The 134,034-nt window shown below is 41.7% G+C and overlaps 2 protein-coding genes and 1 pseudogene across 5 annotated transcripts; 1 reads left to right on the top strand and 2 right to left on the bottom strand.

Moving 5' to 3' along the window:
* The first annotated feature begins 42,122 nt into the window (after positions 1-42,122).
* Positions 42,123-56,008, top strand: Plekhb1 (pleckstrin homology domain containing B1). Of its 3 annotated transcripts, none has more exons than XM_038334865.1 (8): positions 42,123-42,244; positions 43,542-43,617; positions 44,961-45,113; positions 45,672-45,774; positions 46,886-46,925; positions 49,942-50,046; positions 54,348-54,447; positions 54,990-56,008. In XM_038334865.1, the coding sequence occupies exons 2-8, from the start codon at positions 43,581-43,583 to the stop codon at positions 55,124-55,126; spliced, it is 675 nt and encodes a 224-aa protein (XP_038190793.1). In that variant the 5' UTR covers positions 42,123-42,244; positions 43,542-43,580; the 3' UTR covers positions 55,127-56,008. The 3 variants fall into 3 exon arrangements, with proteins under 3 accessions (XP_038190793.1, XP_038190786.1, XP_038190800.1); XM_038334858.1 differs by having other exon boundaries at positions 42,126-42,254; XM_038334872.1 differs by lacking the exon at positions 49,942-50,046 and having other exon boundaries at positions 42,126-42,254.
* A 5,378-nt stretch (positions 56,009-61,386) lies between these two features.
* On the bottom strand, positions 61,387-105,989 carry Rab6a (RAB6A, member RAS oncogene family). Of its 2 annotated transcripts, none has more exons than XM_038334889.1 (8): positions 105,456-105,989; positions 77,303-77,361; positions 75,524-75,577; positions 73,861-73,966; positions 71,667-71,778; positions 66,675-66,768; positions 63,865-63,931; positions 61,387-61,571 (listed from the first exon to the last, which is right to left on the bottom strand). In XM_038334889.1, exons 1-8 carry the CDS (start codon positions 105,523-105,525, stop codon positions 61,507-61,509), a joined length of 627 nt encoding a protein of 208 aa, XP_038190817.1. In that variant the 5' UTR covers positions 105,526-105,989; the 3' UTR covers positions 61,387-61,506. The 2 variants fall into 2 exon arrangements, with proteins under 2 accessions (XP_038190817.1, XP_038190811.1); XM_038334883.1 differs by lacking the exon at positions 73,861-73,966 and adding an exon at positions 74,032-74,137 and having other exon boundaries at positions 105,456-105,988.
* LOC119819187 lies at positions 87,576-92,743 on the bottom strand (annotated as a pseudogene).
* Positions 105,990-134,034: the final 28,045 nt, after the last annotated feature.

Here is a 134,034-nt window from a genome sequence, read left to right as displayed (position 1 = left end):
AAGCTTTTGGTAGTCGTCCCAAGTGGGCTGGTGGGTAATCAGAACAGATCTATAAGTGCAGTCAGGGCCTGAGGGGCCTGAGAGAAGGAAGGGAAAGGTCGGAGGCTGAAAAAGGCCAGTATTGTATTTGGCCTGCTACTGAGCGGAGGGGTAAAGTTTGGGAGGTTCATCTTTCCCTTGTGGATGTCCCGACAGCTGTGGGCTGGGCCCTCCCTTTATTTATATTTGACATTATTTAACATTAGCAGGGGAACAGTAGAAACATGATCAGTGGCAAAAGGACATCAGTTAGCCTCAGATACCAGCAAGCACAGAAACTTGTCACCCTGTGGTATGACAGCTCAGCAGCCAGCCATCAAACCCTCATGGAGAACATCTAAGAATTTGAGGTGGCCCCAAAATGAAAAGTCTGTAAGTTTAAGCTGAATTTTTTTTTTAAAGGCAGCGGTACCTATTTATAGGAACTTAAGGTCCATGCTTCCCCAGGGACCGGGGAGTGCTGAGCACTCAGCATGTGGCCCCGCTGATGAGCTTCCTCTGCCCGGCACAGCGGTTCCCCTAGCACCAGGAGTGGGCAGGCTCAGCGTGGCAGCCGCGTCACTGTAGCCTGACCACCCCGCTGTGCGGAGCAGTGGTAAGAGAGAAAGATGTGAACGGACGACGTGTGGACAGGAAGATGCAGGGTACAGGGCAGAGGCTTGGGGTGTCGGAGAGGTCGGAGCGCTGCGGGGCAAGCCAGAGCGGGTTTATAGCATCCTCCCGGGCCTCCCGGCGCCGCTGTCTGCCAGGCACTCCCATAGCACCAGATTTAAGTTCGAAAACAAACAGATACACAAAAACAAAAATACAAAAAGACGACACAAACTCAAAATCAGGAGCCGTGTGGCCACAAATCTGCGTAAAACCGGAAATACAAAACGGAGATGGGAGAGGGCAACAAGAGCCGCACTTCCTGGGGACTAGGGCGACCTGGTCACTCTCAGTCCCCCAAACTGCTGCCTGAGGATCATCCTCCAGGGCTGGTCCAGGAATCTAAGGATATGTCTGTCTCCCCCCTGGTCCCGTTCAAATACCAGCCCTGTGCAGGTACAATTTTTTCAAATTATTGAAGAACACAAAACATAGTAACAGACAGACTGACATTAAGGTGAGCTCATTCTTACCTCCAACTGGGTTCAGAATGGGTTTGGGGGTGACCAGATTCCTGGCCAATGCACCAAATGTTGGACCCTAAAGCCCACTTACTGAGGAGAGGTCTCCCCAAGAGACCACTCTTACATCACAGTTGATGCAAAAGCAAAAGGAATTTAATTTGACTGGCACATGGGGTCCTCAGCCTCGGGAGGAAAAGGACCCTGAAAAGCTATCACAGGCTTCTTTTAAAGAAAAACCTCGGGGCTGGAGAGATGGCTCAGTGGTTAAGAGCATTTCCTGTTCTTCCAAAGGTCCTGAGTTAGTTGAATTCCCAGCAACCATATGATGGTTCACAACCATCTGTAATAAGGTCTGGTGTTCTCTTGCGGCCTGCAGGCAATAGATAGATAGATAGATAGATAGATAGATAGATAGATAGATAGATAGATAGATAGATAGAAAGAAAAACTGCAGAATCAACAAGGGGGAGTGCAGAATCAACAAGGGGGAGTGCAGAATCAACAAGGGGGAGTGCAGAATCAACAAGGGGGAGTGCAGAATCAAAGGGGGAATCCAGGAGTCATTTGTCAACTATTGTGACTAGCTCATTTAATGGTCAGCTAACTATGATTGGTCATTGCTACGGTGATTGCTGGGTTGGTTGAACAAGAAGGAACATACATCTGCGGGTCATTTTGCCCCAGTTCCAGGAACTGGGTCTATTCAGAGAAAGAACTGCAGACCTGGGAAAGTAGCCACAGCTCCAGTATACGCATGAGAGTTGATCAGGTTCCTGGTTCCCAGGGGAGGAGGGCCAGTAATGCTGAGATGCCCCAGAATCTTTCAATACAATATATACAGGCAATAAATACATCAGTTATGTCTAGTCCATTTGCATTTGACAAATTCAGAGAAATATTTCATATCTATCTTATATTTTATCTTGGTGAGTCCAAAGTCTTATACCTAATTTATTTTCTATCATAACTTGCTTTATGTGTCTGGTAAACTATAACTATATCTATCTAATCTTCAACTCCCTCAGAGACCCAAGAAGGAAATAATATTAATTGAGTAAGCAGGAAGTACAAACAAGCAACTTCTAAAACATGTGAGTAATGACAGAAACAGCTGGCTGCCTGGACAGTCACCCAAAGCTCCTCTGCAATGTTGGGGCATCCATCTTCAGCCTACAGGCCTAGCACATTCAACAGACTTTTCTGTGAAGCAGTATATTTTGTGTCCTGCTTACCTAATTAGGACAGCATATTGTCAGCAATTGAGGCAAGGGCATGTTCTTGCCCAGCGACTTACTTTTACCACAGAGAAAGTAAACTCAATGTGGAGTTTCTTTAATGCCCATTATCTTCTCTGAAGTAGATTGGTGCTGCCAGGAGAAGACATGTCTCATTGTCATAAAAAAGAAGAACCTAGGTTATTAAAACATCTTAAATGCCATATTCTGTAGATCTCTAAAGTGTTTGAAGATGCCCTATCTATCTAAATTGTATCTTTTTTTGACCTTGAAAACATACCTAGTGTGATTACAAGTTTGATTATACTAGGTGATTAATACTAACCTGTATTTCTTTGTTATCCTAAACAGTTGATAATAATAATTTTCAAGGATTAGAAATTTGCACTACATTGTTAAATGAGCTCTATAGCTACAATACCTTGAACAAGATTAAAAATGTATATGCAGTATGTTTTAACAAAATTAATCTCAAATTTGTAACAATATTCAAAGTTTGCATACAATACAAAAGTAAAGCCAATGTAAAACATTTAAAACTAATAGTTGCTTTAAAAAAGTAGATTCAATAATCTACCTTTATATCTTATCATATTTATATTCCCTTTTTTTCTTTTCAAAGGAGATCCTGAGCCTATAAAATGTACACCCCAACCCCCAACCCTATACCAGTTATAATCAATCTCTAATTGATGTCCCTAACCCTGAGGACAAACTAAGTTGAGAGAGGGGACATCATCTTTTAGAATTACTTCCAGCTGTCATGGGGGTGATGTTCTTTCTATGGGATCCTGTAAAACTAAAATGGTGGTTAAGTTTGAAGATGCTGTCTGGTATAATTGCAAACAGTCTCCAAGTAGTTGATAGGGTTTTTTTTTGAAGTTCTGGCCAGAACGTTGTATGACAGTGCACCATTTCAGCTAGCCAAGTTAAAACCATCTTGAGCAGCTGGTACCCAAAACTGTTCTTAAAGTAGTGCTATCAGCATAATGATGTCATATCTACCAGGTGGAATCATTGTCGTGGGGCTCCATCTTCTTCCTGGAACCTTCAAAGATTACTGCAGAAATATTTATTGTTCATTATTTGTATAGACATATACTCAATGAAAGGTATGATAGAAACAAAAATATTTATGGGGAAAAATTAAAATTTTCCTAAATTGTTTCTTCTTTCTGTCCCATACCAGATGACTCCTGATATGAGACAGAAACTCTGAATTTTTCCAGGTGGTGGTTCACACCTTTAATCCCAGCACTTGGGAGGCAGAGGCAGGTGGATCTCTGTGAGTTTGAGTCCAGCCTGGTCTACAAGAGCTAGTTCCAGGACAGGCTTCAAAGCTATAGAGAAACCCTGTCTCAAAAGAAAGAAAGAAAGAAAGAAACTCTTGAATTTTTTATTTAATAACATGCTTGGGCTTAGAGAAGAGTAGCCATTTTTCCACTTCAAAGCCAGCTTTGATTTTTAAGTGATTTATGCTTTTATTATACTGAAAAGTATATTTCAGGTAATGAAATTTTACCCTGTAGAAGATATGGTACCATAAGTCAGATTTCTCTTTGCTTGGTGATTCTTTCTGGATAGTTATCTTTTCTTCTTTAGGCATCTAAATGTCGAAGGTCTCTTGACTTTTTTGAAGATGAGTATTTTCCTGCAAAGACAAGAACAGAATCCTGCCCCAACCCTTATGAGGCTTCCTTGCCATCTGTATGATTGTCAACTCTGTGGATGAGCTGTCATTTATCATTCTCAAGAGGTTTCTCTTTTTCAAACTGAATATTTATTAATTTTAATGATATCCATAGCTTTTCTTCTCCTGTGAAAATAAGAGTAAAATCCCTTCCCTAACATAGCACATCTCCTGGTTTTCATTGTGAGGTCAACACATCCTTAAAATACACCAGCTGACTTAATTTAGGAGATTTTTCTATTATCCAAGGTCTCTCTGCTGCCATTGTTCCTTTCTCATTAGCATTAAGAAAATTCAAGGTTAATAAAGCATCATGCAATCTATTTCTGGGGGCATTTTCTATCCCTTTCTGTTTGTTTAACATATCCTTTATAGTTCAATTTGATACTTCTATCTGACCTGTAGAATTTTTGGTATATCTGTAATATATTTCACAAAAATAGCAAAAAACTGTTTCATTTTCTTAGAGACATATTCTGGACTATTATCTGTCTTTATTTGTGCAGGTATACCCATGATGGCCAGAGCTTCTAATAAATGCATAATTACTGAATTAGCCTTTTCTGAGATCAAAGCAGTTGCCCATTGAAAACCTGAATAAGCATCAATGGTGTGATGTACATATTTTAATTTTCCAAAACCTATAAAACCTGATCCGTCTGACAGATCTCATTCCTTTGAGTACCATTTGGGTTAATCCCTGCAGAGAGCAGTGTTTGGTTATAGAAAGAAAAAGTAGGATACCTCTTTATAATCTTCTTAGCTTGTTGTCAAGTAATAGAAAACTCTTTCTTTAAACCTTTGCTATTGACATAATGTTTATTATAAAATTTGAGGCTTTCAGCACATTTCCAATCAATAATAGATCAATTTCAGTATTACCTTGTGCTAGAAGACCTGACAGACCCATATGGAATTGGATGTGCATTATGTATATGGGACAAAGCCTATTCCTGATTATATTTTAAACCTGAATGAATAATGAAGTCAATTGTGTATCATCTGGTATAAATTCAGCAGTTTCAGTATACAAAACAACGCTTTCTGCATATAGTGAATCAGTAACTATATTGAGAGGTTCTTTAAAGTCCATGAGAATAGCATATAATTCTGCTTTTTGGACAGAATTATAAGGACTTTGTTCCACTTTACTTAATCTTCTGATTTATAACCTGCCTTTCCTGATTTATAGAATTGTGGAATCCGGTTATTAGTGTGTCATGTGGAGGAAGGATCCAAGTAGTTCTCTTTATAAGGTTAATTCTGTATGGTTGAAAGCATCTCCCCAGTTCCCTAACACCCCTTTGTACAAAAAGTCTGGATTGTATGCCTAGGGGCCTCATCCCAGCCCTCTGGCATCCGTCTTTGGAATACTGGGCAGGAAACTCCATTTCAAGTCCACTCCCCTGAGAGTTGCCATAGTCCAAACTCCACCTCCAAGAAAACTCACCAAACGGTGATCCCTCCCCAGAGAGGATCAAGACCACTTCCACAGGCTATTTAAACTGCCCCCCGAGAATGAACATGTGGTCTCCGGGTTTCTCATGGTCTCCCCTGTCCTCTCTTTCCCTCTTCATGCTTTCCTGGGGCCATCCGGGAGTGCTGCATTAAACGTGGACACCTTTTAATATGGCTTAATTTGATCTGATTAGAATTATTTGTGTTGGCAGAGAGGCTCGTCTTAAGAAATATCTAACAAGGCCGGGCGGTGGTGGCGCACGCCTTTAATCCCAGCACCTGGGAGGCAGAGGCAGGCGGATCTCTGTGAGTTCGAGGCTAGCCTGGTCTACAAGAGCTAGTTCCAGGATAACAGGCTCGAAAGCTACAGAGAAACCCTGTCTCAAAAAAAAAAAAATACCTAACAAATTCTATCACTTTTGGATAATTGCTATTAATCTCTCCTAAAAATTAGCACTACTCTTTGCCAATATTGTCTTCCCACAATTTTTTGTTTGTTTTCTTTTGCTTTTTCAAAACAGGCTTTCTCTGTGTTGCCCTGGCTATCCTGGAACTCACTCTGTAGACTAGGCTATCCTCGAACTAGAGATCCATTTGCTTCTGCCTCCCTAGTGTTGGGATCAAAGGTGTGTGCCACCACTGCCCAGCTAGACACTTCTTATATATCCTTCCAGGAATATAATTTTTTACATATTTAGACACACACATACACCTGGTTCCACATCAAGACAGAAACCTGAGAGTCCCTAATAGGAGCTTAATAAATATTCAAGAACCCAATTCAGAAGATTTAAGAGCACATACAGAGACCTTATTCTGTGGCTAGTACAGGAAGGCCCTTGACTTTGGGACACTGGAGCGAATTCAGAGTTCAGTCTATGGCTTTAGGGAGGACTCTCTTAGGGTGGCAACTCTTAAACTGTGTTCAGAAAGATACATCTGAGCATATGGGTCATGGGCAGTTAGGATGCCCAACAACTCAGAGGCCAGCTCAGGATCATTTTTTGTTTGTTTGTTTTTGGTACTCATTCTGTAGACCAGGCTGACCTCGTACTCACAGAGATCTGCCTGCCTCTGCCTCCCAAGTCTTGGGATTAAAGGTGTGTGCCACCACCACCTGGCTAGCCCAGGATCATTTTAACAAGTGGAACAGAGGCCATGGTCCTTAGTAGCACTAACACTAGAAAAGGATATTCTGATCTGGGACCCACAAACCTGTGTCATTTATGAGGTCTGTGAGGTTGGATGTGGTAGTGAACACCTATAATACCAACACTCAGGAGACCGAAGGAGAAGGCTCACAAGTTTGAAACCAGGCTTGGAAACACATTAAGATTCTATCTCACAAATAAAACAAGGCTATAAAGATGGTTCAGCAGTTAAGAATACTTGCTGTTCTTCCAGAGAACCTAAGATCAGTTCCCAGTACCTGTTAGGATTTTTTCCTAATGTTTCCTAATGCAAGCTCTCTGCTGATGCAAAAATCTCAATCAAGCCAAATCACAACAAGCCAAATTAAAAAATATCCAGGTTTAATGGGATTCCTGCGCTCTTGGGTGGCCCTGAGGGGGAACGGGGAGGCCGCTAATGTGACCACCAGGGGGGAGGAAAAGAGACCACGAGGAAACTCCAGGGAAGCAGTTTAAATAGACTGAGGGTGTGGTCAAGATTTTGGTGGGCTCATCTTGACCCTCCTCCGGTCAAGACTTGGTGGGCACAGGGACGGGGCCTCCAAAGATGGAGGCCAGAGACACGGGAGGCTTACATTCCAGACGGTTTGTATAAGGGGTAACAGGAAGCTGAGGTGATATTTTGACTAACACTTAGGCTCTCTTAGGAGAAGGAGGCATTGACTCAAGTCTGGCTACTTCCTGCAGGCATGGAACTACATGGGGAAGGGGAGAGCTGGGTGTTGGTGGGTCCATGTTCAGCGAGAGGTGTGGCTGGAAAGGCATCCCATGTACTGTCATCCTGGAGATGTCAGGCTCTGTTCCTTGGGGGAGGTGAGAAGGCAGGTATCTAGGGAAAAATATTGTTATCACCAAAGATGAGTGTGCCAGGATGAGAAGCAGGTAGGCCCTTCATTGTGGCATCCTGGAAAACCGGAGGGTGGAAGGTCCTGTCTGCTGGACAGACCAAGTGTCCTGAGTAGGTGCCCTCTTGAGCCTGGAGTGATGGTAACAACATGGGTGTCCCAGGAATTTGGCAGCCGAGAGGGTGGTGAGGATTACCATGTGAGGTCCTGTCCATCGAGGTTCAAGAGACCTAGGAATTAACTACTTGAGGAGTACTCTGTCCCCTGGGAAGAGCGGGGCAGGTTTAGGGTCCACTGGTGTGGTGGCAGGGAGACAACTGTCAGCTTGTGAATGGAGAAGGGACCTTAAAAGGGAGAGGTAGGGTAGGTATCCCACCAGTGGAGGAGTTTGGACTGGAAGGTGATGGTTAAGGAGAAAGGCCCTGCCATAAAGCAGCTCAAAAGGGCTCAGGCTGGTAGGGGAATGTGGGGTGGCCCTGAGGTGAGTGAGGGCAATGGGGAGAAGGGAGTGCCAAGATAACCTGAGTTCAATGGAGAGCTACTTCTGCAGGCAGCTGGAGAGCCTCCAAAAGGTTGGCTATAAGGGGTCCATTAACTATGGGAGTGCCCTTGGTAGTAAGTAAGGAAGCCCCTTTCCTTCCAGAGTGCAGAATGAGTGTGGGCTATCAAAAAGGCATATTTAGAGTCAGTGTAGATATTAGCCTGTTGGCCCTTAGCTATTTGACACACCCTAGTCAAGGCAACTAATTCAGTCTTTTCTGAGGAGGGTCCCATTGGCAGGCAGGTCACTTGGACTATGTCAGCGGAAGTGACCACTGCATATGCTGCCTGTTGGTTTCCTGCTTTATCTATGAGGGAACTTCCATCAACAAACAGGGTGAGTTGGGGATCTGTAAGTGGCTGGTCTAGGAGACCGGGCCAGGGTGAGGTTAAAGCCTCTATAGCCTCTGGGCAAGAGTGAGAGGAGGTTCCAGATAGGGAGGGAACAGAGAGGAGAGTTGCAGGACTAGAAGCCAAAGTAATTTGGGGGTTTTCTAGAAACAGTAAGTGAAAAGTCTGGGCTTGTGAAGGCCCAAGGAGGGAGAGAGAGGAGTGTCTCAGAAGATCTGAGAGGTGGTGGGTGGAATATACTGTGATTGGCCTGGACAGGGTGATCTTGAGAGCCTCGTGGGTGAGTTCAGCTGCTGCTGCCAGGGCTCTCAGGCATGGTTGCCATCCACAGATGGTGACAGCCAGCTGTTTGGATAAAAAGGCGACAGCCCGATTCGAAGGCCCAGCCTGTTGGGTTAGAACTCCTGTGGCCACTCCTGACCTCTCGTCTGTATAGAGATGGTGAGGCTTTGTGGGGTCTGGAGGAGCAAGGGCAGGAGCTGTTAGAAGGCACCTCACAGTAGAGAGAAGAGGCGATGGATGATGGCCAGGTGGGTGAGAGGTCCCATGGGTGTCTCTCTGGATGCCTGGTACAGAGGCTTGGTTGTAATGGAAAAGTTAGGGATCCAGTGGTGAAAGAACCCCAACAAACCCAAAAATGTGAGGATCTGAGCCCCTGTGGTTAGAGACTGTAAATCTCACAGTGCCTGGACACTGTCAAAGGTGAGGGTCTTAGACCTTGGGCTAAGTTGAACACCCAAATATACCACTGTAGGAGAGCATAGCTGAGCCTTATTTGGTAACACTCAATATCCCAGGGATCTGAGGAAGTTCAGGAGCACAGAGGTGGCCTGGTGGGACAGAGAAAATGTAGGACTGCAGAGAAGTAGGTTGACCATGTACTGGAGGAGCATGTGGAACCTGCATCAAAGTTCAAGAGATCTTGAGCCAGAGCTTGGCCAAAGAAATGGGGACTGTTTTGAAAACCTTGAGGGAGAATAGTCCATGTAAGCTGTCTGGAGGACCATGAGTCAGGATCCTCCCAGGTAAAGGCAAAGAGGAAGTATGTGTCAAGGTGTAAAGGGACAGTGAAGAAGGCATCTTTTAGGTCTAGAACTGTAAAGTAAGGGGTGGTAGGTGGGACTTTAGACAGGAGATTGTAAGGGTTGTTAACCACTGGGTGAACTGGAATGACTGGCTCATTTATGAGGCGGAGGTCTTGAACTAGGTGGTAAGCACCAGAGGACTTCCGCACAGGAAGAATTGGAGTGTTGCAAGGTGAGTTGATAGGAATTAAAAGTCCTTGAGACAGGAGATGGGTGATGATAGGCTTAAAGCCTCAGCAGTGGGTTTTAGAAATAGGAAACTGGGGTCTGGAAGGGAAGGACGAAGGCTCTTTAAGGTGAACTAGGACTGGCTGGTGGTGAGTAACAATGACAGGAGTAGAAGTGACCCACACTTGGGGATCTACTGGATAATGGAGAGTAGGGACAGAATAGTCTGGGGCAGGAACCTAAGAGGCTGTTAAAGTGAGAAGAAAGTGTAACTCAGGAGAGTGTGTGGGGGCTAAAGTGAGTGTGACCCTGAATCAGCTAAGGATATCTTGACCCAGTAAAGGTGCTGGGCAAGCAGGTATCACTAAGAAAGAATGAGAGAAAAATTGTTCTGCAAGAATGCAGGGCAGTGGCAAAGTTTTAAGTGGGGAGGAACGAGTCCCGTCTACCCCCATAACTGAAATTAGTGAGAGGAACATAAGGCCCAAGTGAGAAGTTAGAACAGAATAGGTAGCTCCCGTGTCCAAAATAAAAGTAATGGACTTATCCGCTACCTGCACCTTTACCCTAGACTTGGATAGAGTTACAGGATATACCAAGTCTGGGCAGTGTCAATCCTCTGCAAGACTGAGGAGTTTAAAGGCTAGCACAGTTTCACTTGCCAATGTTGGTAGACTGAACCTCTGTGGTATGGTATAGAGGACAAGCCCACACAGGGGCATTGTGATTTTCAGTGTTCAGGTTGCTGGCAGATAGGGCATAATCTTGGAAGAGGCATAGTGCAATATCGTGCCACATGACCATTGAGGCCACACTTGAAATAGCTTGCTTGTGAGATTGACTTAGGCTGGGCTCTATCAGGGTACAGCCTTGTGGTTGGCTTCCCTTGTTCCCTTCCTGCGACCTTAGGGCAGCTGCTAAAGCCACCTGGGCTGTAGGTTAGCTGCCTGTCATAGTCATGTCTATCAGGAAGACTCAACTGTTTTTTCTCGGGCATTAAAAACTTTAAAGGCCATTTTAACCAATTTTCATATAGGGGTTTGAAGACCATCCTCAACCTTTCTTAACTTTTTCCTAATATCTGGTGCTGACTAAGAAATAAAATGGGTAGCCAAGACCGTGACTCCCACTGGGGAGGCTGGATCTAGCTTGGTATATTGGGCAATGGTCTCTTGTAACTGATTTAAAAAACGGCTGGATTTTCTGCTAGATCTCTCAGAGTAATCTCTCAGAGTCTGTCAAAATTAACTTCTTTTTCCGAGACCATTTCCATACCCTGAAGACAATGGACCATGATGCCCCACTTCTGTTGGCCGCTTTGGCCAGGTTGATAGTCCCAGTGTGGTTCTGTGGCCAGCACAGCCACTTCCCCCACAGTGACTGTACTGTCTATCAAATGAGTCTGGTCTGCATATTGCCTAGCTGCTACCTGAATTCTACTTCGCTCCTCAAGAGTGAGAGAAGCTTGGATGACGTAATAGTCATGCCAGGTTAGATCGTAGGCCTGGGACAAATAACGAAACTCTTTAATATGAGCAGAAGGATTATTTTGTTTATTTTTGCTTTTTTTGAGATTATGTAGCCCTGACTGTCCTGGAACTCACTATGTAGGTCAGGCTGCCTCTGTCTCCTGAGTTGGGGGAACTAAAGCCATATGCTACCATGCTGAGTTTAAATAAAATCTCAAAAAAAGCGCACCATACTTGGAGTGGGGGACACTGTTTTTAAAAATAAAAAAAAAACAACTTGGGACTGGAGAGTTGACTCAGTGATTAAGCCATTGGCTGTTCTTCCAGAGGTTCAGGGTTCGATTCCGGGCATTCAATGGCAGTTCATTTGTCTGTAACTCCGATTTCAGGGGCTCTAATGTCCTCTTCTGACCTCTGTAGACACCTGACACTGGTGGTGTACAGAGATGCACACAGGGAAAACACCAATACACATAAAAATAAAAAAAAAAACTTTAAAAACAAAAAAGTAAATAAAAACCTATTACCTATTTTTTTTTGAGACCAGGTTTCTCTGTAGCTTTGGAGCCTGTCCTGGAACTAGCTCTTGTAGACCAGGCTGGCCTCAGACTCACAGAGATCCACCTGCCTCTACCTCCCCGAGTGCTGGAATAAAAGGTGTGTTCCACCACCGCCAGTTTTGTTTGTTTGTTTATTTGTTTGTTTTTTCAAGAGACCTATTGACTATGATAGTTTGTTGCTGAGGGCAGTACGAAGAGCCTCTTATATCTTAAGCAGGTCCACATAGTTTCTTCTTGAATAAAAGTCCGATCCCTGAAGCTTCGCTGTCTCCTCAAATGTGCAGAGAATTATTTTGTACCACTATCAGCATGTGCTCTCCTCCCCACGAAACAACCTGTCACTGGTCAGAAAATGAGCACATGGCTGGGCAGCTGTGGCACACACCCTTAATCCCAGCACTGGGAAGGCAGAGACAGGAGGATCTCTGTGAGTTTGAGGCCCAGCCTAGTCTACAAGACCTACTTCCAGGACAGGCACCAAACACTAAAAACTACAGAGAAACCTTGTCTTGGAAATCAATATATATATTGTTGGACCCTAGAGTCCAATTACCATGGAGGAGTCACCCCAAGAATAAACTCTCATACCGCAGTTGATGTAATAGCAAGAGGAGTTTAATTCTGCTGCAGCAGGGTCACTCAGCATTCAATGCCTGTTACAAGCCATTTTTAAAGCAAAAAGTCATAGAAAAAAGGGGGAGATTCGGGGGGCAGTTTTCCAACTATTAGGATTGGCTTATTCAGAGGGCTTCTTTTTTTAATATTTATTTATTTATTATGTATGCAATATTCTGTCTGTGTGTCTGCTCGCAGGCCAGAAGAGGGCATCAAATCTCATTACAGATGGTTGTGAGCCACCATGTGGTTGCTGGGAATTGAACTCAGGATCTTTGGAAGAGCAGGCAATGCTCTTAACCGCTGAGCCATCTCTCCAGCCCTCAGAGGACTTCTAATAACAAGTAGTCTGAGCCAGGGCTGGAGAGTGGTTGCCAGATCAGGTGAGGTAACAGGGACCATCTGGGAGTCATTCTGACCCCTTTCCAGGGACAAAGTCAAAACATCTGTGGACATCTGTGGGTTATCTTGTCCCAGTTCTAGAAACAGAGATCTATTTGGAGAACATCCACAAGGACATCCACAAGGACTCAGGGAGATGGAGAGTTCCCAACATTTCAGTACGTGCATTTATAGTTGTTAGATTCCCGGGGTGAGGAAGCACTAAGGCACTAAGGCTGAGAGGGCTCAGTAATGGCCTCAGAATTGTCTTAAAGTTCTAATATATATAATATTAAATATTAAATATATAATATTAAAATGAGCACAGGTCAGAAGCTGGGCCAATCCCCAGCCTTCCCTGGGACTTTTTCTACTACTGGCAGGTAGGCAGGAATGCAGCAGATACTGAGGCCAGGGCGAGAGAGGAGGAACACATTTCTTTTAAACTAGATTAGCTGTCTGAACACACAACCCAAACCCCTGCTTGATATTGGCTGTTTTTGAAGTTCTTCAGGATTAGGTATATTTAGGCCTAATAGGATTTATGCCATTTTATGACTGGAAGGTAAATATGTTAGAATTCACTTTTAAATTATTTATAGCACTACTGTAAATGCATAAACTGTTGTTACTAGCACTTGGATGTGGGATGGGCTGCTTCATGCATGTGAGTCTTTTGAACTGTATGCAAGGGCCAGGGTAGAGTTGATGAGAAGTCACTGTCTTGGACAGTCTTGGGATAGTTTGTCTGAGAACACTGAGATCATGACTTCTTTCCTCTCCTCACCTTGCAACCAGAATCTTAGAAAATATCTATAGCAGATCCAGACAGTTAGGAGCTGGGCCTTGAACAATGTTGCTTTATATTGTAAGGACATGGAAAACTTTAAGAAGCTTTACTTGATTAGGATCTGGTTAAGACACATGCCCTTTGCAACATCATAGGAGTCTTCAGGGAAAAAAAAAACAACTGTCCCTAGCAGCGAGCCCCCTGACAACACCCAAGTTTGTGGTCTAGACAGGAGCAGAAAACAACTGCCCAGGGGAAGGGGGGGCATGCACAGAATCAGAAGAGGCCACTTAAAGCAGAAAGAGGGTATGCAGAAGTAGTCCACACCCTGTTCTCAGCAAAACTAACCCCCTTGACCCTGAGTAAACCTGGCTTGTGGTTTTTGCCTATATAATGTCAACCCCAAATGATGGGGGGGTCTCTTCCCTACTGGGCTGTGTTGAGTAGTAGTCGAGCCCCCAGCCTGTCTAGAGAGCATGCTGAATAAACCTTGTTTTTGCATTCTGGACTTGACTGGATCCTGTTGGTGGTTTCTCTGGGGGTCTCAATTTGGGCACAACAATATAGGACATGAAAAGGTGAACTAAGCCAGGCAGTGTGGCCCATGCCTTTAATCCCAGCACTTGGGAGGCAGAGGCAGGCAGATCTCAAATGAGTTTGAGGAGCCTGGTCTACAAAGTGAGTTTCAGGACAGCCAGAGCTGTTACACAGAGAAACCTATCTTGAAAAACCATCCTCCCTCCCCCCAAAAAAGGTGGAGCAGCTCTATACCAGAGAGGATGAAGGTATTTGTTACCATGTCTGGGAATCTGAGTTGAATCCCTAGGATCCACACAGTAGAAGAAAAGATCCAACTCTCACAGCTGTCCTCTGATCTCCACAAACTTATCATGGTACATATGTGTTCATGTAAACATACACACACACACAATAAATAAATAAATACAATTAAAAAATTTTCACAGTGTATGGTGGTGTATGATTTTAACCCTAGCACTCAGAAGGCAGAAGCAGGTGGATGGATCTCTGAGTTCCAGGCCAGCCAGGGTGACACAGTGAGATACTGCCTGAAATGGTTTATTTATTTATTTAGGGGCTAAAGATATGACTCAGTAGTTGAGTGTACTTACTGATCTTACAGAAGACCATGGATGCACACATACATATTTTAAAGAATAAATCTTTTAGCTATATTTTAAGATTGTTCATCAAATAACTCTTTAATATTTATTTTATTATTATATGTATATGAATGTTTTGCTGATTTGATGTGGGATTCCCTTCTGTATGTTGTGAATACCATTGGTTTATAAAGAATCTGTTTTGGACAATGGCTTAGTAGAACAGAGGTAGGTGTGGAAAACTAAACTGAATGTTGGGAGAAAGGAGGCGGAGTCAGTTAGAAGCCATGTAGCCCCACTGGAGATGGAACTTTACTCAGTAAGCCACAGCCACGTGGAGATACACAGATTAATAGAGATGGGTTAGTTTAGGATATGAGTTATCCAGAAATATGCTTAAGCTATTAAGTACTGCAAATAATAATTTAGGGAGTCTGGGTTGCTGGGAAATGAACAAACTGTCTTTCACTACACCTATATGTATGTATCTTTACTGCGTATATGCCTGGTGCCCAAAGTCTTTCAGAAGAGGGCATCAGACCACTGGGGCTAGAGTTATAGAAGATTGTGAGCAGCCATTTGGGTGCTGGGAACTGAACCTGAGTCTTCTGCAGAGCTATCTCTCCAGCACAGACTCTGATTTCTTGCTAGTCATTCCTGGGTTGTATCAAGGGATTTCTTAGGCATGTGGAAGAGCAGGCCTGAGAGGGAAAGCAGCAGCCATGGCTCCTCCATTGGCCGTAGGCTCGGTCTTAACTCCTGCTAAGGTTGCCACTCAGCAGTCACCACTTAGACCTGGTTCAGTGCCAAAGCCATGGATCTTTCAACTTCGCAAACTCAAAATTACAAGCCTCGCGGTCACCAAGATTATAGGTTACACCCAGAGTTACCCCCCTCAGCAAGGCAAACAGCAGAAAAGCCAGCCCCAACTTGATTTTCTGTCTTTTTCCTCTCTCATTGGACTTTGCTAAAAGTAGCAAGATCAGAAACTAGGACCATTCAGAATTTTCTTACCGTTTCTGAACTCCATTGCTACATCTCATAGTTACATCCTCAGTGTGTAAGCGATCAGCCTTCCAGTGCTGGAAGATTTCCCCATGAAACCACAGCTGCTGGTCACTGCAACCTCAAGTGCTACTTCCAGGTAAATGTGGGCTCGCTCTCTACTTAAGCTTAGTTAAGAAAGCATGCAGGAAGTGATACTCACCAGCTGTAGGCCTGCACCTTAAGGATGGCTAGCCATGTCTGATTTTTGCATTCTCGAGATCTATCTATACATGAAGAAACTCATGTTTGGACAATGTGGTCAGGAGGACACAGTCATTTGGTTGAGGGGCCACATGTGTTAGCAAAGTCATCCTGGACACTTAGCCTTAGGTACCATTTCAAAGCAAGCAGACCTAGGGTGCTAAGCTCCCAGATGAGAAGAGAGGGAATGGGTTAGTAAAAGGGAGCAAGCAGTCTGCAGGTGATTTTCATGCAGTGGTCCCTGCTTCCCCATTGTGCCCAGCCCATCCCGTCAACTAAAGTCTGAAAATGCCAAATGGGAAACTCCAGAAACAAATTATTCATAATGTGCTCAAAAAAAATGAGGCTATGATTGTAGTTCAGCTGACAGACTGCTTGCCTAGCATCGCCACACTCTGGGTTCTGTCCCTAGCCCCTTATAAAAGCAGGAGTGTGATGCATCCCACAGTCTGAGCACTTGGAAGCAGAGGCAAGGAAGACTAAAAGTGTAAGGTCATCTTCAGCTACACAGCATGTTTGGAACCAGCCTGAAACCCTGTCTCAAGCAAATATTTACATGCAGACACACCAAATAGAAATTAAAAATTCATACTTTAAATACTTTTTTTATTAAAAAAATCCCTCCTCCCCGCCTCCCATTTCCCTCCCCCTCCCCCCACTCCCCTCCCCCTCCCTTTACAGTCCAAATAGCAGTCAGGGTTCCTTGCCCTGTTAGGAGTCCGAGGTCCTCCCCTCTCCATCCAGGTCTAGGAAGATGAGCATCCACACAGGCTAGGCTCCCACAAAGCCAGTACATGCAGTAGAATCAAAACCCAGTGCCATTGTCCTTGGCTTCTCAGCAGCCCTCATTGTCCGTCGTGTTCAGGAAGTCCGGTTTTATCCCATGCTTTTTCAGACCCAGTCTAGCAGGCCTTGGTGAGCTCCCATTAGATCAGCCTCACCGTCTCAGTGGGTGGGTGCACCACTCACGGTCCTGACTTTCTTGCTCATGTTCTCCCTCCTTCTGCTACTCAATAGGACCTTGGGAGCTCAGTCCAGTGCTCCAATGTGGGTCTCTGTCTCTATCTCCATCCATCGCCAGATGAAGGTTCTATGGTGATATGCAAGATATTCATCAGTATGGCTATTGGATCGGGCCATTCAGTGGAAGAATGGATGAAGAAAGTGTGGCATATATACATATTAGAATACTACTCAGTGGTAAAAAAACAATGACATCTTGAATTTTGCATGCAAATGGATGGAAATAGAAAACACTATCCTAAGTGAGGTAACCGAGACCCAAAAAGATGAGTATGGAATGTACTCACTCATAATTGGTTTCTAGCCATAAATAAAGGACATTGAGCCCATACATAATTCATGATCCTAGAGAGGCTAATTAAGAAGGTGAACCCAAAGAAAAACATATAGTTATCCTCCTGGATATTGGAAGTAGACAAGATTGCCGGGCAAAAATTGGGAACTTGGGGGTGGGGTGGGATGGGGGTAAGGGGAGATTGGGAGAGAAAAGTGAGAAAGGGAGGAAGGGGAGAGCTTGGGGGAATGAGATGGTTGGGATAAAGGAAGGGTGGATATGGGAGCAGGGAAGTTTATATCTTATTTAAGGGAGCCATTTTAGGGTTGGCAAGAAACTTGACCATAGAGGGATTCCCAGGTGCCCAGGGAGATGTCCCCAGCTAGTTCCTTGGACAGCTGAGGAGAGGGAAGCTGAAATGGCCCGATCCAATAGTCATACTGATGAATATCTTTAAATACTTTCTAAACAACATGGTGATAATTATTCTATTTTTATTAGTCATTGTTCCCAGTGTCTTACTGTGCCTAATTTAAACTTGTCATAGGTATGCATAGAGAACAATTAGGGTTGGGAGTTCTTGGAACATAACTCCCCCACAGAAAACAGGGGTGTTGATGCAAAATACAGATCTTACTCCAAAGGGAAATGAGAGAGCCAAATACAAATAACCAGGGTCCAAGAAACACAGATTCAGGTTGCCTTGAATGACATGTTCTGTGTGGAAATAGTTCTGTGAATGTTTATAGTCACATAAAATGACTGTCATAAATCAACTCATTTATCAAATATATTTTGGGGGGAAGCAAAACAGAGAAAGCTCTGCTATAAGTGTTTGAGACAGTCTCATGAGACCAGGCTGGCCTCAGATCCTTCAGCCTGTGTTTCCCAAGTGCTGGGATAACAGTGTGCACCACCAAACACAGCTCTGTTATGGGTTTTAAAAGCTATCTGATGAAACCCTTAACTGTTGGGTTGGTGGAAGGCAGCAGTTTGATAAGCTAATATGTTCCAATGGTTTTACCTAACAATCAAAGGGATGTCAGATCAGATGTAGAGATTGACAGGAAGTGGTCATTAACAGGACCAGATAGTCAAGATCATTTGGATCTCAATCTGCAGCATTTCCACTCTCTGCAGCAGGAAGCTCTAAACCTTCAGTAATCTTGAAATTTCCAACATGTGTGTAGCCTTTCCAGGAACTTCCATGCTGTGGGAGAACTTCTCTGTATGCTGTGAATATGTTTTATTCCCATTGGTTAATAAAGAAGCTGCTTTGGCCTATAGTAAGGCAGAATAATGCTAGGCAAGAAAGCCAAAATAAAAATACAGAGAAGAAGAAGGCGGAGTATGGGAGATGCCAGTCAGCCGCCAAACAAGCAGGACACATAGAAAATGAGGTAACAAGTCATAAGTCTCATGGTAAAATAAAGATGAATCGAAATGGGTTAATTTAAAAGTAAGAGCTAGTTAATAATAAGCTTGAGGAATAGGCTAAACAATAATTAATAGTAAGCTTTTGTGAGATTATTTGTTATTGTGCGGCCGGGAAACCCATAGCTCCACCTCTGATTGCCCTTCCAATCAAATGTGCTGCTGCACCTCAACATAAAATTTCTTAAAACAAACAAACAAACCAACTTGGGGGGTATTCTGCCTTGGAGTTTTACTCTCAGAAGTTCTTACTTTTCCTTAATAAATTTATTATTATGCTTCTTAAAATAGTAACAAAAACCTTTTGTTTGAGATTTATTTCAGTTTTCTTGCCTAATTCTCTTATCAGTTCTAGTAGGTTTTCACCAGTTTCTTTCTTATTTGTTTGTACTCACTTTTATATCTTTATTTGAGGTGGGCAGAGATGGGTCTGGCCAGCCTGAGAGAACTGGTTTCTGGGGATTGAATCCAGGTCCATGGACTTGGCAGCAGGCACCCTTACCTCCTGAGCCACCTCACTGGCCCTATCAGACACATTTACTGGACACTGTTCTGACAGTTGGAAGGATTTTATCGAGAGTGCTATTGGAGCCACAGCAGCTTGTGACGAAAGCAGTGCCACCACCAAGGAGGCAGCCAAGGCTTCCGACCTCTGACGACCTCTGACCTTGTTGAGTGGATTTGAACTTCTCCTGCCTCAGTCAGTCACCTTTTGTAGAAGGAACATAGTATGGAACAGCAGGCTGTGTTCCTGCCACCCAACTCCTGGCTGCCAGGCTAGCTTATGCCCCAAAATAACAACACACAAATTGTATTCTTTTAAACACTGCTTGGCCCATTAGCTCCAGCCTCTTATTGGCTAACTCTCACATCTTGATTAACCCATTTCTAATAATCTGTGTACCACCATAAAGTGGTGGTTTACTGGGAAGATTCTAGCCACCGTCCATCTTGGGTAGGAGAAGCATGGCGACTGCCTCACTGCCTTCTTCCTCCCAGCATTCTGTTCTGTCTTTCCTGCCTACCTATGTTCTGACCTATCAGGCCAAGCAGTTTTCTTTCTTTCTTTATTTTTTTATTTTTTAAAGATTTATTTATTTATTATGTATACAACATTCCTTCCATGTATGGTTGCATGCCAGAAGAGGGCACCAGATCTCATTACAGATGGCTGTGAACCACCATGTGGTTGCTGGGAATTGAACTCAGGACCTCTGGAAGAGCAGACAGTGCTCTTAACCTCTGAGCCATCTCTCCAGCCCACAGTTTTCTTTATTAATTAACCAATGAAAGCAACAGATAGATAGAAGACCCACCTACATCAACCTTTGGAGGCACCAAGATGACTGACACTAGATTCATTGACACTAGGTCAATGAATGGTGCTTTGAGCCAGAAGCACTAAAAGCTGCCCAGAAACTCTGCTCTCTGGCAGTCAGGAGTTTTCCCAATGGAGGATCCTCTGCAAGTGTGTGCTGTCCAGAAACATATCCACCTCTGTTCAAATGCAGTGTCAGGAGATTTGTCTTCAGAACCTCTGCACGTGGTTCTCAATAAGTGTCCACACTTAAAAAAAATCTCTTAATGCTCTTACTAAATCTGGAATAATCAAATACCTGGTTAACAGATGGATTACAAATATCCTGGAATGTTCACTCAGCTAAGATGCCAGAGAGATGGCTCAGGAGATGAGAGCGCTTTCTGTTCTTACAGAGGACACAGGTTCAGTTCTGAGCACCCACATCAGGAGCTTCACAACCAATTTAACCACATATTCCAAGGGATTTGATGTCCTCTTCTGGCCTTCAACGGCCACCCCCCAAGCTGGATGTGGTAGTACTCACGCCTACTTTGAGCACTTAGGAGGCAGAAGCAGGAGGACTATGAGTTCTAAGGGCCAGCTGGGGCTACATAGCAAGTCCCTATTTAAAAAAACACCTGGGTGGTTGTGGCACACGCTTTTGATCCCAGTACTTAGGATGGAGAGGCAGGTGGATCTCTGAGAGTTTGAGGCTAGCCTGGTCTATAGAGAAAGTTTCAGGACAGGCTCCAAAGCTACACAGAGAAATCCTATCTTGGGAAAAAACCAAAACCAAAACCAAAACCAAACCAACCAACCAAACAAACAAAATCACTAGAAGGCAAACAAACAAACAAACAAACAAAATCGCCACCAGGCCCTATATCTGTCCTCCCATTAACCCTCACAGCGTTCTGGACAGCACTCTTGCCCACAGGTGGGAGAGGAGAGGGAGGTTACCAATGTTCAGAGTCTCCTGGTGGGGGTGGCAAGTCAGAAGAAAAATGGGGGAGTCCAGTACAGAGCAGCCACCAGCTTTTCCGCCACCTCATGCTTATCCAAAGACGCTTCCTGCTGAGTCAACAGGACATTGTGTCTTCACGATGGCTCAGGATGGCTGTCATTCATCCTTCATCTGCTCTCTCCTCAAACACACACAGTGGCAATATCTCCCTCTGTGCCTTGCCCTGGACACTGGACACACAGACACGAAGAGCTCCAGTAATGGGTAGATTTTTGTTGCCTACAAGGACAGCAAGAGGAAGGCTAAGAGGCTTTGAGGCCATAAACAGAGACACTTAGGTAGCAAGAAGCATCAGCCACGAACAAGGATTATCTATGTGAAATATGTACTGAATCCATTCTATCCCTGGCCTACTCCCATTCTCAGCTTCTCTATTCAGGTCTCCTGGGCTGGTGGGCTCATGCTTGCCTCTGAATGGAACCTCATTTATGTCCTCCACAGTGTGTCTTGGCCCAGTCAGATCTGGGGACATCAGACTGCTCTGGATGGCATGGTTGCCATGGAGATGCTTCATCTTCCTATAGATCTATACTGTGGATGAACACAGGAAGTGCTGAGGAGTTTGGGGTTTTGTGTTTGCTTGGTGAACACTCTACCTACTGATCTACACCCGTAGGCTGGTACTCAGGAATGCTACACAGAAGTACCCAGCAATGTGAGACCAAATCTCTGCCTACACTCGGGAGCACTGCTAAAACATACTGCAGTGGAAGCCAGTGTGCCTGTTGTCCTGGACAGGCCCAGCCCACTTTGCCCCTGCTTTGCAGCAAGCCACCAGGGAAAAGGGAAACATCACTGTTAGGGTCACAGTGATCTTTTATTGAAGATGAAGTCAAATCAATAAAACTTAACAGGAAAAACAAAATCCAAAGTTAAAACTATTACAGAAGAGTCAAGCATAGTGCTATGTGTTTTTAGTCCCAGCATTCAGGAGGCAAAAGCAGTCAATCTCTGAGTTTGAGACCAACCTGGTCTACATAGTGAGTTCTAGGACAACCAGGACTGTTATGGAAAGACCCTGTTCCCAAAACAAAACAAAACAAAACAGAACAAAGCAAAACAAAACAAAGCAAAACAAAACAAAAAACCTGTAACAAACAACATGAGACTCAGAACTTTCCTGAAGAATTCTAGAACATGGGGTACTGTTGGGTCAAGTCAAGAGGACTGCTGGCCAAAGTTGAAAGACCCACACTGGGGCTGGCCCAGTGAAGGAGCCCTTGACCATCAGGCATGAGACCCTGGATTCCAACCTCAGGTGAAAACAGGCTGGGCTAGAGAGATATCTCAGTTGTTAAGAACATTGGCTGCTTTTGTAGAGGACCCAGGTTCAATTCCAGTACCCTTGTGGCATCTCACACCTGTCTCTAACTCCACTTCCAAGAAATCCTACGCCTTCATCAGGACTCCGTAGACACCAAGCATGCACATGGTACACAGACATACAAGCAAGCAGGCTAAAACACTCCAACACATGAAATAAAAATAAATGCATCTTTAAAAGAAAAAAGGGGGAAGAAAAAGAAGAAAGCTTTGATAGCTTTCCTTAGAGAAAAGAATATGAATGATAGCAAGGCAGTGGTGGCAATGCCTTTAATCCCAGGACTTGGGTGACAAAGGCAGCTGAATCTCTGAGTTTGAGGCCAGCCTGGTCTTCAGAGTGAGTTCCAGAACAATTGCTACTTGGCACAGAAGGGAAGCCCTGAAGCACACTGAAGTGATCTCCAGAAAGCACGTCGGAGACCTTGAGGCAAAGCTGCAGGCAAAGCCAACTGATCTTTCTGAAGCTACGGCTCATGGTCATTGGCTGAAAGTGCAAAAGAAAACCTCTTCATTTCTATACAGAACCCAGATGAAACACAGCATGATGGAAACTGACTACACGTAAGCTTCTAGAAGTGGCTCTTCACTCATCTGATGGACCAAATGATGCAATTCAGAAAGAACTTGCACCCCCATTTCTGGGGAGCTACTGTCTCTTCTGATACTCTTAATGCCTGCCCTTCTTAAGCTGTAGGGATTCCCTCCTGTGCTCTCAAATATGGTGTTCTAAAAAACTCAACTGGGGAGTTCATGGCAAGATGTCTGCCTCTTTCCCATAGAAGTCATGGCTTTCCAGAGAAACAGAATGGTAGGCGATGCTTTTCCATATAAAGAGACTTATTTCAAAGAACTGGTTTGCTAAAGTTGGGGGGTTGCAATCTGGAGGGGAGGCTGGCAGACAGAAATCTCAGGCAGGAGCCAGGTTGCAAGTCAGTCTACTCTGTCTTTTTCAGGGAAGCCTCAGTTTTCAATTCAGAGCCTTAGACTGTGTGAGGACCTCTCACATTATTCAAGAATATTTAAGAATATTTTCTTGCAGATGGTAGTGCGCAAGCCTTTAATCCCAGCACTCAGAGGCAGAGGCAGCGAATCTCTGAGTTTGAGGCCAGCCTGGTCTACAGAGCTGATTCCAGGACAGTTGGTTAGTTGATTCCAGCATGGTTACACAGAGAAACCTGTCTCAAAAAAACACCACCCCCACTAAAAGAAACCTGCCAAAGTAACGGTTTCCTTTTCAATGGTTTTCTTTTTCTTTCTTTCTTTCTTTCTTTCTTTCTTTCTTTCTTTCTTTCTTTCTCTCTTTTTTTTTTTTTTTTTTTTTTTGATTTTTTGAGACAGGGTTTACTCTGTGTAACAGCCCTAGCTGTTCAGGAACTTGCTCTGTATACCAGGCTGGCCTCGAACTCTCAGAGATCCGCCTGTCTCTGTCTCCTCAATGCTGGAATTAAAGGTGTGTGCCACCACCTCACCCAGCCTTTTCAATGGTTTTCAACCTATGGATTGTAATCCCTTTGGGTGTCACATATCAGACACTTATATTACGATTCACAACAGTAGCAACATTTCAGTTATGAAATAGTAATGAATTTTGTTTGCTTGTTTTTATTTGTTTGTTTTTCTAAGACAGTGTTTCTCTGTGTCTTGGAACTCACTCTGTAGATCAGGCTGGTCTTGAATTCAGAGATTCACTTTCTCTTGCCTTCGGAGTATGAAATAATTTTATGGTTGAGGTCACCACAATGTGAGGAACTGTATTGTCCAGCATTAGGAAGATTGAGAACCACTGCCTTAGGTAAATTCAAGTGATTGTTCAGATTACAAACATTTACAAAGAATCCTTATACCATACAGAGATTCCTGTTTGGTTAACTAGTTGATGGAAGGGTTGGTGTGGGTAGTGACTGTAGCCCAGACAGACTGACATATTAAACTGTCACACTCACTCTGTTCCAGAAAGCCTGGCTGAACCCTCCCAGATGGCTTTGGGAGGTCATTGTTTTACCATTCACATGGAATGAATCCCCCCCCCCAGGACACTCCTATAAAAACAAAGTAGGTGGGCTGGAGAGATGGCTCAGTGGTTAAGAGCTTTGCCTGCTCTTCCAAAGGTCATGAGTTCAATTCCCAGTAACTACATGTGTTCGTAACCATCTGTAATGAGATTTGGTGCCCTCTTCTGGCCTGCAGGGATACATGCAGGCAGAACTCTGAATACATAATAAATAAATAAATCAAAAAAAACAAAGTAGGTTACTTCCCCCCCCCCCCCAGTTTTTTTGTTTTTTTTTCGAGACAGGGTTTCTCTGTGTAGCCCTGACTGTAGACTAGGCTGGCCTTGAACTCACAGAGATTCCCCTGCCTCTGTGTGTTAGAATTAAGAAAGCATGTTACAGGGTTGGAGAGATGGCTCAGCGGTTAAGAGCATTGCCTGCTCTTCCAAAGGTCCTGAGTTCAATTCTCTGCAACCACATGGTGGCTCACAACCATCTGTGATGAGGTCTGGTGCCCTCTTCTGGCCTGCAAACATACAGACAGATGGAATATTGTATACATAATAAATAAATAAATATTTTTTTTTAAAAAAGAAAGCATGTTACTTGTTATTTTTCTTACTACTGTGGCAAATCTGATAAAAGTAAATTCAGGCTCGTTTTTGGTGGACAGTTTGAGGGTTCAGTCAATTGCGTGGAGAAGGCATCGCAATGGGAGCCTGAGAGCTGGTCACATGCTCTGCAGTCAGGAAGCAGAGAGATGGACGTTAGTCCGTAATTTGCTTTCTTCTTTTTAGACAGTCCTGCATCCCAGACAATGGAATGGTGTCTCCCATGGTTAGGATGGATCTTCCCACCCAAACTAGCATAACTGTGCTCACAGAGGGTTGCTTCTAGGTGGTTCTAGATCCTGAAACCTTCAGTTACCCCGAGGGTCTACGTGATGCTGATTCAAATCCTGGAACACTAAAGGCCTTTGGTTCATTTTGATATGGGAGAAGGTCGTATGTCCCTGAGTTTGATGGGGGTTTCCAACATCAGGGGACTTCTGCTCAGGAGCTAGAGTGCCACACACAGGCTGCCACCTAAAACTTCTACTGAATCATTGGCTCCAAGGTTGTTGTCTTGTGAATTTGAAGACTGAAATTCATGAACCACAGGTGGATGGATTTTTAGGATAGATTCATAGGTAGGAATTTGAGGGCAAGAAGGCAGAGACCCTGTGTAGAAGGAGTAGGTCCCTGGGAACAACCACTGAGGGTACCTTTGCATTAATTAGACTTGATGAGATGGAAGCAGATACACATTATCTCTGGCCCATTCACGAGGTGTCCAGGTCTAAGGCAAGCCAATCCATACATATAGTTTACAGGAAGTGATGCTCATTAAGGGTATGAGAGAATTATAAACCAGACTTATCTTCTGGCATTCCTGAACTCTGGTCAGGGAAGAAGCAGACATTTTGGCTTAAATCCTTCTAGTATCTCTGGCTTTCAGCAAGGGCAGAAGGCTGACAGAACCAAAGGCATTTCCAGATTTTGCCAAAGAAAAATTGTTTATTTTTGGGGTCTTCTACCCTAAAACTAGCTGACCAGTTTCTGTCTCTCATTTTCATCAATTTAAGTATTATTTTTCCAGAAATTTGAATAGTTTGTATATTTAATTTCCATAAAGCCTTTTTGTAGCTAAACAATAAAAGTCAAATAGCTTGATATTTAAAAAGGAGAAGAGAAAGAACTGGAAAAATGGCTCAGCAGTTAAGAGCAATTGCTGTTCTTTCAGAGAACATGGATTCAGTTCCCAACACACACAAAGCAGTTTATGACTGCCTGTAACTCCAGGTCCAGGGGATATGATGCCCTCTTCTGGCTTCTTTGGATTCCTGTATGCAAGTGGTACACATATATTAAATAAATACATAAGTCAGGAGGTAAAGGTAAACACCTTTAATCCCAGCACTCAGGAGGCAGAAACAGGTAGATCTTTGTGAGTTTGAAGTCAGCCTGGTCTACAAAGTGAGTTTCAGGACAGCCAAAGCTACACAGAGAAATTGTCTCAAAAAAAAAATCTTTTAAAAGATTAGCAGAATTGGAACTGGGAGATATGTCAGTGGTTAAGAGTTCTGACTCCTCCTGCAGAGGACCTTCCCATTTCTTCTGGTTGTTAATATGGAGAGTGTAATTTAGATGTTTGTACCATCCCACCTCCTCCTTCCCACCTTTGTGGAAGATGCCTAGTTGCCCATCTAGGAGAGGAGGAGGAAGAGCTGAGAGAAGCCAGGCACTGGCAGGACCCAGGTCCAGATTCTAAGGCCAGCTTGTGCTGCGTGAGCTACTTCCGCTCCTTCAGCCAATAGCCTTTAAGATATCAGCCCACTTGGGCATGGTCTCCCTGATTTGAAAAAGCAGCGGTAGCTGTGTTCCCTCTCTTGCTTCGGACTCTGCTTCTGGCTACCAGAAGCTTTTCCTGGTCATGCAGAAGGCTGTTGTCTAGGGCAGTGATCTGTAAGTTTTTCCCTTTAAATAAATAACCCTTTTATTAATCATAACTCCAATCATAACTCCAAACTGGTGTGGGATTGTTTTGTGACTTACTTCTTTATCTGGCGTCCAATGTTTGGGCAACCCCCCCATATTCCCCCTCTCACCTGCATGGCTTGGCTTGACCTCCCCCTCCCCCTCAGCTTCGTTCTGTGCGTGGAACCAGCAGTAACCTCCACACCTCCCAGGATCCAAGGGCGGGACACTCTCTGCCCACCTGATTTGATCTTTTCTGAGTGGTTTTTAATCTCCCCTGCAGCGCAGTGCTTGGGCAACTCGAGTCACAGAGCTCACAGTGCAAGCACAAGTGGTTGCTGAACCCTGAAAACCCCTTGGGACAAAAAAAAAATCTGTGAAGTCCCAGTGGCTCATATAGACAAGCTATTTGAAATTCCCGCCATAACTGAGTGGCAGCGTTAGCAGGGTGACCCTTGGTCCCAGCACAGGGACACTGGGAACACAATCAGCCTCTCTCACAGCGGCTGTGTCATGACCTCCTGCACCATAGCTGAGCAGCAGGGCCATGGTGCGGGCCACATTGTTTATCAGCTGATAGAAGCTCCCTGGCTTTTTGTGCTCTGTGCCTGGCCTCTGGGTTTTCTCTCTCTGTGTACATCTGACCTCTCAAGTGATTAAACTTTCCGCAGTTTTTAAACAAATAACAGAGCAGATTTTAAAACAGGATTTGTCTTGATGCCCGCAGCAGTTCCAGTCGTGATTGGAAACAGTGCCATCTGCTGGTTAACAGGTAAAATGGCAGGTTTCATTTTTAATGGGACTTGCCACAGTTTTTGCTGCCACTTTGGAAGAAATCATAAAAGGCCTATATATATATATATATATATATATATATATATATATATATATATATATATATATATATATATATATGTCTATGGAGATACCTCAATTTCCTGGTTATTAGGTTTCAGTTTTCTTCTTCATATTATATCATTATGGAAGTATATTGCATTAATTGATAGGATTAATACCATGATAGGCAAAATTGACTCCATATCTAAGGGTACTAAGAGCTTACCTGAGAGGGTTCAGGCTGTTGAATTTGACTTTCAGAAGTTATCACAGAATTTTGATAAGGTAACAGACAGACAGACTATATGAATAGTTCTTGAATTGCTGGCTTTTGAAAATGCAAACTTGAAATGCAAAAAGATAACTGGGCCTTTAAAGTCTAGATCAGCACCTGTGGGTGAATGGATTCAACATACCATGAATTTTCAGGTATTTAACTATGAGGATGAATCTTGGGTAGGGGAAGTGATTTCCAAAGCAACGAGGGGACATAAACCTGCCAAATGTTTTAATTGCGGTAAATTAGGACACCTGAAAAGGATTTGCAGGCAAGGAATTTCTAGGAATAATGCCTCATCTGTGAATGGCAAGAATAGGAAACCTCAGCCTTCAGGTATATGTAGGAGGTGTGGTAAAGGACAACATTGGACCAATGAATGCAGATCAACAAGAGATAGACAAGGCAATCTGATACCATCAGGAAACTCCCTGGGGGGTCTCTCGTAGGCCCCCAAGCCAAAAGTGGCCCAGTTGTTCCCAGTAACCGTGGAGGAAATGTCACACCAGAAAAATTAAAAACTCTAGAAGCTTCTTTGCAAAACCATAAGGTTCTAAATTATGGCTCAAATTTGGAGGATAAGTCAGAAATTCAATTAGGAAATAAGCATATATTTTGGCAAACCTCTATAAATGATCAGAGACAAAGGCTGAGAGTATGTATAAAAGGAATTATGATTGTTGGCTTGATAGACACAGGAGCGGATGTGAGTATCATCACTCCAGAATCTTGGCATCCAAATTGGCCTCTTCAAAAGGCAGATGTTCAGTTACTAGGAATTGAAACTATATCTCAAGTTAAACAGAGCATGAGATGGGTTGAATATATTGGACCAGAAGGTCAAAGAGGAAAGCTAACACCATATGTAGCTGGTATTGCAATAAATTTATGGGGCCATGACCTGCTACAGCAATGGAATACCCAGATTAACATTCCTGAAGTCCCAGGAGCTCATAAATCTGGGAAGGATGTAATAAGGTACTATGAATGAAGGTCACCAGCCATTCAGGCTGTACAAGAACATAAAACAACTAACAAACCTTTAGTACCAACAGCCCTACCTTTAAAATGGCTAACTGAGAAGCCAATACAGGTTAAGCAATGGCCTCTATTGCACGCTTTAGAACGATTAGTACAGGAACAATTAGATGCTTGACATAACTAGGAGTCAACTAGCCCTTGGAATTCTCCTGTGTTTGCTGTAAAAAATATCTGGTAGGGCTGGAGAGATGGCTAAGAGGTTAAGAGCACTGACTACTCTTCCGGAGGTCCTGAGTTCGATTCCCAGCAACCACATGGTGGCTCACAACCATCTGTAATGAGATTTGGTGCCCTCTTCTGGCCTGAGTGCATACATGGAGGCTGAACACTGTGTACATAATGAATAAATAAATCTTTAAAAAAATCTGGTAAATGGAGAATGGTGACAGAAGTCACCAAGCTGTCAACAAGGTAATTCAACCTATGGGCCCTCTACAGTCTGGAATTCCTCTGCCTTCTCTGTTACCAAAAGGATGGCCTTTTATAGTTATTGATTTAAAGGATTGCTTCTTCACTATACCTTTACAAGAAAAGGATAGAGAAAAATTTGCCTTCACACTGCCTACTTATAATAACTCTCAGCCGGGCTAGGAGATATTCGTGGACTATCCTCCCACAGGGAATGCTCCATAGTCCCACCCTGTGCCAATAGTTTGTGAGTCAGCCATTGGGAATAATATGGAGACAATTCCCTAAGTCTATAATTTACCATTATGTGGATGATATTTTGCTACCTGATTCAAACACAGATACTCTAGAAAGAATGTTTGAGAAAATAAAGATAGTTTTGCCTAAATTGGGATTACAAATTGCTCCTGAAAAGATACAAAGAGGAGATTCAGTTAATTACCTAGGTTACAGAATAAGTTTACAGAAAATTAGAACACAAAAGGCACAAATTAGGAGAGACAAATTATGGACTCTTAATGACTTTCTAAGATTGTTAGGAGACATTTCCAGTCTACAACCAGCTGTTGGAATAACGGCTTACCTAATAATTCATTTAAACAAAACCTTAGATGGTGATAAAGATTTGAATAGTCCCAGAGAATTAACAGCTGAAGCAGAAAAGGAACTGACAATGGTTGAGGAAAAATTACAGGAGGCATATGTGGATAGGGTGAATCCAAATCTTAGTTGTATTCTAGTAATACTGCCTTCCAGAATTTCTCCTACAGGAATTTTAACGCAGAAGGAAGATATTATTTTAGAATGGATCTTTTTACCACACAAACCAAGTAAAAAATTAAAAACCTATGTAGAAAAGGTCTCTGAGTTAATTATAAAAGGTAAACTGAGACTTCGTCAACTAGCAGTTATAGACCCAGCAGAAATTATAGTGCCTTTCACTACTGATGAAATAAAAAAAAGATATGGGAAGACAATGAACCATGGCAAAGGGCTTGTGTTAATTTTTGGGGGAGAAATTAATAGCAACTGGGGCTGGAGAGATGGCTCAGTGGTTAAGAGCATTGCCTGCTCTTCCAAAGGTCCTGAGTTCAATTCCTGGCAACCACATGGTGGCTTACAACCATCTATAAAGAGGTCTGGTGCCCTCTTCTGGCCTTCAGACATGCACACAGACAGAATATTGTATACATAAGAAATAAATATTAAAAAAACAAAAAAACAGAAATTAATAGCAACTATCCTATACTATTAAAAGCAGTAGACTTAACCTTATTAAGAGAACTTCTTGTATTCTTCCTAGAATTGTACGTGATGCTCCAATAACTGGAGCCCATATGTTTTATACTGATGCAAATAAATCAGGGAAAGCAGGTTATAAATTGGGAGAATTGAGTAAGGTGGAACAAAACCCTTATAATTCTGTTCAGAAGGCAGAATTATATGCCATTCTAATGGTGCTAAGGGATTTCAAAGAACCTCTTAATATAGTTACGGATTCACAATATGCAGAAAGAGTTTTCTTGCATATTGAAACCACTGAATTTATACCAGATGATACAGAGTTAACATCATTGCTTATCCAGGTGCAAGACATAATCAGGAATAGACTTTGTCTGATGTACATAACATAATCCAATCCCATACAGGTCTGCTAGGTTCTCTAGCACAAAGTAATGCAGAAATTGATCAATTATTGATTGGAAGCATGTTGCAGGCCTCAGAATTTCATAAAAAATAACATCAATAGCAAAGGTTTAAATGTAGCAACAAGCTAAGGATATTATAAAGAGATGCCCTACTTGCTCTTTATATAACCAAACACCACTACCTGCAGGGACTAACCTGAAGGGTAATCAAAGGAATGAAATCTGGCAGATGGATATGTTCCACTTTGCAAAATTTGGAAAATTAAAATATGTACATCACACCATAGACACATATTCAGGCTTTCAATGGGCAACTGCTTTAAGCTCAGAAAAAGCTGATTCAGTAATCACATATTTATTAGAAGTTATGGCCATCATGGGTATACCTGCACAATTATAAACAGATAATGGCCCAGCTTATGTCTCAAGGAAAATGAAACGGTTTTTTGCTTATTATAATATTAAGCATGTTACAGTATACCATACAATCCTACAGGTCAATCAGTCATAGAAAGATCAAATTGAACTATACAGGATATGTTAAATAAACAGGAAGGGGTGGAAAATGTCCCTATTAACAAGATCAGAAATGAAAAGGGGGACATAACCACAGACACAGAGGAAATTCAGAAAATCATTAGATCTTACTACAAAAGCCTGTATGCCACAAAATTGGAAAATGTAAAAGAAATGGACAGTTTTTTAGATAAATACCATATACCAAAGTTAAACCAGGACCAGGTAAATGCTCTAAATCGTCCTGTTAGTCGCGAAGAATTAGAAACTGTTATCAGAAACCTCCCTACCAAAAAGAGCCCAGGACCAGATGGTTTCAATGCGGAATTCTACCAGAACTTCCAAGACCTAATACCTATACTCCTTAAGGTATTTCATAATATAGAAACACAAGAGTCACTGCCAAATTCCTTCTATGAAGCTACAGTTACCCTGATACCTAAACCACACAAAGACTCAACCAAGAAAGAGAATTACAGGCCAATCTCACTCATGAACATGGACGCAAAAATTCTCAATAAAATACTGGCAAACCGAATCCAAGAACACATTAGAAAAATTATCCATTACGATCAAGTAGGCTTCATCCCAGAGATGCAGGGCTGGTTCAACATACGAAAATCTATTAATGTAATCCATCACATAAACAAACTGAAGGAAAAAAACCATATGGTCATCTCATTAGATGCTGAAAAAGCATTTGACAAAATTCAGCACCCTTTTATGATAAAGGTCTTGGAGAGATTAGGGATACAAGGGTCATTCCTAAATATAATAAAAGCTATTTACAGCAAGCCGACAGCTAACATCAAATTAAACGGAGAGAAACTCAAGGCTATCCCACTAAATTCAGGAACACGACAAGGCTGTCCACTCTCTCCTTACCTCTTCAATATAGTGCTTGAAGTTCTAGCAATAGCAATAAGACAACATAAGGGAATCAAGGGGATTCAATTTGGAAAGGAAGAAGTTAAACTTTCATTATTTGCAGATGATATGATAGTATACATAAGCGACCCCAAAAACTCCACCAAAGAACTCCTACAGCTGATAAACTCCTTCAGTAACGTGGCAGGATACAAGATCAACTCCAAAAAATCAGTCGCCCTCCTATACACAAAGGATAAGGAAGCAGAGAGGGAAATCAGAGAAGTATCACCTTTCACAATAGCCACAAATAGCATAAGATATCTGGGAGTATCGCTAACCAAGGAAGTGAAGGATTTATTTGACAAGAACTTTAAGTCTTTGAAGAAAGAAATTGAAGAGGATACCAGAAAATGGAAGGATCTCCCCTGCTCGTGGATTGGGAGGATCAACATAGTAAAAATGGCAATTCTACCAAAAGCAATCTATAGATTCAATGCAATCCCAATCAAGGTCCCATTAAAATTCTTCACAGAGATTGAGAGGACAATAATCAACTTTATATGGAAAAACAAGAAACCCAGGATAGCCAAAAAAATCTTATACAATAAAGGTACTTCTGGAGGCATTACCATCCCTGACTTCAAACTCTATTACAGAGCTACAGTATTGAAAACGGCTTGGTATTGGCATAAGAACAGAGAAGTTGACCAATGGAATCGTATAGAAGACCCGGATCTTAAACCACAAACCTATGAACACCTGATTTTTGATAAAGGAGCCAAAAGTACACAATGGAAAAAAGAGGGCATCTTCAACAAATGGTGCTGGCATAACTGGATGTCAACCTGTAGAAGAATGAAAGTAGATCCATATCTATCACCATGCACAAAACTCAAGTCCAAATGGATTAAAGACCTCAATATTAATTTGAACACATTGAGATTGATAGAGGAGAAAGTGGGAAGTACTCTACAACAAATGGGCACAGGGAACCGTTTCCTATGCATAACCCCAGCTGCACAGACTTTAAGGGCAACATTGAATAAATGGGACCTCCTGAAGTTGAGCAGCTTCTGTAAAGCAAAGGACATTGTCACTAAGACACAAAGGCAGCCTACTGACTGGGAAAAGATCTTCACCAACCCTGCAACTGACAAAGGTCTGATCTCTAAAATATATAAGGAACTCAAGAGACTAGACGGTAAAATGCCAATTAACCCAATTAAAAAATGGGGCGATGAACTGAACAGAGAATTCTCAACAGAAGAAGTTCGAATGGCCAAAAGACACTTAAGGTCATGCTCAACCTCCCTAGCTATCAGGGAAATGCAAATCAAAACAACTTTGAGATATCATCTTACACCTGTCAGATTGGCTAAAATCCAAAACACCAATAATAACCTTTGCTGGAGAGGTTGTGGGGTAAGGGGCACACTCATCCATTGCTGGTGGGAATGCAAACTTGTGCAACCACTTTGGAAAGCAGTGTGGCGGTTTCTCAGGAAATTCGGGATCAACCTACCCCAGGACCCAGCAATTCCACTATTGGGAATCTACCCAAGAGATGCCCAATCATACAACAAAAGCATATGCTCATCTATGTTCATAGCAGCATTATTTGTAATAGCCAGATCCTGGAGACAGCCTAGATGCCCTTCAGTGGAAGAATGGATGAAGAAACTGTGGAATATATACATGCTAGAATACTACTCAGCGGTAAAAAACAATGACATCTTGAATTTTGCAGGCAAATGGATGGAAATAGAAAACACTATTCTGAGTGAGGTAACCCAGACCCATAAAGATGAACATGGGATGTACTCACTCATATTCGGTTTCTAGCCATGATTAAAGGACATCGAGCCTATAAGTTTGGGATCCTTGAGAAGATAATAAGAAGGTGAACTCCCAAAAAAGATATAGTAATCCTCCTGGATATTGGAAGTAGACACGATCGCCAGGCAAAATTGGGAACTTGAGGGTTGGGCAAGACTGGGCCAAGGGAAGATGGGGAGAGAAAAGTGTGAAGGGGAGAGCGGGGGGAGCTCGGAGGAATGGGAAATAGATTACAAAATGCTTTATTAACCTTGAATTTTCTTAACGCTAATGAGAAAGGAACACAGTGGAAGAAAGACATTGGATAATGGAAAAGTCTGCTGAACTAAATCAACTGGTTTATTTCAAGAATGTGCTGACCTCTCAATGGAAGCCAGGAGATGTGCTATGTTGGGGAAGGGGTTTTGCTCTTGTTTCCACAGGAGAAGAAAAATTGTGGATACCATCAAAATTAATAAAGATTTGGTTTGAAGAGGAGGAACCACTTGGAAAGCAGACATGACAGCTCATCCACAATGATGATAATCATACAAGTGGTAAGAAAAACATATAGGATGGGGGCAGGGTTCTGTTCTTGTCTTTGCAGAAAAACACTCATCTTCAAAGAATTCAAGGGACCCTGGATATTTGAATACTGACAGATGGAAAAAATTACTACCCAATATGGATCACCAAGAAAATCGAATAGGTTCTGTAAGTAACAATGTTTATATATATTTTTGCTTATTTATATTCATAAGTATATAGAGCTGGTTTTGGAATTGGACTCAAGCTCAGTCCCTCTCTAATTCCAAGCCTGGGTTTTTAAGAGAAAAACCCAGAGTTTCTGTCTCATGATATGGGACAGAAGGAAAAAAGGACTTCAGAAAACATATTTGCTTTTCTTCATATCTATCATACCTTTCATTGAATATATATATCTGTATATGTCTATATAATTAATGTTTAAGTTTTCCACAATGAACAATGAATTTTCCTGCATTAATCTTTGAAGTTTCCAAGAAGAAGTTGGGCCCCATAACAACTCCACCTGGTTGATATGATGTCACTACTACAAGACCTGTTTTGGGTACCAGCTGCACAAGACGGTTCCAACTTGGTTAGCTGAAATGGTGCACATCTTTTACAACATTCTGGCCAGACCTCCACAAAATACTCAGAGACTATTTTCAATCTCACCAGACATTAATCTTGAAATTCAACCATCATTTTATTTTCATAGGATCCCCTAGAAAGAGTGTTGCCCTCATGACAGCTGAAAGTAATTCTAGAGGACGACGTCCCCTCTCCCAGCAAAGTTTGTCCTCGGGTTTAGGGACATCATTTAGGGGTTGATTATAATTAGTATATGGTTGGGGGTTGGGGGAGGAATTTTATAAGCTCAGGAATTTTTTGAAAAAAAAAGAGGGAAAATTGGATGATGGGATAATAGATTGGTATTTGTGAGCTATTGTTTATAGATAATTACATTGGCATAGATTCTTGTATATGGATACAAAGTTAAATTATATTAAATATTGTATGCATGCATGCTTCTACCTCTATTTAAAACATTTTTTATGTATTGATATATATTTACAATATTGCAGTATACATTTCTATCTCTGATTAAGATACTTATATATTGTTTATGTATTGATATATATTTACCATATTGCAGTGTATACTTGTACGTTGTTTATATTTGGAGGTCATTGTCCTCATTTATTGCACAGTTGTTTATTGTCTTAGTCTTTAAGTTAGATAGGTATTAAAAATTATAGATTAATAGTCATCTATGTTTTTTCATATTTATAGTTATACTAATCGGGTTTTTTAGATACGTAGAGATTATATTCTGATAAATGGATAATCTTCAACCTCTTCAAAGAGCTATAGAAAATGGCATTTAATCTAACTTAGAGTTCTGTGGTAGTGAGACACAATCACTGCTGGCACCACCGATCTATTCCCGAGAGATTGTTGAGCACCAAAGACACTCCACTTGGAGCTTGTCTTCTTCTTGGCAAAACCAGCCTCTGGGAAAGCAACTGCCCATACATCAACTACTGACAAAATACATAGTATCCAGAAATGGATAAGCAGAACTGTCAAATCTTGCCAAGACAGGGTAAGATGGTTTTGAAACATTTCTTCCTTTAAAAATAAGCTGTCAGTTATTCTAGGCCTTAGCCAAAGTTGGTTGCTTCAACGCTGCAAACGTAACTTTGGGTGATTGCCCAGGTAGCCAATTGTCTCTGTGATTTGTTGTATGTTTTGGAAGTTGTTTGATTGCACTTCCTAATTACTCAGGTAAAATTATTTCCCTTCTCTGATCTTCGATGGGGTTGAAGACTATATAAATACTTTCCTCTCATGACTTAGCCAAGTTATTTATTATACAAGACTTAAGCTAGTTAGAATAGGATATTTGTTCTTACTGTATATAATTTTGTAGTAGGTTTAGAACTCTCTTACTTAAACAAAAGGGGGAGATGCTGTGGGAGCTCCTTTTGCTCCTTCAGCCAATAGCCTTTAAGATATCAGCCCACTTGGGCATGGTCTCCCTAACTTGAAAAAGCAGAGGTAGCGGCATGCTCCCTCTCTTGCTTCAGACTCTGCTTCTGGCTACCAGATGCTTTTCCTGGTCGTGCAGAAGGCTGTTGTCTAGGGCAGTGATCTGTAATTTTTTCCCTTTAAATAAATAACCCTTTTATTAATCATAACTCCAAACTGGTGTGGGATTGTTTTGTGACTTACTCCTTTAAGCTTGCTTGGTTGTTATTTCCTCTCCTGACTCTTCCTGGCTTCTTTTGTTTCTTCCCCAATCAACTCACAGGGTCCTTTTGTTCCACCAAGATAGAAATCATAGGGTAGACAAGGAGACACCCTCAAATGTTGATGTCTGGCAGCTCTCTATTTCCCTAAAGTTTGCCTGGAAGTAGGTAGGTGGGGGTAGCAGCAGGTGGCACCCTGTAGTGTCACAGTCTTCCTGAATGCCTCTGGTACTGGGACATGTAGCCCTGCAAGTCTTACAGATTTTGTGAAGACTTAGGAAGCTGGGATTCCTCAATCTCTGGATGTGGTTGGCATTTCAGCTTTAAGGCAGGCCTATTCACCAGGAGTCCTCAGCCCTTGAAAGCAATCAGTGTTACAGCTGACCTGAGGTGTCTTAGATCCTCAGCCCTGAAGACTTCACAGCTCTCTGGAACTCCTCCATGAACAGGGCCATTCACAGCCTTTGCTCCTGCCCAGTCTCAGCTTGTTTCTGTCACCCTTCTTCCTACCCTGGCCACTCTCGAAATGTTTAGCTGCTCTTCTTCAGCTGCCAAATAGCTGACTGCCTTGTCACTTTCATGGCTTGGCTGTTTCTTCCCCTATGTTATTAGCTGACATGTACTACTGACAGTAGCTAAGAAACTGGAAGAAGATTTCCATCAGGCCTCATGTGCAACACCAGAGAAGGGATGTGCCTGGGTGACTCCCTAATACAGTCAGAGTCCGCGTGTTTGGATCCATCATCACCTGGTCTCCTTATTACCAGTCACTGCCATGGAGGTTTACTTTTGGACCAATCACCTTTGCCTCTGGAGGGCAGTCACAGCAGTCCCTCCATCTGGCCACCAGGGGGCGTGTTTCCCTCTCGAGTAGGTAGACACAGACAGTCGCAGCCGGTTCATCAAGCTTTGTAATCCAAACCACTGGAAGCAGTCTGCTGAATCCGCTTTCAGGACCTGGCGTCATCAGCTGTTATCCTGCACACTTTTTTCAAGCTCACTATGGAGACTTCAAGACCAGCTTGCAGTGGCATAAGGGTTCTCCTCCTGCTTGTTGACTCAGGTTTTTGTTTGTTTGTTTGTTTGTTTGTTTTATTTTGTTTTCTCAAGGCAGCCAGAGCAGCAAGGGAGCTGCTAATGGGGGAGTCAGGTCACCCTACTCCCAAACCTTTGTTTATGTCCAGGAAAGTGAACTTCAAAAGGAGCGTCTAAATGAGAACTAAATTCATTATCAAAAACAGTAATAGTAACTGTAACAGTGTTTTAGCAATTCAACCAGCCAAAGCTTCTAGAGAGAGATAGCTCTTTGTCTCCCTTCCTCTCCATTTCTGTCTACTCTTTCCTCCTTCCTTCCACCTCTTGTCTCCCCTTTTTCTTCCATTCCTCTCTTTCCCTCCCTCTTTCTATCCCGGCTATAGGGAGCAGAAAAGTTAGAATTTGGTAGGTTGGGACTATCCAGAGACTAGAGAATGAGTTGAAGGCACTGAGATGAAAACCAGGGAGGTTTGGAAGGTGTGGTTCCTAGGACTGCCAAGATGGGGATAAGCCGCTGGCTAAGAGGATCTATTGTGATGAATCCCCCGGAGAGGCACACACTGCACGGAAGGGCTGGAGCTCTGGGGTGGCTCGGGTCAAGATTAAAGAGACCTGGGAGCCAAGAAGGGAGGCTTACAGAGCCTGGCTGTACAGTCAAGGCTGGGGTGATGGGCACAGTCTTCTAGGCCTCAGAATGAAGACATAGTTCCACCTTACCCTAGGGCAGAAAGCCCGCCCTGACCCTCATCCCCCGTCATCTCCCTCCCACTCTCCTCCCAATTCTATTTTGGAGACCTAGGTCAACACCACCTTGGAATCACCAGGTGACTTGCCCAGGAACTGAAGGGCAGAGGAGATCCCAGTCAGGAAAGCTGGGGAGTGTACTGGACCCAAGGGCTAGTCTTTAGGGCTAGTGTGGCCCTCCCTGCCTCTCCCTTCAGGTAGCTCTTTCCTGATCTCCTCACCGCTGAGGCTGCAGAACAGAGCCCTACTGTTGGAACCTTCCTGGGAATGCTACTCTGACCAACAGAAACTATGAGCCCTGCAACTCCGGTAAGGAGGAGTTCTCTGGGACAGAAGGGAGTTGGGGTGGTGGCCTTTCCCAAACAGGTGAAACTCTGGTCTCTGGCGTTCTCTGTCTAATTCTACATAGGTGGGGATTTTGGACTGAGCTAGTCAAAGTAGTGACCCTAGAGGGGCAGATCCAGGTGATAAAATATTTCTCTTCCTCAAATCCAGCTCCTGATCCATCACCACTGTGCCCTGGAACCTTATAACCCACTAATCATATGACATAGTATCCTGTCTTGAAAGTATCTCACCCAGGTAGTCACAATACCACAACGTTCAGGCTGCCACCCAATCCTTGTTATATCCTGGCAACTCTGCAGCTTTGTCCCTTCCAATCCACATTTCCCCATCCCCCACTCATCTAAACATACTGAAGATCCCTGAATTTTCTACCAGCACTTATGTAGGGTTCTTAGGTCCACACAGGGGAAATGCTACTGGCCTTCAAGACTCCTCAGCCTCCTCTGGGAAGCCTTTATGAACATATAGGGCTAAGAGGGAAACTTTCTCCTGGTTAAGCCACCCTTTGCATTGATTCCTTTTCCTCCAGTCTCTTCCAGTAGACTGGGAGTCAGGGATAGACTGAGAAGGCAGGCTCCTGCTGCCCAAGAGCCCTCCAAAAAACCAACCAGGACAGATTTTGTGTGTGAGGTGGTGGTGATAAATCTAATATATAGCACAGGATATCTTTATTATGTAGTTTACTATGTAGTCAAGGCTAGTCTAGGATTCCCAATCCTACTATGTCAGCCTCCCAAATGTGGACCATGACACACAGTCTTTGTTTGATTTAAGTATAATTTCCAGTTAATTTTGTTTCCAGAGGGTATTGTTTTCTTCAGTCTGTAAAGGAGTTGGATTCTTTCCATGGGACACATGACCAAGGGTCTAAACTGGGACAAGGGTGTTCAGTCCTTCAGGCTTCAGGAGGGTGTTTGTTTTCTAGAACAACACAGTTCTCTCACTGAGAGAGATTAGAGCTTCATATACAGTTTGGGAAGCACAAAGCTGCTGAATATAATCGATTTGGAAATGTCTCTGATGATTGTGATGTGGGCTTCTCTTACGTTTGATTAAAACTTAAAATTACACCTCTCTCTCTGTGTGTGTGTGTGTGTGTGTGTATGTGCGTGTGTGTGTGTGTGTGCATATGCTCATGTGTGTGCACCAGTGTAACCCTACACTTGTGGAGGTCAGAGAGAACTTGTGAGATTTGATTCTCTCATCCCACTTTGTGGGTCTGGGGATAGAACTCAGGTAATCAGGCTTGGTGCAGGCACCTTGCCTGCTAAGCCATCTTATTTCTTTTTGGTTTTTCAAGACAGGGTTGCCTTGGCTGTCCTGGAACTCACTCTGTAGACTAGGCTGGCCTCAAACTCACAGAGAGCTGCCTGTTTCTGTCTCCAGAGTGCTGGGATTAAAGGCTGAGCCACCACCGCTTCTTGATGGCCCAGAAAACTTTCTTTTCTTTGTTATAATAATTATTATTAGAAATCTTTCTATGTAGCCCAGACTGGCCTTGGCTTTCTGGGTTCTCCTGGGCTTGAAGCATCCTCTAGACTGAGACTCCAGAGTAGCTGTGAATACAGGCCGCCATGTGCCATGGAAATTGGCCTTGTTTTTGCTTTTGCTTCAGTACTGGAGATGGAACCTAAGGTCCAACCTATGTTAGTCAAGCAGTCTACCACCAAGCTTTACCTCCAGCCTTCTCCTCCTCCTTCTCCTCTTTCTTTTCTAAATTTTGAGGTGGAGTCTAAGTTGCCCAAACTGGCCTTGACCTCATTCTGTAGCTCTGGCTGGCCTTGAACTCTTTCTGTAGCTCAGGCTGGCCTTGAACTTGTGATCCTCCTCCTTCTTAGCCTCCTAGGTATCTGGGGATTATAGATCTGTACAACCAGGCCCAGCTTCTGCTGAACTTAATGTCTTGTCCTTGAGTATCATGGAGGCAGTTTGTCCAGCAGCAATCATACTTGGCTGTAGCCCTTTGGGGCATGTCTCTTCATCCTCTATCTCTCTGACTCTCTTCTCAAAATGAGACTTTAAGCTGAACATTCTTTTCGTTTTCATTTAAAATTTCTTGTTTTTGAGACAAGGTCTCATTATGTAGTCCAGGAACTCTCTCTTAGACCAGACTGGTCTTGACCTTTGAGGATCCTCCTGCCTCTAGCACTTGCCTCTTCCTCTTAAAGATTACAGGCCAGGCTTCAAGCTACACATTTCTCTCTCCCTTTTTTTAATGATCTTATTATTTTTACGTGGAGGTGGGGTGAATGAGTATACATGTGCGTATGGAGGTAGCAACCCACCTTTCTTGAGACAACATGGCTTAATATTCATGGTCAGGTGAGGCTGGAAGGTTAGTGAGTCTGGGGATCCACCCATCCCTTTCTCACTGGGACTGCCATATCAACTTTTAAAACGTGGTTCTGGGGATCTGAACTCAGTTCTGTGTCATGTTTGCAAGTGCTTTACTAACAACAGGGTTTCTCTTTGTATATCTGTGGTTGTCCTGGAACTCACTCTGTAGACCAGGCTGGCCTCAAACTCAGAGATCCGCGTGCCTCTGCCTCCTGAGTGCTGGGTTAAAGGCTGTGCCACCACTGCCCGGCCACCCACACATTCTTAAGAGAAAGTACTTTATGTCAAGGATGGAGTGTAGATCAGTACTTAGCAGGTCCTGGAATACATCTCTAGTACCAAAAGGGGAAAAGAATTTTATGAAAAGTAAGCAAACAAATAAACATGTTAATAGAAAATTAAGTTGGGTGTGGTGGTACACACCTGTAGTCCCAGCTGCCCAAACAGACCATTTGAAGGGCAGGCAGATCCTTGTTTCAAAACAGAAAAGAAAAACAGAAAGGAAGAAAATAAAAGTGTATGTGTAGCCTCTTACCCATTCTGGGTACTCTAAACTGTTCTGCTCTGCGTAGGACTGCAGGCTACAAATCCCAGTTTGTCTTGGTCATTGAATTTTTCCATGCCACGCCCCCTCCCTGGGACTGAGTTGGGACTAGAGGGCGGGGCCTGAGGGTAGCTGGGTCCCTGGCACAGCCTGGGGAGTGCAAAGCCTCACGCTCTCTGGGGTACGCAAAGCGCAGGTGCGACTGGCTAGGGGAGCAGCTTCATCCAGTAGCGGGCTTTTTGGCAGCAGTTTCGGCAACAGGTGTGCACAGGTGGGTGCATCCAGGGGAACTTGAGAGGGAGTGTGCTCCTGAGCTTGGAGAGGGGAATGAGCTAGAAGAGAAACACAAGAGGCTAAGGCTTCCACTCTCGGTGTGCCAGCCCTTGTTAGGCAGCTAGAGGAGAAACACAAGAGGCTAAGGCTTCCACTCTCGGTGTGCCAGCCCTAGTTGAGCAGGTGGGGGAAGGGCAGAGGCGCCTTCTCGTAAATAAGTCGTCCTCTACAAAAGGCACCTGGACTCCATCCAATCTAAGCTCCATCACATACAAGGGAGTGCCACTTGCCCCTCCCACCTCAGTTCGACCACCTGTAAAATAAAGGTCCCACTTAACAGGGCTGTCTAGGGAGGTTTGCAGTGGCTGGCAAACGTTGCCTTTTGGAATCACCTGCGCACGCGCGAGGGCCGGGGTTGTCTTTAAAGACTAGACATGCTTGTCCTCCACACACAGTTATGATTCTGAGTAGGCCTGATCCTGCATACCGTGTGGTGTTTTTTATTTGGTTGGTTTTGGCTTTTTGAGACAGAGTAACTTTGGCTGGCCTGGAACTCATTATGTAGACTAAATTAGCCTATAATTCACAGAGCTCTGCCTGCCTTTGTCTCCCAGTTGCTAGGATTAAAGGCTATGCCACTACACCTTATTGGCACTGCGTCTTTTAAAAGCTCTTGAAGAGAAGCTGAAATGACTGGGTGTGGATCCTGGCTCCATTGCTTCGTAATCAAGGAGGTCTATGAAGGTTGGACCTCTGCAAGGCCCAGCTTCTCTGTTTCTGAAATAGGAATGAAGGCAGGGATGGTTGGGAAGCTGAAGTAAGATAACTGGTGAAGGCAGAGAAGTGTACCAAGCACACAGTGCCCAATGGCACAGCCCCTGTGGGGTTCCAATGTGAGGGAGGCTCTTCTATCGTGGAAATTTATTGTCCTGACTCAGACACTTTGCGCTGGTCCCATTTTCTAACACTTTATGAGCTTCAAGAGTTCCTCACTCCATCCTTACCTGTCTCATTCATAGAGCAGGGACTTAGCAAGGTCTGGAACTGAGCCTAGTCTGGCTCTCACCCCCATCCTGTCCTACTGGGTGGCTGCCTGCTGACCCCAGTGGGACAGTGTACCCATTCTCTGCAGGAGCAGAGCCTTGTGGGATGGGGCGGAAGGTGCCTGGCCTATGTTTGTTGACTAAGACAACCTTGCATGGTTCTAGGGAGGGTAGGGCTGGGGGCTTCATTCTCAGGAGCTGCATTGAATTGTGAAGTTTGTGTGTCCTGGCTTTTCTGACAGGTCCCACCTGACTCCACCCTGGAAAGTCCTTTTGAAGAAATGGCCCTGGTGAGGGGCGGCTGGCTGTGGAGACAGAGTGAGTGTTGCTGGGTCAAATCCTTGTCTGCTTTGTGCCTGATTCTGGGGAGGGGTGAGAAGGAGGGACACTACTCTACACATCATGGCAGACGTTTCTCCCTACACCAGAACCTTCTTCTGGTCTTCTCTTTGTTCGCACTCTTCCCATTTCTGGCTGTTTAGCAAAACTGTACTTCTAGGCAGACTAGATTTCCCTCATTTGAGGAGCCCCCTCTGCCCCTGCAGCACTAAGCTGGGTCAGAAGCTCCCTGCTCAGTGCCCACACTAACTGATAATACTGCTGTTTTCACCTGTCATTATTCCCACCTCCCTCCTCTATCCCAGACTGGCCCTAGACTCTAAACTGCACATTCCTTGGGGAACAAACTAAGCCTTGTGTGTCCATAGCACCCCAACCCAGGCGGGACACAGACCAAGGCCCAGACAAAGTTAGACACACCTCGTTTTCAGAGCCATAGCTCTAAGAAGCCCACTTTTGGGGGTTGTGAGGTATTGAGGGAACACAAAGTTTTATGTAGCCCTAGTTGGCTTCAAACTCACTATGTGGTCAAATATAACCTTGAACTCCTGTCTCCACTACCTGAGTGCTGGGATTACAGACATGTGCCACCATGCCTAATTCTATTTATTTTCTCTGAGATGGGTCTTACTCAGTAGTCCAGACTAGCCTTGAATTCCCTTCAGTTATCAAGTGCTGGAACTATAGGTGTGAGCCTCCACACCTGGCTAAGAAGCCCTCTAATGTTTTGTACATCCTATCACCATTTCCGTTGTAAAATGTCTAGAGTCACAGTAGCCCTCCCCCCTCCCCGTCACTCCCTCCCCCATTATCCAACCAATGCTGTAAACTGAAGAAGAGCTGTCTTGGAGATCTTTGGGCTAGGAGCCCCATGGCCCTTTTCCTTTTCCATTTTTAGTTCATTTGGTTTGGCAGACACCAGTCCTGTTGGGTTTTAGGACCTGTGGGGAGATGCAGATCCCCCATGTGGTGCAAGAGGCAGAGACAAACGACTATAACTCAAACCAGAGATAAGAAACAAAATAGAGGCTTCCAATAGGGAGAGACCTTTGCCTTTGAAGAGACTTGGGCTTTTCTTGGAAGCTCTCACAAGTTGGTATGAGTGGCCTGTCACAGTTGAGCCTCTTCTGTGTGTCAGGGCAGTGGCTGGCAGGGATGAGAAATACAGAAGAGGCCTTGTCCTCATTTTAGAGGGTAGACAGACAAGAAAGAAGTGATGGTGATGGGGGCAGAGCTGAGGGGATTTGGGAAGCCTATCTGGGAATCTTGCCCCTAGCAAGGTCAGAGTTCAGCTTTCCCAGTGGGCCTGGAATATCCTGCAGGCTCCATCCTCCGCCGTTGGAAGTGGAATTGGTTTGCTCTGTGGTTGGATGGCATGCTGGGTTACTACCATGATGAGACGGCACAGGACGAGGAGGACCGTGTGCTTATCCACTTCAATGTTCGAGACATAAAGGTCGGCCAAGAGTGTCATGGTGAGCAGAAACACTTCTCTGGTGGAACTCTGCCCATGGTCATGGTCTTTCCTGTATCTGAGGACTACAATTGGGAGGGTTTTGATTGCTTCCAGAGAGCTCCTACAAACACTACTTCAGGGCCTTTGCCAACTTCAGGTCAGTTAGCTATGAGTTAAGAAACTGATCCTTGGTTGAGTTCCTACCTGTGCTGTACTCCAGAGGTTAGTCCAGATAAAATACCTGCAGGTACTAGAGAGTGGACGAAGATGAATTAAGGAAGCTCAGAGAAGTGATGTAACTGACCTAGAGTTACACAGTGGATCTAATGCTTTAACCAAGACTGAAGCCATAGTATAATACAGTAACTGAGAGACGCTATAGGAAGCCAGTAATATGAAAAGGTTGGAAGTGTTTGGAGGGTATAGCAGACTGGCAAAAAAGTATGTGGGATCAGAAGTTAGCAATGACCAGCAAATAGGACCCCAAGAAGTAAGCCCCTATCATTGGGTGTGTTTTCCTGGAGTAGGGACAGCTAGGGCCTATTTCTGGAATCTTCATGTATGTGTCTTCTTTCAGATGTGCAGCCCCCAGAGGGCAGGAGCCGAGACGGTCTGCTGACAGTGAACCTGCGGGAGGGTTCACGCCTGCACCTGTGTGCAGAGACCCGGGATGATGCCATGTGAGTGGATTCATGGGATGTGTGGAGTGGGATCTTTGGGTGCAACCTGAAAGGAGATTAAGATCAGTTAGCAAGGTTTTATCATATGGGCTGAGCAGAGGACAGCGATATAACTCCTCGTAAATGGCACATACACAGAGAAGTCAGAAACAGAGGCACGCCTGCTTGGAGTGCTGGGCCCCTGACATTTGGCAGCCTGTGAAGTGATTCCTTACCCGGGCTGACTGAAAGGAGCAGGCATACCCAGTGGCATCTCAAAAGAGCCTCTTCGAAGAGATGCCATGGTACTCTGAACTGAGGGCTAGGACTAGTCCTGCCATCAGAAAGCAACTAGCAGCCCATCCTGGGAGGCTGAGGGCGATCTCCTCAATGCCATTTATCCCCTTACATTCTTTCTCTTCCCACCCTCAGCCTGAATAGCGGGGCCTCTGCCTAAAGAAGAAGGAAAGAGATGGGTGTGTGTTTGGGGAACAATCAAGATCTGGACAGATAGCATAGAGCTGCCTTGTCCACTCCAGCCAGATGCCATGACAATCAACAAAGGCCCAATTGTCCTGTATTCACTGGGCATTCTGGAGGCGTGGCTCATGGTTTGGGAAACTGTGCAAGTTGGAATGTGGAGATGGGCTGCAGGCAGAGCATCACTCAGACATGCAAGACTCAGAAGGCCCCTAAGATGGCCTCCTCAACTCAATTGGGATAAATGAGGGGAAGAGGCTGGACTAAGAGTTATTAGCTTGCCAGGTAGTTGTGGTATACACCTGTAATCCTAGCACTCGGGAAGCAGAGGCAAGCAGATCTATGCATTTGAGGTCAGCATGGTCTACAGAGAGAGTTCCAGGATAGTCAAAGCTACAGAGAGAAACCCTGTCTCATAAAAACAAAAACAACAACAAACAAACAAAAAACCAAACTCAACCAATAACAGTTATTAGCTTACCTCAGGGCCCATCCATGTGACTAGGGCAGTAGAGCAATTGCTTTTGTCTACCTGAGAGTTGGGAGAGGTGGGGGCTAGGGGCCGGGTTGAGGATGAGCATCTACAAGGTGGGAGCCCCATATGTCTACCCTGCAAATATTTCCTCATGATTCAGTGGGTTTTGCTTTGCAGAGCATGGAAGACAGCATTGTTGGAGGCGAATTCTACCCCGGTGAGCCCCTACTCTCTTCTCCTCTCTGTCCCACATGCCATGGAATCACGGGTCACTCAGACTCGGTTGCTGCCTATTAGTTCAGTCTAGAATGGAGAGATTCATGCAAACTCAGCCCCCTGGAGTTCCCTGTGGAGAAGGGAGGAGTCAGCAGGTACTCCCAGGAGGGAGGGAGAGAAGCCTCCAGGAGGACTCACTGGAAAAGAGAGATGCATGTGTTATCATGATGCCTCTCAGAACAGTCCTGTGAGGAGAGAGGAGTTAGTGTTCCCTCTCTGCAGATGGCTCATTCATCCACACAACAGATATGCATCTTATGGTGTGTTGGGCACCATGCCAGGGGTCAGGGACTGGAAGTAAACCAAGGGATGTAGGCTCTACCCTCCTGCACTCAGTCTAGAAGGAGCCAGATATAAAACAACTAATTAATTAATGATTCTATTTTTATATTAGCCACCGCTCTGGCAGAGGCATTCAGTATGTGACCCTTTTAGTGGTCTGATCCAGATGTGAGTTCATTTGAAGATGAGACTTGAAGGATAAATATAAATTGGGTGAAAGGTGGGGCTATGGTGAAGGAAACAGCTTTTCAAGTAAGAGGGACCAGTAAGTGCAAAGGCCTGAAAGAGTTAATTGTCATATTGGCTGAAGCCCAGGGAATGGTGTGAGGGGGTGGTAGAGAAGGACAGCTGGGGATTCAGGTCTGTGCCTTGTGTTAAGAATACTGTTTTTTTTTTTTTTTTCTTAGAGTATCACTTTGAATCTCAGGCTGGCCTTGAACTCATGCAGCCCAGCCTGGCCTCAAATTTGTAGTGATTCTCCTGCCTCAGCTTTCCAAGTGCTAGAATTACAGGCATAAATAGCCATGCCTCTCCCTAAGAATACTGGTGTCTGCTAAGATCACCAGTAAACTATTGACAGTCTTTAAGCAAAAGGAAAGAATGGGCTGACCAGATCACATCTGTCTTTTAAAGTCTTTGTGCTAATTTACTTATATGTGTGGTGTGCCCATGTATTTGTGGGTGTGTGCACAGGTGTGTAGAGGCCAGAGGGCAACCTTCCTCAACACCATCAGTTTATTTTTTTGGTTTTTCATTTTTGGAGATAGGGTTTCTCTGTCTAACAGCCCTAGCTGTCCTAGGACTCCCTCTGTAGACCAGGCTGGCCTTGAACTACAGAGATTAGCCTGCCTCTGCCTCCCTCAGCCATCACCTTATTTTGTGACAGGGCTTGCTGGGACCTGGGGTTCACCTGTTTACTTAAGCTGGCTAGTAAACAAGCCCCTGTGTTTGCTATCACATGCCACCATGCTTGCTTTTTACATGGATTCTAGGGGTGAAAGTCAGGTTCTTATGCTTAAGCACTTTACTAACTTAGACTTCTCTGCAGTACCAGATTTGTATTTTCAAAAGCCATCCTGGAGCTGGTAGAACAGTGTGTGCTTGTGATCCCAGCACTTGGGAGGCAGAGACAAAATAACTCCAAACTTGGGGTCAGCCTGGACCAGGGAGCCAGACTCTCTCAAAAACAAGCACAAATGGCAGGCTGATAGGGAGGGAGTGAACAGGAGGAGGTGAGAGTGAATACCCAGGGACCAGTTAGCTGGAGCCAGCCTCCCTGCAACAGGCTGCAGATCTGGGTTAAGTCTTGCTGGCTGCCAGGCTGAGGAGCACAGGTATTTAGGAGATGCAGGAGAGAGTGCTTAGTGATTGGTGGAAGTGAGAGTTTGAAGCATTGCCCGAGGCTCACTGTGGGCTCTCTCACCTGCCAGACTCCAGAATCTATGTTTGCTGCTTTTGCCTGTGGCACAGCTGAGACTTCTCTCACCCGGGAAGTAGCAGAGGAAACAGTTAGAAACCCTCTTGAGTATATTCACCTGCTGAAGCCCAAACATTATGCTAATTACCTGGCAGGGCTATGCCATTTCATCCTCCAACAGGGACTGGGGTTGGTAGCAGTTGGTATATTAACCCACTTTACAGACAGGGAAGCCAAGGTTTAGAAAGGGGAAATGGCTCTTTCAGAGTCTCACAATCTTAAGTCATTGGAGGAGCTTTCACTGGAGAATTGGTAGATGTGTGAACAAAGGCAGGGAAGACAGATGCATGTGTGCATGTTTGCAAACATGTGCATCTAAGGGCTGGAGTCTGGCCTGGTTGGAAGGTTTACCATGGAGGGAGTGGCATTGGAGAGATGACCTCTGAGCCCATCAGGGTCAGGTCGTGAAGGATTTCAAAGTCTAGTTGGAGGACTAGCCTTTTCCCGAGGCTGCGGTTAGACATTCAAGTGGGAGGTGGTTGTGAGAAGCTAGAAGGAAGACCAAGAATCATCAGAGGGAAGGAGCCAAGTTGGCTAACCACCTTCTGAGCTCCAAAGCCGCCCCTCCCCTCCAGCAGGGCCAGTCAGTGATACTGAAAAGACAGAAGGAGGGAGATGAGGGCTGACCGTTCTGCACTTTGTGATTCTATGACGCTGTCTTGCTCCTCCTCTGCCTGCTGTACTGACCCCTCACCTCACCTCTGTCTGGTCTTCCATGTCCCCTCTCTTTGCTTCCCAGATTCACATCCCTCTGGGCTCTGGCTTTATTAGGGTTGGTGCTTGTGTTTTTGTATTTGTGTCTGTCTGTATATTCACATCTGTGTCTGTGGGCTTCTCTGTCCCTGAGCCTATGCAGGAGTGGCCTGTGTTTTGTGCCTCCATGTGCCCCCACACCCATTCTGGGAAGAGGCTCATAAGGATATAGTCACAGATGAAGCTGGAATTGTGTGGTAAAGAGACTGGGATCCCATGTACTTGAAACCAGGTGGTGGGGGAGGGGGGAGCTAGGAGGAGGTCATTGTTCCTTTTTTCCTGAGTAATTGACACCCCTTACTCCATATCTGACCTACTCCCAGCACATGAACAGCTGGCTCAGGACTCCTGTAGGGGCCTGGTAACATCTCCTAGTCTCTTAAGGTGTAAAGGGCATCTGACATCTCCCTCCCTCTCCCTTCTTGGGTTTCTGTGGCTGGAGCAGGCCCCAGCTGGAGCCACCGTCCCACCCAGGAGCCGTCCGGTTTGCCCTAAGGTCAGGTGTACGACCCTCTCTTGGAACCCCTTTAAGGTTGAGAGGCGGATCTGGGTAAGTGCAAGCTCAGCCATTCTGCCTCCTTTCTGGCCATCAGGATGAGCCTCCAAAGTCACCTGTCTCATCCCTTTCCTGTTCATGGACATCAATGGCTCTCCTTTCCTTACTGGACCACAGCTGGCTTTCAAGACCTATAGTATCCTCCCAGCTTTGCTTGCCACACTTCTTCCCCACTGTGTTTGCTCTGCCCTCTGCTGCAGTTGCTGTAATTCTCACCTCCTACTGATACTCACACTGTCCTCTGTTGCCCAAACCCTTAGCTTCTTCTGTTCACATGACTAGCTGATTCTCATCCTTAAAGAACTGCCTCAAAGGCTGCCACCTACTCAGTGAGGACTTCCCAGAGCTTCAGGCACTCAGGGCATAGTCCACTGTCACTGGTTCTTAGCACTGGCTTCATTTTACCTGGCCTTAGAGTCACTTTATTGCTGTTTGCTTCGACCCTCTGAAACGGGAACTTCCTCCAAGGAAAGGACTCAATGGCTCTGCCCTGTGAAACCCAGCACAGGCCTGGGTATACAGCGCGTGCTTAATCAGTGGTCAGTGATGGGACAGTCTTACGCAGGGAGTGGATCTGTTCTTGGCCTGGAGGTTTCTTGGAATCAGGATGTAGTTTTCTTCTTCCTCCTGCTCCTCTTCCCTCCCTCCCTCCCTCCCTCCCCCCCTCAAGATTTTATTATGTATGCAGTGTTCTACCTGCAGGCCAGAAGAGGGCACTAGATCTCATTACAGATGGTTGTGAGCTGGGAGTTGAACTCAAGACCTTTGGAAGAGCAGCCATTGCTCTTAACAGCTGAGCCATCTCTCCAGTCTGTAATTCTAACTGCTGAGTCATCTCTCCAGCCCATATTTACTTTTCTTATCATGACCAAACACTTCCCAAGAAGCAATTTAAGGAACGAGAGATTTATGCTGGTTCATAGTTTGAGATTACACTCCTCCACGTGTGAATATGAGGCTGCTTGCTCACATTCAGCCAGAGAAAGGGAAATACTAGTGTCCAGCTGGCTCTTTCATTTCTCTTCTGTTTAGCCTGGAACTCAAACCCATCTCTAATTGGGGGGGGGGGTCCTCTCCTCCTTAGTTAAGTCTCCGGAAATAGCACAAACATGTCCAGAGGTGTATCTCCCGAGTTTAGTCAGGCCAGCAATGAAGACCAGTTCACAGGTTCTGGGCCTCAACTCTTTCTCTGTCGCCAGGGCTTAGCAGAGCACCTGGTCTAGTGCTATGTGACATGGGAGCTTGTGGAAGTATATGGTCAGTTGCACTCTCTTTTCTTGCTCATTGATGCTGTGTTTTAGAATTGCTTAGGGACTTACATGACAGCAACAAATGTTGGTATCCTGTATGTGCTGGAGCCTCCCAAGTCTGGGGTGGGGCCTAGGAACTGTAATATAAATATAAATGCATATAAATATTTTGTGGTGCCAGGAATTGAACTTGGAGCTTAACACATTCTAGGCAAACACTGCTTTTTTTGTTTTTTGTTCTTCAAGATGGTTTCTCTGTAGCTTTGGAGCCTGTCCTGGAACTTGCTCTTTAGACCAGGCTGTTCTCGAACTCACAGAGATCCACCTGTCTCTGCCTTCCAAGTGCTGGAATTAAAGGTGTGTGCCACCACCATCCAGTGTAAACACTGTAACACTGAACTAACTATATATACTCCTAGCCTGAAAATCTGCATGTTTAAGACTAACTTCTGGGGTCAGGTTTGTGTCTCAGTGGCGGAGTACATACTTAGCATGTGTGAGGCACTGGGTTGATCCCCAATTCTGGGGATTGGGTGAGGCTTCTGGTGATTGTGGCAAGCAGAACAACTGAGCCCTGAAGTACTTGACCAATAGATGTAGTTTTTCTGGAGTTTCCCAGGATTAATGAGAAACATGCTCCGAGAGGTTACTTAGCTTGATCAATGTTGCTCAGTTTATCAGAGAGGCCTGGGACTGCAAGTACAAGGCCTAAAAATTGGATTGAAAGATCATAACCTAAGAACACAACAGTTTTAGATGAGGCCAGGAGGTTATTTACATGTAACTCACTGATTGGGCAGCACTGTCTCTGCCCACAAGAGGGGCTGGGTCATAGGAGAAGCCCTTAGGCTTCTTTCTGTTCAGGTTGTTTCTGGGGTGACCTGTCTGTTGCCAGGTGCTCTGTTTTCTTTTGGGCATCCCAGAGCTGGAGGGTAGGGACAGGGGCCCTGGAGAGGCATGAGGTTGTATTTTCCACCCACTCTAGATCTCATAGAGGCCAGCTTACTGAAGCTTCAGGGCAGGCACATGTAATAATGTTGATTTCCCATCCACCTTAAGAATTCTTCAGTCTTCTTGAGTCTGACTTTTCTCCCCAACAATTCCTTTGAAAAACACCCCGCCCCACCAAGATCACTCTAGTGTCCAAGTTGTTAAAGTCAATGGCTTACTCTCTTGGCATTGGCCAGTAGGTTGTCAGAAGAGCATATTGAGAAGGTAAAACTCTGAGACCTGGTGTGAAAGACTAGTATACAACATCCCAAGAAAGAAAATTCTGTGTTTGGTGGTATATGCCTATAATCCCAATACCCAGGAAACAAAGCAGGAAGATTTTGAGTTCAAAGGTAGCTTGGGCTGTGTACCAAATACCCACTCTCCCCAAAGAGCAAAGGTTCTAGAGCCAGGCTTAGTGGTGTCTTCCTGTAACCCCAGTACTTGGGAAGTAGAGGTAGGAAGATCAGAAGGTCATTGTCATTCTCATCTATACAGCGAGTTCAAGGCCAAGCTAGGTTGCATTCAAAATCCTGTTTCAAAAATGGAGTGATGGCTCAGTCAGGAAAGTTGTTGCCATGAAAGCATGAGAACCTGAGTTATATCCCAGCACCCATGTGGAAACAGCAACAGCAATATTATGTACAGTCTCAGTGCCAGGGAGGTTGAGATAGGAGAATGCTGGCCTGGCAGTTCAGGTTAACCAGCAAGTTCCAAGTTCCTATCTCAACAATAAAGTGGAAAGTAATTAAGAAAGGCATCTTGCATCAACCTCTGACTTCTACAGGCACACATGCATCCCCATACACAAAAGGGTAAAAAGGAGAAGGAGCCCCTTAATCAAGGTGCCCACATGATTTCTTGGCTCGAGTGCACAGAGCTGGCATTTAGACAAGGACATTTCCACCAAGAACAGGGCTGTGAGATGGGAAAATAGCACAGTTCATATATGTTAGTAAAGTTGGACACATACAAACCTTTTTTTCTGTTTTTGTTTTTCAAGACAGAGTTTTCTTTGGGTAGCCTTGGCTATCCTCTGGCCTCAAACTCACCTGTTTCTGCCTCCTGTGTGCAGGGATTAAAGGCGTACACCACCACCACAGGCTGGAACTTCTAAAGAGAGTTGCCATTCTGGTGTAAAGCCTTCTTGTGTGAGCGACACAAGAAGGGGGCTAAAAGGGAAGGTTCCAGGAGATAAGGTGGCTGTGATCCCCTTTAGGTCTGCTACCCCATGAGTAAAGGGGCAGGTCTGGCTTGGCAGTTACTGTTAATCATGTATTTACTGACTCCTGTCATGCACTATTCCCTGCTTGTGACACAAACTGAGGGCTTTGTCCTGAAGTGGTACACATCTGGGGAGCAGGCTGGAAAGGTGAAGACAAAGGATAAGGAGGGAACTATCATGACACAGAGAACCCAGAAAGAAATACTTCTGAGACCAGGAGGGCTTCCTGGAGAGGGTGACTTTTGAGCTAGGCTCTGGAAGGTTGGTAGAAACCTGAAGGGGCAGGCAGCACTCCCAGCTTCTCTATGCCTCAGCCCACAGCGCTGGGTACTATGCAGACAGCAATGCCTGTCTTTAAGGATTAGAGGTGATAACACAGGACAACATCTCCCTTGGGATCCACTCTGTAGTAGAAACTGGATGATAGTTACTTCAATTCCTTCTTTTCCCTACTCTTCCTTTCCTTTGCCCCAGTCCTCCTTTAATTCATGCCTACGGCTTGGCCATAGTTCTCTCTTCCTGTGACTAGGAGAGTAATCAGGTATATCCAAGTGAGAGGAACTGTAGAGTTGTTAGACCTATAAAGTACTGCTGGTGGGATTTGGGAGCCACAGAAAATTTGAGCAATGTAGGAAGCCAAAGTAGATGAAAAGGCATCATTGGGAGCTAGATGTAAAGGCTGAAGTTTTAGAGAAGGCTTATGGATTCTATGGGGGAGGTAGTGCCTTTTCCTTTAGCTTCCTGGTGTCTGGGGAGGAGGGTGGCTACAGGGTCTGGACCAAACCCAGACCAGGAAGTTCCTGGGCATTTGACCTGACTGGACTTCCCAGGTACGCGTCTACAGCCCGTATCAGGACTACTATGAGGTGGTGCCCCCCAACGCGCATGAGGCAACATATGTCCGCAGCTACTATGGGCCTTCTTATGCAGGTAAGTGCCCCTGACAAGCCTACCCATCTGTCCATCACAATCCTGCACCAAACCTTGCCCATGACCTACCAGTGAAGACTAAGCTTCACTAAGCTTTTAGGGCACACATATCTTCCAAATCCCACCAGCAGTACTCTCCGGATCTTGAGATTCAAAACAGCCATCCCTAGTCCCTCTCTGAACTCCCAGCCTCACAGGGCCTGCTCCACTCAGCCAGACTGCTCAGCAATGACATTCCTGTGCTGCTGGTGACCCCAGGTGGCTATTGCAGGAATGGCAATAACCTCCTTCCTATTCCCAAGGTCTTGGTTACTAGTGTCCATACCCAGATACTGCATATAACCCCAGGCACCTAGGGATCCTGAGGTTTCCTGTAGCATAGTTCCCAGCCCCATGGTCATTAAACATCAGTGGCAAGTACACTCAAAGTCTCAGTTCCTCTGACTGGGTAGCAGAATGAGTTCATAGTTTCATACCTTAATGTGGGATTGGATTAGGGTCACAGGGGTTGAACCTAACTAACCCTTTGGCTCTTCTTACAGGCCCTGGTGTGACACATGTGATAGTGAGAGAGGATCCTTGCTACAGCGCGGGCGCCCCTTTGGCCATGGGCATGCTTGCTGGGGCTGCCACAGGTGCTGCTCTTGGTTCTCTCATGTGGTCGCCTTGCTGGTTCTGAGCCCTGGGGCTCCGACTTCTGGACCTCAACATAGAACACAAGACCCCTTTCTTCGTGGACTACCCATTTAAACCCTGTCTCATTTTGACCTTTCCCTCTCTATTAAGCTCTCTACGCCTAGCCCATTCCACCACTTATCCTCCTTCCCTCTCAGAGGAAGCTAACATTTCAGGCAGACTTGGCCGAAATCCTTACCCCTATTGCCAGACACCCCCATAAATCACAAACAGATCTATTTCTTCTAGATACAGCAAACATGATTTCATTTAGCTACAAGTGTCTGAGGGATGGCTATCACAAGAAAAAACAAAGCTACAGTTATCAGTCTGACTAGGACACATGCAAGGAGCAAGGCTGGGTTCTGTTGGCAGCAAGAAAGGGCAGAGAACATCCTTACATGTCCAAAGAATCAACAGAGTTGGCTTGGTATTGAAGCAGGGTTTGGACTGTAGTGTCCTCCAGGCTAAGGAGGAGCTTGCTTGATATGGAGGAAAGTTTCAACTATAATGAATATCTTGCCTCTTTTGTTAGTACTAGCACATATCGTTACTCCATACACCAAGTTGTTTTCATTAGGAAATGCCTGATACCATGAGCTCAGTTCTGTTGCTGTGACTGTTACCATCTGCAGCTTTTCCTCTTCCTTTACTCTGGCCCACTTTGGCACCAGCATGGGGAACTCATGTGCCTGCCTGTAGGTGGCAAGCAATCTCTCCACTTGCTCCTGGTTCCAGACTCTTCCACTACCCTGTCCCAGATGCCAATAGAAAAGCTAAAATTTCTGGCCCCAGTGGCCAGAGTATCCACTAAAGTTCCCTGTAGATGAGATAGGGCTCCATTGGCTCTCTGCAGATACTAATAAAGACGTGACTGTTCCCAGAACTGGCTCTGCTTGTTTTGTTCCTCCAGGGAAGGTTTCATCAGGACATCTCTGTGACCCACCATTTACTGATAGAATGTATTATGAAGTTAGATGGAATTGGTAACAACATGTGAGCTGAACAATTTCGGAAGCTCATTTCTAGACCTTGCTTTCCCTATCCATAACTTGGCAGATGGAAGTTGGCCTTATCTGAAGACTCAAAAGGAGAGGTTTTCTGTTCTATGCTCTGTGCTGATGGATAATCCAGAGACGGCACTGAGACCTCTGATGTTAGAATATTTGTGTGTACACACACCAGGTCAGAGGTCAACAGCCAGAGTGTCTTTATCAATCCTCACCTTATTTTTGAGATTTCTCATGGGTTTGGCTAAACTGACTGGCCCATAATTCTCAGGGAGCCTCTTGCCTCTGCCTTCCCATGGCTGAGATTAAAGGTTCATGCTGTGGCACTCAGCTTTTTACTTGAGTGCTGGATCCTGATGTTTGTGTGACAAGTACTCTGCTGACTGCGGTATCTCCTTAGTTACCAAGCATTAGAACTGTTTCCACAGTAGCTTCCCCACCTAAGTAGAATCAATTAATTCTTCTCATAGAAACCTGGTGGCCACAGACAAATAGAACCTGCATCAGGCTTCTGGAAGCTGACAAATAGCAGAAATGGTTGCAAGAACTGATTTAAGCCATAGAAAGGAAAACACAGGGCAGCCAGGGCTGGATGCTAGATTCAAGAATTGAGAATGAGACACCTTTACACTGAGGAAGCTGTCACCTGTCTCAAGCATAGGCACTGAGAATGACTATGTTGTGGGATATTTGTACACTGTGTGAAAGTGTATTGCTGTGACCGTTGTAATAAAAACCTGAATGGCTAAAAGCTAGGCAGTTAGTATAGGTGGGACTTCAGGGCAGAGAGAGAACTCTGGAAAAAAGGCAGAGTTGCCAGTCAGGGACTAAGAGGAGATATGGAAGCAGGATGGGTTGTATGAGACAGAACTAGGTTAATAGAAGTGGGTTAATTTAAGTTGTAAGAGCTAGTGGGACAAACCTAAGCCAAGCCCAAGCTTTCATAGGTCTTTGTGTTGTTATTTGGCAGCTGATAGCCCAAAGAAAAATCCAACTACAACTATATATCAAGTTGAGCAGAGTTCTTACACTGAAGAGTTCCATAAACCACAGGACCAATCCTCCAAGCCACTTCTCATTGCAGTATCTTACCCATTTTCATCAATTCCTCTTTCTCATGGCAATTGTAGTGCACTAATGCTAGCTTTGAAGACAGCTGCACTAAGTTCTTTGCCCGTGGCTTCTATAGTTTTGTAACGGGGCAGGAGAGTTAGATGTGGCTGGCCAAAGGCAGGGATTTCCTTTATTCTGTAAATGGCCAGAGAGTAAATACTTCAGACTTTGAAGTCCTAAGAACTGTTTTAGTGTTGTCTGCCGGGCAGTGGTGGAATTTGGAGGCAGAGGCAGGCAAAGTCTCTATGAGTTAAAAGGCCAGCCTGGTCTACAGAGTGAGTTCCAGGACTGCTTTCATAGCTACTGGGAAACCCTGTCTTGAAAAACAAAAAAGAACTATTTTAAGTGTTCAATTGTATCTGAATGGTTTGAAAGTATTCCTGAATTCCAGTAAAGCTTATTTATTTTTGGCCTTTTGAGACAGGGTTTCTCTGTGTGACTCTAGCTGTGTTGAACTCTGTAGACCAGGCTGTCCCTTGAACTCAGGATCAACTTGCTTCTGCCTCCTGAATGCTGAGATTAAAGGCATGTGCCACTACACCTGGCTAAAGTTTAAGCAGTGGGCAGGGCAGTGGTGGTGCATGCCTTTAATCCCAGCACTTAGGAAGCAGAGACGTGAGAATCTCTGTGAGTTCAAGGCCAGGTTGGTCTAGAGTTCCAGGAAAAGCTCCAAAGCTACGGAGAAACCCTGTCTCAAACAAAACAAAGAACAAACAAACAAACAAAAAACCACAAAAAACAAACAATGGCTAGATGCAGTTAGAAGCCCTGCCCTCAACCCAAGACAAAAGTTTTGCTTTGTAATCCATGCCAAAGTTGAACTCAATCCTACTGCCTCAGGCTCTCGGGTACTGACTGCATTTTACATGTATGGATCTTGTCAGCTAAAACTACCTTAAAAAAAGTCATTCCTTGCCTAGCAGCAATATAATCTCTTCACCATGCCAACATTATAAAGTATAAATGACATGACACAAAGCAAGGCTATAAAGTCTGTGTGATACAGTATTCTTGCTGGTAACAGAACACCACAAGCTTAAACACAAAAGAATATTATGGACATAGTAACCACATGTATAAGGGTCTGGCTGGTGTAATATTTTGTAAACTTTTTTTGATAAGCAGAACTACACTTAAAAATAACAGTTAAGTAAAATAGCAATATAGGCATTTATTACTGCCATCATGAATTATACATAATTGTATGTACTCTACTTTTATGTGACTGAAAACAGAACAGATTATACTAACATTACCACAGACAAGAGATGTTTTCTGCTATCACCTGACATCATATTTTTGCTTAGTTGTAACTGTATCAGACCTTGTTTGATATATGGTCCATCAGTAAGGGCTGTCTCTCAAGCTGCAACCCCTCTTTTACACTTTTGAAAAGATTTCCAACTCTTGGTTTCTAACCAACCCATCTGTTCTTGCTCTTCACTTACATACTTATTTTACTTCAAGTGCATTTTTGTAGCTTTAGGAGGGAAGAAGCATATGACTATTCAGCACACTGGCAGGAATGGGAAACTAAGTCAATAACTGTTTTCTTTTGTGTTTTATTTATATATATATTTAGCAGCAAAATTGCATTTAAGAGGATGAACACACATTACTGCTTCAGTTCAAGAACCCCAAGCCAAATAAAAAACAGCAACATGAAAAACAGCATACTGGTCACTTCCGAAGATAACATAAAAAGAATCAAATGGAACAGTATAGGAAGACAATCACACCCTGTTGGGCTAAAATTATCTCAGGGCCTGTACGAGGCCTATAGGACAGAAAAACGTCTGGCTCGAGTTTGAGTGAGGATGAGACAGCAAAAATTAGGTAGACGCCCCTCCAGCCAGAGGGAGAGTTTGGCTGCCTCTCATTGGCTGGAGGTACCCCCATATCACACGATGTCACTTGAGCTATATAAGCTGATGCTCACAGTAATAAACTGAGTTTCTGCTTGATTCCCTATCACGGCTGATTGTCTTGCATTGTGGGACTGCAGAAGGGGAGGCCTAGCAACTCCTAGGAGAATATGGAGGCTCAAGAAACCAGCACCCCCCTTTTCAGGAATCACAATTCCTTCAAATAAAGAATGTGAACCATCTGTCATATTGAATTGATATTTATTTCAGGACATGCCATGTCAAAATAAAACAAAAGAGTCAATCCTTGCTTTTAACAATAACATGTATTATAAAAGCACTTTACAACTTTATCCCATATTTGAGTATGCGTTACAGGGTATGTGGGCTAATGATTATCTCAAAGTATTTCTCTATTCAGATTCATAATCCAAGTGCTCTCCAAGTATTACAAGGTGGCAGTAATTGAGAGGAAGAGGAGGAAAAGAAAGAGAAGGAGTCAGGTTTTCCCAGTTAAGGATTTTGTTGCAATGAGGAGGTGTGAAGTTATTTTTGTTGTCCTTTATCTTTACACTGTGTTAAGTAATGCTTACAACATAAACTCAGTAGGCTTCTTCTGAGCTAGAACTCAAAATGTTTTCCCTGCAAACAATATATTTACAAATGTGTTTATTAACTTACACAGCAATCTCACAATAAGTAATAAAGATTAAAAGGGTGCACTCCTAGTATTATTTGTTTGCAACGTTTCAAGGGAAATACATATAGGCCATAGTGATGAAGCTCTAAATACTCAACAAAACACCTACAAATTCAAAGTTTAAAAAAAGGCAAAGAATAAATATCACCAAAGAAAAAAAGATTAATTGTAGCTTAAATACAAAACTAAACTGCTAGTTAACTTATTTATATAGATCTAATAAAAAGCAAAAACAGCTCTAAAGACCCAACATTTTAAAATATCTAAAAAATAAGGCATAAATTTGCATTATAGTGACTTTTATTTTCAGTCTCTCCTTTCCCTCTCAATGCATGCTTTCTCTGATCTGCCTCTAGAGGCTTGCAAGAAAACTACTTCCATATTCAAATTGACCTCAAAATGTCCAGAGCAGAGGGGTATTTGCTATTCTGTGAGGGTTCTTTTGTTGGTAAACTTTCTACTAGATACAGCAATTTTCCTCAAGTTGTCAATTTATATTTTTCTGCTGGTTCTTAAAGGAAACTGGTTTGTCTTCATAGCATTTTTATGCCTTGTCTTCATAGCATTTTTATGAAAAGAAACCCAAGTGCTTTAAAAGTTTACCAACAAAAGAACCCTTACAGAATAGCAAATACCCCTCTGCTCTGGACATTTGAGATCAAATTTGAATATGGAAGTAGTTTTCTTGCAAGCCTCTAGAGGCAGATCAGAGAAAGCATGCATTAAAAGGGAAAGGAGAGACTGAAAATAAGTCACTATAATGTAAATTTATGCCTTTTTTTAAGCATTTTTAAAATGTTGGGTCTTTAGAGCTGTTATTGCTTTAAAAGGTGTTGATTTTTTTAAGACAATATTTTGACAATTAAAAAATTTGGGGAGGACTGTTCGAACTTTTGTAAATTTTCCATGATGAAATAAATATTGAAAAACAGTTCTGAAGTACTTGGCTACTTTTCTCTCCCAGAGTCAAGTAAAGTTCATGTGAAAGGGTCACCTGCTCTGGTCATAAATATGTTTTATGTTCCTTTACCTGTAAACACTCAGTAAATTCATCAGGACTCATTTTGAAGACACAACAGAACTCTTGCCTCATTCAAGCACTGCTCATCGTGATAGCAATAGCTGAGTTCTGACCTCAAAGAAGGTTTAAGTACTTTATATCAGTGCTCAAGAATAATTTTGTACATTGTGGCTCATGGCCTGGAGCTAACGGTATCTGTAAAACAAAGGGCTTGGTTGGACTGCTGTTTGCCACCTCTCTTGTTTGTTTTGTGGAGGGTATGAACAGGGAGTGGGAGAAGGAAGAGGCAAGAAAAGTTGGGAGACAGAAAGGGAGGCAAATTCTGCTGTGAACACACTGCTTCTTCACAAGCCACACTCACGCTGCTGAGTCTCATCATTTTAAAGCACATTATCATAACATTAAAAAGGGAAAACATGTTAAGAAAATGTATCTAATCCTCAAAGTTATCACGAATATGCTGAATTGTTTGGCTTTTAAAAAATATAAATAACGAAGACACTGACTTTTTTTGTGCTTGTGAAGCTAATAGATCATCTCCATGAAACAGGCAGCAATGATGAATTGCAATGTTATTACTGAGGGGAAAAGGTTCAAGCCAATATTCACAATGCAGTCAATATGGGGGCCAAAGCAGTGAGCTTCTGCAGAAGGGTTGAAGATGCCAGGGGAAGATTAGCAGGAACATCCTCCTTCACTAACTGGTTGCTCCTGAGGCTTTTCCAGTTTAATGTCAATCACTAAAGCAAAAGTTAAGGAGTCATATATAAGAAAAGTACAATTCTAACTCTGCTTAACACTGACATCCCTGGCAAGCCCCTCAAATGTCTATTTGACTTCAAAACCTAGTCAATCATTATTTTCTAGATATATGCATCTCTTATATATAACAAGACTCAATGAAACATGAGCCTTATTCATGGGAATCTACTCTAAGAAAATTATTCTATATGAACGAGAAAACTATTATAGTAAGTGTCTGACCATACCCTACAAAATAATTCAAATAAGGGGAAAATATGTTATTCCAACTCGGTAGAATTTATTAATTACTAAAAGTAATAAAGACTTAAACAATAGTAAACATTTAGAAATGAGAATCACTGAATACAGTGTTATGAAGTCTTCAGCTTAATAAACTTGTCTTCATGTAAAAACATCCAATCAAAACTCTTAGAAATAACTGATCATTAGATGGATTTTGTTATGTCCTGTACCTAAAATAAGAGGCTACAATACAGTTCCACTCTGAGTTACTTCTTGTGCCAACTCTGGAAAAACCCAAAGTCAAAGGGATTCAAAATATAACAACATCAGAAGACTGGGAGTGTTCAGGTTTTTTGCTTATAAAAAGCAAGTGAGGAAGTCTGGAGATATGTTTTAGCAGTTAGGGGTGCTTGATACTCTGAGTTCAGTTCTAAGCACTCACAATGGATGGCTCATAACTATATGTAACTCTACCTCCAGGGCAATCTGTAGACCTCTTCTGGCTTTTATGGTCATGTAAGCAATCGAGAGAGAGAGAGAGAGAGAGAGAGAGAGAGAGAGAGAGAGAGAGAGAGAGAGAGAGAGAGAGAGAGAGAGAGAAAGAGGGGAGAGAGGGAGAGAGAGATATAGAGGAGGGTGACTAGAGCGAGGTAGGTCTCCTCGTTTCTTGCTCTTCACGCTCTCTCTTATCGTTCTCTTCTCCTCGTCTCTTTCTTTCTCTCTCTTTTTCTCTTTCTTTCTCTTTCTCTTCTCTTCTCCTCATTCGTCTTTCTCTCTCTTTCTCTTCTCTTCTCTTTCTCTCTTTTCTCTCTCTCTCTTTCTCGCGCTCTCTCGTCTTTGTCTCTCTCTCTGCTCTCTCTCTCTCTCGCTCTCCTCTCTCTCTCTCTCCTCTCTTCTCTTTCTTCTTTTCTTTTCTTTCTCTCTTCTCTCTAGGAAGATGCAGCTCAGTTTGGCAGAGTACCTGCTCTCTGAGGCAGGAAGCCCTGGTAAAAACCCCCAGGACCACATACTCAAGGGCTGGAGAGATGGCTCAGAGGTTAAGAATACTGACTATTCTTCCTGCTTTCAATTCCCAGCAAGCACAGCTCACAACCTGTGCCGTCTTCTGGCAAGTGTATATATAATAAATAAATAAATTTTAAAAAATGTTAAAAAAAAAAAACCCAAAACTTCATACTCAAAAGGTGAAGGGTCAGATGTTTAGGGCTGGCCTGAAATCAAGACTGTCTTAAGACAAAAAAACAAAAAAAAAAAAAAAAACAAAACAAAACAAAAAAAAACAAAAACAAACAAACCCCAAACAAACAACATTAAACCCACTCCATCCCATCCCCACAGAACAGAAAAAAAGGGCAAGCGAGCAAGCAACAAAATCTCAATTACAGTAAGAAGCCAGGCCCATCTGGATAACCAGGCCTAATTTGCAAAAGAAATCCTCTGAGTTTCTGTGCACCTAAGAAACCAATATCTACACTCAAGGTAACAGCCAACTGTGACAGTTAATCTTGATTGGCAACTTGACCAAATCCTTAACATCCAGAAGATAAACGTCTGAGTGTCTGAGAGAGGTCTGAGGTAGAAAGATCCTATTGACTATGGATGATATCATTTCACAGGCTGGGGTCCTGGACTAAATAAAAAGGAGAAAGAGCAGAATACCAGCTTTCCCCTCTGCTTCCTGACTGTCTCCCAATCTTGAGGGACTCTGCTGCTGTATTTTCCCCATAACGATGAGCGTATCCTAACAGCGAGGAAAACAAGCCCTCCATTACCCTTCCTACTTTTATCAGGTGGCTTGTCCCAGGAACAAGTAAATAAAAAACCACCCAAGTGTGGCTCCAAAGAGTAGTAGTAACAGTAAAATTTGTTTTTTGAAAAAGAGTATCTCTATATAAACCTGGTTGTCTTGGAATTCACTGTACAGACCAGGCTGGCCTCAAACTCACAGAGACCTGCCTGCCTCTGCTTCCCAAGTGCTGGGGTTAAAGGCATGAGCCACCATGCTCAGCTAGACAGTAGACTTTCCTTAAGAAACAAAAAGGATACTGTCTTCTCTGCTTCTGTCCTGTGTGCTTTCCATTCCAGGCAAAGCTGCAGCAACGCGTCGGAAAAGCTGCAGAAGAGAAGCAAGATGATGACTGTAGGATGGCAAGTAGAGCACATAGCTTTAGGTTACTCCTTAGATGACAGCATTAAGAAGGCAAATTAAGACCTTGAGGATAATTACTGTCATATTACTGCCATTATACAGTGATAAAGTCAATTCATCAGAAAAGATTTATAAATACATACACACCCAACATTAATACACCAAAATGTTAAAACGTTAAATAGATCTGAAACAATGTATATTAACACAGTAATAGGACAAGGGAAACTATACTCTTGAGACACACCATATTTGTAGGACCAGAGGAGGTTAATGCAGGGATGTGAGGGAACTATTTTATTCCCACCTCATTTTTTTTGTTTGTTTTGCTTTTTCAAGACAGGGTTTCTCTGTGTAACAGCTCTGGCTATCCTTGAACTCACAGAAGACCCACTTGCCTCTGCCTCCCAGGTGCTGGGATTAAAGGCATGAGCCCATCTCAATTTTTACTCCCAACCCTGAATTGATCATTACCCACCCTATGTCTCTTCCAATCTTACTAACTAATCTCCCAATCTTACTAACTAAAATCAAAGTCTACTCTATACTACCTGTTAATCCTCAACAGTTACTGAAGTCAGTAACTATAAACCATAAACTAGATAGTGAGACTTCTGCACAGTGCTGTAATCAAACAGCTACAGTTTCTAAGTCAAACTCCTACTCTGGGAACAATAGAGTTTTTACACCAGGCACTCTGAGCTTCTGAATTATACACTCAATTCTAGCATATCCAAGTCCATAGGAATAGGGGACTTTAACTGAAAGAATATAGAAAACAAACAATGCCAAGAAACAAAATAACACTATTTGTAAACCCCTAATGAGGTTAAGACTACAAAACCCTGACAACAGAACTCCTCCAAAAATTATTAATCCTATAATAATGGCATCTAGTGAAATTAGATGAAATCCCAGTGAACTCAGTGTAAGACATACGTTCAACATGAAAACAGCCAAACAAAACAGGTAAAGCGATGGGTGATATAAAGGAGGGTTTCAACAGAAAGAAATACTGTAGAAAAATCAATCTGAAATGTTAGAAAAATATAGTAAAAGTTAAATAAAAAGTTTTGTGGAAAGTCTCAGTAATAGAATGGATCAAGGAGGGGACAGAATACCCGAGCTTGAAGAAAAGAGCAATAGAAACCATAGAATACACACAAACTCATGGAAATCAAACAACACAACTGAACAATGAAGGATTCAAACAATAAACAAAAAACATTCCTAGAATCAAATGAAAATGAAAACACAACATACCAAACCCTTGAGATACAATAAACGAAGTTCTAAGAAGAAAGTTTATAGCTCTAAGTGCCTACTTTAAGAAACCAGAGAGACTCAAATAATTTAATGATACACCCTTAAGGCCTCAGAAGAAGAATAAGAAAGCCAAACTCTAAATCAGTAGAGGAAAAGAAATCATTAAGATCAGGGCAGAAATTAATGAAATGGGACCAACAACAAACAATACAAAGAATCAACAAAACAAAAAGTTGGTTTTTTTGAAAAGACACAACAAATGTGTAAGCAACTCTGAATCGACTCAGCAAACTTTATTTATATATTTAGTTGTTTATATGAGTGATGGTTTGAATGAGAATGCCCCCATAGGCTCATATATTTGGATGCTTGGTCTCCAGTTGGCAGAACTGTTTGGAAAGGATTAAGGGTTATGGCCTTATCCCTTGGGGTGGGATGTGAGGTTTCAAAAGTCCAGCCATTCCCAATTAGCTATCTCTTTCTGCCTCTGCCTCCTGCTCAAGGATCAGATATAAGTAAACTCTCAGCTTCTGCTCTGGCACCATGCCTGCCTGGCTGCTGCCATCATGATGGTCATGGGATTAAGGGTGTGTGCCACCATGCCCAGCCTAAATAGTTATATTTAGGTTTATATGCATAGGTTATTTATGCTGCTCTGAGTTTTAGTCACAAAATCTTTTCTGCAATGGCTGATAATACAGAGACTAATGACTGGTCAAACTGTTGAGAATAATTGTGTGAGTGCTCACTAACTCACCTCCAGCCTGAAGGCCTGGTAAACATCTCAAAAAAGGAACTGAAGGAATGTGAGTGCTGGGGAATGGGAGGAGTGCTGTGAAATGCTGTCTTTTCGGTGTGGTACGGCCTTTGCATTCATGAACTAGCATCAGCTGTGTTATCTAGACTTGCACAATCTCAGCTCCCACTGAGAGTTGTAGGGACAGAGAACCCCTCAGTTCCCCTGCACCCCATGCTTTGAGGATGTCACCACTGGTACATTGTTATGCCTCTGCCTCCAGAGTGCTGGGATTAAAGGCATGCACCACCACTACCCAGTTTCCTTTTGTAAAATATAAATACCAGCAATTTATAAAGAATAAAGTAAACAGAATGTACTTTTATAGCAAGTAAATACTAGTTTTCAAATTCTTAAATAGGGAAAGTCTGTATTTAAGACAACGACACAGGGATGTAGTGAGACTATGGGAAGTTCAAAACTTTATATTCAGAAATATTGCAATCACAATGAATTATCCTGTGTATAATTTCAACAGTTTGATATTTTCTCATTTTACAAAAACTATGCCAGTTATTTTTTTTCTTACTTTCTGCATTCTAGTTGCTAAGTGAAATAAAACCTTACTTTAAAGATTAGCATAATCACAATTATTTTACACTTTCTTGATTTAGGAACAAACACTCATACTCAGAGAAAACGTACCTGTTTCACATTGTACCCTGCTTTTGCACTGGTTTCAATAAACATAACGTTCAACTCTTTGGCTTTCCTTTCTCCTTCCTCAATTGACACTTGCCTATAGAAAAAAAAAATTAAAAGGCAAATTATTTATTTGTTTTTTTGAGACAGGGTTTCACTTTGTAGTCCTGGAACTCCCTCAACTTGAACACAAACTCACAGAGATTTGCCTGCTTCTGCCTCCCAAGTGCTAGGATCAAAGGCGTGCATCACCACACATGGCAACAAACTCTTATTTTTGAAATCATAAGATTATAAACAAAGTACTATTGATGTTGGGTCATTAGTTTGAAAACTTAACTGCCTGTAGCACTTAAGAGCTGTACGTGTTTGTGTTTGTATATCTCACCCTGATGTAGGATCCCCCTCTGTATGCAGTGAATCCTATTGGTTAATAAAGAAACTGGCTTGGCCTGTAGTGTAGAACAGAGCTATGGGGTGGGGGGAGGGGGTGGAGAAGAACTAAACTGAAAGCTGGGAGAAAGAAGGACGGAGTCAGGGAGAAATCATGTAGTCCTACCGGAGACAGATGCCAGAACTTACCGGGTAAGCCACAGGCTTGTGGAGATACACAGATTACTAGAAATGGGTTAAATTAAGATATAAGAGTTAGCCAATAAGAAGCTAGAGCTAATGGGCCAAGCAGTGATTTAAATAATATTGTTTCTGTGTGATTATTTTGGGGCTGGGCAGCAGAAACAAACAAGTGGCCTTCTACATCACCTCCATATTGGGAACTGAGTCTTAAATATGTTAGCCCTACCAATGAGTATAAACAGCTTAATGAGTTTTTTAATTTTTTTTTAAAATTGTGTTTCATGTGTTTAGGTGTTCTGCCTGTATGTCTATCTATTACCACATGCATGATCAGTACCTATGAAGGTGTTCAGAAGAGAGCAATGGAGCCCTTGGTGCTACAGCTAAAGCTGTCATGGGAGTCCTGGGAATTGAACCCAGGTCCCCTGGAAAGAACAGCCAGTACTCTCAACCTCAGCCATTTCTTCAGCCTCTTAATGACTTAAACAAAACAAAAAACAAAAACAAAGACAGAGTTTCAGACCAGGTGTCGTGGCATATGCCTTTAATTCCAGAACTTTTTTTTTTTTTTTTTTTTTTTTTTTTTTTTTTTTTTGGTTTTTCAAGACAGGGTTTCTCTGTAGCTTTGGAGCCTGTCCTGGAAGTAGCTCCTGTAGCCCAGGCTGGCCTCAAACTCACTGACATCCACCTGTCTCCTCCTGAGTGCTGGGATCAAAGGTGTGCGGCACCACCAGCCGGCCTTTTTTTTTTTTTTTTTAATTGCAGCACTTAGGAGGGAATCAAAAGTAGGCGGATCTCTGAGATTGAGACCAGCCTGGTCTACAGAGCGAGTTCTAGGACACCCAAGACTACAAGGAGAAACCCTGTCTCAAAAACAAACAAACAAAAAACCAAAACAAGACAGGGGCTCCTGTAGCCCAGGATGACCTTCAGCTTCTGATCCTCCCAAATACTGGAAAAAAGACATTATATGGACACGCTGCCATGACATTCATTATACACTACCTTCGACAGAATCCAGAGCTTTGTGCATGTTCTAGGTAAGTCCCCAATTTAACAATCTGTGTGTGCAGGTGCTGGTGACTATACCTAGGTAAGCGTGTGACAAGAGAAAAGAACAAGGTATGCATCCCTATAGTTCTCCGCCATGGTCCCTTGAACAGGGTCTCAATACAAGCCTGGCAGTCCCAGCAATCCTTTTGTCATTGTGCGTCCAGTGTTGGAATTAATGAGAAGGTATGACCACATATGACTTTTTAAGTGCTAGGAACTGAATTCAGGTCTTCATGCTTGCATAGCATGTGTTCTTTTAAAAAAATTAATTTTATATCCTGACTACAGTCTCCCCTCCTCTGTATTTGCTCAGAAAGGGGCAGGACTCCCATGGCATATCAAGCTGCCATAAAACAATGCACCTCCCCTGATGTAGGAAGTCCTTCTGTATATGTGTTGCCTTTATTGGTTAATGAATAAAAAAATCTGCATTGGCCTGTGATAGGGCATAGTTCAGACACTTCAGTTCCTGTGAACCAGGCTAGCCGTTTCTATGGGTTTTCCTCTGATGTTCCTGATCCTCTCTGGCTCCTACAATCCTTCTCCCCCCTCTTCAGCAGGACTCCCCGAGCTTGGGCCAACGTTTGTCTGTGGGTCTCTGAACCTGTCTCTATCAGTCAATGGATGAAGGCTCTCTGCTGACAATCAGGGTAGTCACCAATATGATCACAGCCCGTTCAGGCTATGCATCCACTGCTGCTAGGAGACTTAGATGGGGCCATCAGTGTAGGCCAGTGGAAGTTTCCCTATAGCAAGTGCTATAGAACCATCTCCCTAGCTCTATAAAACTAAGATTTATTTTATTAATTTGTTTTTATATGGCTGAACTCATTGGATGCTTTTGTTTGGAGGTAGAATCTCATGTATCCTTCCTTGGCTGGCCTAGAATATACTAGCCCAAAATGTTTTAAATTTCTCATCTTCCTGCCTTCACCTTTCAAATTCTGGGATTACAGGCATACTTCATCATACCTGGCTATAAACAGTGTTGGGGACTCAAACGCAGGGCCTTGTGCATGTTAGGCAAGTACTCTATCAACTGATACCTTCAGCCCCAATCTTTTCATTTAAAAAATATTTGTCTGGGGGGCTGGAGAGATGGCTCAGAGGTTAAGAGCATTGCCTGCTCTTCCAAAGGTCCTGAGTTCAATTCCCAGCAACCACATGGTGGCTCACAACCATCTGTAATGGGGTCTGGTGCCCTCTTCTGGCCTGCGGGCATACAGACAGACAGAATATTGTATACATAATAAATAAATAAATGTCAAAAAAAACTTTTCAAAAAAAATAAAAAAAAATTTGTCTCTGTACACGTGTGGGCATACATGTGGAAGTCAGTTTTCTTCTTTCCCCACGTGGACCCCAGGGATCAAACTCAGGTCATCCAGTTTCATGCCAAGTACCTTTATCTACTAAGCCATCACTAGCCTGCCCTTCTTTTTACTTTTAAAAAGTAAGTGATTGGGCTGCACATGGTGGCTTATACCCATAATCCCAATTCTCAGAAAGGAGGCAGGAGGATCCTGAGTTCAAGGTCAGCCTGGTCTATGTAGTTCTAGGCCTGGGCTTAAGAGTAAGACCCTATCACAAATACAAACCCAAAACAAAGCAAATCTTAAGAAGCTGGGATATGGCTCAATGGTAGAATACTTGTTTAGCACATACTATATTCAGTATTGCCAACAACAAAAACCACCTGATGGAGGATTCTCATTGGCTAATAAACAAACTGCCTTGGCCAGCCCTTAGGTGGGTGGAGTAGACAGAACAGGAAGAAGGAAGTGAGGTAGATGGCTCAGTCAGATGCCACGCCTCTCCTAAGTGAGATAGATTGCCGTGCCTCTCCTCAGGGAGACAGATGCGATGAAGCCAGCCGCCAGGTCAGACATGCTGAAACTTTCCTGGTAAGACACCGCTCGTGGTGTTAAACAGATTATTAGATATGGGTTAAAGCAAGAGATGAGAGAATTAGCTAATAAGAGGCTGGAACTGATGGGCGAGGCAGTGTTTAAAAGAATACAGTTTCCGTGTAATTATTTTGGGTATAAAGCTAACCATGCGGGAGCCGGGCGGGATGAAAAGCAGGCCTGCCCGCAGCTCCTCACTACAACCACCTATAAAACAAAACCTAAAAATGGCCTGCTTTCCCCCCTTAATACCAAATCACAAGGGGATGGAGAGATGCTTGGTGGTTAAAAGAACTTGATGCTCTTGTCAGTGACCCAGGTTTGGTTCCTAATACCCATATCTGGCATATCTGGCAGCTCACAACTGTCTGAGTGGGCACCTGAACACATACAGTGCATATACAGACAAGCAGGCACACACATGGTACACATATACACATAAAATAAAAAACACTAAAAATATTAAACCATATGCATTTAGCCTTGTGACTCTAAATTTTATGTAAAAACTTTCATGCTAATTTGCTGCTATAATTTTTGTAATGATTTGCCAGTTGTTAAAAATGTAAACCATACCAGGTGGTAGTGGCTAATGTCTTTAATCACAGCACTCAGGAGGCAGAAGCAAGCAGATATTTCCAAGTTTGAAGCTAGCCTGGTGGTCTACAAGAGTAAGTTCTAAGATAGCCAAAGCTACACAGAGAAACCCTATCTCAAAAACAATTTTTTTCCAATTATACTACCAATTCTATTTCTGCTACTGGATAGAAGTAGGCTTAACATCAAAATTCTTTACACATAGACTACACTGCAAGTTCATCACCTAAATTTCATGAATGAATAAGTAATAAATAGTAAAAGTTCCACTAATTAAAAAGTGTGGTCAAGACTAAAGCAGAAAGAATATACAACAGAGTACTTAATAATGCTAAAAGCCATTCACATGGATTCTATAGCCAATGTTAATTAATACTTGGCATCTTGTGACTTGAATGAGCTTTGCTCATTTGACTAAGGTGTTACAATCAAGCTATTCATACTCAGTTAGCTAACTCTTGTATAACCACACAATCAGAACCCCACAAACACATACAGACCACATCATTGAATTGTAATAAAATTATATGAATGTTTATAAGAAGACAAATATATGTGTGTCTAATTATTACAAATACTTTTTAAAGATAAGAAGTTACTTGGTGTTACTTTTTAACAAATCGCTGCTCCACTTATTAAACCTTAAAAAATAGAAAATATTTGCTGTCTTCCTATTTAACAATTCTGTAAAAGTACTGTTTATGGTTTAGACAAAACAAATGTAATTTAATCTTTATACTTATATTTCAGATTCTCTCTCTAAAAAGGGGTACAAAGTGAAATGTCTCCTTTTCTGAAAACAATTTTTTAGTAAACAAACATGGTGTTTAACATAGAAACCAAGCATTCAGTTATTTCATACCTTTTATCAGCAAGATCTGTCTTATTTCCTACTAGCATGATGATGACATCACTTCCTCTTTCTGTTCTGACATCATCAATCCATTTTGTAGTTTGCTGGAATGAGTTAACATCTAGCATTGAGAGTGGACAGAAGGATTAGTGTTACTGAAAATGCTACCCCCAGTGAAAGACAACACTTCCCACAAACACCCTGAAAGAGGGAAGAGGGACAGCACATTAAGATCCCATCTTTAATGTGCCTACAATGTAACTCCATTTTATCTGATTACAACTGTCAGTGATGTAAATGAGTCTGAAGAAGAAAAAGATCCTCAAAGTTCATTTTAGAGAAAAGCTCTTTTGACAACAACCAAATTCCTGTAAAAACCAATAAAACAACCAAGTTCCTATAAAAACCAATGTTCTAACATCTAAAGACAGCTGCAGCAGATAATATGGTGTTACACTGCTACAATGCTTTTTTGGATCACTTATTCTAATACATACCAAACATGACAAAGAAAGCATTTCAAAAGTATGTGAGCCAGAAGTCCAAACACATCCCAGAAAACTCATAAAGGCTTTCAATACCACTGTCCTCGCATTGCTTACTCAGTTTGTGATCACTTTAACCGTATTTTTAAAAAATCATTTCATTTGTCTCTATTTCCCTCTTCCTGGAATTAAAGGTGTGGGTCATGGAGCCCGGCTCTTGCATTTGTTTTGTATTAGAGTTTATGTGAAGTGACCTTAAGTTAATTAGTTTGATGTATCAGGCTCACTTCTAACTGAATTCATTTTTTAAGTATTAGATTCTAGCCAGAATATGTCAATATGTTTTTTAGCAGCTAAAGTAACAAATTTACTACTATTTTAAAACACATTCGTGGAATTTTAGAGGAAAAGTATGACAAGCTTTGGTTAAAGTAAACACAAATACTTTAAAGCTACAAAACTGGCAAATGCATTATGATGAACATTAACGGTTTTTTAAAAAAACAAGTTGCAATCTAAAGTAAAACTTCAAGAGAAGACTACATACAGCACATACCCAAAAGTTAAAAAAGAAAAAAAAAAAAAAGAAAAAAAAAGGAAAGGAGAAAGAAAAATACATTGTGGAATATAGTCTTTTTAATTTTGCCACTGTAGTTACTGTTTAGTAACTATGACTTCTGAGTGAATACACAGAAATTTCTAGTAATATGACTAGTTCAAATCAGCTCTTAGACATATTTTTACCTAAGTCCAAGATGCTGTAAATAATCTTTTTTTCCTATAAATATGGACTAGTCTATGGAATGATGTTAAATACTGCCTTACATATATAATAAAACACTTTACAAAGATAATTTCAATCAGACAGCTGTCACCAATGCTCCATGGAAAATTTATAATCACTTAAAGACCAAAACACTTCAGGTTTTGAAGAAAAGAAAAAAAAATACTTTGGGGCTAGAGACATGGTTCAGCGGTTAAGAGCAGTGGCTTCTCTTCTAGAGGTCCTGAGTTCAATTCCCAGAACCTACATGGTGGCTCACAACCACCTATAATGAGATCTGGTGCCCTCTTCTGGAGCTCAGAATGTTGTATACATAATAAATAAATAGATCTTTAAAAAATACTGTTTCATTTCCCATTTATATTTTTTCTTGGAGAAAAATGAAAGTGTAATTTGTTAGCAACAAAGAAAACCAGCCACAGAATCCACATATTCAAACAAAAATGACTAAAAGAAAAATATACAGTGTGCTTCTCTATTTTTCTCTATGTAAGAGATTGACTGCAAGGAGGAAGCAAAGAAAACACTAGCAAGCAGACTCTTAACAGCCTCAAAAGAAGCCATATAGAATCTAGAATATTTGGCAAGAGGTTTAAATATAGATTATCTTTGAAATCTGAGATAAATTAATGAGTAAACCTTTAAACTACAATTACGGGATAGTTTATGGATAGGAGGATACTACAGAAACCTTGAAAAAGATTTATAAATAGAGTCAAAATATAATTTCTAAAGGTGAAAATGCTGGCACAGAGACATAAAGTACACTGGTACAAACATGGAGGCAAGTATTTCTGACTTGGCTGGTCTGTGATAGTTTGCTATGATAAAACACTTTACATGCCAGTAAGGAAAACAAGCACAAAACAAAACATGCATGCAGCTAAGCTAAAGGTTGAAAGAAGATTAGAAATGCATAATTCCCCCCACTCACTTGTGATATCATAAACAACAACTGCCACAGTGGAGTCACGAATGTAGCTAGGAATCAAGCTCCTGAACCGCTCTTGACCTGCTGTGTCCCATAATTGCAATCGCACCTAACAACAAAATCAGTCAAACAAGCAAGAAAAGTAAGAAAGGTCAACCACTGCAGTATACCTACTTGTGATATCGTAAACTACTACGGCTGCAGCAGAGTCACGGATGTAACTGGGAATGAGGCTACGGAAACGTTCCTGACCCGCAGTATCCCACAGCTGCAGCCTGATCTGTGGGATGGGAAAAAAAAACAAAAACAAAAACAAAACAAAACTAAACTAAAAAACTGACACTTAAAAAAAAAAGAAATGACTTTTGAAACACGAGTGGTAGACAACTCATGTAGAGGTTTAATGCAGAGGAATGAAAACAACATAAAACTCATTTCTGAAAAGTGAGCAGTAGTCCAAAGTTGCTTGTTCTGAAGGTACAAATACTGAAAATACTTTGTGAAAGATTTTATGGAATCAGAAATAGGGCTCCCCCTCCATGAAATTTTGAATCCCAGTATCTTCTAAATGATAAAAGCGAACTGTTGATGTTCAAATACTGAGAATAAAAAGTGAGAATGAGGATCCTCAAGCGACAGAGTAGAGAAAGCAATGCTCATCTGACAGCTTCTCTAAAGCTGTGAAATGTTTCCTGGGTCTGCAACTACCATGTGTGTTTCTTTTATACACTTCTGCCCAGAACATTGTGGATAATAGGGGAGGAGAAAAAAAAGGAAAGAAAAAAAAGAGAGAATACATTTCTGCAATCTACATAAAAAATAAGTTTTCTTACCCATACAAAGCAGTTTAAGCTCTTAAGTTTTAAGAAAAGTTATATAATGAAGACATCCAAAAGAAAAAAAAACATATACTTCAGAAATAAGAAAAAATATCAGAGATAATGTAATATTTTGGGAACATTAAGTTATTCAATGTTTAAATGATGATGAGAATCTCTTCAAGGAGTAGGTCAAAACATAATTTTTTAAAGAACATTCAACAATAAGGAAGATAAAAAACCTGAGAGATAAATATATATTTAAATATATATTTTCCTCTACTTAACCACTGTTACATGTTCTAGTCTGACAAAGTCTTTAAGTTCACAAATTATGAAACCTTCCTGAATGACCTGAGGGGTGCTCTCAAAGTCTCTCTCTTTTTTTTTTTTTTTTCCGAGACAGGGTTTCCCTGTAGTTTCTAGAGCTTGTCCTGGAACTAGCTCTTGTAGACCAGGCTGGCCTCGAACTCAGAGATTTGCCTGCTTCTGCCTCCCAAGTGCTGGGATAAAGGCATGCGCCACCACTGCCCGGCTTCAAAGAGTCTTTAGTAGCTCTAATTTTTCATGAAAATTCTTTTAATTCTCTTATAAATCGATGTGTTGTCCTTTCTTCCAAATCAAGACAGCAAAGTAAGTCTAAGGACACCAGAATTTTACAAAGAAATTTTGACTTTGGATGTGAAATGGAAATAAGAAATCAGAGTGCCAAAAACAACTTTGTAATAAATTTTTCTCAAGATCCAATTTTGATGATTTTGTTCAGCACTTCTGATGGCGACCACAGCTGTGATCCTGGTTTCCAGCCTGCAGTGTGCAGAAAATTGCACACTGAAAATATTACTCACTGTTCGATCCTCCAAGTACATTGTTTTTGATAAGAAGTCAATGCCAATTGTTGCCTATAAAACAAAACAAAAGAATTAGTAAGGAATAGTAGTTTGGTGGTAGTTAACAGTTTAGGATACAAATAGAATTTATGAATTTAAAATAATAATGAATACACACATAACCACACTTTATTCAAGTGGTAACAAACATGTCCAATGTTAACTTGTTTCCATGTACTAAGTACTCGATCTGTGTTGGAGACTAATTCAGGCCCTTTATGTGATCAGCTCTCATCCTCATTCATGAAAGATAACTCATTCTCACACTAATTTTTCTCATTTTAAAGAACAATGCAATAGGGATTTTTTAATATATATTTTAAATTTATTTATTTATTATGTATACAATGTTCTGTTTGCGTGTATGCCTGCCTGCCAGAAGAGGGCACCAGATCTCATAGATGGTTGTGAGCCACCATGTGGTTGCTGGGAATTGAACTCAGGACCTCTGGAAGCACAGCCAATGCTCTTAACCACTGAGCAGTCTCTCCAGCCCCTTCTATGTATATTTTTACCAGAATATTCAAATATCTGAATACAAAGTTTTGTCTGAATATCTTAATGTTCCCAATCAGGATGACTATTATTTGCTCCAAAGGCAATTTTATGAAATACTGTTGATGTAAAGATAACCATGCCTAAACTTCTTATGCCACAGAGACTCAGAAGTATGATTTTCAAAGGGACATGACTCTTCCAATATGTAAGTAATGTATTAAAGTAAGGGAAATAAAATTTTCTCTTTATCATTCAATGCTAAGTATTTCCTGTGATTCAAATACAGTACACCGTGTATCTGGTTAAATAATAAAGAATTTTAAAAGGCAAAAACTAGAAAAAGTGAACAAGTTAAGAAGTCTAAAATTAAATAGGAAGATAAATTAAAAATAATTGGGGCATGGGTTTAAGTGACAGCAGTTAAGAACAGTTCTCTTGCAGGAAAGCAAGCTCAATTCCCAACACTCACATAGTGGATCACCACCATCCATAATGCCAGTTCCAGGGCATCCAATGCTCTCTTCTGATCCCATGGGCACAAAGCATGCACGTGGTATGCATACATACATGCAGGCAAAATATTCACACATAAAATAAATTAAGTAAATCTAATTTTAAAAGAAAAAGAGGAAAAAGGCATCTGCATGCTGGCATGTCCCTCCCTATTTCTGATCCACTGATAAGTGAACTGATTAATCCACTGTTACTTTCCTGTCATGATGGCCTGGATCCTGACATCATAAACTGAAATCAATTCCTAAAAAGGAATCTCAGACTTGGATGATTTCTCTACAAAAAAAAAAAAAAAAAAAAAAAGGGTATCTCTTCTAATTCCCTCCAAGATGACAGTAAAGATAATTTTTCAATAGACTGTGAAAGAAGCAACCCGAGTAAGGTTAGGACTATGGACAAGATTATTAATACTTTGTGTTGTTTATGTAATAATTTACACATTGTGTTGTTTATATAATAATTTACACATTATTGAAAGCATTTTTTCCTTTTTTTATTTTTCAAGTCAGGGTTTTTCTGTGTAGCTTTTGGCTGTGCTATAATGGAACTCGAGATCCACCTGCCTCTGCCTCTTAAGTGCTGTGATTAAAGTCGTGAACCACCACTGCCCATGGAAAGCACTTTTATATCTATGACTGCATGTAAATAAAAGAACTTTAAAAAATACCATAACCATTCCTCTTAATATTAAGAGATAAATTTAATAATTTGGAAAAACCAAAATACCTGATAGGTGTTGTCAAAACTGTCATACATGAATCTGGTGATTAAGGATGTCTTTCCAACTGAAATAAAAAAAGATAGAGATTTCCTTAGTAAGTAATATATTAAATACACTAGGTTCCCAGGCACTGCTCAAAGAATTGTAATCAAATTAAATGGAAAATATATTCAAAGGTTTTATCAAAAGTTTGCTGTCAGGGCTTTCTCAATAACAGATTCCATAACAAAACCAGATTTAAACAATGCCTATCCACAAATCCAGCCCTACAGAAATTATTAGAAGCAAAACCCCAACCCAAGGAAGCTTACTGCACCCACAGGAACACAGGCAACAGATAACCTTACACCAACAAAACCCCAAGAAGAGAAACACACTCACTACCACTGAAAAAATAACAGGAATTAACAATCACTGGCCATTAATATCTCTTAATATCAATGGATTCAATTCACCCATAAAGACATAGGTTAAAAAAACGGTTATGAAAGCAGGATCCAGCCTTCTGCTGTATACAAGAAACACACCTCAACCTCAAAGACAGACATTACCTCAGATTAAAGTGTCGAGAAAAGATTTTCCAATCAAATGGATGAAGTTAAGAAACAAGTGGGTGTAGCTGTCTCAATATCTAAAATAGACTTCAAACTAAAATCAATGAAAAGAGATGGAGAAAAACACTTTATACTCATAGCAGGAACAATCAGGATGCAGTCTCAATCTTGAACATCTATGCCCCAAATACAAGAGCGCCCACATATGTAAAAGAAACATTACTAAAGCTTAAATCGCACATCAAACCCTACATACTAATAGTAGGAGACTTCAACACCCCACTCTCCTCAATGGACAGGTCAACCAGACAGAAACCTAATAGAGAAATAAGAGAACTGACAGATATCATGGCTCAAATGGAATTAACAGACATCTACAAAACATTCCACCCAAACACAAAAGAATATACCTTCTTCTCAGCACCCCATGGAACCTTCTCTAAAATTGACCACATACTCGGTAACAAGGCAAATCTCAACAGATAAAAAAAATTGAAGTAATCCTCTGTATTTTATCGGATTACCATGGTTTAAAATTAGAATTCAACAGCAACACTAATTTCAGAAAACCCACAAACACATGGGAAATTAAACAGTGCTCTATTGAACCACCCCTGGGTCAAAGAAGAAATAAAGAAATAAAAAAGCACACCTGAAAACTCTAGAACAAAAAGAAGCAGACTCACCTAGGAGGAGTAGAAGACAGGAAATAATCAAATTGAGGGCAGAAATCAACAAAATAAAAGCAAAGAAAACAATATAAAGAATCAATGAAACAGCTGGTTCTTTGAGAAAAATCAACAAGATAGACAAACCCTTAGTCAAACTAATCAAAAGGGAGGGAGGGAGGGAGGGAGGGAGGGAGAGAAGAGAGAGAGAGAGAGAGAGAGAGAGAGAATATATATCTAAATTAACAAAATAAGAAATGCAAAGGGGGACATAACAACAGATACTGAGGAAATCCAGAAAATCATTAGGTCATACTAAAAAAACCCGTACTCCACAAAATTGGAAAATTGAAAAGAAACGGACGATTTTCTGAATAGGTACCACATACCAAAATTAAATGAAGACCAGGCGAGCAATTTAAATAGACCATAACCTGCAAGAAAATAGAAGCTATCATCAAAAGCCTACCAAATAAAAAACAAAGCCCAGGACCAGATGGTTTCAGTGGAGAATTCTACCAGAACTTCAAAGAGCTAATACCTATACTCAAAGTGTTCCACAAAATAGAAAGAGAAGGAACATTGGCAAACTCATTTTTATAAGGCTACAGTTACCCTGATACCAAAACCACACAAAGACTCAACCAAGAAAGAGAATTACAGACCAATCTCATTCATGAACAAGAATGCAAAAATAGTAAAATACTGGCAAACCAAATCCAAGAACACATTAAAAAAAAATCATCCACCATGATCAAGTCGGCTTCTTCCCAGAGATTCAGGGATAGTTCAACATCTGAAAATCTATCAATGTAATTCACCATATAAATAAACTGAAACAAACAAACCAACCAACCCATAAGGTCATCTCATTAGATGCTGAAAAGCATTTGACAAAATCCAACACCCCTTTATGATAAAGGCCTTGAAGAGATCAGGGGCACAAGAAACATATCATCTACACATAATAAAAGCAATAAACAGTAAGCCAACAGCCAACATTCAAATTAAATGGAGAGAAACTCAAAGCGATCCCACTAAAATCAGGATCAAGAGAAGGCTGTCTACTTTCTCCACATCTATTCAACATAGTTCTTGAAGTTCTGGCTAGAGCAATAAGAGAACAAAAGGAGATCATGGGGATTCAAATTGGAAAGGAAGTCAAACTTCCATTATTTGCAGATAATATGATAATATACATAAGTGACCCCAAAACCTCTACTAGGGAACTTCTACAGATGATAAATACATTCAGTAATATGGCAGGATACAAGAGCAACTTAAAAAAAAAAAATCAGCAGCACTCCTATATACAAAGGATAAAGAAGCTGAAAGGGAAATCAGAGATATATCGCCCTTCACAATAGCCACAAATAACATAAAATATCGTGGGGTAATCCTAACCAAAGAAGTCAAAGATCTGTTCGACAAAAACTTTAGTCTTTGAAGATACCAGAAAATAAAAAGATCTCTCATGCTCTTGGATAGGTAGGATCAACATAATAAAAATGGAAATCCTACCAAAAGCAATCTATAGATCCAATACAATCCCCATCAAAATCCCAACACAATTCTTCACAGACCTTGAAAGAACAATACTCAACTTCATATGGAAAAACAAAAAACCCAGGATAGTCAAAACATTCCTGTACAATAAAGGAACTTTCGGAGGCATCACCATCCCTGACTGGGTTCTATTATAGAGCTACAGTAATGAAAACAGCTTGGTACTGGCATAAAAACAGAGAATTGAATTGAATCAAAGACCCGGATATTAACCCACACACCTATTAACACCTGATTTTTGATAAAGAAGCTAAAATTATACAATAAAAAGAAAGCATCTTCAACAAATAGTGCTGGCATAACTGGATGTCAACATGCAGAAGAATGAAAATAAATCCTTATCTATTCCCATGCACAAATCTCAAGTCCAAATGGATTAAAGACCTCCATATAAATCCGACAACACTGATCCTGATAGAAGAGAAAGTGGGAAGTAGTCTGCAACACATGGGCACAGGAGACCACTTCCTACGTATAACCCCAGTAGCACAGACAATAAGGGCAACATTGAATAAATGGGATCTCCTAAAACTGAGAAGCTTCTGTAAAGCAAAGGACACAGTCAGTAAGACAAAGGCAGCCTACTGAATGGGAACCAACCCCACATCAGACAGAAGACTGATCTCCAAAATATATTAAGAACTCAAGAAATTAGACATCAAATTTCCAAATAACCCAATTAAAATATGAGGAACAGAACTAAACAATTTTCAACAGGATTTCAAATGGCCAAAAGACACTTCAGGAAATGTTCAACATTTTTAGCCATCAAGGAATTGCAAATCAAAACAACTCTGAGATACCATCTTACGCCAGTCATAATGGCTAAGATCAAAACCACCAATGATAGCTTACGCTGGAGAGGATGTGGAGTAAGGGGAAGAATCCTCCATTGCTGGTGGGAATGTAAACTTGTACAACCACTTCAGAAATCAGTACGGAAGTTTCTCAGAAAATTGGGAATCAACCTACCTCAGGACCCAGCAGTATCACTCTTGGGCATATACCCAAAAGATGCTCAATCATACTACAAGGACACTTGTTGAACTACATACATAGCAGCATTATTTGTAATAGTCAAAACCTGGAAACAACCTAGATGCCTCTCAACCCAAGAACGGATAAAGAAAATGTGGCATATTTACACATTAGAGTACTACTCAGTGGTAAGAAACAATGACATCTTGAATTTTGCATGCAATGAATGGAACTAGAAAACACCATCCTGAGTAAGGTAACCCAGACCCAGAAAGATGAACATGGTATGTACTCACTCAAGTGAATACTAGCTGTAAAGCAAAGGATATTGAGCCTATAGTTCATGATCCTAGAGAAGCTAAGTAACAAGGTGAACCCTAAGAAAAACATATACAGATCCACCTGTAAAGGGGAAATGGACAACATCGACTGACAAAATTGGGAGCGCAGGGGAAGGAGGGAAGATGGAAGGGGAAGATGAGGGGAGGAGGGGAAAGGGGGAGAACTTGAGGGAATGGGATAGTTGACATGGAGGAAGGACAGAGATGAGAGCAAGGAAAGAGGTATTACGGAGCTAGCAAGTGGCACGAGAAATTCCCAGGAATTCACAAGGATGACCCTAACACCCTAGCAATAGATGAAAGAGTGCCCAAACTGGCCTTGCCCTGTAGTCAGACTGATGAATATCTTAAATATCACCATAGAACTTTCATCCAGCAACTGACAGAAACAGAGGCAGAGACCTGCATCACAGCACTGGGCTGAGCTCCCAAAGTCCAGCTGAAGAGTTGGAGGAGTGAGAATATGAGCAAAGAAGTCAGGACCATGATGGGGACACCCACTGAAAGTTTACCTGAGCTAACAGGAGCTCATCAACTCCAGCTAGACAGGGAAGGAAACAGCATAGGACCAAACTAGTCTCTCTGAATGTGGGTGACAGTTGAATGGCTGGGGCAGACTTAGGGGTTACTGGCAGTGGCACCAGGATTTATTCCTATTGCTTGTACTGGATTTTTTGGGAACCCATTCTCTTTGGATGGATAACCTGCTCAGCCTAGATACAGTAGAGAGGATCTTGGACCTTCCCCAAAGCAATGTGCTTTACCCTCTCTGAGGAGTGGATGGGGGGTGGGATGGGTCTGTGGGTTAGGTGGAGGGAATAGGACCTGGAGAGGAGGGAGTGCGAACTGGGAGTGGTATGTAAAATGAAAAAGACTGTTTTCTTTTTAGAACAAATAAACAAAAAATGGAATCTTTTCACATTAAGGGCACATGCAAAAAGTATTTAGCTAAAAGTTGAGGAAAATGAGGAGACAATGAGAAAAAACAATCACTGATATTCCAAATTCACAAAAGCAAAATCAAGTATTACTTAGACACAATGGGAGGAATAAACAAACAAAACAAAAACTCATAGCAGCCCATGCTCAAGTTTTGTGAATAAAATGTGATCCATAGGAGTAAAAGTGAAAAAGCACTGAAGGACAGAGAGTCCTGAGATGGCTCATCAGGGCCCTAAGAATTTAAGATTGTTAAAATGGCAAGTGAAGCTGTTTTGAAACTCATCTGAAGCTCAGATCAGCTATGGTCTGGCATATTCTGTTTCACTGGTCCGGAAATTACAAAGACGTATAATTTTAAATTTTGCTAATAGCCCAGGCTGACCTTAAACTCACAATGTAGCCTGTATTGGCCTCAAATCTGTGGTCATACTCTTGCCTCAGTCTGTGGAGCACTTGGATTACAAGCATATGCCACTGTGTCTGAATTAAACTTTGCAATGGAATTTTTAGGAAAAAGTGTCACTAAGACTGAAATAGTGAAGTACTGGGATTTTCCTTACTAATGAGTACATGCTCTAAGAACAAAAATCTCATCTAATTACTTTTCTATTTCTTCAGATACTTAATAAACTCTAATATAAAACAAATACAAAAGTCAGGCTCAGTGGCACACACCTTTAATCCCAGGAAGAGGCAGGTAGATCTGTGAGTTCAAGGCCAGCTTAGTCTACAATGTTAATTCCAGACTAGCCAGGGCTACTAGGCTAAGACCCTGTCTCAAAAAAAAATCTCAAAAATAACAAATGTAATAAATTCTGTAAGTTAGAAAGGAACGGGGTAAATAAACAACTTAGATGTTCCCCAAAATGTAAATATTTTTGGCAAGGATTAAAAACCACTGTCATTGACATTTTGGTATGATTTTAAATAAGTTTTGTTATTTTTTAAAAAAATACTTATTTTTACCTTAAATCATGTGTGCATGGGTACGGGGATATATTCACATAAGTGTGGCTGCCTACAAAGCTCAGAAGTAACAAATCTACCAGGAACGGGAGTTAATGATAGTTGTGAGCGATCTGTAAAAACAGCATGTAATCTTAATCTGAGACAGCTTTCCAGCTCCAAGTTTTTATTTCAATACAATTTTTTTGAGACTAGTTCTTGACTTATTTAGTTATTTTGGTTTTTTGAGACAGGGTTTCTCTGTTTAATATTCTGTCCATCCTGGAACTTGTGTAGAAGGGAGCAGCGGGCTGCGTTCCCGCCCGGCTCCTGGCCGCCTGGCTAGCGTATGCCCTGAAATAACAACATACAAATTATATTCTTTTAAACACTGCCTGGCCCATTAGTTTCAGCCTCTTATTAGCTAATTCTCACATCTTGCTTTAACCCATATTTAGTAATCTGTGTAGCACCATGAGATGGTGGCTTACCAGGAAAGATTCAGCATGTCTGACCTTGTGGCTGGCTTCATGGTGACTGACTCCCAGAGGAGAGGCATGGCGATTGCCTCACTTCCCTCTTCCTCCCAGCATTCTGTTCTGTCTACTCCACCCACCTAAGTGCTGGCCTATCAAATGGCCAAGGCAGTTTCTTTATTAACCAATGAAATCAACACAAAACAGAAGACCCTCCCACATCATTTCCCCCTTTTCTGTTTAAACAAAACAAAACAAATCAAAACAAAACAAAAAAAAGAAAGGACCAGGAAAGATTCTGCATGTCTGACCTGGTGTCTGGCTTCATGGCGACTGTCTCAGAGAGGAGAGGCATGGCGTCTGCACCACTGCCTTCTACCCAGCATTCTGTTCTGTTTACTCTGCCTACCTAATTTTCTGTCCTATAAAAGGGCCAAGGCAGTTTCTTTATTAACCAATGAAAGTAACACATAGACACTCCTCCATCACTTAACTATGAAGACCATAGTGGCTTTGAATTTGCAATATTCCTCTTGCCTCTGCCTTCTGAGTTCTAGGGTTACAGATGTGCACCACCCACACAAACCAAAGGTTTTCCCTAAATAGAAGTTGGTAAAAAATAATTTTTCCTCACTAGTTCTGTAGATTGAGAATAAGAATAAAAGTTTATAATACCAAAAACATCTAATATGTACAATATTACCATAGTTGTAAATTAAATAGTTATGAGTGAGGGGTTGAGACAGGGTCTCTCTACATAGCCCTGACACCCTAAAACTTATTCAGTAGATCAGAGTGGCCTCAAACTCAAAGATATCCACCTGTCTCTGTCCCTGGAGTGCTGGGAATGAAGGCATGTGCCACCATGCATGCCTCCCCTCCCCCTAAAAAAGGTCTTAGAGGGATAGTGATGTTTATTCAACTGCCTAGACCTGGTTGTGTTCTGCTATTGTGTTTTTCTGTCTTTAAGCCAATATCTGCTATCATACTGTCTGGACTCTCGATAGTTTAAATAGTCAGATTTAAAGTTGTTCATTGCTATCAGGATTGCTTTAACTATTCTAAATTATTTGTACTTCTAAGTAAACTTTAGAATTGATTTGGTGGTCTTTTCAAAAGGCTGTTATAATTGGGCTTGTATGTGATTTAGGGGGTCATTTTAGCATTTAGTCTTATTTATTATTATGTGCATATGTTTTGCTTGTATGTATGTGTATCTGTGCACCAAATATGTGACTGGTGCTCACAGAGTCCAGAGGAGAAAAATGGAACCCTGGGACTGGAATCACCATGTAGGTGCTGGAAATTGAATCTCCTCTTCAAGGGCAACCATCTCTTCATTAAGTGGATTCTTCCTACCAGCTGTATAATATATCCTTCCATTTATTTATATTTTCTTGATTATTTTTGTCTCTGAGTGTTCTGTTGTATTGAGTGTTGAGATCTTATACATGCTGTTAAGGATTCTTTATTTTGCTTGGCATGGTGATGCACACCTTTAATCCCAGCACTTAGAAAGCAGAGGCAAGCAGATCTTTGAGTTCTAGGCCAGCCTGGTGTACAGAGAGAGTTCCATGACAGCCAGAGCTACAGAGATCCAAAAAAGGGTTGAGCAATGGTGGCACACACATGCATTTAATCCCGAACTCAGGAGGCTGCAAGGGCTGGTGGATCTTTGTGAGTTTGAGGCCGTCTGGCTCACAGAGCAAGTTTGATGTGGGAGGGTCTTCTGTTTTGTGTTGATTTCATTGGTTAATAAAGAAACTGTTTTGGCCATTTCATAGGCCAGCGCTTAGGTGGGTGGAGTAGACAGAACAGAATGCTGGGAGGAAGAGGGAAGTGAGGCAATCGCCATGCCTCTCCTCTTGGAGTCAGTCACCATGAAGCCAGCCACAAGGTCAGACATGCTGAATCTTTCCCAGTAAACCACCACCCCATGGTGCTACACAGATTACTAAATATGGGTTAAAGCAAGATGTGAGAATTAGCTAATAAGAGGCTGAAACTAATGGGCCAGGCAGTGTTTAAAAGAATATAATTTGTATGTTGTTATTTCAGGGCATACGCTAGCCAGGCGGCTGGGAGCCTGGCCGGAACGCAGCCTGCTGCTCCCTTCTACAGTTAAGTTCTAGGGCTATAGCAAGTCCCTGTATCCATGCATATCCCCCCATCTCCATCTTTCTTTGTCCTCAAAGGAAATTAACAAATGGGCTAGAGAGACAGTTTAGCAGCTAGAACACTTTTGTTCTCACAGAAGATCTAGGTTTAGTTCTCACCACTCACATTGTGGTTCACAACCATCCCTAACTCCAATTCTAAGGGATCCAATAATGAATGCCCTCTTCTAACCACTGCAGGCAGCAGGCATACATGTGATATACATACATACATAATACATGCAGGCAGAAACATTCATACACATAAATATTTTTTAAATTAAAAAAATTAGCAAGTAATTTTATAAGTAAAAAATTAGACAATCTCAAATGTTGAGAAATAAGGTAATATACATCTTTGCCTAAGCTTAGCTTGTACTTCTTACTCACACGTATATTGGGTATGGGTTCATGTGGGTCCATGGAAAGAAGGCACTCTAATTAGCCTTTCCAGTTGCAGGGGTATCAGGACAAAGAACTTTATTTTAATTGTTACCCAATTTACACCTTTAGCAAGGTGTATTCCAAACTCTTTTTATCTAAGCTCCCCAAAGGGCACCCCAGTTTGCCCCAACCAAGTTCTGCATAGGCTTTAAATCCCTAGGAAACTCTGAGACAAGACTTCAAACAGAAGGTACTGGAGACAAAGGGTAGCAATCAGAAACACAGATTAAAGCTAGGTGCTGTCACTCCAGAATCAAATCAGCTGCAGAAATCTGCAGAAAGTCCCCCAACAAATATGCATACAGAATACAGAGGTGGTGTCTTCCTCAATCACTTTCTACCTTATTTTCATTTGTTTAATCAAGAGGAAGGGAGGAAAAGAAAGAAGTCAAGGGACTTTTCAGGAGCCAGTTCTTTCCTGGCATCTTGTGTTTGAGGCTGGGTCTCTCTTGTTATTTCTTGCATGCCTGGTACCCAGGGAGGCAAGAAGAGGGTGTTGGATCACCTGTGCTACATCACTATTGGGTAGGTGCTGGGTTGAACCCAGGTTCTCTGGAAGAGGAGTGAATAATCTTAACTGCTGAACCATCTTTTCATTACCACCCCACCCAAAATTTCAAGTACCTAGTAATAAACCTCAGGAAGAAAAGTGAGAGACCATCAAAGAAAACTTTATGACACTGAAAAAAGAAATTCAAGGCACCAAAGACTTCTGCAGAATACTGTGAAAATCGATAAATTATCAAAAGCAACCTATAGAAATCAATGCAATCCCAATCAAAATTTAAATGACATTCTTTACAGAATTAGAAAAGACAAACTATCCACATGGCAACACAAAAGACCATGAATAGCCAGGCAATTCTAGAGTTATCGTAATACAATCTCAGATTTTTAAAAATAATTATTTATTTTGAGACAGTGTTTTTTGGCACGTAGCCCTGGCTGTCCTGAACTCTCTATATACTAAGCTTTGTCTAGAACTCACAGAGATCCTCCTGCCTCTGCCGCCCTAGTACTGGGATTAAAGGCACATTACCACACCTGACACAAAATATTGAATGACTGTTTTTTTTTGAGGCAGGGTTTCTCTATGTAACAGTTTCTTTTCTCCCCACACAAACTGGTCATTTATTAACATGAACCATTAGACACAGCAGTTTCCAGCATGCCAACTGAGGGGAGGGAAGCTGGCAACCAGCAGGGTCTCACTTCTTCCACTTGCTCTTGTTGTAGCCCCACTTGGCAGAGAAGTCCTGAATGGGGTTGATCTTCATGTCCATCATCTGCTTGATCTACATGGCCATCCAGTCTCCATCAAAGGTAAGAGGGATGGGGCCTTACACAGTGTTTCTTTCACATCAGAATAAGAGCAATGAAGCTGATGAAGAACATGGCGAGACCACAACTGTCTTCTACTTGTTTATACTTCTGTTCATCTCAGCAAAGCTCTAGTTAAAACTGGATGTGGTATAATTGGACTTTGTCATTCCTGGACAGGCTGCTCCAGTCAGTCTTCTCCTTCAGGGCTTCCTGGCTGGCAGACAGCAGCCTAACACGGGCCGTATCAGGCAAGGGGCAGTCACACTGATCAACAAAAACAGGGGAGAGCATAGTCTTCACTCTTCACAATACCCTCATGTGCTCAAACACACACTAAGGTAGAAATGGTTCTCTTGCCAATTAGGCTAAGTGCCCTGGTAGCCGCCAACATTCTGCCACTGCTAGCCTGGCGACCATCTTCTACACCCTGGCTGCTTGTGACTCAGAGATCTTAGATTTAAAAAAAAAAATTATTTTATTTGCATTGGTGTTTTGCCTGTTTGTATTTCTGTGTGAGGGTGTAAGATCTTGGAGTTACAGACAGTTGTTAGCTGCCAGTTCTTAAGAGTTACGGACAGTTATTAGTTGGGAATTGAACCAATTCCCAACTGAACTTCCTTTGGAAGAACAGTTAGTGCTCTTAATCACTAAACCATCTCTCCAGCCTGGAGATCTCAGATGTTTAAAATCCCCTATTTAACATATGTGGGTGTTTTGCCTGTTGAGAACAGAGAATCTGGAAGAGCAGCCAATGCTCTTAACTGTTGAGCTATCCAGTCCTAGCATTTATGTTCTAAAAACACTCTGTATAGGAATCTAATGCAGTCAGCTCCATAAATGGTATTTGAGAACCATTGCCTTTCATAATAAATTCCAAGTGACTGATCAATTACCTTTAGCTTAAACACTTCTTCCTATGTAAACAAGCTTCACAACATGAAATTCTGTAGTATTTTTCTTCCTATCCCACCCCCTACCAATATCATTATAGTAGCTATTATACCACTAAATCAAGTAAAATGTGTACTTAAGATATTCTAAAAAACGTTATACTGAGGCAAAGAATACCAACTGAAACTAATAAATAGTGAATATTTAATTATCAATAATTATTCTACAGAGCATTAACTGTTCAATTCTCCGTCTACACAGGGATATTCCTGAATCTGTAGAATCAGCTCTTGAAAAAGGAATTTGTCAAGTTGTGTGATGGTGGTACACGTCTTTAATCCTAACACTGGGGAGGCAGAAGCAGGTGGAGTTTGAGGCCAGTCTGGTCTACAGAGTGACTTCCAAGACAGCTAAGGCTACACAGGGAAACCCTGTCTTGAAAAATCCCCTCCCCCAAAGAACTTGACAACATGGAAAAATAAAGCATCCTTTAAATGCTCTCAAACTCACTCTAATATCTCTACAACTTCAGTCATGAAAGTCTTTCATATATGATTTATCGCAGTGGTTAAATTTACGTAAATATTCTGTTCTCAAACTTCTGTCCACTAATTTTAACTTTCATCAAAGGAACCTTTTCTATAGCCATTACTACTGCAGTGTTCCAATGGAAATTCTTCTATTTACTTTATTTCTAACTCTACTTATTAATTAAAATTCTTTTTAAATTTTTGTTTACTTTTATGTGTATGTGATGGAGGAGAGTTATCTATGTTACTTTCATTGGTTAATTAATAAAGAAAACTGCCTTGGCCCTTTAAGAGACAGAAAATTAGGTAGGTGGAGTAGACAGAACAGAATTCTGGGAGAGTTTGGGAGACGCTCCAGGCAGTCACCATAGTGAGTCTCCATGCTTCTCTTCTCCGAGATGGACGCAGGTTAAGATCTCGGAGGAGGGGAGGAGATGGAAATTTTTAAATATAAAAAAATAAACCAGGAAAAAAAAAGTCTCTCCTGGTAAGCCACACCTTGTGGTGCTACACAGATTACTAAATATGGGTTAAAGGAAGATGTGAGAATTAACCAATAAGAGGCTATAGATAATGGGCCAGGCAGTGTTTAAAAGAATACAGTTTCCAATTTTTAATAAAAAATAAACTGGAAAAAAATAAAAAAAAATAAAAAAAAAAAGAATACAGTTTCCGTGTAATTATTTCGGGTGTAAAGTTAGCCAGTGGCCGGGTGGCGGGACACAGCCCCGCCGCTTCACACTACAGATTGGCGCTCCAACGTGGTGACTAAATCCACTTAAAAACCTGAGAGGGCTTTAAATAAAGGAGAGAGAGAGTTTAACACAGCTTTTTACTGTTTGCTAGGACGTGCCGTAGAGAGATTTCCTGTTTTGGCAATAGAGGCAGAGAAAAAGCTGAGTCACTTTAAAACGCGGCTTCCTAGTGCTGTGCCGCCAGCATGAACTCTGGCTTTAAAGCATTTCAATGGCTTTTATAGGACTGGATATTTGTGTTCCCGAGTGGGATCAGAAGGAGAGTGCGCTGAGACCATGCCAATGGCTCAGAGCTCCCTGCCTGCACCTGGGCAGATGGCGGAATCAGGCTTAAGTAGGCGGAAGAGCATGGCAGATTCCTGCTGCCATACAGAGAGATGTTTTCAGACTGCGCAGTGCTCTGCGTGTCTGATTTGGCTGTAACTTGGATGAAAAGAGTTTCTGTGCTGCATGCTCAGTCTCAGAGTTAAAGTGCTGAGTGCGGCTCCTACCTGGCAGCCCCAGAGCTAGTAGAAAATGGTACATCCTCCATTTTGAAATTGGAGAGAGGTGGAGCCAACATCCAGAGCTGCCCGGCGGCTCAGCAGCTCAGAGGTGCAACTGATTTAGAGTCACAAGCGGCTCCGCCATGTTGGACTGGGCGGGGCAAGCACACAGTACCTGTTTTTGACCCAGGAATGTCACAGCGTAGAGTCTTAAGCGCTTAGCGGTGTAAAGGCGCAAATCAAACATGTTTCTGGACAGTAAAAAAATTACAGATTCACAATAGGACAGATTCAGACATAAAAGACTTTTAAATGAGTCACAATGTTGGATGAATGTATGTAGGCTTGAGAGAGAGAAGAAAAAATATAGAGAATAAAGTTAATGCCTTAAAAAAGGGGTAAAGTCTTTAAAGAGACAGAATAAAGTAAGTGATAGAGTAAAAATAAGCCACGTAAAAATGGAAAATTCACAGAGTCTGGATTATGTATTTTATTGTGTTTTCTTTGAAATTTTTGACTGTAAAGGAGCCAAGTACAGAGAGACATTTCATTATATGGGCTGCCAGGCTAGACCAGAATGGACATCTTAACGGTATGACTTCAGGATTTGGATCTAAGAACATGATGCTTTGGAAAAGAGTTTCTTCTTTTGTTTTCACAGAGGATGAGACTCTGTGGATTGCTTCTATCCCAATATGGTATGATATAGACCATGCCCTCCTGAAAGGTTGCTATGAACATCTTTAAAAAATTACTTCACTCAACTGCCGACTGAGATGAACCTAGCACACAGGTTACACCATGAAAGATCTGATTAACAGCGCCCCCACTCAGCAGGAAGCAGTTTGGAGAGAAATAACTGCGCCCATATTCCCAAATATTGTTTATAAATGTTCTTTTACATTTAAAGGGGGAGATGATATAGATATGAATAATTTGCATTGGTATAGATTTTTAAGGTCAATTTTGTTATATGTATTTGTATTTCTGCTCTTGATTAAGGTATTGTGATTGTGTAGTTCATTTAAGAATGTAATGTATAATTAGAAAATATAGGTTGTTAATGGATAATCATCAATAATAGTCAAGCTTGTAGTCATGTTAGATTTTCTAGATGTACATAGATATATTTCAGATAGGCATTCTTCATATCTTTCAAAGACTGCAGAATATGGCATTTAATGTTTTAATACCTTAGGGTTTTTCATTACAATGAGACACGTCTGCTCCTGGCAGCACCAATCTACTTCGAGAGGAAGATGGGCATCGAAGAGGCTACTTATGGAGTTTGTTAGCCATTTGGGTAAGAAACTGCTCTTGCCTGGACTGTTGCATAAACTGGACACAAGGAACCCACAGAAAGAGGACTGCTGAACTTGCCTAAAGGTGAGATGGTCTTTCGGGTTCCTGATTCATTAAAGAGTCTGCGAGACGTTCTGCAGGACACAGCAGAAAGTGACTGAACTCTCTTTGGAATTTCCTGCTTTATGGAAATGTCTGCTGGATACTTATGGGCCTGTAGGCTGAAGATGGATGCCCCAACAGTACAGAGGAACTTTGGGTGACTGTCCAGGCAGCGAGTTGTCTCTGTCATTTCTAGAGTTTGAAAGTTGCATATGACTTGTTTACTTAGGTAATATTATATCCTTCTGGAGTCTTTGATGGAGTTGAAGAATAAATAGATAGTTATAGCTTTCCTTAGTTATGATAAAAGGTAAAATAGATTTAAATATTGTAACTGTAATACTTGCTTGATAACTGTTTTGTTATATGTAATTTTGCTGTTAAAGTTGAAGCCTTTCTTTTTTGTTTAAACAGAAAAAGGGGAAATGATGGAGGAGAGTTATCTGTCTATGTTACTTTCATTGGTTAATTAATAAAGAAAACTGCCTTGGCCCTTTAAGAGACAGAAAATTAGGTAGGTGGAGTAGACAGAACAGAATTCTGGGAGAGTTGGGGAGACGCTTCAGGCTGTCTCCATGCTTCTCTCCGAGATGGACGCATGTTAAGATCTCTCCTGGTAAGCCACACCTCGTGGTGCTACACAGATTACTAAATATGGGTTAAAGGAAGATGTGAGAATTAACCAATAAGAGGCTACAGATAATGGGCCAGGCAGTGTTTAAAAGAATACAGTTTCCGTGTAATTATTTCGGGTGTAAAGTTAGCCGGCGGCCGGGTGGCGGGACGTAGCCCCGCTGCTTCCTTCTACATGTATGGATGTTTTACCTGCAATATACCAGTATATAATATACATGCAACAACCTCAGAGACCAGAAGAGGGTATTTAATCTCTGGGACTGGAATTACAGATTGTTGAACCACAGTGTAGGTACTGGGAATCAAACCTTGGTCCTTTGGAATGGCAGTCAGTGCTTTTGACCTGAGTCATCTTGCCAGACCTTAATTAGGAGTCTTTTTTACAAGTATAATACTTTCCTTTTCCCTTTACTTAAAAATCTGCAATAACATGGACTCATAAATTAATTCTCTAGGTTCAGACCAAAACTGTGTCAATATTTTGTTGCCAAAAGCTTTTTCTATTGGGAGCTTTCTCAGAATGGCTCTAGTTTTGCTTTATGATGCTAAGATCAAACCCAAAGCCTTGCACATATTCAGTAAATACTCTGTCACTACTCTTCAGCCCTCTCAACATGCTCCCTTCCTCTTTTAAGCATCTTCTTACATTTTGCCATCACCAGAAATTACAGGAATATCTTACAATTTCCTTGCTCCAGTCCAAAATCCAATCACTCGGAAAAGCTCTTAGAATTCATTTTAAGGATTAAATGAATTAAAGCCATTAGGCATTCATGATAGGACACAATAATGAAGTAAATAATCAAATGTTAATAGTATTACATATGAAGACAAATACCAAAACCTGCAAATAAGAACAAAACTGGATTTAATTTTTTAAAAAGGGGGAGTACTTTTGACTACTCAAAAAAAATGTTAGTAGTGAAGCTGGAGAGATGGCTTAGTGGCTAGGGGTACTACTGGTTGCTCTTCTAGAGGACCCTGGTTTAATTAGAAGCATCCACATGGTGGCTCAGAATTGACTCGAGTTTGATTTCCAGCCACCCACATGACAACTCATGACTGTAATAACTGCAACCCTACACCCTCTTTTGGTTTCCACAAGCACCAGAGACATATATGGTGCACAGACATACATGTAGGCAAAACATCCATACACATAATTTTTTTAAAATGTTAGTAGTTTTATAGTAAATGAAGACAAATATTTACTGTTAGAGTTGTCAGGAAGTGCTAAATGGATTTTAGGTTTGTCGCAAAATATTACACATTGTAATTTGCTAGAGATGCCATAATGAAGTACAAGTAGCTTAAACAGAAATTCACAAGTTCTGAAGACTGAAAACCTGAGGTTAAAGTATTAGCAGTGTTTATTACTTCTGAGGGTGAACCTGCTCTAATCCTTTTCCAGTCCTTTTGCTGGTTTTCTTTTTTTTTTTTTTTTTTTTTTTTTTTTTTTTTTTTTTTTTTGCCAATCCTTGGCATTCCTTGGTGTACAGAAGCTTCAACATGATCGCGATCGTCTATTTTCCCCCTCAGGACAAATGTGGTTAAATTTCCCCAGTATTATCTTAGCTTAACCATTTCTCCAAAATTCCTTACATGTTAGGATACTGCAAATTATAACCTTAACATGAATTTAGGGATGCAAAATAATTTTTTTTAAAAAGTGTGTTTTTGTCCACTTAGGAGTTCAAGGTAATATAGCTTGTAAATCCTTTGTATTTTCCTTGTGATAGAAGCAATAAAACTGAATGGACCATCTTTTATCATTTGTAATAAACCCTTAAGCCCTAACTTAATGCTAATAAGGTGACGTCTGAAAATCCCAAAGGATGGGAAACTAGTAGCCAGATCTAATCGCATGATCAGAGTTTGAACTTTTAGCCCCATCTCTAGGAAGGGAACAGAACCAGAGGTTGAATTATACAGCAATAATCAAAGTATAGGATCTGCCTTATAAAAATTAAAAAACACATCAACTGGAGAGGCTCTTGACTGCTAAACTCAAAGAGGTGTGCAGGAATTGGAAAGAGCACGGCAGCCTCACTCTCAACCCTCTTCCCCACATACTACCCTATGCATCTTTTCCACATAATCTGTGGGGCCGGCCGGGCGGTGGTGGCGCACGCCTTTAATCCCAGCACTCGGGAGGCAGAGGCAGGCGGATCTCTGAGTTCGAGGCCAGCCTGGTCTACAAGAGCTAGCTCCAGGACAGGCTCTAGAAACTACAGGGAAACCCTGTCTCGAAAAACCAAAAAAAAAAAAAAAAAATAATAATAATAATCTGTGGGGCTATGGGTATAGAGTTTAGTAGTATGCTATGTGTTTAGCATGAGCCAGTTCACTCCAAAGCACTAAAATTCAAAGGGGTAGAAAACATATATATACATTAATCTATAAGCTGGCAGAGCTAAGATTTAGCTTCCATTTTTGTTTTCTTTCTTTCTTTTTTTTTTTTTTTTTGAGACAAGGTCTCTTTATGTAGCTCTGGCTGGCCCATCTCTACCTCCCCAGGGCTGAGATTAAAGACATGCCTGGCGAATTTAGTTTTCTTCAATACAATGATGATGCTCTGTCGTCTTTGTTTTCTTGCTGCTTTTTGTGGTACTAGAAAACAAAAACAAATCAAGAATTCTATTCTTGGGGCTGGAGAGATGGCTCAGAGGTTAAGAGCACCTGTTGTTCTTCAAGGGGACCTGGGTTTAATTCCCAGTACCCTCATGGCAGCTCATGACTGTAACTCTAGTTTCAGGGGATCTGACACCTTCACACAGACGTGGGTGCAGGTGAAACACCAATGCACATAAAAATAACTTATTTTAAAAAAAAGGACTCTATTCTGAACTACATCCTTAGCTTCTGGCTGTCAGGGTCTGACTGTACATATATCCCAGGCTGACCAGAAATTTGGGGTTTACCCAGGTAATATTTTTGACTTAGTCTCTGAAATGTTGGGATCACATGGGTGTGACACCACTCTCTGCACTCTGTTACAAAAAAAAAAAAAAAAGAGACAAAGACCAATTTCTCTAGTATCTTAATGATTTGATAGATTCAATAGCTTATGTATATTTGTTTGCATGGTTATTACACTAGACACCAAGAATTATTTTTATTTTGTGATTGTTGACTTAACTGCTACAGGTCAAACTGTCTTTAAAGAGGAGGTGGCTTAAAAGCCCATCTGAATTTGAATACTCCCCTTTCTTAACTTTGTTCAATTAATTCATCTTGAGTATGAGTTTTCTGTTACTGATAACGTTTTTGGAAAAGCTCACTATGTAACCAAAGCTGGCACTGAACTTGAAATTCTCATGCCTCAGCCAGAAATGCTGGAATTACAAGTGTTATATATATTGCAAACATTTGAAGTATCTATTTGTAGAAGGAAGCGGCGGGCTGTGTCCCGCCACCCGGCTAGCTTTACCCAAAAATAATTATACAGAAACTGTATTCTTTTAAAACACTGCCTGGCCCATAGTTTCAGCCTCTTATTGGCTAATTCTCACATCTTCCTTTAACCCATATTTAGTAATCTGTGTAGCACCACGAGGTGTGGCTTACCAGGAAAGATCTTAACCTGCATCCATCTCGGAGAGGAGAAGCATGGAGACTCACTATAGTGACTGCCTGAAGCGTCTCCCCACTCCTGCTACCCAGCATTCTGTTCTGTCTACTCCGCCTACCTAATTTTCTGTTCTCTTAAAGGGCCAAGGCAGTTTTCTTTATTAATTAACCAATGAAAGTAACATAGACAGATAACTCTCCTCCATCATCTATTTATTTACTTATTATTTTATGTGACTGTACTTGTGTGCCATGTCTGGTGCCCTCAGAGGCCAGAAGAGGTATAATATCTCATGGAACTGGAATTAAAGATGGTTGTGAACCACTGTGTGGGCAATGACAATGAAGCCCAGGCCCTCTGGAAGAGCAACCAATGCTTGTAACCACTAAACTGTCTCTCAGGCCCCAGAGGAAAATATCTTAAGAATGCAAAAACATATGGCTAAATCACAAATTAACTTAAAAAAAAAAAAAAAAACCAACCACACAGATCTCAAGCTGTAGACCAGGCTGGCCTCAAGCTTGTGAACGCAGAAATTAGAGGTACAGGCAGCCAAACATGCCATAACGTTTCTTTTTTAAAGAAGAAAATATTACTTTCTGTGTATAGGTGTGTTGCCTACATATATGTCTGTATACCCGTTGTTGGAAGAATCCAGAGGAGGATGTTGAATCCCCTGGAAACTGGAAATGACGTTAGAGGTGGTTGTGAGCTAGTGTGGGTGCTGTGACTAAAACTAGGGTATTTTGGAGAACAGCGCTCTTAACCATGGACCATCTCTCCAACCTCTGGCTTTAACTTTTCAAATACTATATACACTGTGTAGGTCTTCATTTTGTTTTTCACTACTTAAAAAAAAGTAATTTGCTTATTAAAATTTTTTGAGTACTATTCTCTACACAATAAGCTAAAAAGTATGGTTATGAACAAGAAATTCATAACCCATGTATGGTAGCTCACACTTGCAGTCTAAGGCAAAAATATCCCAAGTTAAAGATCAGCCTGTGCTATATAAAGAGAAAGGGGGATGTGTACACGGTGAGACAGATACAAACACAGAAATGGAAATGCATTACTGGGCCGAGAATATAACACAGAAAAGTGTTTGCTTAGCTATTATGTATAAAATTCATGGTTCAATGCTCAGCACTGCACAATAGTGAGACACCGTCTCCTCCAGCTTACCTCCCCAAACTGACAAAAGTAAATAATAATAGTGGACTAGGGAGAGAGCTCAGTCAGTAAAATGCTTGCACAGGCAAGCAAGAAGCTCTGAGTTTTATCCCCAAAAACAAGGTTTAAAGGGAAGAGGGACTAGCCATGTAAGCATCTTCTTATAATCTCAGCACTGGGGAGGAAGAGGCAGGTGGTTTCCTGGGGCTCCCTGGCCTGTCAGCCAGCTAGCCACACACAGCCACACACACACACACACACACACACACACACACACACACACACACACACACACAGAGAGAGAGAGAGAGAGAGAGAGAGAGAGAGAGAGAGAGAGAGAGAGAGAGAATATCAACCAGGATTATTCTGTCCAGAAAGGTAGCAATAATTCTAAAGGAAATATGGCCAAGAACTAAATACTTAACATTAAAATCTGTACTGCAAAAAAGTAACTCAAATGGACCTAGAAGTGAAATCTAATATTAAGGTAAAAAAATTAAATTTTTAGTGCTTATTTCTTAAACAGAAGCAGACAGCCAAATATCAGTAATTTTTTTTAAAGGACTTCAGACAGGACATAGACAAAGTAAAGGAGAAATGAATTCACAATAACTTAAATGGCTGGACAGATGGCTCAGTGTGGTTAAGAACACTTGCTGCTTTTCTAGAGGATGAAGGTTTGGTTCCTACTATCCACATGGCAGTTCCCAACTTAGTGCCGGGAGAGACATCACCCTCTTCTGGATTCAGAGGGCACCAGGTGTGCCCATGGTTTACAGATATACATGCAGACAAAATATTCATACACTTAAAAATAAAAGCATGCCTTAAATCTCAGCAATGAAAATGCAGAGGTAGGCAGATCTCTGTAAATTTAAGGACAACCCAGCATACATAGTAAGTTCTAGCTCAAACAGTGCTATGCAGTCTCAATACTATAGAGGTAACTGCTGCAACCTGAATTTATTATGTAGACAAGGCTGGCCTGGTCCACCTGCCTCAACCTCTTAAATTCTGGGATTTTAACAGCATATGCATGCCTGGTTTCTCCTTTCCTGCTTATTTTTTCAAAGAAAATTAGGGACTGAAAAGAACAGCAAGGGTGCTTAATTGTTGAGTTACCCTTTCAGCCTCTAATATTTTTTTAGGTCATCCTTGGAGGGAGGGAGAGAGAGAGAGAGAGAGGGGGGGGGGGAGGGAGAGAGAGAGAGAGGGAGGGAGAGGGAGAGAGAGAGACTGATTGTAAACTAGGGAGATAGTTCCATTAATAAGGTGCTTGGTATATAAGCTTAAGGATCTCAATTCTGTTTCCAGCACTAATGGAAAAGGATAGGTATAGTTTGTTATCCCAGTGCTGGGAAGGAAAAGACCAGTGAATCCCCAGAGTTCACTGGCTGGCCAGCCTAGCATAATGGACAAATTCTAGGTCCCAGTGAGAAATTCTGTCTCAAAGAATTAAGGTGGATGGCTCATGGAGGGTAACTACACCTGAGGTTGACCTCTAGCCTTTACATATACAAATGCATACACACAAGGGTTGGAGAGATGGCTCAGCAGTTAAAAGCACTTGCTGCTCTTCTATAGGATCTAAGTTCAGGTACCACTTAACATGGTAGCTCAGAACTGTCTCTTAACCTCAGTTCCAAGGGGGACCCAAAGCCCTCATTGACCTCGGTGGGCCATGCATGCATGTGGTACACAAATGCATGCATACACACATAGATACATAAAAAAGAAGAAAACAAGTAGAAAGCAATTTTTAAAAGCTGTTTTTTTTTTTTTTGGTCATTCCCTCAAAGGTGCTTGGGGAAAAGTTTAAGTCCCAAGTCCTCCCACATGCTAGGCAAGATCTCTATCAATGAAATGTATCCCTCCCCCACTTTTTAAAATTTTTTGAGGCAGGGTTTTTCTGTAGCTTTGGAGCCTGTCCTGGAACTAGCTCTTGTAGATAAGGCTGGCCTCGAACTCACAGAGATCCGCCTGCCTCTGCCTCCTGAGTGCTGGGATTAAAGGAGTGCCCCACCACCACCCGGCTTTTTTTTTTTTTTTTTTTTTGAGATAAGAGTTTTAATATGTAGCCCTGGTTGGCCTAAAACTCTAGACAATACTGGTCTCAAATTCACCAAAATCCACTTGCCTCTGCCTCTTCAAGTGACAGGATTAAAGGAACACACCATCACACCCAGTCCTTTTGGTACCATTTTTAAAAGTAATAATTTTTTAGATATATTTTATGTATGTTTCACCATGTGCATGCCTAGTGCCCAGGGAGGTCAGAGGGCACTGGTTCCCCTGAAACTTCAGTTATGTTTGGTTGTGACCCAGGATAGGAATCAAGCCCAGGTCCTCTGCAAGACAAATGCTCTTAAGTGACATCTCTCCAGCTCCTACCCTTTTTTTGAGAGTCTCACTATATAGTCCATAGTAGGCCTGAATTCATTATATAATCTATGTTTTCGGCAAATTTGCAGCAATCTTGTCTCAGTCTCTCATGCTGGAATTACAGGCATTCATCATTGTTCCTAACTCCAGGAAGTAGCAATCTAGGGACGAGGAAAATGGCTTAGTAAGGCACTTGTGCATTAAGTACCTGAGTTGGACATTAAAAAAAAATATATAAGGCAGGTACACTGGTGTATGCCTGTAATACCAGCACTGTAAATGCATAGACAGCAAGATTCCTGGACCTTGCTGGCCATCCAGTCTAGAGGAATTGGGAAACTTTAGGTTCAGTGGGAAACCTTGACATAAATAAGGTAGGGGCAGCAAGATGGCTCTGTCAATAAGACTTATATTGAGGAGAACCTGGAATTCTTGATCCTCTTGCCTCTACCTCCTAAATACTGAGATTACAGGCAAGTACCACCATTTGTGGTTGGATTGGTAGTTCTTAAAAATTGCTGAGGACACTAAAGAATTCTGTTTATGTAGATTGCATCAGTATTTACTGAAATCTAACTATGAAAAATTAAAAGTACTTAGTATATCTAAAAATAGTAATAAATCTTATTGCATGTTAACATAATTTTTATGAAAACAATCATTTTACAAACAAATATTTAGTGAGGGTGGCACTGTTTTACACTATTTGCAAAACTCCTTAATGTTTTACTGAATAGAAGACGGTTATATTCCTTTTTAAAGTTTTCCTTCCTTCCTTCCTTCCTTCCTTCCTTCCTTCCTTCCTTCCTTCCTTCCTTCCTTCTTTCCTTTCTTTCTTTCTTTCTTTCTTTCTTTCTTTCTTTTTTTCTTTCTTTTTTTCTTTCTTTCTTTCTTTCTTTCGTATACAATATTCTGTCTGTGTGTATGCCTGCAGGCCAGAAGAGGGCACCAGACCCCATTACAGATGGCTGTGAGCCACCATGTGGTTGCTGGGAATTGAACTCAGGACCTTTGGAAGAGCAGGCAATGCTCTTAACCTCTGAGCCATCTCTCCAGCCCCCAACGGTTATATTCTTATAGTTGCTTCTGACACATATCAGGTAGACTCTCAGAAACTACACTATATACTTATAAGGTAATAAGAGTAGAAAAGCACATAATATCTTAATATTCTGGACCCCTATGGGGTTTATAGATTCTCCCCTTGCAGACTCTTGTGAGATCTCTGGGGGGGGGGGTCAGTAGATCAGTTTGAGAGCTACTGGATTAGATACTATAAAGGTCATTTTGTCCTTCTTGCAGATCCATTTTGCAAATTAAGAGTCCTAATGGAAATATTTTCTGTATCTTATTTTTAAACCTTAAAACTTGATAGTAGTAATTGAGAGCACAAAATACAAGTTTCCTATGTTAGTACTGGCCACTGATCTTTGGCAAATTACTCAACATCTTTTTATATTTCAGTTTCCTTATCTATAAAATCAAAATAGACAGGACTTATTGTATATAGTGTTATTATGAAGATTAAATAAATGTTAACATTTTTCTGAAAGTCTGGAAAATACAGTGCTTAGTAAACACTTATGAAGTTTACTGAAAAACTTTAAGTGATTTAACAGATCTTATCCATAAGGAATTTCCAGAGAATACATAATACCCAATACAATAGGGTGACCTCTATTACAGCGTTCAATATTACTAGCCTCTGACACCTTTCCCCTAATACACTGTAGTTTAAAAAGATGACAGAAAAAAGGTGTATGAAGTGAAAAAAGCAGTATTAGGTATACAAGTCTCCTTGTCACCATTTCCTAATATCAATAACAATTACATTTGCAGTAAAATCCATCATAAACCACTTAATAAGAATTCTAAAAGTTCCTCTGAACTTACAGACAATAGCCTGATAATAACAAGAGTCTCCTGAAGGAAACTTTAGGAATTTTATAGTTTAACATTCCTTTATCATATACTACTAAGATAAAGAGAAAATTGCCAAGATTCATGTCATTAACTAGATCTGTCAAGTACAGAAACAGTTCATCTTCATTAGAGAACAGAGTATCTTTCATTTGAAAAGCTAAATAAAAATTACATGACTATAGCATCTGCATATTTGACATACTTCTATATATTATACAACCAGCAAATAAATTAATAGCTTTAACAAAAACTACTTTTAACTCAAAAAGAAAAAAAGGTGTAATATGTATATAAGTGCTTTTTTTTAGGGAAATGGTTAAGGCTTTAAATTACTAGTTCCTCTATCCAAACTCCAGCATCTGTAGTATATCCTTGTAAATAATCAAATAATGTAAGTATGCAATGTAATTACTACACTATTAATTTTATGAGGGGAAAATGTAGATTTTTTTTTACCATAACAAAAAATATAGGCAATTAGCTTTGGCTGCTATTACATTTAATTATTATTCTGTCACCAAATATTTCTGAGCAGCTACTATGAGACTGGTTCTATACTAGGCAACAGGAGTTCAATGAGCATAAAAAGATAATAATTTGTATCTTATGGAACTTGCATTCTGTTCTGCTTTGGAAAACAGGCAAAACAAACATAAAATATTCTAAATGTGGTGAATACTATTAAGGAAACAAAGAAGGCTATGCCAGAGTATAATCTTTAAAAGCTGAATTGTGAATTCTAACAGACTGAAAAATGTAATTCATAGCAAGTTACATCAATGTAACATAAATTCTACAGATCTTTGTAATGCATACAAAACCAGAGGCACTGACTGTAAAGAAAGAACTCAATGTTTCAGTGTCAAAACTATTGGATGGCATTCCTTAGCAATATGATGACCTCAAAGGGTAATTAACCTCACAGTTCTAAACAGAAAGAAGCATACAAACATAATCCTAAAGTAAGCAAGTTAAATCTAAGGAGATATAACAATTGAATGTAACGTGGTATCTTGAAAGTTGAAGCAGAAAAAAAGTATTGAGTTTTTTAAAACTAAGGAAACCCAAGTAAACAATGAATTTTAGATAATAAAAATCAATATTGAGCCAATAATTTTCACTAATGTACACAATTACTAATTGTAGTAGCTGGACATGATGCAGGATGCACAGGTATCTTCTGTACTATCTTACCAATTTCCTGTAAATCTAAAACTGTGCTAACTATAGAAATACACACATACACACATAGCTAAATCTAAAAAGGCATTATTTAGTAGTCACCTGGGAAGGCTGGGAATGCATAAACAGAATAGTTGGTAAGTTATCTAAAGTAAAAAATGACAGAACCTGAGAGGCTGATTCAAGAAGATCTCATACCTTCAATGCCAGCTTGGGCTACACAGTAAGACTTATCTCTCTCTGTGTACACACACACACACACACACACACACACACACACGAAAAAGCTTTATTGAAACACATTACTTTGCTTGCCAACTTAAAAAAATTAATTTACTAATAGCCGAGGATATAGCTCAGTATGTATAGTGCTCATCTAACACCACATAAAACCAAACATAGTGGCAAACACCTACAATGGTGGAGGCTGGAACATCAGATATTCAAGGCAAATCTTTTCTACATAGAGTTTATAGCTAGCGTTATTACATGAGACCACCTCAAAAAGAAATTAATTTCAAAATAGGAAAAAAGAAGTGAAAATAAAAATGGATGCAGTAGCTCACCACTGAAATCCCAGCACTCAGAAGCTGAGGCAGGAGGATTCTAAGTTTGAATCCAGTCTGGGCTGCCAGAATATAACTCTACCTTAAAAAGAAAAGGTAATGAAAAAGAAACTAGAAGTCATAAAACTAATATTTACAACATAAACACTCAAGAAATTCAAAGGAAACCTACATATAGTTATAAGGTAAGCTCTCTCCTCATGCTAAACACTTCAACAGAAAGATTAATAGATTTCGTGAAAACCAAGTAGTCCTATACACAGTATGAGGCAGCCAACATCTCCCTAGACTGCACAATAAGTACATTCAAACCTATTTATTAATAATAACCAATGAGGGAACTGGAGAGATGGCTCAGTGGTTAAGTGCACTGGTCGCTCTTCTAGAGGTCATGAGTTCAATTCCCAGCAACCACATGGTGGCTCACAACCATTTGTAATGAGATCTGGCGCCCTCTTCTGGCATGTGGGCATACATGGAGGCAGAATGCTGTAAACACAATAAATAAATAAATCTTAAAAAAATAATAACCAATGAACTTTTAATGTATTTTATGTATGTCACTGTCCTGAAACTGCCATGTAACACTAGCTGATCAGGATCAACTTCACAGATTTCATCAAGTTACTCATCTAAGAAAACATGTATTTTATTTTAAATGTTTCATTTTTATATTTATGTATTTTTTATTGTAGGTGGATGCTAATGGAGATCAGAGGACAACAATCAGAGTTGGTTCTTTGAATTTAGGTTGTTAAGTGTGGTGAGAACCTATTTTACTCACTGAGCCATTTTGCAGGCATGGAAATGTCTACACTTAAATATCCATAAACAAAGGAGGGAAGACATGACCATTCCACCCTACAAGGTTGTAAGGAAGATAAATCTAAACATGCAACAAGAAAAATTATTTCTCGGGTTCAGCTGAAGACAAAATTACAACCAGTGTTAACTTGCTATAAACTTCCCAATAGGAATAAATAGTTCATGCTAATAATAAAATCTAAGAATATTTTATCAGTTTCCACTTGAAATAATGTTTTCCATAACCTCATCTAAGATACTTAGCAGGTATTCAATGTTCGATAACTTGGAACTAAAATCCCCAAGTGTCTGAATTTTAATGGTTGTCATGAAAAAATGTGGAGGGAAAAAAGATTATACTCTCTGAATTATTGCCCAGGTAATCTTAACGACAACCATCACAAAATTAGGACCTTGAATCTAATAGGGAGTACAGTGACTGCAGAACCTCGACCAGGTAAATGACATTACAATTTCACTCACAAGACCCTACGAAGTAATAGGTATAAAATAATCAGTTAGCTCAAATGGTATTCCAATCTAATTTAGAGAGCTAGATGATGGATCTTTACTACTACCCTATTACCCAAAGGCATCCCTACAAAACAAAGATGTTCATGATTTTAAGTCTTTCTGATATGCATCATAAATATGTAGTTGGAAAATACTCTAGAAAAATGAATAATTAACATTTCACCCGTTAATTCTTGCTTGTATCATATGAAGATACTCAAATGATGTTTTATGTTGAAGCGAGAAAAAAATGGAAGTGAGGTGAGAAAAATTCGAAATTAACTGATCATGACATAGCATCTGGCAGAGATCGGAAAGGTATCAACAGTGCCAAAAGAATTGTCAATGATGAAAACCAAAAGAAAATTTAGGTTTTCCAACTAGTCCCAACCAAGGGACAAAACCCGTCACTAACAACGCCACCTCTTTTCAAGTCGCCTCGAGTTGAATATATTAACTCTCTAACCCTAACAAATTCCTCATTTAGGTGAAAACTGGGAGAAAATTGCTTTTTTGTACGGCCACCACTTACCACCTTCCGGGAGACCCGTACAAGCCTCAGGGAAAACAAGGCCCAGATCCCACCCTCTTTCAGCCAAGGTTGAAAAGGGGCCTATTCCCCAGAGTGGGGGGCTTCCCGGAGTGGGACCGCACTCCCAGTTCCAGTGGGAACCGGCAAAAGAGCAAGGAATAAGGGTGGGGCACCAGAAAGCCGGCAGGGGTGAGGGAGACCACGCAGAGCCCAGGAAGAAAGGGACGTCGGACAAGAGGCTGGGCGGGGTGAGGGCTGGGAGGACACGGCTGCCCGAGTGGGCCCGGCGGCGGGCGCCGGTGCCGGGACGCCGATGGAACAGGGGGCGAGCAGCAGCCGGAGAGCCGGGTAGGCCGGCGGGGAGCCTCCGTGGCCAGAAGGGCCGCACAGGGGCGGTGCGGGGGAGCCGCGCACTCACCGCTCTGCTCTCCCAGGAACACCAGCTTGAATTTCCTCAGCGGATTCCCGAAGTCTCCGCCCGCGGACATGATGGAGCCGGAGGAGGAGCTGCCGCCGCCTCAGCGCACAGACTTCTCCCAGAGCGCTGCAGCTCTACCCGGCTGACGAAGAGGGTCGAGCGGAAGGGCAGCCGCCGAGTCCTCTCGGCCCCCACAGGGCCAGGCGGAGGGGCGAGGCTGAAGGGAGCGCGACTCTCGCCGACCGGCGGCCGCCGCCGCCCGCAGAGTGGCCTAGCACCGTGCGAGGCCCGCGGCCGCACGCAGGGCGGTGGTCGGAGGCTGTCGGGGTGCGCTCGGGCTTCGCTAGTCTAGCGCCGTTCCTTCCCTCAGAACGCGGCGCCGAGACTGAGGGGAGAGAGGAGGAAGGGTGGCGGGCCGGGCGCCGCAGACGCGGCTGGGAGCTAGCACGCGCAGAGCACGGACTCCCACGGCAGCCGCCGCCACCGCTACCGAACCCGCTGAGTGCGCGAGCCTCTGGCGCGGCGCGGCGCGGGGCGAGTCCGGGCGCGAGCCTGCCGTCTGCCGGCCTCGGGCTGACGTACGTACGTGCGTGCGTGCGCGCGCGCGTCGCCGCGCCGCCAGTGCCTTCCTGGTTTCCTCAGCTCTCCCAGCTCCTCCTGTGCGGTGGAGAAAGGGGGGGGGGGACACGAGGACGACGACGACGTCGGACACGTAGGGAAGGCTTACGTCACTGACAAGCTGAGCCAATCAGAAAAAGCGGCGAGCAGGCGGAGGCTGAGTGAGGTGGCAGCGCGAGGGCGCGCCCGACCTTCGCGCTGGGGGTGGGGGTGGGGGTGGGGTGGGGACATTGGCCCGGGCGGCCTTAGGAAGTGTGGCGCGCTGTTGGAGGAGGGAAGAGGGGAAAAGAAGGTGGAACGGAGGTGGAGCCGGAACCAAGGTGGAATGACCGCAGCAATGGGAGGGTGGGGTTGGGCTGTGCCAAGGTTTAGCTAGGTACACCTTTGTAGCCCTTAACGTTACATCGCCTTCCTTAGTTCTGCCTTTCACCCTCTTGCTCTATCTTTTGAATGTAATTCCTTGCCCGGCATCTTCCTATATACATTCCACTCCATTGCTCCGTGGAGTTTCATAACTACCAGAAACAGGTCTTCTCCATTTTGTGGGTAGGAAACTGGAGCCCAGCCGGAGGAAATGACTTGCAAAATCCACATAGCATGAAATGAAATCTTGGCTTTTTTATCTGAACCTCTGTTACCTCCCTTATTGTTAAGCCTTCTAATTCCCTGGTGCCTATTGGCTCTTCATCTTCTGTTGAGTGGCCCTTGTTCTTAGGTGTCCAAATGTCAGATGATGACCATTTTCTATGTGATAGAAATGGATTTAGATGTTATATAAACCAAACCCTCATATTACAGATAAGTAATGACTGCTCACATTGGGATGCCCCTTTGGAAGACATCACACACTAGAGTGGAGCCTCAACAAGATTTTAAATCTGGGGAAGGAATCTTTAAAAGATCCATTCGCTTTTAAAAATCAGAACCTCTGGGTATGCTTGAGTGAACCTCCCTTAAATTAGCCATTCCAAGCATTTCCATTTTTCTGCAAATTGCCAACCTGATTCATGATCCAATAAGAATGTGAATGCCACAAGAAAACATGAACTAAGCATAATGTGGACACAAATGTAAATTTTCATCTAAATGGGATTTCTGAAAACAAAGATTATCAGAAGAAACATAATAAATTGAGTAAAGCATGAAATATAGTTAATAATAGTATTTTGATACGGATCCATTTATTTTAACAAGTATATCCTATTAATGTTAACTGCTAATAGAGGATCCTGCATCTCTAGTAAATCCAGTTATTCTACTCTAGTGCCTCACATCTGTAATCCCAGTCCTCAGGAAGTTAAAGGCAGGAGACTTCTGGCAGGTCCTAGCATGAGCTACAGAGTGAATTCCAACTAAATTTAAGATACAGAGTGAGATCCTGCCTCAAAACAAAGCAAGAGGTGGGGATATGGGTTGATAGTAGAAAGATTGTTCTAGCATACATGATTCCCTAAATTTTCTCTTTAGGTTCCCTAAAAACTCCTAGAGCCATGCACAGTGGTGCCTTCCCATTATCATAGAACTTGGAAGGTAGAGGTAGAAGGATCTAAGTTCAAGGTCAGCTGGAGCTACATATCAAAGTTAGACTGCATGAAACCTTGCAAAATCAAAGGAGGGAAGAGAGTTCTAAATAAAGTCTACTCAGATGATGAAAGAGTTAAGAACCATTGAATTAGAGAATTTGGCATCTGCATTAATTCAGCCATTCTTCAACATCCTGTGGGAAAAGATCTAAAAAAGACATCTCTGTTCTGCAATAAAGACATCAGAACCCACATTTGTAATTCCACCAAGTGGAAAGCAGAAGCAGGAGCTTAAGATCATAGTCAGCTACATAGGTGAGTTTGAGGCCAGCCTGAGCTACATAACTTCTTGTTCAAAACACTTTGAAAAGAATTAAGTAAAAACATATCAAAATATTCTCAGGTTAATAAAAAAGATCTATGTATAGTATCTTATACACGTTTAATGACAAGGCCAAACAAGAACTTTTTCAAATACAGGATGACCAAAAATAAATTTGGAGAGAAAAGAACTTTTGAAAGTGTCATCTATTCTGACCTACTACCAAAATGTACTTTTTGGGGTCAGGAATATCTCAAGGCTATAGAAAGCACTTTTTTTAAAAAAAAAAAAAAAAAAAGCATGCTTAAAGCCTTGGGTTCAACCCTAGCACCAAATCAATAAATCAATAATAAAGAAATACAAAAAAGAAGAATTACTTCCCTGCAGTTCCTCTCAACCAAGTGACAGGATTTTTTGTTTTGTTTTTGTTTTTGCTTTTTAGAGACAGGGTTTTTCTTTGTAGCCCTGACTGTCTTGCAACTTACTCTGTAGACCAGGTTGGCCTCTGCCTCACAGAGATCTGCCTGCCTCTGCCTCCTGAATGCTGGGATTAAAGGCATATGCCACATCATGAGGCAAGTGGCAGGATTTTTAATGTATATCTAAAATGAAAAGGTAAATACTGAGTCATAAATATTTGAATTTTAAAAATATTTTGAAATCACATGAATGGCCCACATCTCCAATCCCACCACTCTAGTGGTGGATACTGGATGATGGAGAGTTCGAGACCAGCCTGGACTACCTGGCAAATCCTTATATCAAAAACAAAACCAGCCAAGTCTGATGGTTCTTACACAATTAATTTCGGGTGGGGCTAAATTTCATCAGAAGACTCTTTCTCAAAAGAAGAGGAAGAGGAAGAAGGAGAAGAGGGGGAGGAAGAGGAACAAGAAGAGGAGGAGGAGTAGGAAGAAGAAAGAGAAATTTAAGTTGTTTTGAAGGAGTTTGTCAGGTTAGATAGAATTCCCCTAAAGTAACCCAGAGTTCTAGCACACAAAAGCAGTAACAAGAAACTATTTCTCAAATGCTTTTGCAAACAAAAGTGAGAGTGGCTCTTTTTTTCTGACAAATACCAGGTTTTCTTTGTTTCCTGAAATAGCCTTCAGAGTAACATCTGAGGATTCTAACTACTTTGTACTTCCTCCAGAACTTTATGAATAAATTTCTCCCTGGTGCTTTACCTAGACAGCTGGACTATTAGGAAGAGGGCTAGTATAATATAATTCTGACCTCAGATGTTTTAAAGTTTGGTGCCTCCCCTTTTGCCCCTTTTCTCCTTTCCTCTTCTCTCTCTATCTTCCAGACTGAATGAAAATTCAGCCTCCACTCCAAAGGAGACAGGACTCAGGTGTATCCAGCTAAGCTTTCATTCTACATCGATGCGTGCATGGCTTCATTCTTCTCTGAAGCTTCTTTCTTATTTATCAAGTACTTGCAGTCATATGTTTGCCTTCAGAGATTCCATTCCCCCAAACATGGGGAATTGAACCTACAGTCAAAAGTATCCTCAACTCATTTGCAGAAATCTTTCTTTAAATTTAGTTTTCCTTCCTTCCTTTCTTTTTGTTTTTGAGGCAGGGTCTATCTATGAAGCCCTGGCTGCCCTGATACTCACAGAGATCTACCTACCTCTGCCTCCTGAGTGCTGAGATTAAGGTATGTGTTGCCATGCCCAGCTAACAAATTTTCATGAAAGAGGACTGTGGTTTCTCTTTTTGAGATAGGGTCCTTCTGTATAGCCCAGACAGGTCTGGAACATATGATCCCCCCTGCCTCAGCCTACTAAATGCTATGATTCTCTAATTTACCTCCACACCCAGTGATCTTGTATTATTCTTTGTGGTAGACACTATTAATTGCCCACCTAAGAATAAACAAAACTTGCACACTTTTCTTCAACTAAGGTACAGGCACATGATACAATCTGAAGCAATCAGAAATGAAGGAGGTAACCTAGAGGGTTTTGAGGAAAAATTTATTCATTAATGAGAAGGTGCAGTTGAAGAAAACCTGCTGTTTTTCTGCCTTTGGATGTGACTGTTCAAGAACGCAATAGTTTTATAGTTAATACAGCTGTTGTGAACATTCATATGTAACTCTGAATGTAAAATATTAACCCATTGATGACAGCTAATCAGGAAGGCCAGAGGCATCATGAGACTATATATCAACTCTGGAACTTGCCTTTATCTGGATTCCTTTTTAGTAAAATAATAAATGTCCTTATATTTAACAATGTCTTTATGATATATAAATACTTCACATTTCTTTGTATTATGAGAGATGAAATTGCCAACTTTAGATTCCCAAAGTCCTAACACAGTTTCTTGAATATTATGCCCATGATATTGTATATGTATCTATACCATAGTAGTAGTTATCAAGATGGAACTGCCTTTTCCTGTTTACTACTCCCTAAAAAGATTTATTGCTCTTATAGAGGCAGGAAATCAATAGAAAGGGAAAGCATGGCCTGGTAAAAGGACTGAAACCATATTGCTCATATTTGAAACAAATGATAGCTCTGACAGGAATTCAAATTCCATCAAATGTGATGGCCTTTCAACCCACTCTGCAGGTTATTATAATCATTCCTGAAAATAGTAGTGGTTCAATAAACAGCATAAAAATGAAGGATGCTCAAGGAGGCCGATTAAAAGAGTACAATTAATATATAAAGTGTGTTTAAGTTATCTCATTTCAAAAGGATCATACAAAAAAAATCCAAAGTACATTATATTAAAACCTTTTGTCAGTAATTAGCATGCATGAGTTCCTGGGTTCAACCCCAGTATCAACCCCAGCATCAAAACAAACAAACAGAAGCCCCATGGAGGGAAAACAAACCAACTCTTTTTCAAATATATTGACCTGTAGAGTGACCTATAATTATGTTCCATGAGAGAAGAATAAAGCTTATTTAGTGGGAGTTGGAGAGCTGGGCTCGGCAGTTAACTCTGACTGCTCGTCCAAAAGATCTGGGATCAATTACCAGCACCCACATGGTAGCTCACAACCCATCTGTAATGCTAGTTCCAGGGTATCTGGTGCCCTCTTTTGGCCTCCCCAGGCATGAGGCATGCAAGTGGTACACGCATATATATATACACACACACACACACACACGTAGGCAAAATACCCGTAGACATAAAGAAGTTTTTTTGTTTTGTTTTTAGATTTTATTTATTTATTATGTACATAGTGTTCTGCTTGCATGTTTGATTGCATGCCAGAAGAGGGCATCAGATCTCATTATAGATGGTTGTGAGCCACCATGTGGTTGCTGGGAATTTAACTCAGGACCTCTAGAAGAACATTCAGTGCTCTTAACCTCTGAGCCATCTCTCCAGCCCCTGACATAAAGAAGTTTTAAAAGCATTTTTAAAAGATTGTTTAGTCAAAGTGGAGGAGTTAAATGGAATAGCCTTTCCTATAATTATAGCCAACTCACAGGTAAGAAGATATTTTTGCTACAGATTAATCTACAGAATCTATTTTTGATACTTCAGTTTTGTTCTGTTCATGTGAATCATGGCCATGTTATGAATAATGTGGTTTTTCAAGCCTGAGAAGTGGGGGTGTTGCTTTCAGGTTTTGCCATTTTGGTAGGAAAAGAAATTGCTCCTCATTATACTAGGGCCAGAATGTGTAAAACCTGACACATTGCTAGAGCATTCCTTTCCCCACACTCTCCTCACAAATAAAATCAATCTCCTCTAAGACATTCAGGAGAATGAATCACTCCACCTGCTACTAGGAGATAATCACCTTCACAGTGGAAGAAAACAACTGTTTTCACTGCTGCTTATAGAAAGAGCACAGCATCTGAGGACAGGAAAGTAAGAACAGCACTGTTGCATAAGTACGGCTGTAAAACTACAGCTTGCTAAGAAGCCGAAAGAACCTGTCTTCTCTGTGCACACTTGAACGGAACAAATGAACTGGGGTACTATTATGTTACATAAAAATCAAAAAATAGGCTATGAATGATGTCGGGGATATAAAACATTTCTCATACGAGAGTGGAGGTGTGAAAATGAAAACACAACTCACAGGACTTTATCGAGGGGGAGTTTTCAGGGATCCTTCATGAAATCCTGAATTCACAACCTGAAAAATCACCCACGTTTATTCTCCAAACAGCTTTTATATTAAAATGTAAACTGAGGGGGAAGTTCATTAGCATTCTGTCTCCTAGGTAGCAGGGGAATGACTTAGGTCATGCCTATGCCCATGCTCATTTTGTCACATAGACTAAAAACACCTCTTCCCCAGGCGACCGCCTAAATTGCAATAGAAGAAGCAGAAGGGCATTAGCATATCTTGACCACTTGCTTAGGATGACATCAGGTTGTTTGACTATCAAAGGCTAGGTAACCACCTTCTTTGTGGCAGGAGCAAATTGTGCCTTGCAGGTCTTAGAATTCTGACTGCCATACAATGTGGGAACATGGGCCTGTATAATCCAGCCCTTAAAGAATGATGGTCAGGCTTGTTTGTTTGTTTTTCGAGACAGGGTTTCCCTGTAGTTTCTAGAGCCTGTCCTGGAACTAGCTCTTGTAGACCAGGCTGGCCTCGAACTCAGAGATCTGCCTGCCTCTGCCTCCCGAGTGCTGGGATTAAAGGCGTGTGCCACCACCACCCGGCGATGGTCAGGCTTTTACAGATCTTTATGAATTAAAGTCCACCCTGGTATTTATATAGTGAGATCTAAGTCAGCTAGGGCTAGACAATGAGACCCTATCTCAAAACTAACTAAATAAATAAACAAATAATGCATCATAATCATAGAAATCATATCTCAAACTATCATACGAGGTAATAAGCAACATCATCTTGAAGAAAAATCTGAACAAAATTCTAAGTTCTAAGATGAATTAAAAATATTTCCACCTCATTCCTTTTCTGAAACTATTCCAATTTTAAAAAAAATTCAATTGCAAACTTAGACTCTGACATTTCTATTCAAGAGCCATACTATTTTACATTGAGAAAAAAGACTATTAAGAAGAAACCAACTAGATAGAGTGTAGAAAGTGTTTAGTGAAGGGAAAAATAACAAGAATCAGGCCAGTTGGATACAAGAGCCCCAGAAAGAATCAGGAGTGTGAAACACCAGGTACCACATTAGAGAATTCTTACTTCAGGCTTAAAATGCAGTCAAAATAAGGTAGTTTCATATTCTCTGTCTTACTGGCTTCACTTGACTTACTAGCTGCTATTTCTATTGTCCTAATTTGAGACTATCAAAGTCAGTATGAGGCTGGATGTGGTGGCACACACCTTTAATCACAGCATCCAGGAAGCAGAGGCAGGTGTATCTCTGTGAGTTTGAGGCCAACCTAGTCTAAATAGCAAGTTCTGAAGACAGCCTGGTCTATATAGGAAGATCTTTTCTCTATGATAATAAAATAATAGTAATTAATAATAGGTACTATAAAAATGGAGTTTGAGAAATCAAAAGAGAAAATAATTTCTAAGTAAATTTACACAGTGTGGTTATTTGCTTTGCATGCAGCACTGTCTGAGTACCCCATGTTCTGGGTGTGTTTTGTTGTCACTTTTGTCCTGTCAGAAAGCAGAGAACTCCTTGCATGGGCTTTTCCATAAACAGAAAGAAGCCTTCTTCTCATTACACATCACACAGCCCTTTCTCTCCCTCCCTCCCTCCCTCCCTCCCTCCCTGTTACATCTGGCTAGATTAGGTCATATATCTATCCTACAAATGCCACTTCAAAAGAGATGTGTGGAGACTGGAGAAAGATGGGCTGTTGCCACCAACCTGTGACTACGTCATGAGGAAAAGAGAAAAAGAAAAGACCTCCTGGCCGCCCAGAACCAGTGTTCACTCTGCTAAATGTCTCAGCCTGGTTTCCAACATGATGCTGTGCCCTAAAATATGTAGTCATTTACTTAATTATTCTACAAACACTTTGATCACTGTCGACTAACGTAATTGGAGGCCATTAATCATTCCTGGCTGTCCAGACCATGAAATAGTCACATAGAAACTATTTGCAATACTGTTTGGCCAATAGCTTAAGCGTATTTCTGGCTTACTCTTATATCTTAAACTAACCCATCTCCATTAATCTGTGCATCACCATGAGGTCATTGCCTACCTGCAAAATTTCTGTGGGCTCCAGTGCAGGTGTCTGTCCCCAGTAGTGGCTACATGGCTTCTCTCTGCCTAATCTCTCTATATATATCTCTTTCAGCCTGGCTATATTCTGTTGATCCATTGGCCAAATAGCTTCTTTATTAATCAATGATATTCACAGCATACAGAAGGGAATCCCATATCACCTTTCCTTTTCTCTTCCAACAAATGGTGCTCCAACATGTGCCAGCTAAAATCTACATAAAACCTGAAAGAACTTGGAAAGAAAGGAATTCTAGACACAAAAATGTTTAGTTGCAGTTTTTTTGGGGTGGGGTCTGTTTGCTGACAGTGAGCGGGGGGGGGGGTCATGGCTCTTTTAAGAAAGGTCTTCCTGATTCAGCATTAGCAGCAAAACAACCCATGCGGTCAAGAAATGGTGACTTTCTGGTTTGTGCTGCTAGCCTGAACTCTGTCTTTTTCAGGAGATTGAGCACTTGAATGGGGTTTGTAAGCAATGTGTTACAAACTGCTTAATGGTGCAACACAGATTTTGGAAGAAAACTTTAACAGGCATGCTTGGGGCTAGAGGAGGGGGAACCATCTCCTAACTCTAGAACCAGGTTTTAATTCAAACAGGACAGCATAAAACAACAGTCTAATACAACTCATACCTAAAAGATACCCAAATACCAGTAAAACTTAAGCTGAGGAAAAAAGAAAGCTTAGAGATTGGAAAAGTTTGAGTCCTGGCTCTAGACAAAGAATGCTACAGGAGGGAGCTGAGAAAAGCATCAGCCAATGGAGAGTGTGGGTAGAGTGTGTGCTTGTTGCTGCTGGCCTACTCCTTTGCTTTGTTCCCTCCAGTTAGGTCTCGTTCTTAACTCCCATTTTGCAACAAACTTACAAATCTGTCTATGGTAAGTTAAAAGGCACAGTGTGTGTGTGTGTGTGTATGCGTGTGTGTGTGTGTGCGTGTGTGTGCGTGTGTGTGTGTGTGTGCGTGTGTGTGTGTGTGCGTGTGTGTGCGTGTGTGCGTGTGTGTGTGTGTGTGCGTGTGTGTGTGTGTGGTTGGGGGAGATGAAACAGAAACAAAGAGTGCTGTGGGAACTCCTTCAGCCAATAGCCTTTAAGATTCCAGCCCCCTTAGACATGGTCTCTTGTACCATAAATGTAGATGTAAAGCTTGCATAGTCTCTCTCTCTCTCTCTCTCTCTCTCTCTCTCTCTCTCTCTCTCTGTCTGTCTGTCTTTCTTTATCTCTCTCTCTCTCTTGGCTGCTGGAATCAGTTCCTGTTCCCTGCTTGTGCAGAGGACTGTGATCTATGAGTCTACCCCTAAATAAAGAACCTTTTAATATACTCAGTTCTGATCTAGTGTGGGACTACTTCATAGTGTACATCTGGCACTCACATGAATCCCAATTCCACGCCTACTGGGACCAGCTCAAAAGGTCCATGGCCCAAAGGTCTGTGGCCCAGAAGTTCTAACACCCTCATCTGTCTGACTTGATTTTTACCTACTAAGTGTTTTTTTCCCCAGAACCTCACCACAGCAGAGCTATCACACTTTGGCGATTTCCCAGTCTCATGCACACTCTCCCCCTACCTTGCTTTCCCTGCAGCAAGACAACTTGTGCAGCTTCCAGTTTGTGTTCCCTGCTTGCAAGCTGTGGGTGTCTTGATATTCTGGCCACCAAAAAGCTCTCTCAGTGTACGGAATCAATTTAATTGCTCTTAATTTGTCAAGCAAAGTATATATGTCAGTATTTAAGCAGGTGCCAACATTGAACCAAGCTGGACTGTTCATGCTGCCACATCTCTCTGCTCTGCAGTGAAACAGTGACACCTGCTGGCCAATAAAGATTATTACACCTACAACAATTTACTGAAATTTCATAAAGGTAAGCTTATTTGATTAATAAATAAATCAATAAATTTGAAAGTTAAATAATTGCAGCTAATATCACCATCCAGGAATTTAATAACCTTTTTGCTTATACTATGGAAGGTATTCTGCAAGGCTTATATGGTTTTCTGATACATCCATTTATTTGATATTTTAGAATGGATTTTTTTTTTAAACCACAAAAACCAAGTAAAAAAAAAATAAAAAACTTATGTGGAAAAGGTTTCTGAATTATTTTTATAAAATGAAAAAAATTGAAACTTTGTCAACTAGCAGAAATAGACCCAGCAGAGATTATAGTGCCAAGTAGAAAATTTCCTATTGTGTATATCTCTAAGGCCTTGTGTTTCTCAGACTAGAGACAAAATTCTAAGAAGAGAGAATACTCACCACAAAAATTACAAGCAGCATGTCCACAGAGTGTAGCCAGTATAATCAGATACCCTTGACATGGATTCTAGTGTAAACTGCAGTACAAGTTTGAAGACCTTGATAATGTCTTGATTGGGAGCTTACTACCAACAAATACTGACATGAAAGTTTTCAGAGGATACATATCTTAGGAGAGAAAAATAAGTTAATGGAGACTGCACTTCTGTTTCCCAGTCACCCAGATCAGAATAATCACACAGAAACTATATTAATTACAAGACTGTTTGGCTTATGGCTCAGGCATATTTCTAGCTAGCTCTTTATCTTAAACTACTTAATTTATAATACTCTGTGTATTGCCACATGACTGTGGCATCACCTCATTTTCTACAGGTCTTGTATGCTTGTTGGCTTGCTGGTGTCTACTTGACTCAGCCTACTCTCTCTATGTATCTCTGTTCAGATTTCCAGCCTGGCTTTACTCTGCTAAGTCATTTGATGAAACAGCTTTATTCAACCATAAAAGCAACACATTTACAGAAGGATATCCACATCAAAAATCTGCAAAGAAAACCTTGCCTCTGTAGCTACCTGTATGTTAGGACATTGATTTCTACCCTGAATATTCTCACTTGTGTTTCCTTGCAATAACATCATCTCACAGTCTGTCAGAGCCTAATAAAACTCTCCATGCCACACCCAACCCAACTCATGACCTCCTCAGTACATACTTATACACTTTCTCAAAAATGCACAATTTTTTAAAAAAAAATTTTTTAATTTTTATTTATTTTTTTTTCCATTCAAAAATTTACACTTCCTCCCCTCCTCCCATTTTCCTCCCATTCCCCCACACACTCTCTTCCTTAAGAGAGGGCAGGGAACCCTGCCCTGTGGGAAGTCCAAGGCCCTCCCCCCTACATCCAGGTCTAGGAAGATTTGCATCAAAATAGACTAGGATCCCAAAAAGCCAGTACGTGCAGTAAAAACAAGTCCCAGTGCCTTTTTTTATCAATGGCTTCTCAGTCAGCCCCTAGTGTCAGCCACATTCAGAGTCCAGTTTGATAACATGCTCGTTCAGTCCCCGTCCAGCTGGATTTTTTTGAGCTCCCATTAGCACAGGCACACTGTCTCAGTGGGTGGACCAACCCCTCTCACTTCTGACTTCCTCGCTCATCTTCTCCCTCCTTCTGCTCTTCAACTGGACCTTGGGAGCTCAGTCCGTTGCTCTAATGAGGGTCTCTTTCTCTATCTCCATCCATCACCAGAAGATTCTATGGTGATATTCGATCAGTGTGATAGTAGGGCAAGACCAGTTCAGGCACCCTCTCCTCTGCTACCCAAGGACCTAGCTGAGGACATCCCCGTGGACACCTGAGATCCCCTCTAGAGCCAAGTCTCTTGCCAACCCTAAAATGGTTCTCTTAATGTAGGTATCTTCTTCCCTGCTGCTATATCCACACTTACTCCATTTCCACCCTCCCACTCCCCCAAGCTCTCTCCAGTCTTTCCTTTCTCCCTTCTCTCTCCCCCTTTCCCATTTCCTCATCTCCCCCACAGCCCTACCCCCACCCCCATGCTCCCAACTTTTGCCCAGCAATCTTGTTTGCTTCCAATTTCTAGGAGGATCTATATATGTTTTTTTGGGGGGGTTCACCTTGTTATTTGGCTTCTCTAGGCTTGCGAACTATAGGCTTAATGTCCTTTGTTTACTACTAGAGTCCACTAATGAGTTGTTGGGTGTGGTAGTACACACCTTTAATCCCAACACTTGTGAGGTAGAGGTAGATTGACCTCTGTGACTTCAAGGTGTGGTAGCACACGCCTTTAATCCCAATGCCTGGGAGGCAGAGACGGACAGATCTTTGTGAGTTCAGGGTGTTGTAGCATACACCTTTAATCCCAGCACTTGGGAAGCAGAGACAGTGGATCTCTGTGAGTTCAAGGACAGCCTGGTCTATAGGGTTATTCCAGGACAAAGATATACAGAGAACCTGTCTCAAAGCAAAAAGTTAAAAGTAAAAATAAACAAAATAGAGGTTAAAATAAAGCTGCAGAAAGATGGAAAATACACAGAGAATCTTGATACTGTATGCTATTATGCTCTCTTTTAATTGTTTGCTGAGGAAGAAGCAACAGCTGCTAAAAGATATTTGTTTATAAATGCTGCTGAACTAATCCAACACAGATATTTTGAAAATACCTTGACTTCAGAATTTGGATCTAAGGATATGATACTTTGGAAAAGAGATTCTTCTTTTATTTTTACAGAAAATGAGACCCGTTGGATTGCTTCTATCCCAATATGGTATGATAGACCACGGCCTCCTGAAAGGTTGCTGTGAACAACTTCAGAAAATTACTTCACCCAACTGATGACTGAGATGAACCTGGCATACAGGTTACACCATGAAAGATCTGATTAACAGCATCCCCATTCAGCAGGAAGCAGTCTGGAGAGAAATAACTACGTCCATATTCCCAAATATTATTTATAAATGTTCTATTACATTTAAAGGGGGATATGATATAGATATGAATAATTTGCATTGGTATAGATTTTGCTTTATTGATAGAGATTTAAGGTCATTTTTGTTATATGTATATGTATTTTTGATACTGATTAAGGTATTGTGATTGTGTAGTTCATTTTAAAAATGTAATGTATAATTAAGAAATATAGGTTGTTAATGGATAATCATTGATAATAGTAAAGCTTATAGTCATGTTAGTTAGATTTTCTAGATATATAGAGATATATTTCAGTTAGATAGGCATTCCTAATATCTTTCAAAGACTACAGAATATTCCACTTAAATGTTTTAATAACTTAAGGCTTTTCATGACAATGAGACACGTCTGCTCCTGGCAGCACCAATCTACTTCAAGAGGAAGATGGGCATCGAAGAGGATCCTTATGGAGTTTGATAGCCATTTGGGCAAGAAACTGCTCTTGCCTGGACTTGCATAAACTGAACACAAAGAACCAGCAGAGAGAGGACTGCTGAACTTGCCTAAAGGTGAGATGATTCTTTGGGATTCCTGATTCATGAAAGAGTCTGCAAGACATTCTGCAGGACACAGCAGATACTGACTGAACTGCCTTTGAAATTTCCTGCTTCATGGAAACGTCTGCTGGAAACTATGGGCCTGTAGGCTAAAGATGGTTGCCCCAACGGTACAGAGGAAATTTGGGTGACTGTCCAGGCAGCGAGATATCTCTGTGATTTCTAGAGTTTTGGAAGTAGCTTACTTCTTGTTCACCTAGGTAATATTATATCCTTCTGGAGTCTTTGATGGAGTTGAAGAATAGATAGATAGTTATAGTTGTTTTCCTTTGTTATGATAAAAGATATATATATATATTAACTAATTCTTACTTGATAACTGTTTTGTTATATGTAATTCTGCTGTTAAAGTTAAAGCCTTTTTTGTTTAAACAGAAAAAGGGGAAATGATGTGGGAGGGTCTTCTGTTTGAGTTGATTTCATTGGTTAATGAAGAAACTGCCTGGCCCATTTGATTGGCCAGCCCTTAGGTGGGTGGAATAGACAGAACAGAATGCTGGGAAGGGAAGTTAATAAATTGCCATGCCTCTGCTCTCTGAGCCAGACTGCCGTGACTCTCCTCAGGGAGACAGATGCCATGAAGCCAGCCACCAGGTCAGACATGCTGAATCTTTCCTGGTAAGACACCACTTTGTGGTGTTACACAGATTATTCGATATGGGTTAGTCAAGATGTGAGTAATCACACATTTATTAGAAGTTATGGCCATCATGGGTATACCTGCACAAATAAAGACAGACAATGGTCCAGCATATGTATCTAAGAAAATGAAATGCTTTTTTGATTATTATAATATAAAACACATTACAGGTATACCAAATAATCCTATAGGTCAGGCAGTTATAGAAAGATCAAATCATACTATAAAGGATATGCTGAACAAACAAAAAGGGATGGAAAATACCCCCAGAAATAGATTGCATAATGCTTTATTAACCTTGAATTTTCTTAACGCTAATGAGAAAGGAACAACAGTGGCAGAAAGACATTGAATAATGGAAAAATCTGCTGAACTAAATCAACCGATTTATTTCAAAGATGTGCTGATCTCTCAATGGAAGCCAGGAGATGTGCTACGTTGGGGAAGGGGTTTTGCTCTTGCTTCCACAGGAGAAGAAAAATTGTGGATACCATCCAAATTAATAAAGGTACGATTTGAAGAGGAGAAACCTCTTAGAAAGGTGAAATGACAACTCATCCACAATGATGATATTCATACAGGTGGTAAGAAAAACAGAATGGGGGCAGGGTTCTGTTCTTATCTCCACAGGTAAACATTCATCTTTGAAAAATTCAAGGAACCCTGGGTGTTTGAATACTGACAGATGGAAAAATAACTGCCCAATAGGGACTATCAAGAAAACTGAAAAGTTCCTTAAGCAAAATATAGTAAATCATATTTCTAAATTTATAGAGCTGGTTTTGGAGTTGGACTCTGGCTCAGTCCCACTCTAATTCCAAGTCTGTTGTTAAGAGAAAACCCCAGAGTTTCTGGAGTTTCTGTCTCATGTCAAGAGCCATGATATGGGACAGAAAGAAATATGAGCTTAGAAAACATCTTTGCTTTTCTTCATATATCTCATACTTTTCATTGAATATTATCTATCGTGCCTTTCATTGAATATATGTATGTCTGTATATGTCTATATGATTAATGTTTAAGTCTTCCATAATGAACAATGAGTTTTTCCTGCAGTGACATTTGAAGTTTCCAGGGAGAAGATGGGGCCCCATAACAACAATTCCACCTGGTTGATATGACGTCATGATACTGATAGCGCTACTACAAGACCTGTTTTGGGTACCAGCTACACAAGACAGTTCCAACTTGGTTAGCTGAAATGGTGCACATCTTGTACAACATTCTGGCCAGACCTGCACAAAATACTCAGAGACTATTCGCAATTTTAAAAAGACATTGATCTTGAAATTTAACCATCATTTTACTTTCACAGGATCCCCCAGAAAGAATGTCGCCCCCATGACAGCTAGAAGTAATTCTAGAGGACGACGTCCCCTCTCCCAGTAAAGTTTGTCCTTGGGTTTAGGGACATCATTTAAGGGTTGATTATAATTAGTATACTTTTGAGGGTTGGGGGGTTAGGGGAGGAATTTTATAAGCTCAGGGATCTTTAAAAAAAAGAGGGATAATTGGATGATGGGATAATAGATTTGTAGTTGTGAGTTACTGTTTTTAGACAGATATATTGGTATCGATTGTTGTATATTGATACAAAATTAAATTATATTGACTATTGTAAGCATGCATGTTTATACCTCTGTTTAAAACATTTTTATGTATTGATATATATTGTATTGATATATATATATATATATAGTATATATTTACCATATTGCAATGTACATTTCTACCTCTGATTAAGATACTTATATATTTTTTATGTATTGATATATATTTACCATATTGCATTGTATATTTGTACATTGTTTATATTTGGAGGTCATATTGTCCTCATTTACTGCACAGTTGTTTATTGTCTTAGTCTTTAAATTAGATAGGTATTGAGATTATATAGATTAATAGTCATCAATGTTTGTCATTTATAATTAGATAAATCAGGTTCGTTAGATACATAGAGATTATACTCAGTACAGATAATCTTCAACCTCTTCAAAGAGCTGTAGAAAATGGCCTTTAATTTAACTCAGAGTTCCATGGTAGTGAGACACAATTGCTCCTGGAAACACCGATCTATTCCTGAAAGAATGTTGAGCACCAAAGACACTCCATCTGGAGCCTTTCTTCTTGGCAGAACTGGCCTTTGGGCAAAGAAATGCCCATACCTCAACCACTGACAGAGATACAGAGTATCCATAAATGGATAAAACAGGGCTGTCATATCCTGCCAAGACAGGGTAAGATAGTTTTGAAAAGTATCTTGCCTTTGAAAATGGTATGTTAGACCTCAGCCAAAGTTGGTTGCTTCAATGCTGCAAACGTGACCTTGGGTGATTGCCCAGGTAGCTAGTTGTCTCTGTGATTTGTTGCATGTTTTGGAAGTTGTTTAATTGCACTTCCTAATTACTCAGGTAACATTATTTTCCTTCTCATATTTTTGATGGGGTTGAAGACTATATACATGTAGTTACTTTCCTCTCATGACTTGGCCAAGTTATTTATTATACAAGACTTAAGCTAGTTAGAGTAGGATATTTGTACTTATTGTATATAATTTCATAGTAGGTTTAGAACTCTCTTACTTAAAAGGGGGAGGTGTTGCGGGAGCTCCTTCTGCTCCTTCAGCCAATAGTCGCTGAGATACCAGCCCATTGGGGCGTGGTCTCTCTTTTTAAAAATGCGCTACTTCCCTCCACTCAGGCTCTGGCTTCCAGCTCTGCTTCCAGCGACTAGGCTCCCTTCCTGATTGCGCAGAGGGCTGATCTGTAAGTTTTTCCCCTTTAAATAAATAACCATTCTATTAATCATAATTCCAAACTGGTGTGGGATTGTTTGTGACTTACGCCTTCAGTTGACTGTTCAGTTTCCATGAGTTTGTAGGCTTTCTGAAGGTAGCATTGTTGTTAAATGCTAACTTTATTCCATAGTGATCTGATAAGACACATGTGGTTATTAAATTTTTTTTGTATCTGTGGGTGTTTGCTTTGCTATTGAGTATGTGATCAATTTTTGAGAAGGTTCCATGAGATGCTGAGAAGAAGGTGTATTCTTATTTTGGTGGAATGTTCTATAGATGTCTGTGAATTCCGTTTGATTTATTACATATGTTAGTTCTCTTATTTCTCTGTTAAGTTTCTTTCTGGTTGACCTGTCCATTGGTGAGAGAGGAGTGTTGAAGTCTCCTACTATTGGTGTGTGGGGTTTGATGTGTGCTTTGAGTTCTAGTAATGTTTCTTTTACATATGTGGGTACTTTTATATTAGGGGCATAGATATTCAGGATTGAGACTTCATCTTGATGAATTGTTCCTGTTATGAGTATAAAGTGTCCATCTCAATCTCTTCTGATTGATTTTAGTTTGAAGTCAATTTCGTTAGATATTAGTATAGCCACACCCGCTTTTTTCTTAGTTCCATTTGATTGAAAAACCTTTTTCCAAACCTTTTACTCTGAGGTAGTGTCTGTCTTTGAGGTTGAAGTGTGTTTCTTGTGAAAAGCAGAATGTTGGATCTTGTTTTCATATCCATTCTCTTAACCTGTGCCTTTTTACAGTGAATTGATTTCATTGATATTAAGTGATACTAATGACCAGTGGTTGTTAACTCCGGTTATTTAATTTAATTTATTTATTTTGGTGGTAGAGTTTGTGTGTTTCCCTTTGTTTCACTTGTGCTGGTGGAGGGTTGTTAGATGTCTGAGTTATTGTGGGTGTTGTTGGATTTCTTGGGTTGTGATTTTCCTTCTATTATGTTCCGTAAGGCTGGATTTGTGGCTATCTGTTTTTTAAAATTGTTTTTATCCTGGGATACCTTGTTTTCTCCATTGATGGTGAAAGAAAGCTTGGCTGGGTATAGTAGTCTGGGCTTGCATCCATGGTCTCTTAGTTTCTGCAGCACATTTATCCAACACCTTCTGGCTTTCATGATTTCCATAGAGAAGTCAGGTGTAAGTCTGATAGGTTTACCTTTATATGTTACTTGACCTTTTCCTTTGCTGCTCTTAATATTCTTTCTTTATTCTGTATGTTTTGTGGTTTGATTATTATATGGTGAGTGGATTTTTTTTTTTGATCCAGTCTTTTCGGTGTTCAGTATGCTTCTTGTACCTTTACAGGAATATCCTTCTTTAGGTTGGGAAAGTTTTCTTTTATAATTTTGTTGAATATATTTTCTGAGCCCTTGAGCTGTAATTCTTATCCTTTTTCTACCCGTATTATTCTTAGGGTTGGTCTTTTCATGGTGTCCCTGATTTCCTGGATGATTTGTGTTAGGAATTTGTTGGATTTGCTGTTTCCTTTGATCAATGAGTTTATTTCCTCTATAGTATCTTCAGCATCTGAGATTCTTCTATGTCTTGTATTCTGTTGCTTATACTTACTTATCTCTGTAGTCCCTGTTCTTTTACCAAGATTTTTCATATCTAGCCATCTCTCGGTTTGTGTTTTCTTTATTTCATTTTTCAAGTCTTGAACTGTTTCCATTACCTGTTTCTTTGCTTTTTCTTGGTTTTCTTGGGTATCTTTGAGGCATTTATTCATTTCTTCAAACTTTTTGTTATTCTTCTCATCCATTTCTTTTTTTAAAAAAAATTATTTATTTATTTCTTATGTATACAATATTCTGTGTGTGTCTGCAGACCAGAAGGGGGCAGCAGACCTCATTACAGATGGTTGTGAGTCACCATGTGGTTGCCTGGAATTGAACTCATGACCTTTGGAAGAGCAGGCAATGCTCTTAACCACTGAGCAATCTCTCCAGCCCTCTCATCCATTTCTTTTTTTTTTCTTTTCTTTTTTTTTTTTTGGTTTTTCGAGACAGGGTTTCTCTGTAGCTTTGGAGCCTGTCCTGGAACTAGCTCTTGTAGACCAGGCTGGTCTCGAACTCACAGAGATCCGCCTGCCTCTGCCTCCCGAGTGCTGGGATTAAAGGCGTGCGCCACCGCCGCCCGGCCTCATCCATTTCTTTAAGGGAGTTTTTCACATCCTGTTTAAGGAACTCTATCACTTTCATAATGTTACGTTTAAAGTCTATTTCTTCTATTTCTTCTGAATTAGGTTGTTTAAGTCTTCCTTTTGTATGTTCGTTGAATTCTGGTGTTATGTTGTTTATCAGATTGTTGGAGGAATTCTTGAATTGGTGCCTGCCCATTTCTTCTTTCAAATGTTGTTATGAGAGTCTTGGTGCCTTGGTCTGATCTTTGCTGGGGCTACCTGTGTACTTGTGGTTTTTCTTAGTCTGCCCTCTCTTAGGTCCCCTCAAACTGGAGTCTCTCAGATTCTCTCCATCCTGGAGTAGGCTGTGGTGGTGAATCTAAGGACCCTGCAGATGGAAAGGAGTGCGTGGGGGACAAGCTGCGATGCGGTAAGTAGAGAAAGGCAGTAGCCAGGGAGAAGCCCTGCTAAATGGTAGAAAGTTTAGGGGATTGAGGGGTGCCTGTGCTCCGTTCCCAGGGCATCCTACCAGCTGGTAGGGCACTAATTTACCCCTCCTGAGGGATGGAACTTCTGGTACAGGATCAGGCCACTTGCTGGCCAGAGACCTCACAGACAAAAGGGTTTAGGGTTAGGGTTAGGTTAGGGTTTAGGGTTTAGGGTTTAGGGTTAGGGTTACGGTTAGGGTTAGGGATTAGGGTTTAGGGTTTAGGATTAGGGTTAGGGTTAGGGGTGTTAGGGTTAGGGTTATGTTTAGGGTTGTGTTAGGGTTTAAGCTTAGGGTTTAGGGTTTAGGGGTTAGTGGTTAGGGGTTAGGGTTAGGGTTAGGTTTAGGGTTAGGGTTATGTTTAGGGTTTAGGGTTTAGGGTTTAGGGTATATGGTTTAGGGGTTAATTTAGGATTAGGGTTAGGGTTAGGTTTGGTGTTAGGGTTAGTTTTGGTGTTAGAATTAGGGTTAGGTTTAGGGTTAGGGGGTTAGGGTTTGGGTCAGGGTCAGGGTCAGAGTCAGGGTCAGGGTCACGGTCTGGGTCAGGGTCACGGTCAGGGTCAGTGTCAGGGTCAGAGTCAGGGTTAGGGTTAGTGTTAAGGTCAGGATTACGGGGTTAGGGTCAGGGTTAAGGGGTTAGGGTTAGTGTTAGGGTTAGGATTTAGGGTTCAGGGTTATAGTTATTGTTAGGGTTTGGTTTTAGGGTTAGGGTTGGTGTTAAGGTTAGGGTTGGTGTTAAGGTTAGGGTTAGCTTAGGGTTGGTGTTGTTATGGTTAGGGTTGGTTGGTTAGGGTTAGGGTTAAGGTTTACGGTTTAGGGTTCAGGGTTTAGGGTTAGCATTAGGGTTAGGGTTAGTGTTAGGTTTATGGTTATGGTTAGGGTTAGGATTAGGGTTAGGGTTCGGGTTAGGTTTAGGGTTGGTGTTATGGTTAGGGTTGGTGTTAAAGATAGGGTTGGTGTTGTTAGGGTTAGGGATACGGTTGTTAGGGATAGGGTAAGGGTTAGGTTTAGGGATAGGTGTAGGGTTAGGATTAGGGTTAGGGGTAGGGTTAGGGTTAGTGTTGAGAGTTTAGGGTTTATAGTTTAGGGTTTATAGTTTAGGGTTTATAGTTAGGGCTAGAGTTAGGATTAGCTTTAGGGTTAGGGTTCTTGTTAGGGTTAGAGTTCAGATTAGGGTTAGGTTTAGGGTTAGCTTAGGGTTAGGGTTAGCTTAGGGTTGGTGTTTTAGGGTTAGGGTTGGTGTTGTTAAGGTTAGGGTTGGTGTTGTCAGGTTTAGGGTTAGGGTTGGGGTTAGGCTTGGTGTTAGGGTTAGGGTTGGTGTTAGGGTTAGGGTTAGGGTTGGTGTTAGGGTTAGAGTTAAGGTTAGGGTTAGGGTAAGGGTTAGGGTTAGGTTTGGGTTAGGGTTAGGTTTAGGGTTAGGATTATGGTTAGGGTTTAGGGTTTAAAGTTTAGGGTTTTGGGTTTAGTGTTTAACGTTTAGGGTTATGGTTAGGGTTAGGGTTAGTGTTGGTGTTAGGGTTAGGGTTGGTGTTAGGGTTACGGTTAGGGGGGTTAGGGTAATAGTTAGGGTTAGGTTTAGGGTTAGGGTTAAGTTTAGGGTTTAGTGTTTAAGGTTTAGGTCTTATGGTTTAAGGTTTAGTGTTTTGGGTTTAGGTTTTAGGGGTTAGGAGTGAGGGATTAGGGTTAGGGTTAGTGTTAGGTTGGGGTTCGGGTTAGGTTAGGGTTTAGGGTTTAGGGTTAGGGTTTGGGTTATGGTTATGGTTATGGTTAAGGTTTAGGGTTTAGGGTTAGGGTTAGGGTTAAGGTTTGGGTTAGGGTTGGGGTTAGTTTTAGGGTTAGGTTAGCTTAGGGTTGGTGTTAGGGTTAGGGTTGGTGTTGTTATGGTTAGTGTTGGGGTTAGGGTTAACGTAGCTTTAGGGTTAGGGTTCAGGTTGGTTAGGATTAGGGTTAGGGTTAGGCTTGGTGTTGTTAGGGTTAGGGTTGTTAGGTTTAGGGTAAGTGTTAGGGTTAGGGTTAGGGTCAGGGGCAGGTTCAGGGTCAGTGTCAGGGTTGTGTCAGGGTTAGGGTTAGAGTTAGGCTAAGGTTTAGGGTTAGGGTTAGTTTTAGGGTTACGGTAAGGGTTAGGTTTAGGGTTTCGGGTTTAAGGGTAGGGTTAATTTAGGGTTACAGTTAGAGTTAGGGTTTAGGGTTAGGGTTAGGCTTAGGGTTAGGTTTAGGGTTGTTGTTATGGTTAGGGTTGTTGTTGTTAGGGTTTGGGTTGGTGTTGTTCAGGTTAGGTTTAGGGTTCCTGTTAGGGTTAATGCTATGGTTTAGTGTTTAGTGTTTATGGTTTAGAGTTTAGGGTTACGGTTAGGGTTAGGGTTAAGGTTAGGTTTAGGGTTTACGGTTTAGGTTAGGGTTAAAGTTAGGGTTACAGTTAGAGTTAGGGTTTAGGGTTTAGGGTTAGGGTTAGTGTTAGGGTTGGTGTTATGGTTAGGATTGGTGTTAGGGTTAGGGTTAGTGTTGGGGTTAGGATTTGGGTTAGCATTGGTGTTCGGGTTAGAGTTGGTGTTGTTAAAGTTAGGGTTAGGGTTGCTAGGGTTGGGTAGGGGTTAGGGTTACGGTTAGTGTTAGGGTCAAAATTAGCATTAGGGTTGGTGTTAGGGTTATCATTAGGCTTGGTGTTAGGGTGAGGTTTAGGGTTAGGGTTATCGGTAGGTTTAGGGTTAGGGTTAGGGTTAGGGTTAGGGTTATGGTTGGTGTTAGGGTTAGGGTTGGTTACGGTTAGGGTAGGGTTAGGGTTAATGTTAGGGTTGGTGTTAGGGTTAGGGTTGGTTTTAGGGTAGGGTTAGGGTTAGGGTTAATGTTAGGGTTGGAATTAGGTTCAGGTTTGGTGTTAGGGTTAGGGTTAGGGTTTTGGTTTAGGGTTAGGGTTAGGGTTAGTGTTTAGGGTTTTGGGTTTAGGGGTTAGGGGTCAGGGTTAGTGTTAGTGTTAGGGTTTAGGGTTAGGGTTAGTGTTTAAGGTTCAGGGTTTTGGGTTTAGGATTAGGGTTAGGGTTAGGGTTAGGTTAGGGTTCTGGTTCGGGTTTGGGTTAAGGTTTCGGTTTAGGGTTAGGGTTAGGGTTAGTGTTTAGGGTTTAGTGTTTAGGGTTTAGTGGTTAGGGGTTAGGTGTTAGGGTTAGGGTTAGGGTTTAGTGTTTAGGGTTCGGGTTAGGGTTATGGTTCGGGTTACGGTTCGGGTTAGGGTTTGGTGTTTAGGGTTTACTATTTAGTGTTAGTGATAGTTTTAGTGTTAGTGTTAGGGTTAGGTTTAGGGTATAGGTTAGTGTTTGGGTTAGTGTTAGGTTTAGGGTTATGGTTAGAGTTAGTGTTAGGCTTGGTGTTAGGGTTAGGGTTAGTGTTAGGTTTAGGTGTATTGTTAGGGTTAGGGTTAGGGTTAGGGGGTTAGGGAAAGGCTTAGGGTTATGGTCAGTGTCAGGGTCAGCCTCAGGGTTAGGGTCACGGTCAAGGTCAGGGTCAGGCTCATGGTCAGAGTCAGGATCAGTGTTAGGGTCAGGGTCAGGGTTTGGGTTAGGGTTAGGGTTAGCGTTAGGGTTAGGTTCAGGTTCAGGGTTAGGGTTAGGGTTAGGGTTAGGGTTACCATTTTGGTTCGTGTTTATGGTTTAGCGTTTAGGGTTTAGTATTTAGGGTTAGTGTTATGATTAGAGTTAGGGTTAGGGTTAGTGTTGGTGTTAGGGTTAGGGTTAGGGTAAGCTTAGGGTTGGTGTTTTTAGGGTTAGGGTTGGTGTTGTTAGGGTTAGGGTTGTTAAGGTTAGGGTTTTTAGGGTTAGGGTTTTATGGTTAGGGTTATGGTTAGGTTTAGGCTTAGGGTTAGAGGTAGGGTTAGGTTTAGGGTTGTTAGGGTTAGGGTTGTTAGGGTTAGGTTGTTAGGGTTAGGTTTAGGGTTGTTGTTAGGGTTAGTGCTATGGTTTTTTTTTAGGGTTAGGCTTGTGGTTAGGGTTGTTGTTAGGGTTAGTGTTGTGGTTAGTGTTGGGATTAGGGTTAGGGTTAGGGTTGTCATTAGGGTTAGTGGTGTCGTTAGTGTTAGGATTAGTGTTGTTGTTAGGGTTAGGGTTGTCGTTTGGGTTAGGGCTTGGGTTAGGGTTGTCGTTAGGGTTACGTTAGGGTTATGGTTGTCATTAGGGTTAGGGTTAGGGTTGTCATTAGTGTTAGGGTTAGGGTTGTCGTTAGGGTTAGGTTAGGGTTAGGGTTTTCTTTAGGGTTAGGGTTATAGTTAGGGTTGTCGTTAGGGTTAGGGTTAGGGTTAGGGCTACGGTTAGGGTTTTGGTTGTCGTTAGGTTTAGGGGTAGCATTAGGGTTGTCTTTAGGGTTAGGTTTAGGGTTGTCATTAGGGTTAGGTTTAGGGTTAGTATTGTCGTTAGTGTTAGAGTTAGGGTTAGGGTTGTTGTTAGGGTTAGGGTTAGAGTTGTTAGGGTTAGGGTGTTTAGTGTTAGGGTTAGGGTTAGGGTTTTAGGATTAGGGTTTTAGGGTAAGGGTTTTAGGGTTAGTTTTCTGTGGTTAGGGTTTTAGGTTTAGGGTTTTAGGGTTAGTGTTAGGGTTAGGGTTAGGCTTAGGTTTATGTTTAGGGTTGTGGTTAGGGTTTTGGTTTGGATTAGGGTTAGGGTTAGGATTGTGTTTAGGGTTACGGTTAGGGTAAGGGTTAGGTTTGGGGTTAGTGTAAGGTAAATGTTTGTTAGGGTTAGGATTGTTAGGGTTAGGGTAGGGGTTGTTAGTGTTAGGGTTGTTAGTGTTAGGGGTAGGTTTGTCAGGCATAGGGTTAGGGTTAGGGTTAGGGTGAGTGTTAGCGTTAGCGTTAGGGTTAGGCTTAGTGTTAGGATATGGGTTGTGGTTAGGGTTGTGGTTAGGGTTAGGGTTTGGGTTGGGGTTTGGTTTAGGGTTTTAGGCTTACTGTTAGGGTTAGCATTTTAGGGTTAGGGTTTTAGGGTTAGGGTTAGGGTTGTCGTTAGGGTTAGGGTTAGTGTTGTCTTTATTCTTAGGGTTTAGATTGTTGTTAGGGTTAGGGTTAGATTTAGGGTTGTAGTTAGGGTTAGGTTGGGTTTAGGGTTAGGGTTGTCGTTAGTGTTAGGGTTTTTTATTGTTAGGGTTTTAGCCCTGGGGTTTTAGGGTTAGGGTTTTAATGTTAGGGTTTTAGGGTTAGGGTTTTGGGTTTAGGGTTTTAGGTTCAGGGTATTAGGGTTAGGCTTTTAGGGTTATGTTTTTAGGGTTAGGGTTAGGGTTATGGGTAATGTTAGGGTTAGTGTTAGCGTTAGTTTTAGGGTTGCCAAAGGCTTAAGGTTAGGGTTAGGGTTGTTGTTAGGGTTATGGTTATGGTTATGGTTATGGTTATGGTTAGGGTTAGGGTTAGGTTTACGGTTGTCGTTAGGGCTAGGGTTAGGTTTTTTTGTTAGGTTTAGGGTTAGGTTTGTCGTTAGGGTTAGGGTTGTCATTAGGGTTCGGGTTAGGGTTAGGGTTGTCGTTAGGGTTAAGGTTAGGGATATCGTTAGGTTTATGGTTAGTGTTGTCGTTAGGGTTACGGTTAGGGTTGTTGTTAGGAATAGGGCTTGGGTTAGGGTTGTTGTTAGGGTTAGGTTAGGGTTATGGTTGTCATTAAGGTTAGGGATAGGGTTAGAGTTAGGGTTGTCATTGATGTTAGGGTTAGGTTTGTCATTAGGGTAGGGTTAGGTTAGGGTTAGGGTTCTCTTTAGGGTAGGGTTAACATTAGGTTTGTCATTAGTGTTAGTGTTAGGGTTAGGGTTGTCTTTAGGTTTAGGGTTTGGGTTAGGTTTAGGGTCAGGGTTAGGGTTAGGGTTGTCATTAAGGTTAGGGTTAGGGTTAGGGTTGTCGTTTAGGGTTAGGGTTATTGTTATGGTTGTGGTTAGGGTTAGGGTTATAGTTAGTGTTAGGTTTAAGGTTGGGATTGTTAGGGTTCGGGTTGTTATGGTTAGGGTTAGGGTTGTTAGGGTAACGGTTGTTATGGTTAGGGTTAGTGTTAGGGTTAGGGTTGTCATTAGGGTTAGGTTAGGGTTAGGGTTTTCTTTAGGGTTAGGGTTAGAGTTCTGGTTAGGATTAGTGTTTTTAGGGTTAGGGTAGGGTTAGGATTTTAGGGTAAGGGTTTTAGGGTTAGTTTTCTATTGTTAGAGTTTCAGGTTTAGGGTTTTAGGGTTAGGGTTTTAGGGTTAGGGTTAGTGTTAGGGTTAGCTTTAGGTTTAGGGTTAGGGTTGTGGTTAGGGTTATGGTTCAGTTTAGGGTTAGGGTTAGGATTGTGTTTAGGTTTAGGGTTAGGGTAAGGGTTAGGTTTGTGGTTAGTGTAAGGTTAATGGTTGTTAGGGTTAGGGTTGTTAGTGTTAGTGTAGGGGTTGTTAGTGTTAGGGTAGTTAGGTTTAGGGTTAGGGTTGTTAGGCATAGGGTTTGGGTTAGGGTTAGGATGAGTGTTAGCGTTAGGGTTAGGTTTAGGGTCAGGATTAGGGTTGTGGTTAGGGTTGTGGTTAGGCTTAGGGTTAGGTTTAGTGTTAGGGTTAGGGTTACGGTTGTTAGGGTTAGTGTTTTATGTGTAGGGTTTTAGGGTTAGGGTTAGGGTTAGGGTTTTTTAGGGTTAGGGTTTTCGGGTTAGGGTTTTATTGTTAGGTTTTTAGGTTCAGGGTTTTAGGGTTAGGCTTTTAGGGTTACGTTTTTAGGGTTAAGGTTAGGGTTAATGTTAGGGTTAGTGTTAGGGTTAGGGTTAGGGGACCAAGGCTTAGAGAGGTAGGGTTAGGGTTGTGTTAGGGTTTGGGTTAGGGTATTCGTTAGGTTTAGGGTTAGGGTTAGGTTTGTCGTTAGGGTTAGGGTTATGATTAGGGTTGTCGATAGGGTTACGGTTAGGGTTGTCTTTAGGGTTAGGGTTAGTGTTGTCGTTGGGGTTAGGGTTAGGGTTGTCGTTGGGGTTAGGGCTTGGTTTAGGGTTGTCATTAGGGTTAAGTTTGGGTTATGGTTGTCGTTAGGGTTAGCGTTAGGATTAGGATTAGGGTTGTCGTTAGGGTTAGGGTTAGGGTTCTCATTAGGGTTAGGGTTAAGGTTGTCGTTAGGGTTAGGGTTAGGTTTAGGGTTGTTGTTAGAGTTAGGGTTAGGGTTGTCGTTAGGGTTTTAAGGTTTTAGGGTTTTAGAGTTAGTGTTGTCGTTAGGTTTAGGGTTAGGGTTAGGGTTGTCCTTAGGGTTAGGGTTATTTTTAGTGTTGTGGTTAGGGTTAAGGTAAGGGTTATAATTAGGGTTACGGTTAGGGTTGGGATTGTTAGGGTTAGGGTTGTTAGGGTTAGGGATCGGATTGTTAATGTAAGGGTTGTTAGGATTAGTGTTAGTGTTAGGGTTGTCATTAGGGTTAGGGTTAGGGTTGTCGTTAGGGTTAGGTTAGGGTTAGGGTTTTCTTTAGGGTTAGGGTTAGAGTTAGGGTTGTCGTTCAGGTTAGGGTTGTCGTTAGTGTTAGGGTTTGGGTTTTTTAGGGTTAGGGTTTTAGGGCTGGGGTTTTAGTGTTAGAGTTTTAGGGTTAGGGTTTTAAGGTTAGGTTTTTAGGTTCAGGGTTTTAGGATTAGGCTTTTAGGGTTATGTTTTTAGGGTTAAGGTTAGGGTTAATGTTAGGTTTAGTGTTAGTGTTAGGGTTAGGGTTGCCATAGGCTTAGAGGTAGGGTTAGGGTTGTCGTTGCGGTTAGGGTTAGGATTTTTGTTAGGTTTAGGTTTAGGGTTAGGTTTGTCATTAGGGTTATGGTTAGGGTTGTCGTTAGGGTTACGGTTAGGGGTGTTGTTAGGGTTAGGGTTAGTGTTTTTGTTAGGGTTAGGGTTTGGGTTGTCGTTAGGGTTAGGGCTTGGGTTAGGGTTGTCGTTAGGGTTAGATTAGGGTTATGGTTCTGGTTAGGGTTAGGTTTAGGTTTAGGATTAGGGTTGTCGTTAGGGTTAGGGTTAGTTTTAGGGTTGTCGTTAGGGTTAGGGTTAGGTTTGTCGTTAGGGTTAGGGATGTCGTTAGGGTTTTAAGGTTTTAGGGCTTTAGGGTTTTAGGGTTAGTGTTGTCATTAGGTTTAGGATTAGGGTTAGGGTTATCGGTAGGGTTAGTGTTAGGGTTAGGGTTGTCATTAGTGTTAGGGTTTGGATTAGATTTAGGGTTATGGTTTTCATTACGGTTAGGGTTAGGGTTAGGGTTAGGGTTAGTGTTGTCGTTAGGGTTAGGGTCAGGGTTAGGGTTATAGTTAGGGTTAGGGTTGTAGTTAGGGTTAGGGTTAGGGTTAGGCTTGTGGTTATCGTTAGTTTTAAGGGTTAGGATTAGGGTTAGTGTTGTCGTTAGGGTTAGGGTCAGGGTTAGGGTTATAGTTAGGGTTAGGGTTGTAGTTAGGGTTAGGGTTAGGGTTAGGCTTGTGGTTATCGTTAGTTTTAAGGTTGTTGTTAGGGTTATGGTTAGTGTTGTTGTTAGGGTTAGGGTTAGATTTAGGGTTATCATTAGGGTTAGGGTTAGCGTTAGGTGTGTCGTTACGGTTTGGGTTAGGGTTAGGGTTTTCATTAGGTTTAAGGTTAGGGTTAGCTTTAGGGTCAGGGTTAGGGTTAGGGTTAGGGTTGTCATTAAGGTTAGGGTT

This window comes from Arvicola amphibius, chromosome 1, assembly GCF_903992535.2.
Source record: "Arvicola amphibius chromosome 1, mArvAmp1.2, whole genome shotgun sequence".
In the NCBI taxonomy this organism is placed as follows: Eukaryota; Metazoa; Chordata; class Mammalia; order Rodentia; family Cricetidae; genus Arvicola; species Arvicola amphibius.
This window is presented reverse-complemented; position numbering and strand designations above follow the sequence as displayed.

What these genes read in the sequence shown, in the direction of transcription:
- Plekhb1 (XM_038334865.1), top strand. Translation starts at nt 43,581, where the DNA reads ATGGCCCTGGTGAGGGGCGGCTGGCTGTGGAGACAGA. An exon ending in GGTCGGCCAAGAGTGTCATG is followed by an intron (nt 45,114 to 45,671) that starts GTGAGCAGAAAC and finishes GTCTTCTTTCAG; the next exon opens with ATGTGCAGCCCCCAGAGGGC. An exon ending in AGGTTGAGAGGCGGATCTGG is followed by an intron (nt 50,047 to 54,347) that starts GTAAGTGCAAGC and finishes TGGACTTCCCAG; the next exon opens with GTACGCGTCTACAGCCCGTA.
- Rab6a (XM_038334889.1), bottom strand. Translation starts at nt 105,525, where the DNA reads ATGTCCGCGGGCGGAGACTTCGGGAATCCGCTGAGGAAATTCAAGCTG. An exon ending in TGTACTTGGAGGATCGAACA is followed by an intron (nt 73,967 to 75,523) that starts GTGAGTAATATT and finishes TTTTGTTGTTAG; the next exon opens with GTGCGATTGCAATTATGGGA. An exon ending in TGTTGTTTATGATATCACAA is followed by an intron (nt 71,779 to 73,860) that starts GTGAGTGGGGGG and finishes TCTCAATGCTAG; the next exon opens with ATGTTAACTCATTCCAGCAA.